The sequence below is a fragment of the Schistocerca gregaria genome, chromosome 2 (assembly GCF_023897955.1).
Source record: "Schistocerca gregaria isolate iqSchGreg1 chromosome 2, iqSchGreg1.2, whole genome shotgun sequence".
Lineage (NCBI taxonomy): Eukaryota > Metazoa > Arthropoda > Insecta > Orthoptera > Acrididae > Schistocerca > Schistocerca gregaria.
Genome location: NC_064921.1, coordinates 860,043,156 through 860,187,334, shown reverse-complemented (window position 1 = coordinate 860,187,334; position 144,179 = coordinate 860,043,156). Strand labels below are relative to the sequence as shown.

Genomic DNA, 144,179 nt, shown 5'->3' with positions numbered 1-144,179 from the left:
GTATTGTATCACTTCCGTCCAAAACACGAGTACGAAGAGTCTCTACATTTGGTACCGGCATTGCGTAGACAAGAGCTTTCAAATGCCCCATAAATGAAAGTCAAGAGGGTTGAGGTCAGGAGAGTGTGGAGTCCATGGAATTGGTCCACCTCTACCAATCCATCGGTCACCAAATCTGTTGCTGAGAAGTGTACGAACACTTCAACTGAAATGTCCAGGAGCTCCATCGTGCATGAACCACATGCTGTGTTGTACTTGTAAAGGCACATGTTCTAGCAGCACAGGTAGAGTATCACGTATAAAATCATGATAATGTGCTCCATTGAGTGTAGGTGGAAGAACATGGGGCCCAATCAAGACATCACCAACAATGCCTGCACAAACGTTCACAGAAAATCTGTGTTGATGACGTGATTGCACAATTGCATGCGGATTGTCATTAGCCCACACATGTTGATTGTGAACATTTACAATTTGATCACGTTGGAATGAAGCCTTATCCCTAAAGAGAACATTTGCACTGAAATGAGGATTGACATATTGTTGGATGAACCATTCGCAGAAATGTACCCGTGGAGGCCAATCAGCTGCTGACAGTGCCTGCACACACTGTACATGGTACGGATACAACTGGTTCTCCCGTAGCACTCTCCATACAGTGAAGTGGTCAACATTACCTTCTACAGCAGCAACTTCTCTGACGCTGACATTAGGGTTATCGTCAACAGCACAAAGAAATGCCTTGTCCATTGCAGGTGTCCTCGTCATTCTAGTTCTTCCGAGTCGCGAGTCATAGGCTGGAATGTTCCGTGCTCCCTAAGACGCCAATCAATTGCTTCAAATGTCTTCCTGTCGGGACACCTTCATTCTGGAAATCTGACTCAATACAAATGTACCACGCCACGGCTATTTCCCCGTGCAAATCCATACATGAAATGGGCATCTGCCAACTCTGCATTTTTACTCATTGCACTGACTGCAAAACCATATTCGTGATGAACACTAACCTGTTGATGTTACGTACTGATGTGCTTGATACTAGTACTGTAGAGCAATGAGTCACATGTCAACACAAGCACTGAAATCAACATTACCTTCCTTCAATTCTGCCAACTGCTGCTGCTGCTGACACAGGGAGTCTATAAAAGCATCCAGGGACGAAGTTTGATCCATGTTTAACACTTACCTTCATCCAAATTTTTTCACCGTCTCAATAAGTATTCATCTCACTAGGTATTACCGTATTTTTTTATTGCTATAAACACACTTTTAGATTTCATTGCTGTTGACATGCAGTTTCAGCCAGCTATTTGTTCTTCGTATTGTGTGGGTATTTTTTACTATTTATAAATGAGACTAGTTCTGGCACCTTTCCATAGATGCCCTTGCTATGATAGAGTATTAACATATTGTTTCTCCAATCTTCTATGATGAATGCTATTCTGTGCGCACTCAGAATGTGTCTTATCAGGTGTGTAGAGGGATTTCTCTATCCTAAGAAATCCACATGTGCCTGCTGCACATACGCCACTATCCTGGTAGCTGCTTCCTGCAAGTAGTGCACACACCTGACCTAGGGGGCTATACACTTCTTCACCCAACCCCAGAGCTCAAGAAATCCACATCCACAATGATCAAGGAATTGTCTGATCCTCTGTTTTAAGCCACCCTATTACCTCCAAACCAGAGGACCAGGGTCATTTGTGGGAGTGACGCTGCACAATGTTAGCTCTGTTTTCACTCTGTGAGCGTGACCTGCTGTCATTACAAACTCAGCCTGCTACCTGTAGGAACTAAGGATGGCCTGTGAACCTAGGCAGCAGACATTAGTTGTGCTGACATGAGCAATGATTTGCAGCCGAGTGCACCCAGTGCGCTCAGTCACTGCCAGCAGAGCCTGCTCCACATCTCAGACTAGAACCTCCTGGCAAGCAGACAGAGTGGACACTAGCCTTTTCCCACCTGCTCTGGCTATAACATTGCCCATCCCATGGGCCCCTGCAGAGCACACAGATCAGAGCAAACTGTCTTTGCTGTGTGCATGCCATGAAGTGTATAACATTTTAGGTCTTGTATCGTATACTGCTACACTTAACTTGGTAGTGTATTTAATTGTACAGCACTGTTTACCTCATGTTGGGTACTACAACAGAAGTTTGCAAGATCAAATACTGGCAAATAACACCCATAAAAAATCATTACTACAGCTGCACACAGTGTCATCACAGTTTTTTTCATGATAAGAAAGAAAATCAAAAAGGAAACAAAGGAACAAAAATGGAGTTGAAGGAACAGATAAAGTGTTAACTAGACTTAGTGAAAGACAGTTTAACAATCACAAACAGCATATATCTAAATTTATATAAACATCTTAGGAAGACATTTGGCAACTGCTTCAGACAGACAATTTAAGACATTTGAACTAATTGTTCAGGTTGTTGATCTAAAATGAAGAGTATGAAACGTATCACATACCTTTCCCTGATGAAATGGAAATAGTGTCCTCTGGATCCTTTTCCCTCCAGTTTAACTCCTGTAAAATACATGTGACTTAAATGAACAGTTAGCAAATGTATATTCTAAATGCATTGACACTTGTGAAACTGACAGCACTCAAAATTTATGGGATTATATAAATAATATTATTTACACAAATTACTCATGGTGTAAAGTTCACCACATTTATTTTGAGTTCAACTCAAAATATTTTACTAGGAAGATTAGCTCTAGTTAAACCTGAGATGATTAGAAAGAGGATACTTTTACATTTGTCCTGCAAAGCTCAGTGTTGTTTCATGGTTCTTGGTGGTCACAATTGATAGGTTAATAGTGGAACAATCAAGTTCTTCACACTTTCCCCCAGAGATGAGGGAGGAGCAGTGTATAACATCCATAGAATAACTATTAGGCAATCTTAACCAAATGGGCTGGGAAACATTGTGAGATGGATGCTAACATTATCAGTACAAAAGTAAAGATATTATACTCAATTTTTATAATTTATTCTAAAATAGGTATTGATCAGTACTTATCAGATGGGATTAAAGGAACTGCAAATCAAGAAAAATGCTCACAGTCCATATGTGTACCTATGTGTCACAGAGTCTATGTATACATCTGTCCCCACAAGCACCAGTATAGTTGTCTCACAATGTCCTTCCTAGTTCCTGATTAACTGAGGCCACTAGAAGGCCACAGACAAGAGGCCATAAACGTTTTGTGTCTGGCTGCTGCCAACATTAGTGATCTAAAATACAGTACCTATGTTACTGTAGCCCTTACAAAGTGATTGCCTTGCTGTACTGTGCCAACCCAGTAAACACAAGTGAAGTGCCAGAACTTTGTCAGGAAAGTGCAACTTGTTCCTGCCTGCACTACCACTGTCCCTGTAGCTGCCAATGTGTTGGGATCCAGTAGGTGGAGCTTGCTTCGTCCTCCTCTCCCCACACCTTCCCAAAATCTCAGTCAGGACACTGTGAACAAATTATAAGTGTGTAGCAGAGGTGCATAACACTTCTGTCCTACCTATTTAGTTTGTCTATGGTGTATAGGAATAATATCTATCCGTGTACAGCCAACTAAAACTGTATGTGATGTGTGCATAAAAGGGGATAATATATTTGTTGGTTAATCCTGGAATACATAGTCTCATAATTTTAAGAGTGGACTTGTGTCTTTCATCTGGGCAACATTGGCAACATTTTGAGGCTTATTACATGTGTTTACTAATTAACTGTAACTTAGTTTATGATGTGTCACAAAAGAAAAATGAGAGCATTGACTATGGATCTAGAGTTCTGTCAAAAACCCCTATATACATGTATACATTCCCATCCATCCAGGGCCTAACAAAATTTCCTTTAACCTCATCCTTTATATCAAACCTTGAGTCTCTATGGAAACTTCACTTCAGGCATTGGAATGATGAAAGCCATACATTATTTTTGTACCTCCTCCATAATGTTGCCATTCACTGACTTATCTGTATTATTTATTAATGATGATCATGTGATTCATCTTCCTGCCAGTGCCTGGAGGAATGTTTCTGTGGAACTTTATTTTATTTCTCTCTACGGTCTTTTGTGATTGGTAGCCATGTGCCTCCTTTTTTACTAAATCCTGGGGTAGTATCCTCCAAGAAATGGAAACAAATACTTACCATTGGTGGCCAAACTTCCCCGAATGGGGGACTCCCAGGTCACAATGCCATACTCTCATTTCCATGCCAGCAAAGCTGCTAGCCAGTGGAGGTTTCCTTTCCTCCTCCTTTGGGAGGCCAGGGGTATGTCTTTTAGTTTTCCTTTCAAACTTAGTTGGCAGTATCACATCTTAACAGAAGAGCGGAACTTTCACACTGTTCTTAAAATTGTGCCATTTGATTGGTCCTGTGGCCTGCTCAGTAGAATCTCCTCTAAGTCTTCTCTGTTCAGAAAGAAGAGGGCAATAGATACTCATGTCTTTTCCAACCCTAATTGGGTTAACATCTCATGCTTTATGGTGGGTGTGGGCAACTGGTCAGTTTGCCACTCTCTTCATAGGGTACTGATGCTGAGGGTTGTGACTGATTTAGGGAGAAAAAGATTGTGAGTGAAGAGTCCGCTGAGAGGAGCTTGTGAGTATTGATGCTCCACTGAAATGTGGAGATGTAGCTCTAGGTTGACTTGGATTTTATGAGTTACGATCTGTTTAAATCTGTGGCACCTTCAGGCAAAGGGAATGATTATATTTATATTACAATAACTTTTTGCATGTGAAATTTGTTACATTGAGTGAAGCTTAGTATCAAAAATTCAATTTATTAGAGGTCCTTGTATCTGTTTGTGTAGATGCTCCATGTGGTCATCATTAGCCGTGTACCCATCGTTCCCATTTAAAATCAATAAATTCAATTTGGTGTGTGTAGCATTAATTCATTTTATCTTAATCATGATGGTGAGTAAGTATAGTATTTCTCACCATGTGCAGAGTGGCATGCGGTCTTCAGCCAATGTTATTTAGTTGGCAGCCATTTTGTCATGAAATGAAACCTTGCAAAGTTTTACTGTCTGTGGTAGTCACAGTTTCCCACTCTTATGCTTCACTGTTGATCTGGCAGCCCGAAGGTAGTGTATGATACAGAAACCTATCCTTAAATAGACCTTATGTTTCAGTGAGGCTTACCGTAGCTGATAGTCATACCAATTCACTTAATTCCCCCATGTTATATATAACTATGGGACTGTAGGTATTACAGCTTGACAATGAATAGTGCTGATAATGTCCTATTCAGTGCTAAACATTGTCACTAAATAACTGGATTCTTGAATGCTAAATCTCTAGACCATTAAGATTATTCAGAATTCCATTCCTTTACACACTAAGGTGATTAAAGTCATAGGGTACCTCCTAATACAGGGTGGCCAAGCAGTTCTAGGTGCTACAGTCTGGAACTGCGTGACCGCTACGGTCGCAGGTTCGAATCCTGCCTCGGGCATGGATGTGTTTGATGTCCTTATGTTATTTAGGTTTAAGTAGTTCTAAATTCTAGGGGACTAATGACCTCAGAAGTTAAGTCTCATAGTGCTCAGGTACATTTTCTTTTAAACAGGTCGCTACCGCAAACAGTCGTTAAGTTCACCTATATTTCTTTGCCTTTGAAGACTAACGTATCAAAGGCGTATGTCATACGTCCACTATTGATTTGTGCATTTATTTCAAGCAGTGCTGACTGTCCTTTAGCACTGAAACTCTACGCAAAGGCCACTGCTCTCGGTCGTTAACTGAAGGCTGTCGGCCACAGTGTTTTCCATGGTGAGTGGTAATGCCCGAAATTTGGTATTCTCGGCACACTCTTGCCTTTGTCGGTCTCGGAACACTAAAATCCCTAACGGTTTGCGGAATGTAATGTCCCATGCGTCTGGCTCCAACTACCATTCCGCATTCACAGTCTGTTAACTCCTGTCTCCCGGCCACAATCACGTCGGAAACCTTTTCACTTGAATCACCTGAGTACAAATCACGTCTCCGCCAATGCACTGCCGTTTATTGCCTTGTGTACGCATACTACTGCCCTCTGTGTACGTGCATATCGCTATCCCGTGACTTTTGTCACCACTGTGTATACCAAATATGTTTAAAAATTGTCTTGCTAAGAATGCTGGCTGAAGTAACTTCGTTACTACGTGGTCATTCCGGATAGATTATTTTGTTTGGTTTAGTCTATTAAAATCATAGGGCATAAATGTTTCACAATAATTTCAGAATCCAGTACTACCCTGCATGCATAGTGAACGAGCAATCATAAAATTTTATGTGTACAGACTGAAGCTGCTGCGAATATTTATACCCAAGGTCACGAATCGAACCCGGGGCTCCTACTTACTAGGTAGGTTCGTTAGGCACTAAGCCGCCTTGGCACGGCGATTCACATAACTGTACGGATTACCCTGGCATGCTTCTCTTCTCGATCCAGGTTACCACTGCTGCCCCAGTCTACTTTAAACTCCCCTTTACCCACGAACAGAATTGCGGAGGCCCTCCATGTTCTGGAATAAAACCTCAGCATCGAACGTAAATGGGGCATCCAGCACGAAACCCAGAAGCAGGTACTTACACAAACGAAATGACACAGTTTCAGAGACTTTACAGGTCTCATACAGATATGATTTTATGTACGGACTGAGCTGGTGAGTGAAAATTTGTACCAGGGCTGGGAATCGAACCTGGGTCTTCCACTTACTACGCAGGCTTGTTATCCACTAAGACGCCTTCGTGCACTGGTGGAGGAGCAAGACATGCGAGGGTAAACCGTGCAGCTGTGTGAACCTCTGTGCCAGGGTGGTTTAGTGGCTAACACAAGTGTCTAGTAAGCAAGAGATCCACGTTAGAGCCTTGGTACAAAATTTCTTTCGCCACTTCAGTCTATATACATAAAATCATATCTGTATGAGACCAGTAAAGTGTCTGAAACTACGTCATTTCATACTTAACTATAAAATGGCGGATCACGTTACATTTTTGGTCCCAGATAGCCAGAGTAAATACCTTAAAGTAGAAAGTCAAGATCCTCATTTCATGCGGTTGGCTCGCAACGTAGTGTAGTACCCTGTGCTTAATCCCAGAGTTAAGTATTGCTGTGCTTAATCCGAAATTAGACTTCAGATATACAGTGCATGTGCATCTACGGATATGCAATGCAAACCACTACGAAATTCATGACAGTGGGTACTTAGAATGGTACCACATGTTAGGGTTTCTACACGTTCAATTCACTTGTGGAGCGTGGGAAGAATGATTGTTTAAATGTCTCTGTAATTAATCTAATCTTATCCTCTTGATCCCTATGCGAGTGATAGATAGGGGGTTGTATCATATTCCTAGAGTCAACATTTAGAGCCAGTTATTGGAACTTTGTAAGTAGGTTTTGTCGGGATGCTTTACATCTATCTTCAAGAGTGCCATTTCAGCATATCTGTGTCACTCTCAGATACAAACAAACCTTCTATGTATGCGTTCATTGCCTCCTGTTAGTCCTATTTGGTATGTATGCCACAAACCCGAGCAATAGACCAAAACGGGGATCAAGTTATTTATAATGCATGTCCATTGTATACTGACCGCATTTCCCTAGTATTCCGCCAATGCACCAGTCTGCCACCTAACTTACCCACGACCGAACCTATTTGATAACTCCATTTTACATTCCTACTGATTGTTATACCCAGTTGTTTGTTGGAGTAGAATGTTTCCAAAACTAAAGCTTTTACGTTTATGAAGATTTAAAACAAGTTGTCAAAATTGTAATCACTTTGACTAGCAAGGCTGCCCGCACACACCTCTGGGAAACGTCTGAAGTTACTTTCACTTCCGTCGATGACTGTCCATCCAAGATAACATGGTGTCTTGCAGGTACACATCCGAGTTTTTTTCTATTTTATGCACATTATTTCGGCGACCAGCCCAGTACTTATTTTCATGTTCTGTGAGTTTTGCTCTTATCTGCATCCGCTGGTTGGACTCCCACCAGAGTGGCTGGAGTCTAGTCAGCGAGTGCACATAACAGAAAATTCGCGACACCTGAAGAAGATGACTAGGTAGGTCGTCGACATTTTGTGCGTAAAATGGAAACAACTCGGCTGTGTATCCAGAACCACACCTTTAACCAATTACGCAGAGAAAAACAGAAATCACATAACAAGCTACGTCCTCCCCACCAAGAAATCCTCAATCCTGTCACAAATTATGTTTAATACGGTAATCCATATAACAGTAATTTTTTAATAATCGTTCTTTTAATGGCGTGATCATGGTGGAAATGGTTCTCTCTTCCTCTGGCCTGAAAACCGGTACGTCCAGCCACTTATACGGGGACACAAAGTTTGATGTGCCATCTGAACCAAGAGGTTTGATTATATATGGTGTTCTATTGTTACATTACCTGAAAAACAGGCATTGCCAGGGTATTCATTTTCCAATTATCTATTAGCAAAGAAACCAAAAAATGAACAGTATTTTTAGTGTAATATCAAAAAATTTCATTTCCTTGTATTTCTGAAAACATCTTTGACATTATGAAGCAGTCGTAGAAGGAAATATGCATGACGTACAAATGCATAAGCACAGTATCCAAATTAGACAGTTTCATCCCAAAGGGCGAAGCTGCTTCCCATCTATATGACCTGTTTTCGCCTGCAGCTGTTTGCGCTTCGCACCTGAAATCTGTCAAAAATGCAGCCAGGTGACAGGGATTTCCTTAAGTTGATTCGACTCTGGGAATGTCTTCGTAGGAAAGAATAGATATATTAAAACTTTACCGATGATGCTGCAGTTTTTCACGCATCTCATTGTTTATTATGTCATATCTACAGAACTATAGTCGGCAGGTCGTTCTTAACCCCACAGAGATCGCTGACTGACAGTAAGAGATACGTGTACCAAGTTTGGTTGAATTCGCTCCAGTGATTTAGGAGGAGATGTAGAACATACATACGTACATACATTTCGATAATACGTAAGGGTGCTACCTTGCAATGAGCGGATATCCGGGAACAAATGAAATTGGGAAACTTTACACAGTTACTGGTCTCAAGTGATTTTTGGGAGTGTTAGTTGCCATAAAAAGTGCTGGCTTCATATTATTTACTGATACATTGGAAACCCCTCGTCGTAATGCAACGAAAATTAACATACAATGTCTAGTGGGTATCGCAATCTGCCTCCAGTTGTGATGGTTGGTTGGTTGGTTGGGGAAGGAGACCAGACAGCGTGGTCATCGGTCTCATCAGATTAGGGAAGGATGGGGAAGGAAGTCGGCCGTGCCCTTTCAGAGAAACCATCCCGGCATTTGCCTGGAGTGATTTAGGGAAATCACGGAAAACCTAAATCAGGATGGCAGGACGCGGGATTGAACCGTCGTCCTCCCGAATGCGAGTCCAGTGTCGAACCACTGCGCCACCTCGCTCGGTCTCCAGCTGTGACTTTTGATCGTTATCGCCATATGATAACACAGTTTTTATGACCACAATTGCAAGAATTGAATATGTAACGCATGTAGTTCCACCAGGAGAGGGAAAGCACGCCACACTACCGTTGAACATCAAGGTTGTTGAGAATAAGATTCCCTGCTCGTCTCATCTCGCGCAACGGAGATCAGAGCTGGCCACCGAATTTGACACCATGTCAAATCTCGTGCTTATATGATCAATCCACGAACCAGCCCTCAACCCAAGGCAGAAATTAGACGCGTCGTTGGTAAAAATTTAAGCGAAACTTTGCTCTCGTATAGTTGAAAATTTTGTGGATGTCTGCAGACGAAGCGTGGTGGAACACATTTGCCTGTTTCATGTTTAATCTCAGTCTTTGTGTTCCGTATTGACTGTTGACATAATAATACTAGTGTTTTCAAATAAAGTATATGTTTTATTATTAAATTAAATATTGCATTCTTTATGGAACACCCAATATATAATATGTAACACTTAATATCTATGAATAAAAAGTTATCATTAACAGGCAAATACTGCTGCAAAATCCATTTTGTACCTTAAACGGCCTAGCAAAATTCGTGCTGTCCAATGTTTTTTGTTGATAACTAGCAAATGGACAGTAATTTCTGCCGGATTCTTGTCCGATCGAAAGCGATGGAAACAGTTCTTGAGTTAACTGAGAGTCTTCACGTATGCTTCTGAACTGATGATTGACACTCTCCACATCCACGAGAATGACGCCATCACAATCCCAGAAGACTGTCACCATGACTTTTCCGGCAGAGGAGGTTGTTTTGAATTTCTTCTTTTGTGGTGAATGAGGATGATGTCACTCCATTGACTGCCTTTTTGTTTCCGGCGCAAAGCGGTGCACCCAGCTCTCGTCCTCCGTAATGATCCGTGTCAGAAAGGACTCTCCATCGGTCTCAAAACGCTCCAACAATTCAGATGAAATGGCCTTTCTTTGAATCTTGTGGTCCGCTTTGAGTATTCGTGGAACCCATCGTGAGCACCTCTTTGAATATCCGAGAGTCTCGATCATTGCAGACGCACTTACAATGCTGACCGACAACTGAAGAGCCAGTTGCTGAGTTGTGTTGCGCCGGTCGTCACGGATAAAGGCATCCGCACGATTCAGCATGTCTGGAGCAGTGGCTGTGACAGGACGTCCCGGGCGTGGCTGATCGTGGAGCTCTGGTTCTCCATTTCCTGAGGCTGTAACGTCCTTTACCCATCGCCCAGCTGTACTCCTGTCAACTGCAGCATCGCCATACACTGCACACGAACGTTTATAGATGCTTACCACGGTTTCTTTTTCTGCACAAAAGAATTCCATAACGGCAAGCTGCTTGGAACACAAGTCGTTTCTAGACGTCATTTTGACGCTGTACTACGGCTCTGCCATCTGTCAGAACGGTTCGAAACTTCACCGGCGCACAGAACAAACATCAAATGTGAAGCACCAACAAGGATGTTTGTCTATGTATATTAATGCCTTTTTTTAAAAATGTGGGGCATTTATTGAACGACCGATATGTTTTCCACCGGATTAGCAACATGAGGAAATGTCTTTTTCTTTTAATATGAAAACTGTTGTCCTTGTCCACAGTCCCTTGAGCCATAACTTCTAGGTCATTTTACAGTCCTTTTTCGTATGGCGCAGACATCTGTAGTTGTATGGATTCCTCTTTCCTACCTTAATTTAGCCAAGATATAATATCTTCCACCTACGTTTGCAGAACCAGTCATTACAATAGGATCTGGTGTGAATTCTGCAAACAGAGCGACCTCATCCATGCTGTAGTCACTCTCCAAACAAATGTCGGAAACAGAATTAATCTCCTCAGTTTCCTTTCCATTTAGAGTACTTGCCACAGCTTTGGTCACTGGCATGGTTTTATGGCCTACGAATTTTTTGTCTGACGGCTTTTCTATTTCAGCAATGAGGTTACTGCTGGATTGTGGTCTCCTGTGGTTGTTTCCCTGGCGTATGGTAGGTGCGGCATCCCGCGCTACACCGCTGTGTGGCTATTGGTTGGGTCACAGGCGACAGTGTACCACTTTATGGAATCATACAGTACTTAGGAATGGAGCGTATCGTATTTAAGGAATATACTGACTGATTAATAATTATACCCAAATAACAAATGTGTCAATAATGAATAAATTAGTAGACAGAGCACTATTTTCTGTGTATCTAACACAAATTTGACTGGTATGTAGTCAATACTTGCATAAATGAGGCAAATGTTCCAGAACTGTGTGCACATTTATTTAAGTCTGAAAAGTGAAGTTTCTAATGGAGAAAGAAATGACGACAAATTATTTATAAACAATGGCAGCATAGCTAACAGCAGGAACATTTGTGATAGGTGTGGTTTTCTTATGGAGAGACTGGGGTATCTTCTTTTTGGAAAGTTTTGACTATCAGTTATATGACATCTTACCCTACATCGGCTGCAATCATGAAAGTTTCTTTTCTTTATTTCTGGGACGCTGCAGGTCCCATATACGATGATACTGAAAACTGCTTAGATTACAATTAGCCATTGTTACTGTCAATTATGAATCGACTGCGCGCACGAACTTCAGGGTGGTTTCCCAAGAAACTGGGGTCGGGAATGATGAGCCACTATAAAGTGACGGAAAAAAATCGCAACACCAAAAAGAAATTGTACGACATAAACAAAAATGTGAGAGATTATGTCTATGCAAATTTCACGACTGAGCGAGGTGGCTCAGGGGTTAGTGCATTGGACTCTCATTCGGGAGGACGACGGTTCAAACAAGCGTCCGACCATTCTGATTTACGTTTTCGGTGATTTCCTTAAATCACTTCAGGCAAATGCTGGGATGTTTCCTTTGAAAGAGCACGGCCGTTTTTCTTACCCATCGTTCCACAAACCGAGCATGTTCCCCGTCTCTAATAACCTCGCGTTCGACGGGATGTTAAACACTAATCCCCATCTTCCAAAATTCACGCCAGCTGGATAAGAGGGGCGTTAGTAGTGCCTCTATGCGGATGCAAATCAGGTTTGCTTTAAATACACACTACAACGGTCGCGAGCGTTAGTTACCTTTGAGATTGGACGTAGTGAGTTGACGTTAGAAGAGAACGCCTTTAATGCGACAAAGACGTCATTATCAACACCTCACTGACTCTGAACGAGGTCGTGTAATAGGGCTACGAGAATGTGGATGTTCCTTTTGTGATATTGCAGAAAGACTTGGGAGGAATGTACCCATTGTACATGGCTGCTGACAACGGTGGTCACGAGAACGTACGGTCACAGGAAGACCGGGCTCCAGACGGTAACGCACCACTACTGAGAGGACAGACCGTCGTGTTCGGCGTGTGGCTCTGGCGCGTCACACTTCATCTGCAGAAGCAATTAGAGCAGCAGTTCTCACCACAATGACACAACGAATTGTTACAAATTGGTTACTTCAAGAACAGCTCAAAGCCAGACGTCCTGTAGTGTGCATTCCTCCGACCCTAAACCACCGCCATTTGCGATGTCAGTGGTGTCAAGCGAGAGCTCATTGGAAGGCAGGGTGAGGTCTGTTGTGTTTTCTGTTGAAAGTTGTTTCAGCCTCAGAACCAATGATGGCGATTCGACCTGTCGTGCTGCCACTGACGAAAAGCATTTTAGGGGGTGTTTTCCAGCAGGATAACGCACGCCCACATACCGCTGTTGTAATCCAAAAAGCTCTAAGGAATATCGATATATTGCATCGGCCTGCTCGATTACCAGGTCTGTCTGCATTCGAGAACAGTTGGGAAATTATTGGACGACAATTCCATCCACAACCAGCGTCAACCGTTCGGGTATTCACAGACCAAGTGCAACAGGCGTCGAATTCCATCGCACACACTGACACCTGGCACCCTTACTACGCAATGCATGCACGTTTGCATTCTTGTGTTCAATATTTTGGCGTTTACGCCGGTCATTAATGTACCAGCATTTCACATTTGCAACGCCTTACCTCGCATTTACATTAAACTGTGATTTTGCACTGGTAATCACTTAACTATGTTATCTAGAGAAATGTGTTCTTGGAATTTCATTACTCTACATTAATTATTTTTCGGTGTTGTGATTTTTTTCCGTCAGTATATCTTAGAGTTCTTCATTTTAGGTGGTTGCCGCACGAGGTAGCCAAGCTGTCTTCGGCGCCTTGCCACGATTCTCGTAGCTTCTCCCGTCGGAGGTTCGAGTCCTCCTTCGGGCATGGGTGCGTGTGTGTGTTGTCCTTAAAGTTACATTAAAAAGTGTGTAAGCCTAGGGACCGATGACCTCAGCAGTCTGGTCCTATAGGATCATACGACAAATTTACACAAACGAGCAACTAAACAAGTGCCGAAACGGCTGGCCTTGTCTGAGGTCTTCACCTTATCTTTGATTCAAGCAGTGACGGTAAGTGGTAGTGCTTACCACGAAGACGGCTTTTTTTTTTACCTTTGCATGTTGCTTCCTAACATGTTGTGGTAAAATTGCTTCGTACACGGATCTAACTTCTAACCGATTTCTGGATGTTCACCCCTGTTTCAGTCTTCATAGTGCGATATTGTGTGGCGCGGTGTCTTGTGATGTTTACCTGTATGAAAATTATCGCGTTTTATCACAAGATATTTCGAATGTATCGTTGAGTAACAAATTTCAAGTCACCGCGTATCAGGGCACCTAACTGCCTCAAAAATCACTTTATATCTTGTACTTAATCATTTCTTTCGTTAAACATCCACACAAGCCGCACGATAATTTTACAACCAATATTGCCTTATGTATTGTGTTTTTTTTTTCATCAGTCTACTGTGTCTAGCACGGCGCGATCATAGACTTTTTAGCTATAAGTCAAGGAATGTGCTAGACATTGTACCAACTGTCGTTTCTCAAATGTTAGCACAGCTGATTTTTGACGTTTATGTAACAGGCTATTCTCTTCAGAAGAATCCACCGTTGCTGAAAGGTGGCGATAGCAAAGCGTCCGGGGGTGGAGAGGGGTGGCGGGAGGGGGGGGGGGGAAGGGCTGCTGCATCATGATAAAGATGCATCAGAGCGTCTTGTAATTCTGATCCTGAGTCACATTTGTATATACGTTTATCTATTTATTTATCTCAGAGAATCTGCTTACGGGCGAGGGGGGGGGGGGGGGGGAGTTGGAATACAATAATGAAATGCCTGAAATGCCCCGTAAATATATACAGCACTTCAAGAGGTGAGGACCAATTAAACTTTTCAGAAAAAAATCTTATGAAAAACGGGTGACTGAATACGGGACGTTTGACTACCACGACACATCTTATAGTTCCGTTACGTTCTACGTAGACTATGTCCAGCTTCCGTGCTTAATTGTACAGACAACATCAAAGAAGTCACAGTCACAACCCTGTGATGAAATTAAGTGGCCTGCACATATGGAGCACCTGACGCAGTCTCAACGTCGCATAAACACTATTATGTTGTCGGCGGAAAGGGGAGATGAAGTTGTCGATACCCAAGCGAAGTACAAAGAACTATGGCGGATCCGATTGCAGACCTACACCACCGTTTGTGAGTGCAATTTTGTGCAAAATGGAACAAAAACTTGCGTATTTCTTACCAACATGAGGGACAACACAATCTGTAAATAGGCACGAACATACCGTTACGATCGCCGTACGATTCTAGAGGGTTAACAGAATTTTCTAGCGATACTGTTTAGCCTTCGTTTCCGCCGTGGAAAATTTAGATAGGATACTCATCGACTGCACTGGAGAGAAACAGCTTCGTGTGAGTGTGGCTGAAGGGCGATGCCAACCAAATCTTCATAGGCTGTCCTCTGATATCAGAAGAAACAACCAATTTGCAAGGGCGATCCAAATGAAATCATCAAAAGTGGCATAAAATTCCTAAAAGTTGTACCATTGGTTTGGAATCTGGCAGAAGTTATCCTTGCATTTCGACAAATGACGAGCAGTTAGTAGCCTGTTACTGTATCATAGAAAAGAAAACTATGTCAGTACAAATGTATCGAACACCTTATCGACTTGCACCACTTGCAACAGGAATTGAGATACGTCTTGGAGTAGTGAAGCTGTTAAAGATGTGAAAATACATCGCAGGATGGAAGTACAGTACGGTGATTGATCTTTGTCCCTGCATCAAGTGTACGAGTGTTGTAAAAATCGTAAAAGTGGAGAAATTTCTGTGGAAGATGTTCCGCGGCCGGTTCAGGGACGCAGCACAGTAACGGATGAAAACATTACCGCTGTTGTGAAGGAAAACTGTAGACCAAATTTAAACTAACCAGTCACTGTTTTGGATGTTAGTGCTGCTTAGCACATAATTTTGTCTATGAGGTGCTCGATTCAATACAACGGTGGCGCCACGTCAGGTGACTGCTGAATTGTGAGGCACTTTTGCGTCGTTTTCAGGTCGAAAGTAATGGGCTTCTGGAGAGAATTGTTACATGAAACCTGGGCACACTATCACCAACCTGAAAAAAAAAGAGTGGGCACAGACTGGTGCCAAACCTCTTCGCCAAATAAAAGGAATCCGCACTCAACCATTGCTGCTCATCAATTTCAGCGACTAAGTACAACTGAGTGTTGTACGCAGCTGATGGTGCTGTCTGAAGGTAGCCTAAGACTATGCCGATTCTGGCCATTATAATAAAATAAGCATCGCGATCTAGCCTGCTTTTTAACTGATTTCATATGGCTTACAATATCGCTGTTTCTCAAAAATGATACAAAAAAATTGGAATTCTGAAAGTAATTTCTGGAGTATCCGAAAGGAGTGTTATAACGCCGCTGTATTTACGTTAGTGAATTAATCGACAACGTCTGAAGCTGCATGGGGCTGTTTTCGATATTGTGGTTATGTGTAAGAAGGTAACAACATGAGAAGACTGCACCGAACTGCAGGAAGAGCTGCAGAGGATTGATGAGTGGAGCAGGGGCTGAACGTAAATAAATGTAACACACTGTGCACACACAGTAAGATAAATCCACTAATGTGCAATTACAATATCGGCGACAAATCAATGGAAACAGTATCAACCGTAAAATACGTAGGAGTAACCTTTCGGAGCGACCTAAAGTGGATGTCCATATAAAACAAACAGTACGAAATGCGGATGTCAGGCTGAGATTAATTGGTAGAATGTTAAGGAAAAGTCATTCATCCGCAAGAGAAGTGCCTTGGAAAACACATTTGAGACTGATCATCAGTCTGGGGCACTTACTAGTTATCATTAATATGATAGAGAAGATCCATCGGTGAGCTAGGCATGAGGGAAACCGACCGGTTAAAACACATTGGGGTATTTTAGTTCTTCCGTCTCGACTATAACATGTTTTTATTTTATTTTTTACTAGTAACCGAGTAAAAAACCGAAATATAATCAGCCATATCAGGACCGCAAATTTTTTTTAAAAATAAACTTTTCTTAAAAGAGGAGTATGTTTTATTTGTGAAATTTATATTGGTTTTAAATATGGCGTTATTACACAAAATGAGGAGAGTAAGCAGTGCTACTTTAGTAATAATGCCGACGGAAACGAGCAAGAAACACAGGGCGTAAGAACTGGTACAGCATTGCTGAGACAATAATGTCCGTGTTGTCGTGTGTTCTGGCTTAACGCACGCACGTACATGCAGTGTGCAAGACTTGCCACAACCTGGTCTATTCCGTAGCTTCTCGCTGTCGTCGACGGGCATCCGTCGTATTGCAGAATGACACCAACACTAGTCTGGAAATATGTTTACCAAGTTACGTAGCAATAAAGCGCAACGCTTCATCTGCTTTTAAAAGATGAAATGTTTGTCTGCCATTTCTATGAAATAATAAAAGAGGAAGGAAGTTATGGCAACAATAATAAATTAAAAACTTTAAAACAACTCATTCGTAGTATTGAATAAAAATAGAAAATAGCTGATCTGTTACCTGTGTGAACATAATATTCCTTTATTTGCTTGTAGCCCTTGTGAACGGACTAATTAACGTGAACAAAAAAGGTATCATTTTTTACCCTTTAGCACTGAGTATTCATAATGCCCAAATAGTGTTACATTCTCCGATTACAAGATGATTTTTGAGCAGAGTTTGAAAAAATTAGAATCACTAGGAGAATACTGGTGATTTTTTGTTGTGTTGAACCAGTTATCACGTTTCCGCAAGAGCAGTGAACTGTGGACGAGCTTTTAAATTGCCTATGTAATGTAACATTCTGACTGTTTGTATCTTGAAATTAAGAGAGAATTGCCCAATCTGTCTTCGATTTCCACGTTTATTACGGAAAATAATAAGAACAAAAAAAACGAAATTGATAATTTCAGCAGTCGGTCATTTTGAGCGGTTTTAACAGTCAGGTTAAAATGGCTTGAAATATTACCGATACAACCGAAAACCGGTTGTTTCAGTGGTAACAGCCATCCATACGGTGAGCGACGCGTTTCGTCACGCGATGGTTTACTAGGTGAGAGAGCGTTATGGAGATGCTCAACAAAGCCCACACGCTACAAGAGAGACGTTGTGGAGAGAATACGTTTCTAGAAGAGTCTGGTGATTTCTTATTTTCTCTCATATACTTCTCACGAAATGACGAGGACGAGAAATTTAGAGAAATTAGATGGCATTCGGAGGTTTACCGACACACAATCGCTGCCCGGGTTTTGGTGAATAGAACAAGAAAAGGGGTAGCAGATGATGGTACCACACAACGTAAGGCGCTTTACCTAGTACTGATGTAGATGCAGATAAACAATCAGTAGAAAAAAGCTCGCAGGACAGTTGCTCAGAACTGCATCTGTATCTGACTGACGTCTGTATGTTGTATGGTTCAAATGGGTCTGAGCACTATGGGACTTAACTGCTGAGGTCATCAGTCCCCTAGACCTTAGAACTACTTAAACCTAACTAACCTAAGGACATCACACACATCCATGCCCGAGGCAGGATTCGAACCTGCGACCGTAGCGGGCGCGCGGTTCCAGACTGTAGCGCCTAGAACAGCTCGGTCACTCAGGCCGGCGTATATTGTATTAATTTGTGGTAAGTTCCTATGGGTCCAAACTGCTGAGGTCATCGGTCCCTAGGGTTACATACTGCTTAATCTAACTTCCGCTAAGGACAACACATACACACCCATGCCCGAGGGAGGACTCGACACTCCGACGGGGGCAGCCGCGCGAAATGTGGCAAGGCGCCTCAGCCGCACGGCTACCCCACGCGGCTCGCGTTAGTCGACCGCAACATTCCAGAACGAAATTTTCGCTTTCCAGAGGAGTCTGCGCTGATATGAAACTTCGTGGGAAACTAAAACTGTGTGCCGAATCGAGATTAGAACGCGAGACCTTTGCCTTTCACAGGCAAGTGCTCTATCAACTCAGCTACTCAAACACGACTCACGACCCCTCTCTTTTCGGCTGTACTTCCGCCAGTACCTCATCCCTACATCCCTTGGCTATGTCAGTTGGTAGAGTGCTGCCCCACGAAAGTCAAACATTTGGAGCACCAGTGTCGGTCCGGAATACAGTTTTAATCTGCAAGGAAGTTTCGACCAAAATACTATTTCACCTCTGAGTGAGAGTGATCGGTCCCCTCATTGTGTCAGAGCGTAATCGGCGTTGATAGTATAAGACAACTGACCTGAAGCCATTGAGAATGCGATGCGTTTTCCTTAGTCACTAGTATGATTGTTTACTGTCACGTCGCTGTGTGTTTTCGATAGGGCCCAAGTGCAATAATATCGTGGTTAAGCAGTACAGTTCGGAACCACCTTGTGGTGCAGCTTTCTCAACACAAATACGTGACGGAACTTACCCAGCGCTCGGGCTGCGCCTGAACCTGTGACGTATTCGCGGTCAGCAGCAGACAGATGAGCAGCCTGGCGACCTGCATGGATGCGACTGGCTGCTGGACTCCGCGGTGAGGGCCGCTATATTGACGCTTCCGCGTGCTTCCCTTCCCGCCTAGCTCACCCACGCATTCCGTCTAGCGCGCACGTCCTCTACACACACACACACACACACACACACACACACACACACACACAGAGAGAGAGAGAGCGTCGTTCCACGGCCGTCATTCCGTAACACTCGCACCTTACGATGTGCGCCACGTTTGTGGAATAAAATATCGCGGTAGCCATCCCACACGATCGCTTGGGTTTTTTTCCCTTCTACTAAGATATATTTCAGCGTGTCTGAGTCTTCTCTTTTCTTTTAAAATGCCATGTAATGTACGGTCTCTTAGGGGCTTTACCCGGCATCGGTGCTCTGTGGAAAATTCGCCACTGTTGTTATTTTTCATAGGCAAATGGTAATAGTTTGCTGGATACTGTATTAACGGCGTCCATCTCCCTAACGAAGGCCACGCAAATTAGAACGGCGCTTGCGGATGTAAGAGAGTAGTGAATGCATTCTGCAGAGAGGGAGACCAAGGACACTATATGGCACTCACTTTTCTCTCTTTTCTTTTTAACCTCTAAGTAGCTCTGATGTTATTAGCGCTTGTAGTTTTATTCATATTTGAAATACATTTTTAAATTGCCTCAGGCAAGTGCTACTTTTTGAACCGCTGCAGGCAGATGCCAAGATGGTTCCTCTGAAACAGAAATTCGTGTGCCTGTAGTAACATCGATGCACAAAGCGTAGGACAAAAAATCGCTAAGTGCGTCTAAGGCTTCTAGCTAGTCACTAGTTGACCAGTCTGGTGTGGCAGTAGAAGATAGCAAAAGTAAAGAGGAAGTTTTGAATTTCTTGTTTAAGAAATCATACAAGCAGGAGAATCGTACAGACATACCACAGTTTGACACTCGCACAGACTCCCATATGGAGGACTTGGTAATGATCATCGCTGGTGTAGAGAAACAATTGAAAGAATTGAAAGCAAATAAGTCGCCAGGTCTTGAAGAAATCCCGTTTCGGGTTTACAGAGAATACTCTACAGCATTGGCCCCTTATTTAGCTTGCATTTCTGGCGCATATCTCGCCAAGCGGAAAGTCCCAAGCGACTGGAAAAGAGTGCAGATGACTCCTGCACATAAGAAGAGTAAAAGAACGGACTTGCAATATTACAGACCCATATCTTTAACATCGAATTTGCTGCAGACTCCTTGAACATATTCTCAATTCGAATATAATAAATTTCTTTGAGGGGGAAAGAGCTTCTGTCCACGAATCAGCACATTTTTAGGAATCATCGCTCGTGCGAAACTCAGCTTGCCCTTTGCTCACATGAGATCCTGCGATCTACGGATGAAGGGCAAGAGGCGGAATCCACTTTCCTAGATTTCCGTAAAGCACTTGATATGGTGCCACACCGCCGACTGATAACGAAGCTACAAGCGCACGGAATAGGTTCCCACATATGTGAGTGGCTCGAACACTTTTTAAGTAACAGAACCCAGTTTCTTGTCCGCGACGGTGAATGTTCATCAGAGACAAGAGTATATCCCAGAGGCGTGTGATAATACTGCTGATATATATATATATATATATATATATATATATATATATATATATATATATATATAGAGAGAGAGAGAGAGAGAGAGAGAGAGAGAGAGAGAGAGGAGAGAGAGAGATCTTCGAGGCTTATGATGCTGTAGTGTGTGGGAAGGTGTCGTCGCTAAGGGGCTGTAGAAGGATTCGAGATGACTTAGACATAATTTCTAGTTGGTGTGATAAATGGTAGCTAGCTAAAAATGTAGAGAAATGTAAGCTGACGCATATAGATAGGAAAAATCAATCCACTGTGGTGCTTCACACAATCACGCCGATTAAATTTCAAGCGTAACGTTGCAAAGCAATATGGAATGGAATGACCAAGTAAGCACTGTAGTAGGGAAGGAGAATGGTCGATTTCGGTTTATTTGGAGAATTTTTGGAAAGTGTGGCTCGTCTGTAAAGGAAACAGAGTATAGGACAACTAGTGTGACTCATTGTTCAGTACTGTTCTAGTATTTTGGATGCGAACTAGGTCAAATTAAAGGAAGATATCGAAGCAATTCAGAAGCGCGTCACTAAATTTGTACCAGCAGGTTCGAACAACACGCAGGTATTACGGAGATGCTTCTGGAACTCAAATGGGAATCACCGGAGGGAAGGCTACGTGTTTTCGAGGAACACTATTGCGCAAATCTAGATAACCGGCACCTAAGGCTAACTACAGAGCGATTCTACTGGCGCCAACGTACATTTTCCGTACTCAGTAAGCAACGTAAACAAGGAAGAATCAGACTGTAACCGCGTCAGTGCGTAGATTAGGGTACAGGAATTCATGTAAAAATAAAATTATTGAGATACCTTCGCACGTCTTTTTTTTTTTAATTTCTAAACGGTACTTACTTAAGAAATACGCCTCGTACTTATAGATGTGGATGTAGAAAAGGGCACGATGGAATTCCTTCCACTGTGCGGCTGGTCCCAGAGGAGGTTCCAGTCCTCCCTCGGGCATGGGAGTGTGTGTTTGTCCTTAGGATAATTTAGGTTAAGTAGTGTGTAAGCGTAGGGACTGATCACCTAAGCAGTTAAGTCCCATAAGATTTCACACACATTTGATTTTTCTTTTTTTTCGAATTCCTCCCCATCGCATCCTCTGCTTCTGTATGGACCTCGTTTCCGATGAGGCATTGAACTCTCGTCCTCCTTATTTCGTCACCTTTTTGCAAGGATATTCGACATGTCGTGATATTACAATTTAAGAACAATAAAAATAGCATAATTCATATATACAGGACTTGATGTACCGAGCGGACTGGTTTGACAAGGATGGGAAAGGCAGTAGATCGTGGTTTTGTAGTAGGAATCATCCCATCATTTGCCTTAATTTACGGAAAACGTAAATCAGGATGGCTGTATGGACATTAGAGTCTTCATATGCCCGAATAAAAGGCCAATTCTGTTTACAACAGTGCAACAATATTCGCTTAATTCCTGGTGCAGAATGCTGTTTTGCAAAGAAGATATTTAATAATATAAAGAGCTAGTGTTACAGTGTTCATTCATTTTTTACTACCGATCACTACACACACAACGTTCTTATTATTGCATAATGTAAAGCTACACTTACTCCCAGCTGACATGAGGGCCATAACGACAATGTTTGGCTTTCATTTTGTATACCGCAACGTTTCATTGGCTAGCCTGAAAAATAGAGTCACCATACCTTTGAATTGAGTGAAATGTGTAACTATTAATCACTGCATAACTTTGACAGTAAGGTTTTCCATAAAAAGTAGAAAATAGTGTGAAAGAGATATGTGAAAAGCTACTTTTTACTAAACCCCTACCGAGTGATATCTAAATAAGCATTCCCTGTGAAAAGTATATTGCTTATGAGACACTTTTTAACAGCGTTTTTAAGTAAGTTTGCTTTAGTAATCTCTTTGCGCCGTTTGTGTTACGCTGTTCATCCTCACTGTGTGTCTCCCCCCACCACTATTTAATGTAACAAAGAACCGTATACTAGGAGAAAAATCTCTTCTTTGAAAAATTATTTGTACGTGTGTTATATTAAATATCTGCTAACGAATGGTTAATACTGACTGCGACTAGTTGCTGCCATAACGTAATTTTAGAAACTATTATTTTCCTGTTCCTCTGCTTTAGAGCCTCTGAGGATTCATCATCAGATGGTAGGAATTTATAGGAACTTTATTTTTGCAGCAAGTGCAACTAGTCCCTGGCTTCGTGACGATGTTATTGTAATTCCGTAATTTATGAACAGTTTAAAAACATCCATTTCACATAAGTGCCGAAAATACTGTATTTATATGCGTGTGATTTAAGAACTAGGATACAAACATTCATCTGAAGCACTTAGCGACATTACAAGCCATTCACTAATTTAACACAGTGGCAGTGATCGTCAGCCAGAAGGCTGGAACAAATACGCTGAAGAGACAAAGAAACTGGTACACCTGACTAATGCTGTGTAGGGCCCCCGCGAGCACGCAGAAGTGCTGCAACACGACGTTGCAAGGACTCGACTTATCTCTGAAGTACTGCTGGAGGAAACTGACACCATGACTCCCGTAGGTCTGTCCATAAATCAGTAAGAGTATGAGATGGTGAAGATCTGTTCTGAAGAGCACGTTGCAAGACATTCCATATATGCTCAATAATATTCATGTCTTTGGAGTTGGTGGCCAGCGGAAGTGTTTAAACCCAGAAGACTGTTTCTGGAGCCACTCTGTAGCAATTCTGGAATTTCCCAATCCGATGGAACGCGCAATGGACATGAATGGATGCTGGTGGTCAGAAACGATGCTTACGTACATGTCATCTGTCAGAGTCGTATCTAGCCATATCAGAGGCACACTCCACACACCATTACATAGCCTCCACCAGCTTGAACCGTCCCCTGTTGACATGCAGGGCCCATGGATTAATGAGATTGTCTCTGTATCTGTACACGTCCATCCAGTCAGTACAATTTGAAACGAGACTCATCCGACCAGGAAACATGTTTCCAGTCATGAAGAGTCCAATGCTGGTGTTGACGGGCCTAGGCGAAGCACATGCTTTGTGTCATGCAGTCATCAAGGGTGCACGAGTGCGCCTTCTGCTTCGAAAGCCAATATCGATGACGTTTAGTTGATTGGTTCGCACACTGACACTTGTTGATGGCCGAGTTTTGAAATATGCAGCAATCTGCGTAAGTGTTGCACCTCTGCCACGTTGAGCGATTCTCTTCAGTCGCCGTTGGTCTCGTTCTTGCAGGATCTTTTCCCGGCCGCAGTGATGCCGGAGAGTTGATATTTTACCGGAGTCCTTATATTCACGATACACTCGTGAAATGCGCGTGCGAGAAAGTTATCTCTTTATCGCTACTCGGACACGCTGTGTCCCATCGCTCCTGGCGCCGACTATAACACCACGTTCAGACTCACTTAAATCTTGATAACCTGCAATTGCAGCAGGTGTACCTGATCTACCAACTGTGCCAGACACTTGTGTTGTCACACGCGTTGCCGACAGCATCACAGTATTCTACCTGTTTATATATCCATGTATTTGAATACGCATGCCCAGACCAGTTTCTTTAGTGCTTCAAAGTACATGTCCCGCAGCTTAATATTTACGTTGATACACTGCCAGTTATAAAAGAAAATAATTAGAAACATGTGAAATAATAAAGACATTTGAAAATTAACTGTTAGGCTAACCACAAACAATGTAAAATCAGTAGGTACACGCAGTGGTGATTCCTTTTTACAATCATTCTGACATTCTAATGGTGAAAAGCGCAAAAAACTAGCATTGCACCTTTTGAGTGGTTGGGCCAGAATTTTAACTTTCAAATTCAGCACAGTCATTCAGTATATGGTCCTCCATCTCTGGCGAGAGGAATGAGCGGGGTCTTCCCTTGTTCACCTTTAGGGATGCGAGAGAACCTATGTGCCAAAGACGTTATAAAATACGGCTGAACAACTTACTTGGTGGTAGTCTTAGTCATATCCACGACATCTTTCATCCTCCCCTATAAACAACTGTTCCGGACCTATATTTATTCGGCTTGGATGTCATGTATCCCTCGAAATATTCGACACTTTCTTTCACACCCCGTACTTGGCACATACATGCAAACATTTGAAATGCGGTTTCTAAGAAGAGTTGCAGGTGTAATAATAGTTGAATGATGGGAAACGAAGATATCAGAGCTCTATATACAACTATGCAAAAAGACATAATACTGTTGCAATTACGGAACAACAAATCCCAGTGGCAACAAAGGGGGAAAAACAGACTACTTTGAAAGGAACATTTGTAAGACTCGGTCCATGAATAATGATAATCACCACCTTTGGTATTTAGAAGCATTACTTTTACACAACATCCACAATGTTATTGCACAGTAATATACGTTTATGTATTGGTTCGAATCGTCAACGTCAACACCACATCACGACCACCACCACCATCATCAGCACCATCAGCCCTTTGACATCCACTGCTGGATAAAGGTCTCCTCATGCAACTTTTTTTTTGTCGTCAGTCGTCTGACTGGTTTGGTGAGGCCGGCCAGGAAGTCCTCTCCTGTGCCGACCTTTGCATCAAAGGGCAGCAATTGCAGGCGACGTCCTCAGTTACACTCCTGGAAATTGAAATAAGAACACCGTGAATTCCCAGGAAGGGGAAACTTTATTGACACATTCCTGGGGTCAGATACATCACATGATCACACTGACAGAACCACAGGCACATAGACACAGGCAACAGAGCATACACAATGTCGGCACTAGTACAGTGTATATACACCTTTCGCAGCAATGCAGGCTGCTATTCTCCCATGGAGACGATAGTAGAGATGCTGGATGTAGTCTTGTGGCACGGCTTGCCATGCCTTTTCCACCTGGCGCCTCAGTTGGACCAGCGTTCGTGCTGGACGTGCAGACCGCGTGAGACGACGCTTCATCCAGTCCCAAACATGCTCAATGGGGGACAGATCCGGAGATCTTGCTGGCCAGGGTAGTTGACTTACACCTTCTAGAGCACGTTGGGTGGCACGGGATACATGCGGACGTGCATTGTCCTGTTGGAACAGCAAGTTCCCTTGCCGGTCTAGGAATGGTAGAACGATGGGTTCGATGACGGTTTGGATGTACCGTGCACTATTCAGTGTCCCCTCGACGATCACCAGAGGTGTACGGCGAGTGTAGGAGATCGCTCCGCACACCATGATGCCGGGTGTTGGCCCTGTGTGCCTCGGTCGTATGCAGTCCTGATTGTGGCGCTCACCTGCACGGCGCCAAACACGCATACGACCATCATTGGCACCAAGGCAGAAGCGACTCTCATCGCTGAAGACGACACGTCTCCATTCGTCCCTCCATTCACGCCTGTCGCGACACCACTGGAGGCGGGCTGCACGATGTTGGGGCGTGAGCGGAAGACGGCCTAACGGTGTGCGGGACCGTAGCCCAGCTTCATGGAGACGGTTGCGAATGGTCCTCGCCGATACCCCAGGAGCAACAGTGTCCCTAATTTGCTGGGAAGTGGCGGTGCGGTCCCCTACGCACTGCGTAGGATCCTACGGTCTTGGCGTGCATCCGTGCGTCGCTGCGGTCCGGTCCCAGGTCGACGGGCACGTGCACCTTCCGCCGACCACTGGCGACAACATCGATGTACTGTGGAGACCTCACGCCCCACGTGTTGAGCAATTCGGCGGTACGTCCACCCGGCCTACCGCATGCCCACTATACGCCCTCGCTCAAAGTCCGTCAACTGCACATACGGTTCACGTCCACGCTGTCGCGGCATGCTACCAGTGTTAAAGACTGCGATGGAGCTCCGTATGCCACGGCAAACTGGCTGACACTGACGGCGGCGGTGCACAAATGCTGCGCAGCTAGCGCCATTCGACGGCCAACACCGCGGTTCCTGGTGTGTCCGCTGTGCCGTGCGTGTGATCATTGCTTGTACAGCCCTCTCGCAGTGTCCGGAGCAAGTATGGTGGGTCTGACACACCGGTGTCAATGTGTTCTTTTTTCCATTTCCAGGAGTGTATTTGTTGGACGTATTCCAAGCTCTGTCTTCCCTGCTATTTTTGCGCTCTACAGCTTCCTCGAGAACCATTGATATTATTACTTGATGTCTTAATAAAAGTCCTATCATCCTGCCATTTCTTCTAGTCGACGTTTTCCACAAATTCTTCTCCTTTTCGATTTTGTGGAGACCTTACTTCTCATCTTATCGGTCCACCAAATTATGTACATCCTTCTATAACACCACACCTCAAACGCTTCTATTCTCTCCTTCTTCGGCTTTCCCTTAGGCCATGGTTCACTTCCTTACAGCTGTTTCAAACGAACATTCTCAGAAATTTATTTCTTAAATTAAAGTGGATGTTTAGTACTAATTGACCTCTTTCGCATGGAATGCCCACTTTGCCTATGCTAGTCTGCTCCTCCTTTCTTTCTCGCTTCATCCGTAGTGTAGAATTTTTTTCTACGATAGCAAACTTTCTTTACCATGTCAACTTGGTGGTTCCCAAGTTCGATGTCAAAATTTATCACTAATCTCATTTCTGCCATTCCGTATTACTGCTGTCTTTCTTCGGTTTACCAGCAAACCACATTGTGTGCTCGTTGGACTGTTCGTTCCTGCGCTTCTTCCTCTCTTTTGCTCATCAGGGCAGTAATTCATCGGCGAACCTTATGATTGATATTTCACCTTGAACTTATCTTAGTATTGATCTTTCTTTCGTTTCCATCATTGCTTCTTTCATGTATATATGAGCAGCAGGGGCGAAAGACTGCAGCCCTGTTTTACACCCTTTTTAATGCGAGCACTGCATTCTAGGTCTTCCACCCTTATTATTACCTCTTAGTTCTTGTAAATATCGTATATTGTCTGACTTTTCCTATTTTCCTGGCAATATCTCACCATTTTATACTTTCGAACGCATATTTCAAGTCGACATATCCTCTGAATGTCCCTTGATTTTTCTAGTCTTGCTTCCATTATCAAGTGTAACGTCAGACCCACCTCTCCAGAGGATTTACATTTTATAAGGTCAAACTAACCGTCATCTAACAGATTTTCAATTTTCTTTTCTATTCTTCTATACACTATTCTTGCTAGCACCTTGGATGCGCGAGCTGTTAACCTGATTGTATGATAGTTCTCGCACTTCTCTGTGGTTGCTATCTTCGGGATAGTGTGGATGATATTATTCCGATAGGCTGATTAGTCGTATGGTTGCCACCATCCTTCAATGATTTTAGAATTTCTATAGTAATGGTATCGAAACGTTGCGCTATATTTGATCATAAGTGTTCCAAAGCTCTGCTAAACTCGCACGCTAATATTTCATCTCCTACATCTTCCACATCAACTCCCATTTCTTCTTCTATCACGTCATCAGATAGCTCCTTCCCCTTTCCGTAGCCATTTCGCCTTGGCTTTGCTGCACTTCCTGCTTATTTCATTGCTAAGAAGCTTACAATGTAGTATTCGCAACTTTTTCGGAACATCTTTTTAGTCCCTTCTCTCATCGAACAATCGAAGCGTTGAGCACCGTGAAGATGTAACGCCCGGCGTCCTTGATTTTGATTTTAACAAGTATGCATGCTCCTGACATCTGTCGATCTCATGGTTATCTATGCTGTAGGCCCACATTGTATATATGAACATTCAAGGCAAAGTGTCTCATCGATTTCTCTGGTACTAGTTTTCACATTGTTCCAAAGCACAGAGCGTAATTTTGTTTCTTTGTTCTGCGTAACTGTTATCTGGGCTGCCAACATAATTTAGTGTCTACATCATTTATGTAGTAGTAGTATTAGTAGTAGTAGTAGTAGTACTTCGTAATCGGAGGTATATCGGTAGTTTTAGTTGAACCTCAAACCACAGAACGTGCTTAATGAAAATGATGGTAACAAAGACCACGAAACGCTGGAGCAAGTCATCACAAATATATGCGTGGTGCACTTAGTATGTGTTCCTTATAGTCTGAAAAAAGAAACACTATTGTCACTGGGAGACATATGGAAATTTTGTGAATTAACATTAATAATAAATACAGGTACTGATAACCAGAATGGCCTAAAGCACACCATCGTCGGGCCCATATGGAAGGAATGTCAGAGAAAGCTATTACACAGATTTTGGTGAATGTTCGCGTGTACAGTGTGGGTCTACAACACAGATAAACCGAACTCACCATAAGATTAAAATACGTCAGGAGTATGTGTGCAAGCCACCATCTCAAAATCAACAATGGTGTGCATTAGGACCTTATGTGTCTCAGCGCTTCATATAATCCTAAATATTAGTTAATATTTTATATCAAAGTGGCTATATTATTTTTTATATGAAATATAGGAAATTGTGGCTTGGTTTTAAAAAAAGTCTAACCTATGAGACTGGCGCTTTTCCTTCAAATTTGATTTTCACAAATATCTATTTTTCTCGAAACTCTGTGTTCTTGTTTTGGGCCCTTATGGTTCTCAGTGCCTCAGATGAACTATTTCTTCTGTTACCCAAGGATTCTTCGCAACTACCTTCTTCGTACCCTTTTTTCTGTCAATTTTCTGTGACACCAGTTTTTAGAGGTGTCTGTTCCTCGTCGACTGTATTTTTTTGGTATTCGTTATAGCATTATCTACAGCCAACTTCGTTCCGTGCTTTAGTATCCCACATCTCTCCACATCGATTCTTTTGGACAATTCTCTTAAATTTCAGTTTGTTTTTCAGCGATATTAAACAGTAATCTGTAGCTACAGCTGCTCGTGAGTACTCCTTTTAATCCATTTTCCGATTTCGGAATATATGTTTATGTATTAACTCAGTTACTAGTATTACATTTATGGCAAATCATTATCGTTATATAGTCAAATCTACATCATCATCTTCTTCTTCTTTTCTTCTTCTTCGTCATCAACACCACCATCCCTTTGACATCCAAGGCCGGATAAAGGTCTACTCATGCTTTACGGTTCTCAACTATACGCATTCCTGTTGCCTTTTCATCTTTTCTGATAGTATTTACGTACCTTCTTGATCTTTTCTTATGTAAAGGACTCCAGTAAAGAACTTGTAGACTAAATGTCTAGCCAGGTCCATTCCGTTTTTATTACTGTCGTAAATACACTACCCGTCAGAAGATGTGGACACCCCTTTGTAACACAAAATTCACAATTAGCTATCACAAGAGGCGGACCTGTCACTACAAAAGGAGGCAGGGGGTATTGTTAATAGAGAATCAGCAAAGCACAATAGGTGGGTCAGAAGAGCTCACTGACTTCGAAGATACTCTGGTCAGGGTAATCCACTCGTGTAACATATCAATCAGGGACATTTCACCCCAGCTGTAGCTGACCAACGCAAGTGTTGGTGATTTGATTGTCAAGGATAAACCATAGCTAAACAAAGACCAGGCAGATCCCATGTATTGACAGACAGGGACTGCCCAGCATTGTGGAGGGTGATTGCTAAAGGTAGCATGAAATCAGCAGACGTAATCACTCGTGAGTTCCAAAGAGTTACCAGCAGTCTGGTCAGCACACAGACTGTGCTTATTGTTTTGATAAAATGGCCTACAGTGGTCAAACAACTCCTCATAAGGCACACATATCTGTAGTCGATGATAAGCGACACTTGAAGTGGTGTAAAGGGCGACGCCATTGGACAGTGGATGACTGGTAACACGTGTTTTGGTGAAATGAATCACGATATACCGTGTGGCAATCCGATGGAAGGGTTTGGGTTTGGCCAATACCTGGAGAACACTATCTGGCATCATGTGTAGAGCAAACAGTGAAGTATGGAGGACGTTGTGTTGCGGCATGGGGGGCGGGGGCTGCTTTTCATGGTTAGGGCGTTATCCGCTTGTTGCTCTGAAGGAAGCGCAAAATGGGGAAGGATATCATCACATTTTACGTACAAAAGAGGAAGCGTTCGGAGACGATGATTGTATCAGGATGACAATGCACTCTGTTACAATGCAGCGTCTGTGTGGCAGTCGTTTGTGGACAATAACATTTCAGAAATGGTTGATCTGCCCAGAATCCCGGCCTGAACGGAACGGAAGAACTGTGAATGAGCTGGAACGTCAATTTCGCTCTAGATTCCGGCTTTCCAACGTCACTAGCTTCTCTAGTTTCGGTTCTCGTTGATTTTACTAGTAATAAAATTTCACACAGGGGAACAAACATCCTACTTCTCTTCCGTTTCCTTTGCTTCCTGTTCCTTGGCCTCGGGAAAATACAAGAACGTGTTTAAAATTACAATATCCTTTCCAAATATATTTAATTCTAATGAACTAGCTCTCCCTTATCGCATCTTTTCCGTCCAACCTCTGATGTCATGTAATAATAAATAGTACTAATGTCCATGTGATCAAACTCACTGCACAAGTGCGCATAGGGCACCGCTTTTCTGCCCCTTTATTCTGTTCGCCAGAAATCTCAGAGATCCAACCAGATACTACTCAATCTGTTGATCTTCTGGTGTAGGCAGTGGCTCCTCGAAATCCATCCAATACCCAACCCTTATTTGCAGGACGAAACAAACACATCTTCAGTCCCCATAACTTTTATTTTACTATGTACAATCTCAGCTGTAAGCGAACATGAAAACACCACCTAATATCTGAATTATATATACGATTTTTAACCGTACAAACTTTTTAATTTTTTTACTGTAATTATTTCTGCCCTAAGCCATTATCAAGTACGACAACGTTGGTTATAATTAGAGCTTGTTAAGTGATGTCACCGTCACGATCTATTGAACTGGGTGTCCTAGAGTGTAGATAAAGTCACCGAAATGAAGGGCAGACAGGTAACAAACGTATTTTCAAACCATAAAACAAGTGAGCCACAGAATGGACATTAACACGGTAGTTACATGTGTGAATTCCGTGAATATAATAATCTCATGTAAGAGGAAGAGGGAAATTTATATACAGGCCAAAGAAAGTCAACATACGACACTACTTTCATACTACAAAAGGTACTGCAGCATTTTAAGGAAAGTCATGGGAAGGTCCAGAAATATGTACGTGCCAATAAAAATAAACAATGCAGATACAAAGATTAAAACTACATCAGGCATTGTCAAACGAGAGACAGGACAACCAGTCAGTGTAAAAGATACCATAACAGTTAAACTAAATGACAATGTTGTGACTGATAATTCACAAGCTGTAAGTACTTTCAACAATGAGGTTCTAAATACAGCAACTACAAGTAGCACCATCGACCTTCACTGAAATTAACAGAATTCTTAAAATTCTAAAAGACGAAATATCATGTGATGCTGATGCCATTCTGAAAAGTTGTTCCAACTTCATAAGTAACGATCGTAGTAATCTATGCAGTGCAACACTGTCACCGGAAATTTTTAAAAAGAAATCACACTTTATTCAGTCCTGTACAACAAACAGAATCATACTAACAAGTGATATAGCACATTAACAGCAGTCAGTAAGTAGGGTACAATGCTCCTAACGTTTGAGCGTACATATTGATGAAAATTTGAACTGGAAGAAGCGAATCTTGTAAACAAATCAATCAACCTCCTTACATATTTTGGATATTTCCACTGCTGCTTTCAACTAAACGTGGTTCAAGCGTTGAACATCACTTAATTTCTAAGTATACAATTTGGTAACGTCAGGTAAGCTAGAGGGTAATAGAGGAGCGACACTGTTAATAAAGAACACCATCAATTATGGATAAAGAAAATGAAATTTAGTGTTTAAATGACTCAAGTGAAGTAGCTGCATAAATAGAAACCCCAAAGAGAAACTACGGAATTATGTCCATATTCAAATACTCTACAGAAGAAGGAAGGGACATTAGGGTTTAACGTGTTGTCGACATCGAGGTCATTAGAGACGGAGCACAAGCTCGAAGTGGATCAAGGGTGGGGAAGGAAGTCTGCAGTGTCTTTTTCAAAGGAACCATCCCGGCATTCACCTGGACAGATTTAGGGAAATCGTGGAAAATAGAATCTGGATGCCGGACGCGGGATTGAACCTTCGTGCTCCTGAATGTGAGTCCATTGTACTAACCAGCACGCTCGATAAACCCCTAAGATCATGACCAGTAGCAATATCTGGCATCAACTGTTCATTAAACTCTATCGACAGTTCGCTATATATGGAGACTTTTAATTCTCATTACAGCAATTGTAGTATTGCTATAAACGATCTAGAAACGTGTTGTCTTTGTAATGTAACTGGAGATCTAAATTTGCTTATTCTGAATGTCGGCTTTCTAACAATTATAATCGCTTTCAATTGACTCCCTACTGGTGTCACCCGACCTTAACAAAATTTGTAAATTGAAGGTCTTATGATGTTCCATGGGATCATACCATATCCCCACTAAAATAGTATTTGGCATCGAGATGAGTATGGGAAATAGATATTATTTGAACAGTCCATGGAAAATACTGAATCTCTGGGGAAGAAATAACCAAAAGTAATACAGGAAGTACTCTGGAAACAAACACTTGTATGGACACCAAAGTAGCTTACGTCTTTCTTATGCCGGAAGAAATTTAATATTCTAGCGGAAAACAGTTGTATTCTGTGAAACCGCCAGTTTTCCATTGGGACTGACTGCTTCAAATCATTGGGTAAACGAACGTTATCCTAGCCATATATCTTAGGGAACAAGTGCTAGAGCGACTCCTGGAATTGAGAACACTAAACACAGACACTAGGAGACTTAACGAGGAAACAATAAAGGTGCGGTTCACCTACTGCAATAGATTGAATAAGTACTACAGCATTTCAGAGACCTAGAAGACTGATCGATCTCTAAAATACATAGTTCTGCAGTAGTGGATCCAGTATGATTAGAAGAATTCGTGACAAAAGTAGCTTCTCCGTCTTATCCTAACGTCCCATAGCTTTTCCACACTAAACAGATTAGAATGATCCTCTATTAGCTCCAATCACTTGACATTTCATTGGCTTAGGATATCTTCCAAGACCACGAGTTCCTATACCAAAGTTGCTGTATTCCGACTCTTCTATCTGCTCCTTCAGCTTGTGGGCAACAATTACAATCACTCTTTATATGAAAGCTTACCTTAGAATCGAATATATTAATTACCAAAGGAAAATTCATAGCGGATGTTCTTGACAAATTCTCTACACTACTGAGAAATGAATACCAGATATGTCGTCCAAACGTTTCCAAAACATGTAGATGTATTTACTCGACAAAACGGATATATTTACAGCATATCTAACAATTTTCACAAGGCAGACAATAACGCATTTTTAATTTATTCTTTGTCTCTTATTTTCTATGTAATTGCAACTTTCAAATAAAGTAGAAAATTATTTTTCTCGATAAATAGATCTCGATTTTTCACTGTTGAAAGAATATTATTGAGAAACGTGTATCCATGCACGTCTTATTTGTCTACAATGTAGGCCTTTTCTTTATTCAGATGTTGTAAAACGTAAATACTCTCTCGCTTTCGAGTATTTCGTCTCTCTTGTGGAAGAACGCTTCTAGATTTAGCCTACATCTATAATCTGGAAGCCACATTACGGTGTGTGGCGGAGGGTACCTTGTGTACCAGTGTCACTTCCTCCTTTTCCTGTTCCAGTCGCATACGGTTCGCGGCAACGACGTTTGCTGGTAACCCACTGTATGTACTTGGATCTCTCTAATTTCATCGTAATGATTTTTTACGAGATAAACTTTGCAGGAGTCAATATATTGTCTGACTGTTCTAGGAACGTAGGCTCTCGGAATTTGAACGGTAGACCTTACCGTGAGGCAGAGCGCCTCTGCCATTGGAACTGACTGTCTATATCCGTGACGCTTTAGTGATTACTAAATGAATCTGAAGCGAAACTTGCTACGCTTCTTTGGATTTCCTCTATTTACTGTATTAATTAAAACTGGTACGGATCCCAAACTGACGACCAGCATGTAAGTACTGGCCGAACGATTGTTTTGTAAACCACTTTCTTTGTTGATGGGCCATATTTCCTAAAGATTCTTCCACAACATCTCAGTGTGGCCTCTGACTTTCCCGCGATTAGTTTAATGAATCGTTCCCCTTCAGATCGCTCCGTATGCAAGCGTCTAGATATTTAATACAAGCAGCTGCTTCCAGTGATTTTTATGCAATAGTGTCACATACAATAAGGGGCCTCCATATGTGAACTGTGTATTGAACAGAGGACCTAGAAACGACGGAGAGGCTTTGTTACCCCCGTAGCCCTCAGTGGTTCACAACCCTACTGTACAACAGGCTACAGTCCCCCAAGGTTACACTGTAGTTGGGTCCGAGTAATTATGGTATACACGTACGTGGAGAAAGTGTATGCGCAGCAATCGCTGACATAGTGTAACTGAGGCGGAATAAGGGGAACCAGCCCGCATTCGCCGAGGCACATGGAAAACCGCCTTAAAAACCATCCACAGGCTGGCCTGCACACCGGACCTCACCACCAATCCGTCGGGCGGATTCGTGATGGGGACCGGCACGCATTCACGCACGGAAAGCAGCGCGTTACACCGTGTGGCTAGCCAGGTGGTCTGTTTCTATGTTCTCACAGTAAGTTACATTTATCTACGTCGAGAGCCAGTTACCACTTCCGTTACCAAGCGTTGACCTTCTGCAGTTATTCCTGGATTTCGGTACAGTTTTCCAGTGTGTACAGTTTTCTGTGTGTGCAAGAGCATCATCCGTGAAAAGTTTTCCGACATTATCTACTGGGTCATTAATATACCGGATGATTCAAAAAGAAAGAACAGACTTCAGCTGATCTTAGAGACAAACTGTAAAACACAAAACTCATTCACATGGCTTCTAGACCACAAGAGAAATCATTCTGTGTATTGGAATGAGCGCCAAGTCAAGCCATTGTTCAGTTGCAACGTGCATTCCGCCAACGATTCAGTAAGAAGCCGCCTCTGTACAAGCTTATTTACTATTGGCGTACGAAAGTCTTAGAAGTTGGTTGCAAATGTAGAGGGAAGAGTACAAGTCAGCCAAGCATATACGTTGAACATGTGGGGCGTATCCGAGATGCGTTCACACGGAGCCCCCGTAAGTCCGCCGGCCGGACTGGCCGAGCGGTTCTAGGCGCTACAATCTGGAATCGCGCGGCCGCTACGGTCGCAGGTTCAAATCCTGCCTCGGGCATGAATGTGTATGATGTCCTTAGCTTAGTTAGGTTTAAGTAGTTCTAAGTTCTAGGGGACTAATGACCAAAGAAGTCAAGTTCCATAGTGCTCAGAGACATTTGACCCATTTTGAACCTCGTAAGTCCACAAGGCGGGCAGGACAGGAACTTCAGCTTCTTCAAACAACAGTGTGGCATGTTCTGAAAGGGCACCTGCGTAAGAAAACTTACAAGGTGCAGTTACTGCAGCAACTGCGTCCCGGAGACCATAACAGATGACAAGAATTTTGCGTCTCATATGACAGAGAACACTTTTTCCGAACAACTCATTTTTTTCTGACTAATCGACGTTTTATCTATCAGGTAACGTACACCACCATAATGTAATAATTTGGGGGTGACACAAAATCCTGGCGTCATCATCGAACATGTAAGAGACTCGCCGAAATTGAATGTTGTTCCATTTCTGTTCACAGAGTTTACGGACCTTTCTTTTTTGCGGAGGAAACTGACAGGAATGTCATACATCGGCATGCTGCCATATTGGTTATTTCCTCTACCACACGATGATTTCAATTATTAATTTTCATGCATACGGCTCCCCGTTTCATTTTCACCTTGAGATGCGGCGTGATCTTAACAACAACATCCCACCACGATGGATTGGAAGAGGTGTAGGATAAGATCTTGTTCATTGCTTTCGGCCTCGCAGGTCACCAGAGCTCACACCTTGCAACTTTTTTTCTGTAGGGGTTCATAAATAACTGCTCTTCAAAACTGAGAAGTCAAACTGTTCAAGCTGTCTAGTCAGTAAACAGGAACCTGTCAAGTCATGTGTGAAATGAGCAAAACGTGGACCTCATATTAAGTGTTTGGATAAACACGAACATAAAACTTTCAAACTTCCTCTACGGGGTGACATTATTTTTTCGAATCGTCCTCTATGTCGTCTGCAGCGTACTCAAGATTTTAGAATTCTATGCTAGGCACATTCAACTGATAATTGACATCACTGATCCATTGGCGAAGTGACTGGCGGCTGATTTACACGCAAGCACGTGACACGCACCCATAACGAGTACTCGATTTTGACCAGAAAGGCGCTCTTGTACGACGGTCTTAAACCGACGGACTGTTTGTGACACACTGGCGCTCCGCCAGAGGATGAGAAGAAAATGAATCTCTTCCGAAATGCTGCGATACCGCTTCGAAATGACACGGCATTCACATCTCAACTGGTCGAAGAAGATTCAGCAGTCAGTCACAACTTGTGTTTATTGTATCAGATGTATATTTCGATCACTCAACGACCATCTTCAGTGTTACAGGCAATACACTAACCAACTAAACTGGAATCGTGTGCATGTTAACACCAAAGTACAATTATACAATTTTCGCATATAAATGGATGGTACATATCAGCGGACAAAATTAACACAGTTCATCCGTTATTTGGCGTTGTCCATCTTCGACTAGACACGTCAAGAGTTTAAACTGCACTTGAGCTGCTGTTTATTGCTATCTCACAGATGGCCTCAGTGACGTCAATGAGGCAAGTACATATTTTTTAAATGGGACGCTATACTTTATAATCATAGTTCTAACGGTGAGGAAAAGACGCGTGTAGTGATGTAACGCTTGTTGCTAGTGTGATTCAAAGTTTGCTTAAAAGAGGGCGGATGAGGATTTACCTACGTAGCGAAGACCGTGCATGCTGCATATAGCACGGCAACTGGCCTGCGAGTAGCGCGAGGCGTGTTTACAGTCTGCAGCTGCTTCCGACCGCCTCGACCTTCAATCGTACAATATTTCCGAGCGTCTTTTAAGCGAAGTTTGAATCACAACGGCAACATGCGTTACATTACCTTACGTGCCTATTCCAGAGCGTACGAATGATTGCAAAAAAAGTACAGCGTCCAACTTAAAAAACATGTACTTGCCTCATTATCTCGGTCAATATAAACGTTCTGATTATTGTGCATGTACCAAAGTACGTGCCGCATAGTCAGGTATGACTCGCCGAACACCGCTTGTCGATACGTGCAATCGCCATCGGAATAATGAGGGTGTTACGTCTTACGCGACTCACCCTATATGCACTTCGGCAAAATGCACTTTTATCGGGGGAAAACTGAAGCGCTAAAGCAGTGGGTGATTTTAAATCGGTAAAAATTCTTTAGAATCTAACTGGTAATAATGTGAACTACTTCATGTAGGTAGCTACGGATAAGTACGTAATTGCTATCAAACAAGTATACATTGAGGTGACAAAAGTCACCCAGTATCGTTTCGGACCGGTTTTTTGCCCGGCGTAGTGTAGCAAAACGACGTATCATGGACTCAACATTTCGTTGGTAGTCCCCTGCAGAAATACTGAGCCGTGTTGTCTCTACGGGGTGTTACAAAAAGGTGTGACCAAACTTTCAGGAAACATTCCTCACACACAAAGAAAGAAAATATGCTATGTATACATGTGTCCGGAAACGCTTACTTTCCATGTTAGAGCTCATTTTATTGCTTCTCTTCAAATCACATTAATCATTGAATGGAAACACACAGCAACAGAACGTACCAGTGTGACGTCAAACACTTTGTTACAGGAAATGTTCAAAATGTCCTCCGTTAGCGAGGATACATGCATCCACCCTCCGTCGCATGGAATCCCTGATGCGCTGATGCAGCCCTGGAGAATGGCGTATTGTATCACAGCCGTCCACAATACGAGCACGCAGAGTCTCTACATTTGGTACCGGGGTTGCGTTAACAAGAGCTTTCAAATGCCCCCATAAATGAAAGTCAAGAGGGTTGAGGTCAGGAGAGTGTGGAGTCCGTGGAATTGGTCCGCCTCTACCAATCCATCGGTCACCAAATCTGTTGCTGAGAAGCGTACGAACACTTCGACTGAAATGTGCAGGAGCTCCATCGTGCATGAACCACATGTTGTGTCGTACTTGTAAAGTCACATGTTCTAGCAGCACAGGTAGAGTATCCCGTGTAAAATCATGATAACGTGCTCCATTGAGCGTAGGTGGAAGAACATGGGGCCCAATCAAGACATCACCAACAATGCCTGCCCAAACGTTCACTGAAAATCTGTGTTGATGAGTTGATTGCACAATTGTGTGCGTATTCTCGTCAGCCCTCACATGTTGACTCTGAAAATTTACAATTTGTTCACGTTGGAATGAAGCCTCATCCGTAAAGAGAACATTTGCACTGAAATCAAGGTTGACACATTGTTGGATGAAACATTCGCAGAAGTGTACCTGTGGAGGCCAATCAGCTGCTGATAGTGCTTGCACACGCTGTACATGGTAAGAAACAACTGGTTCTCCCGTAGCACTCTCCATACAGTGACGTCGTCAACGTTACCTTGTACAACAGCAACTTCTCTGACGCAGATATGAAGGTTATCGTCAACTGCGCGAAGAATTGCCTCGTCCATTGCAGGTGTCCTCGTCGTTCTAGGTCTTCCCCAGTCACGAGTCATAGGCTGGAATGTTCCGTGCTCCGTAAGACGCAAAGCAATTGCTTCGAATGTCTTCCTGTTGGGTCACCTTCATCTGGAAATCTGTCTCGATACAAACGTACCGCGCCACGGCTATTGCCCCGTGCTAATTCATTCATCAAATGGACGTCTGCCAACTCCGCTTTTGTAAACATTGCACTGACTGCAAAACCACGTTCGTGATGAACACTAACCTGTTGATGCTACGTGCTGATGTGCTTGATGCTAGTACTGTAGAGCAATGAGACACATGTCAACACAAGCACCGAAGTCAACGTTACCTTCCTTCAATTGGGCCAACTGGCGGTGAATCGAGGAAGTACAGTACGTACTGACGAAACTAAAATGAGCTCCAATTTGGAAATTAGCGTTTCTGGACACATGTTCACATAACATCTTTTCTTTATTTGTGTGTGAGGATTGTTTCCTGAAAGTTTGGCCGTACCTTTTTGTGACACCCTGTATAACCGTCCATAACTGCGAAAGTGTTGTCGGTGAAGGACTTTATGCATGAAGTGAACTCTCGCTTTTGTCTCATAAACGTGGGATGGGATTCATGTCGGGCAATCTGGGTTACCAGATCATTCACTCGAACTGTCCAGAACGTTCTTCAAGCCAATCGCGAAAAATTGTGGCCCGGTGGCATGGTGCATTGTCTCTATAAAATTCCATCAGTTTTTGGGAACATGAAATCCATAAATGCCTGCAAATGGTCACCAAGTAACCAAACATAACCATTCTCAGTCAACGATCGGTTCAGTTTTACCAGAGGATCCGGTTCTTTCCATGTAAACACGACCCACACTGTTATGGAGCCACTGTCAGCGTGCACAGTCCCTTATTGACAGCTTGGGTCTACGGCTTCGTGGGGTCTGCGCCACACTCGAACCCAAACCTCCAACTCTTACCAACTGAAATCGGGACTCATCTGGCCAGGCCGTAAAGGCACTCACATCGGTCGTCTGCTGCCATACCCCATTCTCCACACTGTCCAAACGGATACGTCCGAGATACGTTTAACATTGTTTTCTGCAGTTATTTCACGCTGTTTTGCTTGTCTGTTAGCACTGACAACTCCACGCAAATGCCGCTACCTTCGGTCGTTAAATGAAGGCCGTCTGTCACTGCATTGTCCTTGGTGGGAGATACTGTCTGAAATTTGGTATTCTAGGCACCCTCTTGACACAGTGGATCCCGGAATTCTGAATGCGCTAACGATTTCCGAAATGGAATGTCCTATGCGTCTAGCCACAAGTATCATTCTCCATTCAGAGTCTGTTAATTCCTGTCTAGCAGCCAGAATCACATCGGCACCAGTAATAAAACATATGATACAAACAGATCTTGATTTAAAGTAACTTATTTCTAGTTAAATAAAAAAATAAAGTTTCGGAATAAAATTCATTTAAAGATGATTAGTGTGAGCATAGTGAACGCTAGTTGCCGAGCAAGTCAGGAGGGTATGTGGGATAAGGTATCCTCCCATCTGAAGTAATATCTATTTGGATTTTATGTCTGTTTTAGTGCCGGTTGCAATGCAACAATATGGAAACCACAATAAATGAGAATTGTGGAGGTGACTAGCACACATAAGCACCACCATGTGCTGATAATGGTGTATCTAAAATTGTGGTTTTAATATTGTTAAATTTTATAGAAACAATGGACGTGTAATGTTTCTAGATACATTTATACATGATGTAGTTTTGTGACACAATATGAATGGCAATTAAGTACATACCAATAGCCAGCTACACAATATAGTTCACATTACTACCACTTTGACTGTAAAGAATTTTTGCAGCTTTAAAATCACTCACTGTTGTAGTCGCTTCTGTTGTACCTCGATAAAAAAGTATTTCCTTAAAATGGCTACTTTTGCGATGTACAAATAACCAACTACGTATAGACAATGCATTATTGTATTCCGGCGTTTGGATCAAGGGAGACATAGTCATGTATGGTGTACGCTGAGTCCAGTTATGAGGCAATTATTATCAGCAGCCTCAGTGCAATTTGAACTTTTCACGTGTCTAGTCCAAGAGACATTATGCCAAATAACGGCTGAAATGTGTTAACGATATCTAATTTCACCCACACACTTGCATGTGAAATTTATACAATTGTACTTCGGAGTTAATATGCATGCAGTGGTATTGTAATCGATTCCTGTATTAACTTCAGCAATGAAGATGGTCACTCAGTGATCGAAATTTAGATCTGATACAATAAACACAAGTTACGACTGACTGCAGTACCTTCTTTCACCATTACAAACAACTACGATCGCTGAACCTTTCCAGGTTCCACATAGAGTCAGATTTAAAAAAGCATCTGTATCTTATAATAAGCGGACCTAGTGTTAAGTTCCCAGTGAACGTAATGATGGAGAGCTGTTTGGTGTGGTCTAGGCGACAGCATACCTGCTGTGTCGCGACAAGGGAGTGCCGCAATAAGAACTACTTATCTGCTTGACCCTGGCAGCCGCCAAGTGTCTGTAGCACCAGCCAGAGCAAGCGGCGGCATGCGCTGTGCCGTGGTCATCTGTATTTCTTGTTCACTCTGTTCGTCCACGAGATACAGAGTCCTGTACACGTACGTGCCCAATTTGATGCCGTGCTCCTTGACTACAGGAAGGCATTTATACAGTTCTGCACTGTTGTTTAGTGAGCTTACCGAGTATCTGTTCGGGTCTGTGAATAGATTCAGGACTCCCTTGCAGACAAAGGTCAACATTTCGCTCTTATCGGAACAAAGTCGAAAAAAGGGAAGGCAATTTCAGGAACAGCCCAAGTGAGTGTAGTAGGACCGTACTATTTAACTATGTACAAATGATATAGTGGATACAGTCAGAATCTCTACTAGGCTGTTGGCAGATGCAGTTGTCTGTAAGAAGGCAGCATCGCTAGATGACTTAACTAATTGCAAGAAGACCTGTAGACGATCAATGATTGATGTAGAAGCTGCAGCTGACCCTGAAGAAAAATAAATATAACATAATGCGCACAAAAGGCGAAGTAATCTGCTTCTGTACAACTACACTTTTGGTAACGAATCACTGGGAATATTAACTACAGCAAAATACCTAGAAGTAAACATCCAGGAACATCTAAAATAGAATAACCACATAAAGGAAGTAGTAGGAAAAGCAGATGCCAGACAGACTCATCGGGAGAATCTTAAGAGAATGTAATTTATCTACGAAATAAGTGGCTTAGAAAATACTTTTTCGTCCGTTTCTCGAGCATAGCTCGTCAGGCTAGATTAGTGGACGTCAAATTTTTTTGCTCAGGAGACATTACTGACATTGTAACGCAACACCTCGGGCAGCATAGGGAGATGGGAAGGAGGGGAGTAAAGTGACCACTCAAAGAGAAATTCAAATTTCACTAAATCATGGTTATTGACATAAGCCTACCACTTACACATCTGGATCTACATGTTGTAAGCCATCACAACAAATATTCCTAAGTGAGAAAGAAAGTAATGTACTGAAATTACATGAATTTTTCTGAAGGTTTAGATAGCGACCTAATTTCCGTACGTAAGTGGGTGCTGTGGACAAGATCATCGCAATAGGATCCCATGTTTTTTAGATTTGCAGGCACATTTTTTAGGAATCTTGATTCCCTAGTGCCTGAAAGAATGGCAAGCGCTTGCAGGAGACCGTTTCAATTGGACTTTTGTATGCGGCCAAATATAACATAACACTGGCTATTTTTGTAACTTAATTAATTGAAAATTAACACAAATGGATAGAATGGCGATGCGAGGTTGTTCGCAGATGATGCTCTAATTTACCGTCTAGTAAGGTCATCCGAAGACCAGTATCAGTTGCAAAGCGTTTTAGAAAAGATTGCTGTATGGTGTGGCAGGTGGCAGTTGACACTAAATAACAGGCAGAATACGGTGCTGCGGTCGGCAACGCCTATGTAAGACAACAAGTGCAGTTCAAATGCAAGTAGCTCTGAGCGCTAATGTTACTTAACTTCTGAGGGCATCAGCCCCCTAGATCTTAGAGCTACTTATACCTAACTAACCTAAGGTCATGACAGCCATTTATGCCCGAGGCAAGAGTCGAACATGCGACCGTAGCCGTGCGCGGTTCAGACTGTAGCGCCTAGAACCGCTCGGCCACACAGGCCGCCAACGAGTGCAGTTGTTAGGTCGTTTGCTGCTGCTACAGTGACAGGTTATAAAGATTTAAGTGAGTTTGAACCTGGTTTTATAGTCAACGCACAAGCGATGGAACATAGCATCTCCGAGGTAGTGATCAAGTGGGGTTTTCACCGTACGACAATTTCACGAGTGTACCGTGAATGTCAGGAATCCGGTAAAACACCAAATCTCCGACATCGCTGAGGCCGGAGGAAGATCCTGCATGAATGGGACCAACAACGAATGGATAGAATCGTTCAAGGTGACAGAGATGCAACACTTCTGCAAATTGCTGCAGATTTCAGTGCTGCGCGATCAAGAAGTGTCAGCGTGCGAACCATTCAAAGAAACATCACCGATTTCGGAGCCAAAGACCCATACGTGTACCCTTACACTATGTGATCAAAAGCATCCGGACAGTCCCAAACACAAAAGTTTTTCATATTAGGTGCGTTGTGCTGCCACCTATTGCCAGATACTTCATGTCAGCGACCTCAGTGTCGTCAGTCTTCGTGAGAGAGCAGAATAGAGCGCTCCACGGAACTCACAGACTTCGAAGGTGATCGAGTGATTGGGTGTAACTCGTGTCATACGTCTGTACCAAAGATATTCCACACTCCTAAACATCCATAGGTCCACTGTTTCCCGTGTGATAGTGAAGCGAAAACGTGAAGGGATTCATACAGCACAAAAGCGTACAGGTCGACTTCGTCTGTTGACTGACAGAGACCGCCGACAGTTGAAAGGGTCGTAATATGTAATAGGCTGGCATCTATTCAGACCATCACACAGGAATTCCAAACTGCATCAGGATCCACTGCAAGTACTATGACAGTTAGGCGGGAGGTGAGAAAATTTGGATTTCATGGTCGAGCGGCTGTTCATATGCCACACATCACGCCGACATCAGACCAAACGACGCCATGCTTGGTGTGAGGAGGGTAAACAGTGGGCGATTAAACAGTGGAAAACGGTGAGTGGAGTGACGAATCACGGTACACAATATGGCGATCCGATGGCAGAATGTGGGTATGGCGAATGCTTGGTCAACGTCATCTGCGAGCGTGTGTAGTGCCAACAGTAAAATTAGGAGGCGATGGTGTTATGGTGTGGTCGTGTTTTCCATGGAGGGGGCTTGCACCACTAGTTGTTTTGCGTCGCAGTATCACAGTACTGCATTGATGTTTTAAGCACCTTCTTGCTTCCCACTGCCGAGGAGAAATTAGGCGATGGCGATTACATCTTTCAACACGATCGAGCTTCTGTTCATACTTCACGGCTTGTGGAGGAGTAATTAGACGACAATAACATCCCTGTAATGGACTGGCCTGCACAGAGTCCTGTCTTGAATCCTATTGAACACCTTTGGGGTCTTTTGGAACGCCGATTTCTTGTCAGGCCTCACCGATCGACATCGAAACCTCTCCTCAGTGCAACACACAGTAAAGAATGGGCTGCCATTCCCCTAGAAACCTTCCAGAACCTAACTGACCGTATACCTGCAAGACTGGAATCTGTCATCAAGTGTAAGGGTGGGTCAGTTGCATATTGAATTCCAGCATTACCGATGGAGGGCCCGATGAACTTGTAAATAATATTCAGCCATTCCATTGCAGTTTAGGTTATGTAGAAAGGACAGAAAAATCGCTGAACTGGGGGCTAAAATTTGTGCCCTTAAGGCTGAATTAGAAAACGTGAACTTGGAATTATGTAGGTTAAGGGAGGAAAAATTAGGTGCAGTGTACCAGGTCACAAGTTTTGTGAAACCAAGTGCTAGTCTTAGCAAGGTGACAGAAAAGTTACGTCAGCTATGCAGGGACTTTGGGAAGGAAGATCAGATAATTGTAGTTGGGGGAGCAGGAAACAGCCTGGCCATGAATCCAAGATACAGTATTAGGAGTGACCTGGATAAAATAGGAGCAGAAACTGAGCACAAGAATGTGGGATTTGTGGAGGTCTTTCAGCGCCGTGATCAGCCCTGGGTAAATACTGCTGTAAGGCATGTTAGCACTGAGCTGAACAGGATGCTCCAGACACCGGCAAACTCTCACGTAAGTGTTGTTCCAGTAAATGATGTTGGTAGGTGGGGGTACAAAAATGGTTCAAATGGCTCTGAGCACTATGGGACTCAACTGCTGTGGTCATTAGTCCCCTAGAACTTAGAACTACTTAAACCTAACTAACCTAAGGACATCACACACATCCATGCCCGAGGCAGGATTTGAACCTGCGACCGTAGCAGGGTGGGGGTACACTACACATGGCCTGCACCTGAGTAGGATGGGGAAAAATGAGTTAGCTTCTCTACTAGTGGAAACTGTAAGGGGGTCCACAGTCACACAAGGGGTGATCCCTGTGGTTAATGGGTCCAGGCATACAGATTTTTTAGGTTAATGCCAAAGTCCAGACAGATGACAATCAAGATAAATAGAATAAAAGAAACTTTATGTACAGTAAATAAGGGTAAAGCCAAGAGCAGTATCAACTTACTTCATCAAAATATCAGGGGATTAAAAATAAAGTAGGTCAGCTATTAGTGTGATTAGATGATCTCGAAAATAAGAATGAGATTGATATAATCTGTATGTCTGAACAGCATGTACCTATGGGCGTGGATTGTGTAAATATAAGTGGGTCTAATTTAGCATCTTACACTTGTAGATCTAGGATGGATAAAGAAGGAGTTGCCATTTTCATAAAATAATGGTGTAAATGCAAAACTGTAGAGGTGAGCAAATTTTGTGTTGATCAGCACTTTGAGGTTTGTGCATGTGAACTTCAGCTATATAATGTAGTTTGACATTAGTAACAGTGTACAGGTCCCCATTAGGAGACTGGGAGATATTCATAAAAACCTTTGACTCCCTATTATGCTCTCCGTAAGACAAAAAGAAGAAGATATTAAGCTGTGGTGATTTCAATGTAAACTTTCTAAATAACTCTGAGAGGAGAAGTGAAATAGAAGTGTTATTAACAACATATAACTTAGAATAAGTGATCTATTTCGCTACACTTATTGCTCAAAACAATAGCACGCTAATAGGTAATGTATTTGTACAGAAAGAGGATGTAAAACAAACACATGCTTTCCCTGTTGTAAATGGATTGTCAGACCATGATGCACAAATGTTTAACTTACAAAACCTAACAGGGTTTACAGTTTGGAAACCATTAAGTAAAATTGTAACGTCGCTCAACCTGGTATCCATCGAGCACGTCAAAGAAAGCTTAATAATTGTTAATTGGGGAGATGTATATAATGATCCAAATGCTAACGATAAATGCAACATATTTCTTGATAAATTTATATCCATCTTTGAACATTGTTTCCCAAAGAAAATTACTAAATGAAACTCCACACACTTTTAAAAGTAACCTTGGATTCCTACAGGTATTAAAGTTTCTTCTGAAAGCGAAAGAAAACTTTATGAGACAGCAAGAACTAGTAAAGATGCAGAAGTACTTTTACACTATAAAAATGATTGTAACATACCGAGAAAAGTTGTAAGGAAATAAAGAAATATGTATGTTAGAGAAGAAATTAACAACTCTGGCAATAAAATCAAATCAATACGGAATGTCGTTAGAAGACAGACAGGAATAGTAACCACTGGGGTAGGTAGTATTACTATTAAGGAGAACGAGACTATCGTAAACCAACAGTCCACAAGTAGCTAATGTATTTAACAACCATTTCTTAAGTGTAGGAGAAAAAATTGGTGAGAACAGTTCAAAATAAAAAGCCAGGCAGTACATGGAAGAGTCTGTTTTGAAAAATTTAGTCAAATTAAGTTTCACCTAACAAGCTCTTGTGAAATAAGTAAAATTACTAATTCTTTGAAAAATAAATGTTCTGTTGGAGTAGATGACATCTCTAATAAGATATTAAAACAATTTGGAGCAATTACAGCTGATGTTTTGAATCACATATCTAATGCATCATTAACTCAAGGCATTTACCCACACAGGTTAAAGTATGCCATTGCCACGCCGATCTATAAAAAGAGGGACACCACTGATTTCAGTAATTATCGGCCACTAGCCTTGATTACAGCGTTTTCAAAGATCTTAGAGAAAGTAATATACTCATGAGTGGTTAGCCATCTCAGCGGTAATGCGATACTTGGGTAAACCACAGTACGGATTTCAAAAATGCTGTTCCACTGAGACAGCAATATACAATTTCACTGTCCACATAATGGAGTCTTCAAATAGTAAAATTTCACCAATAGGAATTTTCTGTGACTTGTCCAAAGCATTTAATCGGGCAAACAATTACATGATGTTACAGAAATTACAGTTCTATGGTATAAATGGAATAGCATATGAGTGGTTTATGTCTTACCTACAGAACAGGAAGCAAAAAGGTTCCTTATATGGGTCAAGCGATTTAAATAAGTTTGCCACTTCATCTAACTGGTGTGAAATAACATTAGGTGTTCCACAGAGTTCAACCTTGGGTCCCCTTCTGTTTTTGATATATGTGAACTACATCCCTTCCTATCTTAAACGGGAAGCAGAAATGACACTGTTTGCTGATCATACAAGCATCGTTATTAATCTGGTGAAAGAAACTCCAATTGAAAATGATACAAATAAGTTGTTTGGAAAAGTCATTAATTGGTTTTCTGCAAATGGGCTTGCTCTAAACTTTGAAAAAAACGCAGTACATCCCATTTTCTGCTGCAAAAACTGCAGTTCCTTCAATAAACATAACACATCAACAGAAGTCAGTAGACAGGGTAGAGCATACTAAATTTCTGGGTGTACACGTGGTAAGAATCTTAATTGGAAAATTTATATTTTGGATCTTCTAAGGCGACTAGGTTAAGCAACTTTTGGAATAAGAATAATTGCCAATTTTGAGGATATAGAAATCGGTGAGGTAATATACTTTGCATACTTTCACTCTCTGATGTCATACAGAATAATATTTTCGGGTAACTCAACATTTAGACAAAAAGTATACACTGCTCAAAAGAAAATGGTTAGGGTTCATAGTAGCACATCTTGTAGGCATCTTTTTAAAAGATTGTGAATCCTTACAACAGCCTCACAGTACATTTACTCACTAATGAAATTTGTTCTCAACAACATGGGCCACTTTAAAAACAACAGTGACATTCATGATTATAATATCAGAAAAAAGAGAGACTTACACTATCCTTTACTCAACCTATCTTTGGCACAGAAAGGGGTAAAACATGGTGCTATAAAAATTTTCGACAAATTACCAGATGAAATAATATGTCTGACAGAGAGCAGTAATATCTTCAACAATAAATTGAAATCATATCTCTTTGAAAACTCCTTCTACATCACAGATGAATTCTTGAATAGGAATAAATAAATCTATAAATTTAGTATATGCATTTTGTGACATTTAAGGGAAAAGGGTTAAATGTTGTTGTGGTCTTCAGTCCAGAGACTGGTTTGCTGCAGATCTTCGTGCTACTCTATCCTCTGCAAGCTTCTTCATCTTCCAGTACCTACTGCAACCTACATCCTTCAGAATCTGTTTAGTGTATTCATCTCTTTGTGTCCCTCTACTATTTTTACCCTCTGCACTGCCCTTCAGTACTAAATTTGTGATCCCTTGATGCCTCAGAATATGTCCTACTAACCGATGCCTTCTTCTTGTCAAGTTATGTTACAAATATTTCTTCTCCCTAATTAATTCAATACCTCCTCATTAGTTATGTGATCTACCCATCTAATTTTCAGTATCATTCTGTAGTACCACATTTCGAAAGCTTCTCTTCTCATCCTGTCTAAACTATGTACTGTCCACGTTTCACTTCCATACATGGCTACACTCCATAAAAATACATTCAGAAAAGACTTCCTCAAACCTAAATCTAGACTCGATGTTAACAAATTTCTCTTCTTCAGAAAAGGTTTCCTTGCCATTGCCAGTCTACATTTTATATCCTCTCTACTTCGACCATTATCAGTTATTTTGCTCCCCAAATAGGAAAGCTCATTTACTACTTTAAGCGTCTCATTTTCTAATCTAATACCCTCAGCATCACCCGATTTAATACGACTACATTCCATTATCCTCCTTTTCCTTTTGTTGATGTTCATCTTATATCCTCCTTTCAGGACACTGTCCATTCCGTTCAGCTGCTCTTACAGGTCGTTTGCTGTCTCTGACAGAATTACAATGTCATCGGCGAACCTCAAAGTTTTAATTTCTTCTCCATAGATTGTAATCCCTACTCCAATTTTTTCTTCTGTTTCCTTTACTGCTTGCTCAACATACAGATTGAATAACATCGCGGAGAGGCTACAACCCTGTCTCTCTCCCTTCCCAACCTCTGCTTCCCTTTCATCCCCCTCGATTCTTATAACTGCCATCTGGTTCTTGAACAAATTGTAAATAGCCTTTCGCTCCCTGTGTTTGACCCCTTTTACCTTCACAATTAGAAAGAGAGTATTTCAGTCAACCTTGTGAAATGCTTTCCCTAAGTCTACAAATGCTAGAAATGTGGGTTTGCTTTTCCTTAATCTATTTTCTAAGATAAGTCGTGGCATCAGTATTGCCTAACGTGTTCCAATATTTCTACGGAATCCAAAATGATCTTCCCCTGAGGACAGCTTCCAGCAGTTTTTCCATTCGTCCGTAAAGAATTCGTGTTAGTAGTTTGCAGCTGTGGTTTATTCAACTGATACGTCAGCAATTTTCACATTTGTGAACCCCTGCTTTGTCAGGGCTGGCTGTATCAAGGCTACTAGTAGTTCTAACGGAATGTTGTCTACTCCCGGGGCCTTGTTTCGACTTAGGTTTTTCATTGCTCTGTCAAACACTTCACGCAGTATCATATCTCCCATTCAATCTTAATCTACATCCTCGTACATTTCCATAATATTGTCATCAATGACATCGCCCTTGTGTAGACCTTCTGTATACTCCTTCCACCTTTCTGCTTTCCCTTCATTGTTTCGAAATGGGTTTCTATCACAGCTCTTGATATTCATGCCACTGGTTCTCTTTTCTCCAAAGGTATCTTTAAGTTTCCTGTAGGCAGTATCTATCTTACCCCCAGTGATATACACCTGTACATCCTTACATTTGTCCTCTAGCCATCCCTAATTAGCCATTTTGCACTTCCTGTCGATCTCATTATTGAGACGGTTGTATTCCTTTCTGCCTGCTTCATTTACTACATTTTTTTTTATTTTCTCCTTTCATCAATTGAATGCAGTATCTCTTCTGTTACCCATGGATTCCTATTAGCTCTCGTCTTTTTACCTATTTGATCCTCTGCTGCCTTCACTTTTCATCTTTCAGAGCTACCCTTCTTCTTCTACTGCATTTCTTTCCCCCATTCTTGTCAATCGTTACCTAATGCTCTCCCTGAAAGTCTCTACCACCTCTGGTTCTGTCAGATTATGCAGGTCCCATCTCTTTAAATTTCCACCTTTTTGTAGTTCCTTTAGTTTTACTCTACAGTTCATAACCAATAGATTGTGGTCAGAGTCCACATCTGCCCCTGTAAATGTCTTGCAATTTAAATCGTGTTTCCTAAATCTCTGCTTACCATTATATATTCTATCGGATACCTGTCAGTATCTCAAAGCTTCTTCAATGTATACACCTTTCTTTTATGAATCTTGAATCAAGTGTTAGCAATGATTAAGTTATGCTGTGTGCAAAATTCTACCAGGCGGCTTCCTCTTTCATTCCATACCCCATTCCATATTCACCTACTACATTTCCTTCTCTTCTTTTTTCTACTATAGAATTCCAGTCACCCGTGACTATTAAATTTTCGTCTCCCTTCACTATCTGAGTAATTTCTTTTATCTCATCATACATTTCATCAACCTCTTCGTCATCTGCGGAGCTAGTTGGCAAATAAGCTTGTACTACTGCGGTAGGGGTGGGCTTCATACCTATCTTGGCCACAAAAATGTGTTCACTATGCTGTTTGTAGTAGGTTACCCTCATTCCTATTTTGTTACGGGTATGGAGACGACCTCATGAATCTATGGACCCATGCATATCATCAGGGGACTGTTGAAGTTGGTGGAGGCTCTGTAATGGTGTGGGGCGTGTGCAGTTGGAGTGATATGGGAGCACTGATACGTCTAGATACGTCTCTGTCAGGTGACACATACGTAAGCCTCCTTTCTGGTCACGTGCATCCATTCATGTCCATTGTGCATTCCGACGGACTTGGGCAATTCCAGCTGTATAAAGCGATACCCCACACGTCCAGAAGTGCACAGAGTGGTACCAGTAACACTCATCTGAGTTTAAAAACTTCCGCTGCCCACCAGACTCACCATACATGAACATTATTGAGCATATCTGGGATGACTTGCAACGTGCTCTTCAGAAGAGATCTGCACCACCTCGTACTCTTACCGATTTGTGGATAGTCCTCCAGGATTCCTGGTGTCAATTCCCTCCAGCACTACCTCAAATATTAGTCGAGTCCATGCTACGTAATCTTCCGGCACTTCTGCGTGCCCGCGGTGGTCCTACACGGTATTAGGCTGGTGTACCAGTTTCTTTGGTTCTTCAGTGTATACCGCAGCAGCTGACCGTTGCGGGCGTTCGTAAGTTGTCAGCACTGGATGAAAAACAATAAAATCTTTCCCCTCTCACTTCTTTTAACTCTGCAGTGGCCTCGGCACATAACAATTTGCTCCTGACGTAAGTGGCAGACTTTACTTAGCTCACGGCCGAGTTCACGAACGTCAATTAAATTAAGCACATTTTGAAATTTTAGTGTTTCTATTTCTTTTTTGTTTGTTACTGAGCGAGAAAAATACAGTCTTAAGAAGGTCTTAATGTTTGTTGACGTTTATGGATGGTGCTCTTAGTTGCTAGAAGCATGTTGCCATAAAATACGGCTGAGAACAGCGGGCTGCACGAATGCTTGATTCGGGCCGCTTTCGACGACCGCGTGTCTAGACCGTTACCAGGCTTGGCTCATAAAAGAGACAGACAAGTTCTAAAGAAGAACTGCGCGTTTGTCACGGGATCGTTTAGTTGACCCAAGAATGTTACGGCGTTTCTTAACGAACTTTTCACTGTCAGACGGTAAAAGAGAGGCGTTGGTCATCATTGAGAGGCTGACTAGTAAAATTCGGGAGAGGACGATCCCGGAAGAGTCTGGCTACGTACTGCTTCCTTCCACATAAGCCTCGGGAAATAGGCATACCAAAAAAATCGAAGAAATTACAGCCAAAGCGGGGATTTACCGATACTCATCCTTCTTGTGTGCTGTTCACGAATAGAACACGAAAGGATGATCAGACAGGGATAACCCAAGTACCCTCCTCCTCATACCGTAAACTGACTCGCGGGAGATAGATGAAATGTTTTCGAAACATCTACAACCATACTTACACAATTTAACCACAAGCCATTGTGTAAAAAAGTAACGAAGGGGTCCAGGATTGAATGTCTTATCATCGCCGCGGTAATTACAGACGGAACACAATCACGTTTCGGGGAAGGAAGTGGGCCTAAGGAAAAACACGGAAAATGTTAATCTTGATGACCAGAGGTTGCCGTCTCCCAAATGCAATACCACAGTCTTCACGACTGTGTAAACGAACTGGTGAAATCAGTAGCAGAAAGGGAAAATAGCAGACTTGCAATTGTCGCAGGAGTGCTGTTCACATGGTCCGAAAGTCACACGAATGCGTTTAAGGGGACATGTTCGAGAAAATACCAAAAATTTGAAAAAAATTTCTTGGTCTACAGAAAAGAATATTTCTCTCTCATTTCAAATGGCTCTGAGCACTCTGGGGCTGAAAATCCGAGGTCATCAGTCCCCTAGAACCTACAACTACTTCAACCTAACTAACCTAAGGACATGACACACATCCATGCCTGAGGCGGGATTCGAACTAGAGACCGTAGCAGTCAAACGGTTCCGGACTGAAGTTCCTAGAACCGCTCGGTCACCGCAGCCGGCTGCTGATTTCAAACATTTGTGGTTTACGGGCATTATCATTTTCCGTTCGTTCTAAAATTGAGATTGAACGTAATGTTGCACAGGGCCACCACGCCTATCAGTCAGTTTAAAGTGCGTCAGAATACGAGATGCATTACTTTGTTCTTCCGTGTTTTCCATCGTTAGTTACGGACGTTGACACAGGTGTATTTTAGAAGGCACTGACTCCCGAAAACAAAGTACAGGCATGTCTAGAAGACTATGGTTCGAATGTAAAGAAAGATATGAGAATATAGGATTTCGGATTTTCATACGCGTGTGGTTGTTGTGTGTTGTATTGTTATTGTGTGTTGTTTTGTTTCTGCGTGTGTGTTTACTTGCTACAAATGCCGAGAGTAAAGAAATTTAGCTCCAAACGAAAGTTTCGCGGCACCCAATTACAAACACAACCGAATAATACACATCAGTTGCTTCAAAAGCCGCTTGCGCAAACTGTCTCTAGAGGCACGTTAACTTTCGCATTCTGAATGTAATATGAACAAGCCTAGTACTATGGTGAGCAGAAATAACGACCGAAATATTATTGTGAACCTAAATATGCTGTTCAGACTTCTGAAGAGTGCTGTGAAATGTAAGTACTGAAATTGTGGAGACAGTATTTCTAAGGACATTTCAGCTAGGAAGGGTATTTCAAGTCGGTTAGTGAGTGCCTGTAACTTGTGTAAAGATGCACAGTGGTACTATTACATCGCCAGTTACTGATAATCGACATTACAGTGTAAATATTCAGCTTAAGTATGTAATGCGATGTATTGGAAGGGGAAGGAGAGCTGCCCAGAGTTTTCGTACAGTGGTGGATTTGCCTCTACTTCCACTGAGGTTAGACAGATACAATAAATTAATACATAACTCTTTAAGTGGTGTAAGTGAACATTGTATGAAAAGAAGTAGGAACCTTGTCTGAGAATAGCGACATTGTGGCAGCATTTGATGGAACTTGGCAGAAAAGAGGTCATACTTCTCCATATGCTCCATATGGGGTTGTAACTGCCACATTAATTGAAACTGGTAAGATACTACATTATGAATGTCGAACAAAGCACTGTCAGGGTTGTTCAAGTAAGTTTATTGGCACTTATGTTTGTGTAAAGAACATTGACGACCCATGTGGAAACATGGAAACGAAAGGATTTCTAAACATTTTTAGAAGATCAGAGGTCAGTCATGATGAGAGGTCTGTAGACTACCTAGGGGATGGAGACTGTAAAGGACACACTACTGTCGTTAATGACAGACCATATGGGGACACTCTGATAGAAAAGCTTGAATGTGTTGGGCATGTACAAAAAAGAATGGGAGCATGGCTGAGAAAATTATGTAAAGACTACAGTGGAAAAAAAACTGTCAGACTGAAAACACATAGGTGGTCCATGTCGTCTTACAAAAGTGAAACTGATTCTTTGACTCAATATTATATACTAGCAATAAGGAGATATGTAGGAGATTTGGAGAACATGAGACGAGTTGTCTGGGCAACATGGTTTCACTAAGTGTCAACAGAGGAAACCCCACAGCATACTATGTGTCCAAAAGGGGAAGATTCGTGGTGTAATTACTGGCTGAGCAATGCTAACCACAAGCAGTCCATACCACTTTCTGTAATGGAGGCAGTTAGTTAGGTCTAATATAGGGATCTGGCAAATAAAAATCTACTTACGAAATGTATGCATGGTCTCTCTCAGAATGCAAATGAAAGCTTCAACAGCTGTATATGGGAGAGAATATCCAAAACTGTATTTGTTGGGCTGACAGTGCTGAAGATTGGTGCAATAACGACATTCAATGATGGTTCAATTTCAAGGATCAATGTTACGTAGAAATTGAACATCCAGACGGGAAGGAATATGACATCAGCTCTAATTGCTATTGATAAGCGGCCGGTAATCGAAATAGAGACAGCTGCAGAAGCTGCTACCTAGGAGTCAAGGATAAAGAAAAGAATGAAGAGAAAGAGTATGGAGGATAAGGAAACAGGAGAACAACTGGAGTATACAGATGGAATGATCTAAACGAGCATAGTGGTAAGTTAAGAAATCTGTAAATCTTCTTTTGCGATTTACCGAAAACTTGAATTTTCAGCATTCAGGTACGCTTTTCTTCTAAATGACCTAAGTTTAACTCACAAAAATTGGTAAAGATATTTAGAATGACCCCCTCTACCTCCCGTGCCTATTATTTCCTGAAAAATTTATAACATGATGATGATGTCGGTGATATTTGAGGTAATGTTTTAAATATCTTTGTTGTAGTGAAATAAATTACTTGTATTTTTCACAGATCAGCATCAGGGAAGGAAATTTGAGTCATAAAACATTTATGTGAATGTTGTCTGTACTCTGACTCTTTTTCCAAGCTGTGCAGTCAGTGGTACCAAAGAAAATGGTACCGCAGTGAAATAGTGTTGCTTTTTTTCTATTATAAATATTGTTCTCAGTACCAAAATATAGTAAATATCTCAATGAATTTTTGGTAAATGCTTTGACTAATGACCCTAACTGTGTGTCAGAATTTTGAGCTATCTCTCGTTTATAGATCAGTTACAATGTGAGGGTGAAGATAATGTTAAAAATGGAGCCCGTTCAGGGGCGTGTCCCCTTAATGCAAGTTTCTCTACAGTTGTACATCAGTGCGTGAAGACCTCATAAAGCTTTCTAACTGAGAAAATTGAAGCAATTCAAAGCTCTATCGTAAATGGGCGTTGTAGGTCACACGGAGATGGGGCCTATTTTGTGAAACTGAATGGTGATTGTTGGCGCCAAGGAGACATTGTTGTTTTAAAACTCCACTGAATATGTCTAGAGAACCTGTTTTCGAGAATTCTTAGGAAGTAACTCTACTGTCTTCTGCATATGTATCGCTCAGGGATCATGAGAAAAAAAAAGGGAGAACAGGGCAGATTTGCAGGTTTACCGTAATTTTTCCCTCACTCTATCCGCGGGCTAAAATGTGTTTAAGGTGATCTCCACCATGTACTATACCTTTGCTTGCAGAGTATCACTGTCACTGAATCTCTCTATGAGGAAGCAAATATTGTAATAGATCCGATACTGATTGGCATAGTTCAGTGGAACGGCTTAATCACTACAATATTAAAGGTTGATGCCGCAATGGTGATCCTTTGTCACCCATGAAGCTGTGAGACGAAATGTTAATTAGATAATAAAATAACGTATTCCAAACACAGTTGACGCATTTTATAAGTTAACTCCTGAACATAGCTTCAAGTTGTTTTTACGAATACAAAATATTTTAGTTTCCTGACCCAATGAACATGATACAACAAATCAAAAGCTCAATTAACAAATGCGGATGTTCTAAGGTCCTTGCAAATTAAGCTATATTTGATGATAACGACAAAATATTTGCACTCATTTGTTTACGCATTATCAGAATCTTAAAAATGCTACCTCTGCATTACGAATTCTGCAACGTGCAGTGGATTCGTCTCAATTTCTTTGGTACATAGAGTATTGGAGAATTTTGTCAGCAGGCACGAACGTTTTGACAGCCAGGATTTTCAGAGTTGTACTGCGATTCAACTTAAAATGAGGCCTACTATAGTGGGAAAGCCTGCTAACTATGGGAGTAAAAGCACAATTTAGTTAATGAGGGCTGAATGAAAAACTACGTTATACCCTATTACTGGGAGACAACATTCTGAATGCTTCATAATAGCAGACTGAAATGTTGATAACTTACTTAATCGAAACATGGACTACTACAATACCAGTTTACAATTACAGTATAACATTCGTTTACCATCTTCGCACTGCAAATAATATCTGCTCAGTAAATATCCTTCGCACTGCACACAGTATCTGCTCAATAAACATCCTTCACATCTTCCTATACCTCGTTATATCTCGTGATCTTCAGCAAAGGTAGAGAAAAGCTAAAACGAGGCAACATTGAAGAATATTTTTCGACTCCTCTTACTGCTACCGTTAAAAATATGCTACATTTGAATACAAGTTGCATAGACTTTCATCGACAATATATTGAAATGGATCAAACGTTGCTTAACAAATCACTACGATTAATCAGTTAACCGCGATGTTAGATCTTGGTGGTATTTTCTACTTACCGTTCCAGCATAGATTATTGTGCTTAGACGATAATTTTAACAGCCTTTTGGTAAATATGAAGAACCACAGTGAACGCTACAAGCAACGCATATACCTTTCAGGTGCAATAAATCGTTAACGCTATCAGCCAGCCTGCCGCAGATTTCTTAATCCAGAGTTATTACTTGCGGCTAACGAATGCTAAACAGCTGAATAACTGAGAATGTGTACTGTGATGTGTCCACTTAATAACTGAGGTGTACGTGGAATACTTCACAGTGAAACGATAGGGATACAACAAGAGTTGTATATTTCACGTGGTTACACAATGTTTGCATGCATCTAAGTTAAAAATCAGTTCTATATCACTTACATGTAAAAGAAAACACATAGGACTACATTTTCTGTGCTCTGTGAGCAAATGTTTGTTCTCTCTTCGTTTCTGTGTTATATTTCTATCTTTTCCCCTACTCATTGAAAACCATTAGGTTCATAGATTTCACTAGTCATATACCAATGTGAACAGATTAAACTTTCTGCTTCAGAGCAAAAGTCAGCTATACACTGTCATTTATTATTCAGTTCATTAAACTTTCTGCTTCAGAGCAAAAGTCAGATATACACTGTCATTTATTATTCAGTTCTGTTACATAAAAATTCATTAAAGACAAGGCAAAGTACGCTTATAGCATTTATTTCTCAATTTATTATTTACATGAATTACATCTCTGTATCGATGGTAGGAGGTAAACAGTTCCGGCATTCGCCTTACAATCAAGGAAAACCTCCCAAAAACCTTGATCGGAACTGAGGACGCTGTAGCTCGGTGCACTGCAGGGGACATGATGCGACGAGATGGAGAAGCGACGATACGGGGAGGCGGCGAGACGTGGAGGCGGGGAGACGTGGAGGCGACGGTACGGGGAGGCGACGGTACGGGGAGGCGACGGTACGGGGAGGCGACGGTACGGGGAGGCGACGGTACGGGGAGGCGACGGTACGGGGAGGCGACGGTACGGGGAGGCGACGGTACGGGGAGGCGACGGTACGGGGAGGCGACGGTACGGGGAGGCGACGGTACGTGGAGGCGGCGGTACGTGGAGGCGGCGGTACGTGGAGGCGGCGGTACGTGGAGGCGACGGTACGGGGAGGCGACGGTACGTGGAGGCGACGGTACGTGGAGGCGGCGGTACGTGGAGGCGGCGGTACGTGGAGGCGGCGGTACGTGGAGGCGGCGGTACGTGGAGGCGGCGGTACGTGGAGGCGGCGGCGAACGGGGAGGTGGCGAGACGTGGAGGTGGCGAGACGTGGAGGCGGCGAGACGTGGAGGCGGCGAGACGTGGAAGCGACGATACGGAGAAGCGACGATACTTGGAGGCGGCGAGACGGGGAGGCAGCGAGACGTGGAGGCGGCGAGACGTTGAGGCGGCGATACGTGGAGGCGGCGAGACGGGGAGGCGGCGAGACGGGGAGGCGGCGAGACGGTGATGCGGCGATACGTGGAGGTGGCGATACGTTGAGGCGGCGATACGTGGAGGCGGCGATACGTGTAGGCGGCGAAATGGTGAGGCGGCGAGACGGGCAGGCGGCGAGTAGGGGAGGCGGCGAGACGTGGAGGCGGCGATACGTGGAAGCGGCGATACGTGGAGGCGGCGATACGTGGAGATGGCGATACGAGGGGGCGGCGATACGTGGAGGCGACGAGACGGGGAGGCGGCGAGACGGGGAGGCGACGATACGGGGAAGCGACCACACTGACCTCCCCTCTGCTGAACTGTAGTGAATGTGGTCGCAGCGTGTTTCTTTATATACCCTCTGCAGCTTTGTTGAGCTGTCGTTTCCTAGGAAAGCGACGATGTCATTGTTGTTTCGTCATATAGCTTCTGTCGATTATTATAAGATTAGCAATACGTTTCCGCGTAAGTGCATGCTCAAGTTCTGTAGCAGTATCTATATCTGCTTATACATTACGCAAACCGCTGTAAAGTGCATGGCGGAGGGTACTTGGTGCCAATATTAGCCATTTTTTGGCCTATTTCACTCGCGTATTGGGAGAGGGAGAAATACCTACAGCCTCTCAACGCGCCTTAATCTCTTTCACCTTATTTTTATCATCTCGACGTGACATATATGATGACGGCGACAGAACTGTCTCACAGCCTTCTTCGAACACAGGTTCTGAAAATTTATCCAACGTGGTTTCACGAGATAACGTATCTTTTCTTCTAAAGGAAAGAAGGAATATTGCTGTTTAACGTTCAGTTTACTGGAAGAGGCAGCAGTTGGTAATCGGCCGTACTATTTCAAAGACACCATCACAGCATTCGCCTAAAGCTGTTTAATGAAATCATGGCAAACCTAAATCTAGTTGGCTGTGAGGGGATTTGATCGCCGTCCTGCAGAATAGGAGGCGTTTTTCTTACCAAGAAACAACATGATTTGGTTTTCTTCCAAAGATCCACATGTTATTTCCCCAAGGTGCCTGCGACGTTTTCGAAGGCGTTATACCGATATGTTAGGATCGTAGGAGAACGTCCCGGAATTCGTTCGACGTCTACAGTCATATCTACCTGATAATGACTCCTATCAGTGGATCACTGCTATAAAATTCGTCACAGTAGAGCGTTGTATGCACTTTCCACAAACCCTTCCAAGAAGACTTCAATCCGACTAATACTGGTTTTATGTATATATCCCGTTTCCTATCGCTTCTTAACACTATTACAAATTAAAATATGTTCTGTGTTCCACAGGCTGAGCACCAATCCTGTAATCGGTTATTAGGAGCTTTTTGTTCTTTTTACTTTATTAATGTTCCATTAGCCACTTTTAACGCTGTATACCGTCTTCTGTGTTATGATGTTTCCAAGCAGTGAATGTTCATTCGTGAGCAATGGCGTTTGTCCTTTATCGAAAGTTAAGTCATGTAAATGGAGAAGCTATCCTTTCACAATAGTCACACACATCTTTGGTGACAAAGACGATCACGTGAATCGATTATAATAATTCTGAAAGTGTTTGTAGTTTAGTTAAGTCAACTAAGAATGCTTCCATCCCCGAAACATCTTATTACTTTTTAAACTGATTAGCACATTTCTAGAGATATGGGATTCGAGTTAATAATTCGTAAAAAAATATTGCAAAGACACTAGAGTAAAAAATTTAAGCTTCTGAGTTAATGCAATCGAAAGAAAGGTGTTTTTAAATTCGCAAAATTATTCATCAAAACCTGTAGAAGAACTAATGTGGATCATGTTGAGCCCACTGCTGACATTAATGTTAATGGTAAATGGAAACCACCTTAGCTATCTATATATGCAATTAACTTTGTAAGGGACCCTCAGAGCGCGAGTTCTACTACTCGTATTTGTCCGCATTTTTTTTTGTTTCTTAATATATATATCACGCTCTGCTGTCGGAATGGCATCTTTTGTCACGTAGAGGGCATGTGATAAGGTACAATTGATAATAAGACTGAGAGGCCAGGTAGTCATCGGATCGCACAGTAAGCAGACAACGGAGTCTGCAAAATTATCGCAAAAAGCTGGAACTTGTATAATGACAAGTGCTTTCACCTTAAAGAATCGCGTGGTGTGGATGACAGACCAGTAAACGATAGGCCCTTGAATGCTAGCTTGTCATTAAAATGCAGGAACGTCTCAGCGCTGGCCGCTTTGTAGATCAGTACATACAGCAACGCCGGGGCAGCTCATAGTAAATTATAGTCATTGGGGCGGCATAATGGGTTGCCTAGCCTCCTAGCCAGAAGAATTACGCGTTAGGTTCGATGAGGTCAATGGTGGTGTCAGCAAAGGACGACTTCCCAGATATCATTTGTCCTGCTCACGCACCGTGGGAGTGACAGAGTTTAGAGCTGCTGTGTAGTTCTGTATCAGATACTGAGGTACTGATCTGTGTAATCCTGAGAACCGCATTTTTTTAAACAAGGTAGCACGGAATATGCATACATTATCAATACTAATGGTAATCGTTTCAACTCTTGTATGACGTTTTGTCAACGGATTGCCGTATTTTTAACAATTACGGCTAATTTAATCGCCTCCCTTGTTAGACTTCAGCTCTACTGAACACATACGTATTTTCATAGATTCTCAATCAGCGTTATCAATCTACACACTATGCTATTTGCTTAGCTACATACGCACTTCAAACACACATGCATTGACGACTTACTGCTATCTTGCACGATTGACGCGGTCCACCGCACTTATATGGCGCTAATCATAACATTGTGCCAGAACAATATCTGCAGTTGTATTTATAGCGGGGTACGTTTATAAGAGTGAGCAACTTGTAGTATGCAGCAGACTAGTGCAGGTAAAGAGGGAATTCGTCGCTAAAAGAAGTCTGCTAGTAACAAGCATATACCTTAACTTGAGGAAGAAGTTACTGGGAATGTACGTCTGGAGTACAGCATTGCATAGAAGCCGTCCACTGACTGTGGAAAACCAGAAAAGAGAAGCGAATCGTCACAGATGTGGTGCTACAGGCGTATATTGAAAATTAGGTGTACATAGATAAAAAGTGAGGATACCTCTACAGAACAGACGAGGATAGAAATATGTTATAAACACAGTACAAGAAGGAACACTGTGACAGGATATGTTTTACGATATCGTAGAATAGCGTCCATGGCAATAGAGGGATACGCAGAGGACACACAGTGTAGAGGGAGACAGAGATTGTAATATATCCAACAAATAACTGCGTCCATGCGTTAAATGCTACTCTATCCCTTTGGTATTCTGGGATCAGTCTATGACAACAATAGACTTCCAAGAGCTGAATTCGATGGGAACTAGGACATGATGGTAAACGTTGCATTGACCGAAAGAACTAAGCCTGGATTTCTGTGATTTTTAGCCAAGCAAGGGATATTTCCTCTTCACGTATCCTGCGGTCCTTGGTGTATCTGAGCGAGTGTTGGGTAAATGAGGATGTGTATGATTTTGCCACAGCTGTCTCGTGCTGTTAATTTTTTCTCCAATAACAACGAAGTTATGAAAATTGGCAGGGGACAGTTCTGTTTTAGAAGGTCTTGCAATAGAGTATTCGTGGAATCAAATTGATTAATACAACTGAAAAACATATGATTCATGTCTTTCTCACGAAGCATGTGCACACATTGTGTGTGGTGCACAACTGATATGGAACAGGTCGTTTTCGAAGCAGCCGTGACTGACCATGAGGTATGCGATGGTGGTTCTGATCCTGCAACATCAGTGTAGTGGAGGGTATACTCTAAGCGTAAGATATTGCCCTGTTTCTGGAAGACTGCTCTCATTCTATGCTCCTCACTTTTTTGACTCAAGCTGCGACCTTCGAAGGAAATCGGTAGCTGGGATTTCTTCATTACCTCCCTGACGCAAAACATCTATCGTTTTCAGAATGAGATTTTCACTCTATAGCTGAGTGTACGCTGATATGAAACTTCCTGGCATCATTAAAACTGTGTTCCGGACCGAGACTCGAACTCGGGGACCTTTGCCTTTCGCGGGCAAGTGTTCTACCATCTCTTTTTTAATGATCTCATTTTGTTCTACATTGTTCGTTGAATTTGTCTGTGGCGGACGTCCGATGACACCTATTCAGGTTGTTCGTTTATCCGTTCACTCAGTTATTTTATTACAGAGGGTCGCTAAACCCTCTGACCGAACGCGCTGAGCTACCGTTCCGGCCCATCTGAGCTACCCAGGGACGACTGAGGCCCCGTCCTCAGAGCTTTACTTCTGCCAGTATCTCGTTTCCTACCTTCCAATCTTCACAGAAGCGCTTCTACCATCCCTGCATAACTAGCACCCCTGGAACGAAGGATATTGCGGAGACATGGCTTAGCCACAGCCTGTGGTATGTTTCCAGATTGTTTGGCTAAGCCATGTCTCCGCAATATCCTTTCTTCCAGGAGTGCTAGTTCTGCAAGGTTCGCATAAGAGATTCTGTGAAGTTTGGAAGGTAGGAGACTAGATACTGGCAGAAGTAAAGCTGTGAGGACGGTTCGTGAGTCGTGATTGGGTAACTCAGCTGGCGTTTCACCTGCCCCGCCATGACTGGGTGTTTCTGTGTCATCTTCATCATCATCCTTCATCGCCGGCACGGTAGCTCAGCGTGTTCGGTCAGAGGGTTCAGCTATCCTCTGTAATAAAAAACCGAGTGAACGGATCAACGAGCAACCTGAACGGGTGTTATCGGACGTCCGCCAGGAACAAATTCAACGGACTGTATAGAACAAAATGAGATATTAAAAAAAAGGATAGTAGAGCACGTGCCCGCATAAGGCAAAGGTTCCGAGTTCGAGTCTCGGTCCGGCACACAGTTTAAACCTGCAGGAAGTTTCAACTATCGTTTTGTTCCGTTAGCGTCGTAAAATGCTTTTTTACACCAGAGGCTGGCAAAGTTAGCAGTTGCTGTATGTCATACAGAATTAATTATTCCGCTGTATAAATATTCTAGTAAAGTAGTTGATGTTTTTGAATCCGACAATGTGTTTGTGTATTTGGAGCTTACGGGCGCTAAACGCCGACCATATCAGCGCCCAATAATGTGATGATTGGTTCGGTGAAAGTATGTCATGGATCCAGTTGGATCAACTATGATATTGCAGCAATCATTACCATAATTTCCGCTGTTGAGCAACGAGAGGACGCTACTGCTACCTCCAAAATAAAACAAAAATATTTGCACTCAAAGTTAAATCGTCTATGTTGTTAGGCCAAGTCATGGTCCTCTAGTTTCTTTCTACACAACAGACATTTCAACCCGTCTGCTGGGTTTTAAATTTACGACTGTAGTCGTACGAAGGAAAATGCACTTGTACGTTGTGCTCTTTCTTCGAAGTCTCGGTAGCAGAATTTGAATGTGCTGTCACGTCTGACATAACGTTCAGCACTACTTATGCCTTTTTCGCCCAAGAAAATGAGGACTCACAATATATTTAGCTTTGTCCGTGATGATCTCAAGTCACAACTCAGTGTTTCCAATACCTAATCGCATCCTGCACAAATTTGCGTAATGAGTTTTGTGATGTTAATTGCAACAAATTAAGAAAAGATCATTGGTCTGAGTGATCTTCATTTTTACTCATAGCTCCTTGTTCGAGTTGTATATCAAACACATTAAAATTCTAGCATAGGTGGAAATTGCAGAACACGTCGTTCTCACAACACACTTGACATGCAACTACGTTTTCTGCTTTTCCGTGCCAAGTCTTTTTTCATGTGACGATACGTACATTCAGTGAAATGTTAAATGACTGTATCACGTTGAAAGTTCTAAGTATATTTGATTGTATGTGTGAAGCTTTTAGTGGGGTAAGCACATCTGAGGATGTAAATTTTTTCCGAAACCGGTAATGTGAATATATATAAGCGATCGTTGACGTAATAAATTATTGTACAAACATTACAAAGGTCGCAAACTTCCGTTTAGCAACATGTCAGTTTTTAAAAGCACCGCTTACCTTGCCTTCGAGTAAAATATCATTTGGATGGCGAGGAGGCATAGACACGTTGGAGGTAATTTCACTTCTATTGAGTCCTTGGCTAGTTTCTGCTCGTAAAGAACTTTTTGTTGCCACTGATGCTCGCCTATTGCTTCTATCTTACTTAGTAGTGTTGCCATTTTTGCTTCACCTATATAAACGTTATGTTTCCTGTGGTTTCCATGGGCCGCTCTTTCAGAAAGGTCCGAGCAGCCACATTGGGGGGGGGGGGGGGGGGGGGGAGTGGTTTATTAGTGATTGGGAGCTCCAGTGTTAGGTGGGTGATGGAGTTCCTTAGGGAAACAGCTGAAAGGTCGGGAAAGAAGGCCAGTGTTCACTCTGTCTGCTTGCCGGTGGGTATCATCCGAGATGTGGAGGAGGCCCTGCGGCGGGGTGCACCCGACTGCAAATTGTCGCTCATGTCGGCACCAATGACTCCTGGCGTCTGGGTTCAGAGGTTATCCTCAGTTAATACAGACGTTTGGCTGAGTTGTTGAAGGCGGAAAGCCTCGCTCGCGGGGTGGAATTTGAGCTAACTATTTCTAGTGTCGTTCCCAGAACCGATCGCGGTCCTCTAGTTTGGAGCCCAGTGGAATACTTAAACCAGAGGATCAGACGATTCTGCGGAGATCTGGAGTGCAAATTTCGCGACCTCCGTTATCGGCTGGAGAAATGTAGGGTCACCTTGATTAGGTCAGGCGTGCACTATATGCAGGACAGCTACAGACTACAGGGGTAGCGGAGTGGAGTGCACATGGTTTTTTTTTAGCTTAGAGAATTCCCTTCCTAGGCCCGACAAGACGCCCCCTGAGACGCGACAAGGTAGCAGTAGGCAAAACGCAACAGGGAATGACAATATTAATGTGGTAATTGTAAACTGCAGGAGCATCTATAGAAAGGTCCCAGAACTGCTCTCATTAATAAACGGTCACAATGCCCACACAGTACTAGGGACGGAATGTTGGCTGAAACAATGTAGCAGCAATGAAATTCTAAACTCAGATTGGAATGTATACCACAGAGACAGGTTGGACAGTGAAGGGAAAGGCGTGTTTATAGCAAGAAAAGATGCAATAGTATCAAAGGGAATTGACCGAGATCCGAAATGTGAAATAATTTGGGTGAAGGTCAGGGTTATAGGAGGCTCAAACATGGTTCAGCAGCTGTTGTGGCAGAACACCTGGAGGAAAATTTGGAAAATATTTCGAGTAGATTTCCCGACCATGTTATAGTTTTGGGTGGAGATTTTAATTTAACAGATATAGACTGGGAGAGTCATACGTTTATAACGGGTGTCAGGGACAAAGAATATAGTGAACTTGTTTTTAAGTGATTTATCTGAAAACTACATTGAGCAGTTAGACAGAGAACCGATTTGTGGCGATAACATATTAGACCTTCTGGTGCAAACAGAACCGAACTATTTGAAACAATTAATGCAGAACAGGAAATTAGCGATCATAAAGCGATTAAAGCATCGGTGATTTCAACCGTAAATAGAAATATTTAAAAAAGGTAGGAAGATTTAGCAAAAGTGGCAAAATGCTGATTTCAGAGTACTTGACGGCTCAACACAAAAGTTTTGTCTCAAGTACAGATAGTGTTGAGGATCAGTGGACAAAGTTCAAAACCTTCGAACAATATGCATTAGATGAGTATGTGCCAAGAAAGATCGTAAGAGATGGAAAAGAGCCACCGTGGTACAACAACCGAGTTAGAAAACGGCTACGGAAGAAAAGGGAACTTCACAGCAAACTTAATCATAGCCAAAGCCTTCAACACAAACAAAAATTACACGAAGCGAAATGTAGTGTGAGGAGGGCTATGCCAGAGGCGTTCAAAGAATTCGAAACTAAAGTTCTGTGTACTAACTTGGCAGAAAATCCTAAGAAATTTTGATCTTATGTCAAAGCGGTAGGTGGATCAAAACAGAATGTCCAGACACTCTGTGACCAAAATGGTACTGAAACAGAGAATGACAGGCTGAAGGCCGAAATACTAAATGTATTTTTCCAAAGCTGTTTCACAGAGGAAGACTGCACTGTAGTTCCTTCTCTAGATATTTGCACAGATGACAAAATGGTAGATATCGAAATAGATGACAGGGGGATAGAAAAACAATTAAAGTAGCGCAAAAGAAGAAAGGCCGCTGGACCTGATGGGATACCAGTTCGGATTGACACAGAGTACGAGAAGGAAATTGCCCCCTTTCTTGCAGCGGTGTACCGAATGTCTCTAGAAGAGCGTATCGTTCCAAAGGATTGGAAAAGGGCACAGGTCATCCCCGTTTTCAAGAAGGGACGTCGAACAGATGTGCAGAACTATAGACCTATATCTCTAACGTCGATCAGTTGTAGAATTTTGGAACACGTATTATGTTCGAGTATAATGTCTTTTCTGGAGACTAGGAATTTACTCTGTAGGAATCAGCATGGTTTTCGAAAAAGACGGTCGTGTGAAACCCAGCTCGCGCTATTCGTCCACGAGCCTAAGAGGGCCATAGACACGGGTTCACAGGTAGATGCCGTGTTTCTCGATTTCCGCAAGGCGTTTGATACAGTCGTTTAATGAACAAAGTAAGAGCATATGGACTATCAGACCAATTGTGTGTGACCGAGCGAGGTGGCGCAGTGGTTAGCACACTGGACTCGCATTCGGGAGGACGATGGCTCAATCTCGCCTCCGTCCATCCTGATTTAGGTTTTCCGTGATTTCCCTAAATGGTTCCAGGCAAATGCCTCGATGGTTCCTTTGAAAGGACACGGCCGATTTCCTTCCCAATCTTTCCCTAACCCGAGCTTGCTCTCCGTCTCTAATGACCTCGTTGTCGACGGGACGTTAAACACTAACCACCACCACCAATTGTGTGATTGGATTGAAGAGTTCCTAGATAACAGAACGCAGCATGTCATTCTCAATGGAGAGAAGTCTTCCAAATTAAGATTGATTTCAGGTGTGCCGCAGGGGAGTGTCGTAGGACCGTTACTATTCACAATATATATAAATGACCTTGTGGATAACATCGGAAATTCACTGACGCGTTTTGCGGATGATGCTGTAGTATCCCGAGAGGTCGTAACAGTGGAAAATTGTACTGAAATGCAGGAGTATCTGCAACGAATTGACGCATGGTGCAGGGAATGGCAATTGAATCTTAATGTAGACAAGTGTAATGTACTGCGAATACAAAGAAAGAAAGCTCCTTTATCATTTAGCTACAATATAGCAGGTCAGCAACTGGAAGCAGTTAATTCCATAAATTATCTGAGAGTAGGCATTAGGAGTGATTTAAAATGGAATGACCACATTAAATTAATCTTCGGTAAAGCAAATGCCAGACTGAGATTCATTGGAATAATCCTGAGGAAATGATGTCCGAAAACAAACTAAGTATGTTACAGTACACTTGTTCGCCCACTGCTTGAATACTGCTCAACTATGTGAGATCAGTACCAGATAGGGTTGATAGAAGAGATAGAGAATATCCAACGGAGAGCAGCGCGCTTCGTTGCGGGATCATTTAGTAATCGCGAAAGCGTTACGGAGATGATAGATGAACTCCAGTGGAAGACTCTGCAGAAGAGACGCTCAGTAGTTCGGTAGGGGCTTTTGTTGAAGTTTCGAGAACATACGTTCACCGAGGAATCAAGAAGTATATTACTCCCTCCTACATATGTCTCGCGAAGAGACCATAAGGATAAAATAAGAGAGATTAGAGCCCATACAGAGGCTACCGAAAATCTCTCCTTCCACGAACAATACAGGACTGGAATAGAACGGAGAACCGGTAGAGGTATTCAAGGTACCCTCCACCACACACCGTCAGGTTGCTTGCGGAGTATGGATGTAGATGCGGACGCAGATATCACGAACCCAAGAAGAACTGCATGTGTAAGTTACACAATGCATCGTCTGCCAACAGTTCGTTATAAATTATTGTTAGTTCATGGGCAATAATGTTCCAAAATCTTCAATGACACTCAACTGATCTGTTACGTGGATTCTGTAACTATTGTTTCTCTTTCTTCTTCCGAGATGTTTTCGAGAAACTCTTCGTTGTCCTCCGCATTAACTATTTGTTGTATATTAAGGAGGAAAGCTTCGTCCATAAATGGGTCTCTGATTCAGGATAAAGATTCGTATACTACCGTTCAGTATGTAGCTTAATTGCACTTTGGAGATCGTAGCCATTTCCTTGTTCGTGGGGAATGTACTGAATGATTTTCTGTTCCCTTATAATTTCGTATACCGGAATATTTTCTTGACTGATATCAGTTGTGAGACGTGCTTGCACTTTTTTGCCCTCCAGTGACTGCCGTACCAAAACAGAAATTTTTGGTTTGCTGTGCCATTCGAAAACTATTTGCTACCAAATTCGTTCGTTCATTGTAGAGGTCGGGTAGGCATAAGAAACAGTATTTCAGCATTGCATCCAATAGTTTGGGCAATAAACTGCCTTTTTTGCGGTTTTGCAGTTTGAATCCACCCGATAATATGCCTTGACTGGTTCTGGATACATCGTGTCCATGTTTCAGCGACTGCTTGGTACAATACCTCGCCATCTAGGAGCGACATGTACAGTTGCTAGATCTTTAGCCCCAGTAGTCGCTGTTGTTTGTTGCAGTGAGCCGTGATGTGGTAGTCACGATGGTCCTGAAAATTAATAGGTCATACCTTCTTCACAGAAATTAAAATTAGTGCACACATCTTACCGACGCAAAACACAATTAAAATTTCCGCCTAAAATTACATTATCTCGCATTTCCGTTAATAGATTCACTATTTCGTCGCGAAACAAATCGCTTCTGCCATGTTTGTCTGCTGAGCGAGTCGCAGCGTTTACGAGCATACATACCAATTATAATTAAACTTTTGCAGTTTGAGAGGCCGCGCATGAGAAACGAGTGATCGTAGGAGAAGGAAACTGTGAAACATTTGTAAAGAAGTGCGGAAGAGAAATAACGGGTAAACGTTGAAAGAAACACATTTTGACTTTCACACGATAGGTAAACATTTGCTAGCTGCATATCATGTTTACGTTCAGGCTTACAAACGTTGCTCAATATGACGATCACCTGCATCCACGATAGTCTGGGACTGCACTAGAGATGGCTTTACTGCTGCCCGAAATATATCACATGGGATTTTGGCTACCTTCCTCGCCAAGCTGAGCTTCAACCTCCGATGTGTGATAGTGTTCCGGTGATAAACCGTTTCCTTCTGGGAACCCCTCAGCCAGAAGTCACAAGGGTTCAGATCTTGTGATGCAGTAGCCACCTCACGAGGAAAGGGTCAATGCCAGCTAAGAGCAGCAGAACTATTGCTGTTATTTTGATAAAACTGCGAGTAAGTCCTGCTCGCCATGTCCAGACCCATGTTGACTGCATGCAGCTGTAAGGCCTTACCAGTACCAGCACCTACCAGCAAGTCGTGACACTGACACTATTGACAACGTAAATCTTGCAGCGCTCAGTCTGGACATAATCCCTGTAAAACTGGGTATCCATACAGCAGTTTCCCGGTTTAGGTATCGATACAACCCTATATTTACCAAGAAAATGTCGTGTATTTTTGCCGCACTGCCTCTGCCACTTTCGAGTGATGATTGTCCTTGACATGATAAGCCCACCTTAAACATTATTGCTGTCCCAAAAACGTCGGAGACTTTATCTGTGATCACCTCTTGAAGTATAGCTACGTTCGCATCTGCTACACATAAGTATTACTGTAGACATTCCACCATTCAGTTCTTCTAATAGTAACTATATTATATAGTTTCGTGAATGTGAGGCGTCTGTTCTTGAGCGATATCATTGGGTGACGCTGTTATCCTATTAGGAAGGTTGTTGTTTGCTGTGTCCTTAAAGTCATCTTCCACGCTCATCTGAACAAATTCGGCCCCGGTGTTTTCCTAAGTCGAAAACTCTTATGCAGTCCTTCTAAACCCTAGAACACTAAAATTATATTGTAATAAATAATTGTTAAGTTTAATACTCCACATTTTATACAAAGGACTACATAACTTATGGGTTATGCGTTAGTTAACTACAATTTTTAGATCTCCCACGGTTTTACAGAGTACCGCATTGACTCATTATTTAGGTTGCATTTATCGCAAATCTGTCGGCCAGCGCAAAGACCCAAGCGACTGGAAAAAGTGCAGGTGAGACCTGCATATAAGAAGGGTAAATGAGCATATAGGCAAAATTGCAGACCGTTATCTTTATCATAAGTTTGCTGCAGAATCCGTGAACGTATTCTGAGATCGAACATAACAAATTTCCTTATAAGGGAAAAGCTTTTGTTCACTAATTAGCATGGTTTTAGAAAGCATCGCTCGTGCGAAAATCAGCTTGCCCTTTCCTCACATGAGATCCTTGCAAACAATAGATAAAGGGCAACAGGAGGATTCCATATTCCTAGTGCCGCAATGCAGACTGTTAACAAAGGCACAAGCATGCGGAATAGGTTCCCAGGTATGCGAGTGGCTCAAAGACTTCATAAGTAATAGAATCCAGTATGTTGTCCTCGACAGCCAGTGTTCATCAGAGTCGAGGGTATCCTCAAAAGTCCCCTAGGGGAGTGTGACGGGACCGCTATTATTTTCTGTATACATAAAGGATGTGGAGGACAGGATGAGCTGCAATGTGAGGCTGTTTGCCAACGTACATTTCGCAAAAGGACCATGGGATAAGATTAGAGAGATTAGGAATCGTGCAGAAGCATATAGACGGTCGTTTTTCCCTCGCTTTATTTGCGAGTGGAATAGGAGAGGGAATGACTAGTAGCAGTACAGGGTACCCTCCGCCACGCGTCGTAAGCGATCAACGTCCTTCCGCTTGGAGGTCTGCGTACTGTATGCTATTTGCCCGAGTCTTCATTCTAAAATTTTTGTTTGTAGGACTCGTCCGTCTGCCTACTTTGTATTTTCTGAGGCTGCCAGAGCGCAGTTTCTTGCTTATGTCGTTTACGTCTGCGCTGAGTGCGAGTGGTCCCATTGAACTCGACTCGGCCCTGGTGGCTCTGCGCCTGGTGAAGGCGGATCTACTACCTGGGTGTATGTTAGTTACTCTTCGTGCTTCATTGACGCTGCGGTTTGGCACGCAGACACCCGCTTTTTATGTGTCCTGTGGAACTGCAGATGACGCACGTCTGCGGTGGCCCGACGTGTACCACGAGGACCTTGAAGCCTTGAATCACGAGAAAAGAAGGTACGTATTTCGTTAAATCGATTTTTAAAATTTGCAACTTCATTTTAAACGTTAAAATGTTTGTATCCTTGCCATTTCTCGGCCCTTATTTGTATAAAGTTGCCGAACGGTGACAGGATCTGGCCGGATATACTCGAATCCCATTTCACATGGAAGATTAAATAATCGAACCGATCAAGACCTAATCCAGTACACCAGATTGCAACACTAGAACTTCACCTTTAGAGGAGATGTTGAAAGTACCGTTTCAATTGTAAGGTTCTTTTTATTTTTCAGTAGTTAAAACATGACTGGTTTCTGGCTCTTAAATGCCCATCATCAGGTGTCATACTGAAAATAAACAAGAGACCGGAGCTAATAACAGTTTTTAAAAGCAGTAGTACATGTACAAAAGGGAAAACGAAGTTCCATAAAACATTTTAGAAAAGAGCGCCTACCAGTAGGCCACGCAGTCTCAGGCGCCTTGCACGGTTCGAGCGGCTGCACCTGTTGGACGTTCGAGTCCTCCTTTTGGTATTGGTGTGTGTTGTCCTTAGCGTAAGTTGGTTTACGTTAGTTAAATTTGGTCCCATAGGTACTTACTACCACAAATATCCAAAAAGTGCGTCCACCACCGTAGCGCGGTGGTAGCATTACCGCCTACTATGCAGGGGGCCCGGGTTCGATTCTCGTCAGAGGACGGGATGTTGTGTGTCCTTCATCATCATTTTCATCATCATTGACTCGCAAGTCGCCGAAGTGGCGTCAACTACACGGTCGCGCTAGCTGCGGTAAAACCTAAGTCAAAGGCAATACTATGGACGACTTACTAGGCAAAGAAATATGCAATGAACGCCAGGGCACTTAACACTTAGTGCTATGACCCCGAGTGCCGCGTTGGACAAGTACAGGACGCGGCGTACCACCAGCGAACGCAGAGCACCGAGTAGCGCACACGAAGGGGGAAGCAAACTGACAAACCAGGGTTTGCCGTCTGTTGACGGGAAGGACAACGCAGGACCAACTAGCCCAGACGTTCACATTTTAAATTACTGATTTACATTCAAAATGTCTCTGAACACTATGGGACTTAACATCTGTGGTCATCAGTCCCCTAGAACTTAGAAGTACTTAAACCTAACTAACCTAAGGACATCACACACATCCATGCCCGAGGCAGGATTCGAAACTGCGACTGTAGCGGTCACGCGATTCCAGACCTAGAACCGCACGCCCACACCGGGAGGCCCTGAATGTCAGAACGGGACTGTTCACGCTGGTGAAGGCTCTGTAATGGTGGTGTGGAACGTGTGCATCTGAAGTGATGGAGACCCCTGATACATCTGGACACGGCTCTGACAGGTGACATGTACGTAACCATCCAGTCTGATCACCTGCATTTATTCGTGTCCATTGTATATTCCGACGGGGTTGGTCGATTCTAGCAGGATAATGCGACCACACACGTCGAGAATTGTTACAGAGTGGCTTCAGGAATACTCTACTGAATTTAAACACTTCCGCTGGCCACCAAACTCCACAGACATGAACATTATTGGGCATATGTGAAGTGCCTTGAAACGTGCTGTCCAGAAGAGATCTCCTCACCGTCATACTCTTACTGATTTATGGACAGCCCTGCAGGATTCATGGTGTCAATTTCCTCCAGCATTACTACAGACATTAGTCGAGTCCCTACCAAGGCGTATTGAAGCACTTCTGCGTGCTCGCAGGGGTCCTACATGATATTAGGCAGGTGTACCAATTTCTTAGGCTCTTCAGACTATATATATTGTGAGCCACGTATATATTCTATATATCTTTATAGATGTATCTGAAAATGTCAAGCGATGGTTTATTAGAGTATTGCGTAAAAGTCTAAAGTAAAATGGTCACGAACTTCTCGATATTTTGCTAAAAATGTTGCCCCCTTTTTAGAGTATATGTGTACTATTGTATTTTGTATTGTTAGAGTATCATGAAAATTTTTGGAGTAAATCAGTTAATTACTTTTAGAGAGTTGGTAACAACTATAAACATCAGCTTGCCTTTATTTAGTCGTATAGAAGATAACTAAAACACTGTTCCGGAACCCGGAACCTAGTACCAGTTGTAGCATAGGGGCAACAAAAATCATATTTTCAATATTTAGCGTAATTATTGAGTGAGATTAAAAATTTAAAATGCTCACATTATCTGTTTTTAGGGGGTATAATCTTATTTTAAAGGTTTAACACAATAGCACAATTACTATAGTTACAAACTGTGCGTTTGTCTCGAGGCAGGTACTATAGTTACAAAGTATGTGTTTGTCTCGAGGCAACGTACCCAACGACACACAAATAAACGGACTTCATTCATCCAGTATTTCAGAAATAGACCAGTTAACGACTTCCAACTAAATTTACACATAATTTCAAATCTTAACGAAATTATTTTCTCCCTGATAGCCTCTCCCGTCACCTCCCCGAAAAATGGTGAAAGGAAAGAACTTTATCGCTTACTACATTTTCACCTTTCGTGCAGTCAGACTTCAGCATCAGGCATCACGCTTTAATTCATTACTTCTTTACTACTAACTCTATTCGCAATACGTTTTGCATACAGTGTCTACATGAACTGGTGTAACTCAATCTACCTGCAACACTACTCTATTTTACGACAGGCAATACTGCAGATATGATGCCATACAGATTAAGATGAGTGAAAACCTATATTTTGTTTAAAGTGGCGTGCAAATCACCCAGTTTGTATTCACCCAGTGTACGACAACGAGAGCACTTAAGGAAATTCTAACAAACTTCAAGCATAATTTCAAACCTTTACTAAACCTCTTCTGCATTATATGCTTAAAAGCAAATGTTTAACACAGTAACTCATTTGTATTTAGATGTTTCAAGCTGTTTTGTGTATATGAGTTCGAGTCTTTAAATAATCGGGCATTAATGGTTGAACACTAGTTCTCATGTTGGCAAGTTAGTCCTAGGTTAAGCATTCTTCAAAGTCGACATTTTATTTGAAATTTATGGCATGATTTATTCAATACTACTTTTTGATAAATGATAGATTAAACGTATAGTAGCGCCTGAGTCCATTATGCGTAATGAATTTCTTGTGATGAAACAACCCATCATCGACAAGGAGCAGAGTAATTATCAACGAAAGGAGGCAATGCAGCAGAAGCCCTACAAACTGCAGTCTGACTTTTACACAAGTTGTAGGTAACGTTTCACTCCCTGCATTCTTATCCTGATAAATGCAGAATTTCCCTATCTAGTAAGTGTACCATCTCCAATAACCATGACGTCGAAGGACGCTGAACTGCAAATTTCCTCCAATTTTTATAAAGACTACACTGCCTAACGGACTTTAATTGTGCTTCCTTCTCTGAAAACAGGAGACCGTGCTCTTTACAACGCTGGCCAGTCCCCTAATCACAGCGTCACCCGCATGTTGCCTCAGAACAGCTGTGGACACTTTGTCGTGCAACATCTTCCAGAGCTGCAGAGGCATCCGGTTGTAAGAACGAGGCCTTGCGGTTCCGTGAAGTCGCATTTCGCCCTGAGATCGCTAGCATTCCCCGGCGTAATACGGCGAACGTCGTACCTGGACCAATTAGTCGGTACACTCCCGGGAACGGCCACATTACCAGAGCATCGTGACAGCTTCCTCTTCAAAGGCGTTGGCAATCTTACTCTCCTTTCTCAGCACTCTCTCTTAATATTATCTGTGGCTAGTGGAAAAAATGGACGCAAATGGACTGCTCATTACACAAACACAATCATTATCATCATCATATCCGCTCTTTTCTTACTGAAATTAGGACAGCTAAATTTGTTTCATTTACTCCGGACTCGTACAAGCGCTTCTAAAACTGAAGTTTACGCTTTACTTGCCACGTCAAGTTTAAACGACAACTCATCCTATCGATGACTTCCTCCATCGCCAGAACCACTATATGACCGACATATGCAGTTATAGAAAAGCAGAGTCTTCCTGTGCAGGGAATCGTGTATGCTCCCAGTCCCAAACATACAAGAAAGAATTTACTGAGACCGACAGTACAGAAAGTATTTATAAAGTGTTTGACAAAACGGGAGAAAAATCAGAGCATTTGGCAACATAAGCATAAGAACCGGACTAGGACGAGACTTCAGACAGAGGAAGTGGGTCATATCCGACGGTCACTCAGCACTCACCTATTCCCCGTGTGCTAAGGATTTCTTACTTTACGACACAGATTAGGGACCTCACTAAATGTTTGGGCCGGCCGGTGTGGCCGAGCGGTTCTAGGCGCTACAGTCTGGAACCGCGGGACCGCTACGGTCGCAATGTCGAATCCTGTCTCGGGCGTGGAAGTGTGTGATGTCCTTAGGTTAGTTAGGTTTAAGTAGTTCTAAGTTCTCGGGGACTGATGACCATAGATGTTAAGTCCCATAGTACTGAGAGCTATTTGAACCATTTAAATGTTGGAACCGTAGCGAGAGCATCTGGATACCTACAAATGTGAAGTACAGAAGCTATAAAAGTTTTAAGAATGCGCTTATAAGGAATCGCTGTTTACCTTTCAGGTTTAACTAGAAAGAAAGACCAATTTTGCCAACCTTCTTTCCACTAAATTGCCTATCTTCATTTGCAACTTGAAATCATAACTTAGAACATTTTAGAATGAAGTTAAAAGCCAGAAAATTACCTCCGACGAGCACCTGACGCTAGTGTTCAAGGAGACTGCTCTGACGCCTGTCTCGTATGGTGCAATGCTTAGGGGAGTGGAACGGTAATCAGTGAGTGTAGAGTTCAAAGCTACAAGTTCTCATTTTCTTGCCGTTTACATCTGTATCTAGAATGAAACGGACGCGAACTATTGGAAAACGCTTACCCCAGTTACGAAATCAAGTATGAGTGTAACTAAGCATCACGATTTTTTTGCTTTGAAAATGGTAACGAGAATTTTATTACGCTCAGGGTTTTGGCGACTTTGCAGTGTTTTAGCTGGGAACAAGCGTAGTCTGTTAATTAGAGACTGGTAGTGATTTACGTTTCCTGTTCAATGCAAGTAATCTGGAACTCAACGTAATGTAATGAGGTTGTTACAGAGCTTATCAATCAAATAGTCTATAGTTCTTTATATCATTACGAAAAAGACTTAAATTGTCTCTGTGTGCTTTCCACCTACCTTCGTCGTTTACAGAAGCCTGAAAACTACTTTTGCAGTTACCAGGAGGCGATGGAGAACATACTGACCATAATTTTCAGTCTGCAAGCCCAGATTACTCTTTGTGCTAACTGGAAGAAAATGTTCCTACCTTCTACTTACTCAGCGGGATCAGGAACTATGACTATAAATAAAAGTTTCGAGTTTTAACTGACTGATATATTCTGTAAACGTTTACATACACAAAAACAAGTCCTAGTATTGTAACTAATCTCCCTATCGGAAACAGCACTATTAGCAGTATAGTGGAAGCCACAGATAAAATAGTCTATCATCCTAACTTCTAATCACTAAAGTTAATTTCTCGTCTTAAAAAAGGAAAATTATCTCGCCACTTGCCACTTGATTATGTCAACATTACGGGCGGCACACAAAAAGTTACTCGTACTTCCGTTAAATCTAAGCGATCCAGGACGGTGTACAGCCCTCGCGAGTTCACTTCCTACTTTAACCGAAAACGCGTTCATGTCCGCCTAGCTCTGACGTCATCCGAGGTACAACGGACGCAGGCGTTTGACGGACGCGAACAGTTGCTATAATTTTTAATTTCTCTCTCAAATTATGATGCAGCCCTTAGTATGTTAAGCACAGCGCGTTATGATGACGTGGCGCGGTTAGTGGTGAACTGGGGCAAGCCATGGCACACTCGCTCGCCTCTGATCATCTTACTATGATGCAGCGCTTGCTTCGCCTCAAGTGGTATGCGTGAGGTACCGTTTTTGTCCATGTCTCGCAGGCCAAGGCGAGAGTGGTGATCCTTGTCTAAAGTGTTTCGGTAAAAAGTGTTGTAAGTTGATCCGGATTTACTGATAATTTTGTACCACGTTGGCAGAATGTCCTAGTGCAGTGAATCAGCTTATCCTATCGCAGTGCGACTGCTTTGATGCTCGTCAGCGTATCGAAGAACCGCGGAATTTATAAAACTGTCTACGGCGTGTATTAGGGTTTCTTTCGCCATTGCCGGCCGCGGTGGTCGAGCGGTTCTAGGCTCTTCAGTCCGAAACTGAGCGACTGCTACGGTTGCAGTGCCTCGCGCATGGATGTGTGTGATGTCCTTAGGTTAGTTAGGTTTAAGTAGTTCTAAGTTCTAAGGGACTGATGACCTCAGATGTTAAGTCCCACACTGCTCAGAACCATTTGAACCATTTTTTTCTTTCGTCATTTCGGGGCAAGTCAACACTGAAATGAACTTCATTCGTTGCCTGAATGTTTCATCTGTTCCATTCTCGTATCGTATAAAACTAATAGTTTAAGTTTTTTGGCCTTCTTAAGGATATTATCAAGTTCTTGTATGGCGATTCCAACTGTGTGATTGCTAGCGTCCATATCTGTTTGTCGTTCCCTTCTGTTGTATTTTTGTGACCCTCGATTTTTCATTTATGCAAGAGCTGACGAGCAGTATTAAGACTAGACAGGTTGATGTCCCCAGGACCTCTCTCGAAGCCGAGATTCTACCTTTATAATAGCTTAAAAGCGTATGAGTAGTTGCAGACAAACTGCACTACATGGGTATGAATGAAACGATTTCGTTTATCTGCCGTTAAGCATTCTAGATACACCCCTCTGGACAGAGGGTTTAGCTGAAACAAAGAATGATATTTGCGTAACTCATATTCGGATTACATCCGGGGACGTAATTTAAGTTCCATCAACAGGCTGGGGCTTGATTACCTGAAACTATTTTTTATCGTTAACATGTCGTTATCAGGAGAAAGAAAACTGGCGTTCTACGGATCGGAGCGTGGAATGTCAGATCCCTTAATCGGGCAGGTAGGTTAGAAAATTTAAAAAGGGAAATGGATAGGTTAAAGTTAGATATAGTGGGAATTAGTGAAGTTCGGTGGCAGGAGGAACAAGACTTCTGGTCAGGTGACTACAGGGTTATAAACACAAAATCAAATAGGGGTAATGCAGGAGTAGGTTTAATAATGAATAGGAAAATAGGAATGCGGGTAAGCTACTACAAACAGCATAGTGAACGCATTATTGTGGCCAAGATAGATACGAAGCCCACACCTACTACAGTAGTACAAGTTTATATGCCAACTAGCTCTGCAGATGATGAAGAAATTGAAGAAATGTACGATGAAATAAAAGAAATTATTCAGATAGTGAAGGGAGACAAAAATTTAATAGTAATGGGTGACTGGAATTCGAGTGTAGGAAAAGGGAGAGAAGGAAACATAGTAGGTGAATATGGATTGGGGCTAAGAAATGAAAGAGGAAGCCGCCTAGTAGAATTTTGCACAGAGCACAACTTAATCATAGCTAACACTTGGTTTAAGAATCATGAAAGAAGGTTGTATACGTGGAAGAACCCTGGAGATACTAAAAGGTATCAGATAGATTATATAATGGTAAGACAGAGATTTAGGAACCAGGTTTTAAATTGTAAGACATTTCCAGGGGCAGATGTGGACTCTGACCACAATCTATTGGTTATGACCTGTAGATTAAAACTGAAGAAACTGCAAAAATGTGGGAAATTAAGGAGATGGGACCTGGATAAACTGAAAGAACCAGAGGTTGTACAGAGTTTCAGGGAGAGCATAAGGGAACAATTGACAGGAATAGGGGAAAGAAATACAGTAGAAGAAGAATGGGTAGCTCTGAGGGATGTAGTAGTGAAGGCAGCAGAGGATAAAGTATGTAAAAAGACGAGGCCTGCTAGAAATCCTTGGGTAACAGAAGAAATATTGAATTTAATTGATGAAAGGAGAAAATATAAAAATGCAGTAAATGAAGCAGGCAAAAAGGAATACAAACGTCTCAAAAATGAGATCGACAGGAAGTGCAAAATGGCTAAACAGGGATGGCTAGAGGACAAATGTAAGGATGTAGAAGCTTATCTCACTAGGGGTAAGATAGATACTGCCTACAGGAAAATTAAAGAGACCTTTGGAGAAAGGAGAACCACGTGTATGAATATCAAGAGCTCAGATGGCAGCCCAGTTCTAAGCAAAGAAGGGAAGGCAGAAAGGTGGAAGGAGTATATAGAAGGTTTATACAAGGGCGATGTACTTGAGGACAATATTATGGAAATGGAAGAGGATGTAGATGAAGACGAAATGGGAGATACGATACTGCGTGAAGAGTTTGACAGAGCACTGAAAGACCTGAGTCGAAACAAGGCCCCCGGAGTAGACAACATTCCATTAGAACTACTGACGGCCTTGGGACAACCAGTCCTGACAAAACTCTACCAGCTGGTGAGCAAGATGTATGAGACAGGCGAAATACCCTCAGACTTCAAGAAGAATATAATAATTCCAATCCCAAAGAAAGCAGGTGCTGACAGATGTGAAAATTACCGAACTATCAGTTTAATAAGCCACGGCTGCAAAATACTAACGCGAATTCTTTACAGACGAATGGAAAAACTGGTAGATGCGGACCTCGGGGAGGATCAGTTTGGGTTCCGTCGAAATGTTGGAACACGTGAGGCAATACTGACCTTACGACTTATCTTAGAAGAAAGATTAAGAAAAGGCAAACCTACGTTTCTAGCATTTGTAGACTTAGAGAAAGCTTTTGACAATGTTGACTGGAATACTCTTTTTCAAATTCTAAAGGTGGCAGGGGTAAAATACAGGGAGCGAAAGGCTATTTATAATTTGTACAGAAACCAGATGGCAGTCATAAGAGTCGAGGGGCATGAAAGGGAAGCAGTGGTTGGGAAAGGAGTGAGACAGGGTTGTAGCCTCTCCCCGATGTTATTCAATCTGTATATTGAGCAAGCAGTAAAGGAAACAAAAGAAAAATTTGGAGTAGGTATTAAAATTCATGGAGACGAAGTAAAAACTTTGAGGTTCGCCGATGACATTGTAATTCTGTCAGAGACGGCAAAGGACTTGGAAGAGCAGTTGAACGGAATGGACAGTGTCTTGAAAGGAGGATATAAGATGAACATTAACAAAAGCAAAACGAGGATAATGGAATGTAGTCAAATTAAATCGGGTGATGCTGAGGGAATTAGACTAGGAAATGAGACACTTAAAGTAGTAAAGGAGTTTTGCTATTTAGGAAGTAAAATAACTGATGATGGTCGAAGTAGAGAGGATATAAAATGTAGACTGGCAATGGCAAGGAAAGCGTTTCTGAAGAAGAGAAATTTGTTAACATCGAATATAGATTTATGTATCAGGAAGTCGTTTCTGAAAGTATTTGTTTGGAGTGTAGCCATGTATGGAAGTGAAACATGGACGATAACTAGTTTGGACAAGAAGAGAATAGAAGCTTTCGAAATGTGGTGCTACAGAAGAATACTGAAGATAAGGTGGATAGAGCACGTAACTAATGAGGAGGTATTGAATAGGATTGGGGAGAAGAGAAGTTTGTGGCACAACTTGACTAGAAGAAGGGATCGGTTGGTAGGACATGTTTTGAGGCATCAAGGGATCACAAATTTAGCATTGGAGGGCAGCGTGGAGGGTAAAAATCGTAGAGGGAGACCGAGAGATGAGTACACTAAGCAGATTCAGAAGGATGTAGGTTGCAGTAGGTACTGGGAGATGAAGCAGCTTGCACAGGATAGAGTAGCATGGAGAGCTGCATCAAACCAGTCTCAGGACTGAAGACAACAACAACAACATGGCAAGGTCTGAGTGTGCCACAGAATAAATTGTCCACTTACTTAGTAAACTGTCGAATACCGCTCACTATTTAATCAAATATGTATTTTAACTGGTTCTACTGTGGGTTATTGTTGGATCCGCCGCTCGCGGTCGTGCGGTAGCGTTCTTGCTTCCCCCGCCCGGGTTCCTGGGATCTCGGGTTCGATTCCCGGCAGGATCAGGGATTTTATCTGCTTCGTGGTGACTGGGGGTTGTGTGATGCCCTTAGGTTAGTTAGGTTTAAGTAGTTCTAAGTTCTAGGGTACTGTTGACCATAGATGTTAAGTCCCATGGTGCTCAGTGCCATTTGAACCTTTTTTTTGTTATTGGTGGAACGTTGTAAATTACGCAAATAACGCTGTTTTTGCCTTGCTTCACAAATTTTATTACGGTTAATGCACAAGCTAGGTTTCGGGTATAAGCCAATTTTGAAGTACATTACTGTTTCCAAAGATGATAAAGCAAAGTCAAACATGATGTTAAGGCAAAGACAAACCTCTCAACTTCTTAATGTATCGGTCCTTAGTTTACTGTAAAATTTACTCAGTGACTATTTTTTTACAACTTACATATGGAATTACACAATTGAGCAATTACACAACATGACTAAACATACCTACGAATAAAGTAATCCACCAGCCCAGAAGTTTTTATATACTCATGGATTGAGGCCCAAAATTTGTCAAGGAATTGTGGTATTATCTAAAAGAAGTGAATAACAGAACTGGCTCACTTAATGATGGGTGTGGGGATACTGACATGTGTATGTGCTTCATCCTACATCCTTTTATCTACTCATGGACCGAGGCCCAAAGTTTTACCAAGGAGTTGTAATATGTGTATCTCCCTACACCTATTATTAAATGAGCAAATCCAGTTAAATTATACACCTCTTTTAGGTAATATCACAACTACTTGATAAAACTTTGTGCCTCAGCCCATGAGTATATAAAAAGTTCTAGGCTGATGCATAACTTTGTTCCTAAGCACGTTTACAGAGTTTTTCCAAGATGTTCTTACCGATTTTCGGTCTGTCAATTTAAAAAAAGATGAGAAATGTGGATGCAAAATAATGGTCCTCCGGCGAGCTTCCATCCTATAGCGAATACAGCGATCACATTACCACTACGCTAAGAGCCACTGCTGTTTCTTTCTCTTTCTTTTTTTTAATATGTTTTTCAATGTATACTTACTGATGTCCCAGCAGTCTACTTTTTTATTAATAGAAAGCCTCATTCTATTTAGATGTTCACATGTTTACATGGTCACATGCCACTGCAAGGGAAGAGCATCTTTCAAATCCTATACTACAGACCAAATTTTTACTCATCTGCAGGAAGTTTCATTTTCCTTCTTCAGAGAATTACATCAATGTATTAACAGGAACAAAATAAAATACAAAAACGTGCCTTTATATTTCAGTTTATAGAATGAGATTAACAATTTTTCCATACATAGCTTAATAGTATAACAAATAACCAGAGTGACCTAAAACTATCATTACACTTGGGAAAGTTAAACGATCATCAGAAAATGGAAAACGCAATAAAATTATTTTCTAACAAAATAGTTCTCCAACTATGCTAAACATTTTAATGAATATCTTTCATACACAAAAACAAATTCTGTTACAGATATAAGAGTAAAGTGAAATAGTCGAATTAGTAACAACGGCTTCATTGTAATGCCACAAAATAATATTTCTGTAGTGCTTGAAAGCTATACAAACTTAAACCCGTTCTCGCACAACATGAAGAAATAAAGACGAAGCATAATGTAGGATTTGATTTCGAATCTCCCCGCCGCTCTCTTATCTTCCGTTCATTGTTTCATCGCATCGATAATTTAACTGGGCGATCCAGCTATGCGGGGGTTCTTGAAAGTACTCCATAGGAAGATAGACAAATACTGTCGGCATTTCAGACTGCTCACGATCTGATGTCATTCCTGTAAAAAGTTCAAAAGTCTATCACATTCTATGTGCCGTCTCTGAACAAATAGAGCACCATCTGTCCTCGAAGCCACGTTACTGCATGCGTTTTAGTACATGGATAGTGCATCGCTCCGAGAAGAATACAGTCTCCAGTCAAAAGTTGAGTTGTCCCATTCGAAGGAAAATAAACGATCATTTTTGGCACCAGACGCCACACTTCTGCCGAGGGGCCGCATATGAGGCGGTGTCATCGTTGTCCAGGGTTTGCCACCGACAGCATAATGGCGAACCCGTCCTATGAATCGCGTGGAGTATGGACCGGGCGACATTTTTACAATTAACTGTTAGGTATGACATTGCACGTGTTTCTACGTCCAAGGAAGCATGATGTTTCCATCGCCATACTTCATGACAATTAATGTGGACGCCTTTTCATGTCTGGTTTCCGGCAGAGCCATCTGAACGTAGCTGTACTCGATAAATAAAGCCCGTATATGGTGAAATGACTGGAAAATGTGCTAGAGCGCCACTAACACTGTCCGAGAAACTCGTTCAATTTCTTCTATTTAGATTCTGACATACCTGATGTCGTCTCCACAGTTTTAACATTGTGCTGATATGTAGCTCCTTCGTTTGATAGTGTACATGAAGAAGATCCATTGCACACTTACCATGAAGGAGGGTAAGGGCGTCGTGTCTTACAGTGAGTAGTAGCCCTAAACTAACGAAGGACATCACCATCATCGTGTGTACTTGGGCAGAGTGCAGTATGGGTAACGCTAGGTGGGTGTTTACGTATGTGACCTGCTGGTTAGCGTCTAACGCCCTTATGATGTCCCCACTGACGCTGTCCGGACTAATTGTCTCTTATGGTTATGCGCAGCTGTGCGACGTACACTGATCAGGTAGAACATAATCACCATCTATCCATTATCGATATAAACCCGTCCAGGCGATAGCAGCGTCATCTGATGAGTAGACTGGGCAGACTGGTAGAACAGGACAGCTGGCGAACAGTGGCGGAAGTTTTATCAGACTTAAATGCTGGCCAGAGTACAAGTGTTTCTGAACAAGAAGAGCACCAGATGGGCCTCCGAAGCTGACGACGTATGCATGTGCCAAGGTTAACGCCACAACATCGGCAGCTTCTGGCATGTGACCATCGGCAATGGACGTTGGCGCAGTGGGAGAGTGTTGTATGGTCTGATGAATCCCAATAACTTCATCATGCCAATGGGAGGGCGCGAATCGGTCATTTTCCAGCGGAACAGCTCCTTGACGCCTGTACTACGAGACGGAGACAAGCTGAGGGCGGCTCCATTATGCTCTGGGGAATATTCAGGTGGGCATCCATCTCCAGTGGAGATCGTGAAAGGCACCTTGATGGCCGAGGAGTATCGTACACTGTTTGCAGACCACGTAAGGCACCTTGATGGCCGAGGAGGTTTGTACACTGTTTGCAGACCACGTACACCCCTTCATGACGATCATGTTTCCCGACGGCCGTGACATTTTTCAGCAAGATAAGCACAATGTCACAAGGCCAGGAGTGTGATGGAGTGGTGCGAGGAACACAGTGTACTGTGTCCCTTCCCCCCCCCCCCCCTCCCCTCTCAAACTCTCCAGATCTGAACCCAACCGAATACATCTGGGATGTGGTGGAACGTGGCGTCAGAACTCATCGCCCCCTTCCCGGACTTTACGGGAATTAGGTGACTTGTGTGTGCAGATGTGGTGTCAGCTCCCTCCAGCGACCTACCAAGACCTCATTGCTTCCATGCCATGATGCGTTGCCGCTGTTATCCGTGTCAAGGTGGACATACCGGCCGTTAGGTAGGTGGCCATAATGTTCTGGCTGTCGTTGGTATTTCAAGGCATTTCAAGGTATCCATTAGTCATAAAGGTGCTGGACATTCTCTCGTTAGTCCAATACCAATACCCATCGTCAAAGACTTGTCTACATTTATGCGGCTGCCAGTCTTGTCAAGCGGTGAGGATGGCCGCAGAGTAACACATCGAAGGCCAGTGCACATACTATAGTAGATAAGGGCTATTCTTGTCTGACTGATCTCGCTACGATGAGGGATTTCATCGTATGTCCATTGACGAGCACTTTGGAGTAGCCGCATCAAATGGTCGTGGAAACCGTATGTGCATCTGTACTTCTTCTACAAAAATTGTATGACTCACTCTATCAAAGGCTTGACCAAAATCTATCGATTTTTGTGCTCCATGGAGGCGCCATGTGTTTGCTAGAGCAATCAAATCACGATATTCACAAACTGCCCTCTGCATGTTGGCAGCTCCGTCGGGCGACGTTTGGTCGAGTGAGATCACTTGGTGCAATACACTTCGAGGAGTGCTGCTAATAGTCTGGTGAATATTTTAAAGTCGCAGTCCCGTATCTGTGTGCCACCAAAGGGTTTGTGTATCGGAATAACCAGCCCCTCCACACAACCCGATGGGAAGGGTATGTCAAGTGACATTATAATCCACGGCAAATAGCAGTCCATCGGGGTGCCATGACATAGCTAAAGGTTCTACGTCGTACCAAAGGGAGGCCGCTTGGTCCCGGCGATTTATTCACAGCTTCGCTACCAATGGCCTCCACCACTTCCTCCTCTGTAATCTGCTCCGTCAGTTGTGCCTCCGCCTCTGGTTCAATGGTGCCGAAAATCGTAAGTGTAACATCGGTAATTGCTGCCATATCTGTATTCACTGCAGTGTAAACGTCAGTGTAATGTTCCACAAGGGCATTACCTACTTCTTGTTGTGCTGTTAGGCGTCTGCCATCATCCGTGTTCACAGCTTGTACCAGAGCTGTTCGTCTGCTTTTGCTTTCGTTGATTATATGACACATCGTTGGGCGTTCTCCTGTAACCCGGTCTAGTGTCCGTGCCCTGACCGTAGCATCTTTAGGTTGGGGTTGCATCATGGATATTATTCTGGCCTTAGATCGTCGTACTACCGCTTGCCGCTTCGGAGAAGGCACTAGGTCAGTGAATTCCCGTTGCACAGTGAAATAGGATTTCGTCGTCTCACGTCGCCACACTGCCTGCTAACAAACGTATGTAATTATTGCTCGGCGTAGCTCCAGTTTGGTATAATCCATCCACCAACGTAGGATTGTAGGATACGCCCGGAGCAATCGTTCGCAAGATCTCAAAACTTAAATGGCATCTCTCAGATGGGCGACGTTCATTTTCCAAAGACCGCGGCTACGCCATACCTGCTGCCGCCGGAGGGAGACGGTACATTTTAATGCCATATGATCGGCACAGGTAGCAGGCCACAGGTACGCTTCGACGAGGTCAGCGTTACGATTGCGTGCAACATGCATTCGGGGGAGACGGCTAGCGGAATGACTCGTCGTATGGGTGTATTCAGGATGGAGGCCATGGACATGTTCGCAGGTGGCAGCCAATGCATACTGTGCACCAACATTCGTAGGATTAATCGGTCGTGTCGACCTTGGAATAGCGGGGCAATATCCTTTGCGAAGATGCGGAAATACTCCCGTCTCCTGTCTGTACCGGACGGTGCATAGATGTTGAGATGTTGTACATCAAGCACCGTCATTGCTAATCCCCCCGCCAACGGTACGTACAGTACATCCTCTGCCGTAATGCTTTCACTGAGAAGTATTGCTATGCCGCTGCCAGTTTCAGAGGCGTGTGATACGTAGGGCCGGCAGCAGTGACGTAGCGGTTCTAGGCGCTTCAGTCTGAAACAGCGCGACTTCTACGGTCGCAGGTTCGAATTCTACCTTGGGCAAGGATGTGTGTGATGTGCGTGTCGTCCTTCGGTTAGATAGGTTTAAGTAGTTCTATGTTCTAGGGGACTGATGACCTGATGACCTCAGATGTTAAGTCTCATAGTGCTCAGAGCGATTTGAACCACTTTTTTTTTATACGTAGGATTCGTGTCCGTACATGACAAGAAATTCTTGCAGGAGGACGATGTTGATAGAGGCAAGCCGATATCCCGGTCTTCGTTGCGTCGCGTGTGTATCGGCCGTGGGAGCTTACGCCTACTGCTGACTGACAGGGTACGTGGCTCCGTCTTGTCCACCGGTTGTATTTCTGACTTTATAGAGGGCACCGCCCTCGCCATGTCGCCTGTTGCCACCGACACTGGGACTACTTCACAATCACCAGCCCAGTTTCCTTGGGACAATTTTGCCGTCGGCTGGGTCTTTCCAACCACGTCTTTCTGTGTCGTTTCTTCTACTAATTCGGATTGGCAGCTGACTGCTGGTAGCTCTATGTTGTCGAGCTTTTCAGGTCGTTCTTGGCGTATGCTGCCGTCGAGACGGTCTTCTTCGGCCTTTTCTTCATCGTGTTAAGCAGTCATCCGACGAGATGAGGCGTCGTTTCTTGTGCCGCTTCCGAGATAGTTGCTTCCTTATGTGCGTTTCTGTACCAGAACGTGGGCGTGTGCCTTTGTCGCCTCTGGGTCTGAGACGGAAGCAGGTGACAACCCTACCCGACTATCGATGACCATTTTCTCTCCCGATCTCTGTATTGCAGGTATCGGTCGCTGCTCGGCGGTTGGCACCGCCGCCGCCACCATGCTCGTGTCGTCATCAACTCTTCGATAGGAGTGTCCAGCTGTTGGGTGAGGTGATTGTTCAGTGGGGCGTCCTTCCGGAACACATTTGTATATGTGAGAGGGAGGGATGTCGCCAAAGATGCTGCCACATCTTCACCTGTCGGTACTTGTAGTATTTTTCGTGGAAAACATACTTAACGGACGTGGCCTTGCTGACCACAATCCGAGCAAGTTTTTGGCTGACCATCATAAATGACTACCGCTCTGCAGCCTCCAATTGTGGGATAAGATTACAAATGTTTTGATAGTTGGATCCGTTTTTGTAGCACCCCATTAAGCTCCGAGTACTTAGTAAAGGTTGTCTATTTTTCTGGTACCATAGAGTTGTAGCCCGGAAACTACGAAATCAGCCGGAATCTCAAATAGCAGCTCGAATACTTCAACAGTTCTTAATCCAAGCCTCGCCTGATCAATAGCTACTGCTCCGACATGGCCGTCAGAATGTTTAAATTTAAGTCCATCTTTGTAGTGGCGTACGACGCAGAAGGCAATGGAAACCACTGCATTAAAGATACGTAATGTGCCCACAGGACATGTGGCCTGCAAATGAAAAGGTGTCGTTGCGATGTCTCCATTGGCAAGAGGTTGCGGAATAGTCGTACCTCTTGGAGAGGACTGCCAGGATTTTTGGTCAGATGAGTATAGGGTAATATCAACAGCAGCAGAAAATGGTATAACAAGATTAGGGTTCATTATGTAGAGGAAGGTTGGACAGAGAGTGAGTTACTGTGGACAGTTCAGTGACAGGGTTGCTCTTATCAGAATCGACAGCAAACCAACACGGACAACAATAGTACAGCTATACATGCCGACGTCTCAGCCTGAAGATGAAGAGATAGAGAAAGTATATGAGGATATTGAAAGTGTAATACAGTTCGTAATGGGAGATGAAAATCTTATATTCGTGGGGGACTGCAATGTAGTTGTATTCGAAGGAGCAGAAGAAACTATTATAGAAGAATATGGGGCTGTGACAAGGAATGAGAGAGGAGAAAGACTAATTGAGTTCTATAATAAATTTCAGCTAGTAATAGCACAAGAGGCGGACGTATACCTGGAAAAGGCCGAGTGACAGGTGAAGACTTCAGTCAGAGTACATCACGGTCAGACAGAGATTCCGAAATCAGATACTGGATTGTAAGGCGTAACCAGAAGATATTGACTCAGATCACAATGTGGTAGTAGTAAAGAGTAGGCTCAAGTTTAAGACATTAGTCAGGAAGAATCAATTTGCAAAGAAGTGGGAAACGGAACTACTAAGGAACGACGACAAACGCTTGAAGTTCTCTAAGGCTATACGGGTGAGTCACCTAACGTTACCGCTAGATATGTTTCGTAAACCACATCAAATACTGACGAACCGATTTCACAGACCGAACGTGAGGAGAGAGGCTAGTGCAATTGTTTAATACAAACCATACAAAAGTGCACGGAAGAATGTTTTTTAACGCAAACCTACGTTTTTAAAAAATGGAACCACGTTAGTTTTGTTAGCACATCTGAACACATAAACAAATACGTAATCAGTGCCGTTTGTAGCATTGTAAAATGTTAATTGCATCCGGAGGTATTGTAACCTAAAGTTGATTCTTGAAACCTCCGACGTTCAGTTGCGTGTTGTAACAAACACGGGCCACCGTCGGCGAGCAGCATCTGCAGGGACATGTTTACGATGACGATCGTGTTTACGAGTGTGGCTGTAGTGCACTGTTAGCTGCTGTTGCCATAAACCCACACATGAGTACACGGGACATTGCGAGAGCCGGTGGACTGAGTCAAAGTAGTGTCATGCGCATACTGCATCGTCACCGCTTTCACCCGTTTCATGTGTCGCTATATCAGCAATTGCATGGTGATGACTTTAATCATCGAGTGCAATTCTGTCAATGGGCATTAACAGAGAATGCGTTGCAGTTCTACCTGTTTACCGATGAAGCGGGTTTCACAAACCACGGGGCAGTGAATCTACGGAACATGCATTACTTGTCCGTGGACAATCCTCACTGGCTCAGACAGGTAGAGCGACAGCGACCGTGGACTGTAAATGTATGGTGCGGAATCATTGGCGACCACCTCATTGGTCCTCACTTCATTGCAGGGGCCCAAACAGCTGCAACATACATCGCGTTTTTACAGAATGATCTGCCAACGTTGCTCGAAAATGTACCACTGGAAACGCGTCGACGTATGTGGTATCAGCATGATGGTGCACCTGCACATTCCACAATTAACACTAGGCTGACCCTTGACAGGAAGTTCGACGGGCGTTTCATAGGACGTGGAGGACGCATAAATTGGCCAGCCGGTTCTCCTGATCTTACACCTCTGGACTTCTTTCTGTGGGAAACGTTAAAGGAGAATGTGTACCGTGATGTGCCTACAACCCCAGAGGATTTGAAACAACGTATTGTGGCAGCCTGCTGCGACATTACACCGGATGTACTGAGGCGAGTACGACATTCATTACGCCAGAGATTGCAATTGTGTGCAGCAAATGATGGCCACCACATTGAACATCTATTGGCCTGACATGTCGGGACACACTCTATTCCACTCCGTAATTGAAAACGGAAACCACATGTGTACGTGTACCTCACCCATCATGGTAATGTACACGTGCGTCAGCGAAAAAGACCAATAAAAAGGTGTTAGCATGTGGACGTAATGTGTTGTTCCAGTCTCTTCTGTACCTAAGGTCCATCACCGTTGCCTTTGGATCCCTACGTAATTCGGTGCTCTCCGATACACACGATCGAACAGCGGAGGAGTGGTACTCAAGCGTCAACTGTAGGTTATATCATCTCCGGATGTAATTAACATTTTAAAATGCAACAAACGGCACTGATTACGTATTTGTTTATATGTTCAGATGTGCTAACAAAACTAACGGAGTTCCATTTAAAAAAAAACGTAGGTTTGTGTTAAAAATATACTTCCATGCATTTTTTATGGTTTGTATTAACCAATTCACTAGCCTCTCTCTTCACGTTCGGTCAGTGGAATCGATTCGTCAGTATTTGATGTGGTTTACGAAATATATCCAGCTCTAATGTTAGGTGACTCACCCTTTAGATACAACGCTGCGCGGGATTAGCCGAGCTGTCTGGGGCCCTGCAGTCATGGAATGTGCGACTGGTGCTGGCGGAGGGTCGAGTCCTACTCGGGGATGGGTGTATGTGTTTGTCCTTAGGATAATTTAGGTTAAGTAGTGTGTAAGCTTAGCGACTGATGACCTTAGCAGTTAAGTCCCATAGGATTTCACACACATTTCAACATTTTTATAGATACAACAATAAGAAAGAGTTCATTAGGCAGTAAAGTTGAAGAGGAATAGACATATCTGAAAAGGACCATCACAGAAATTGGAAAGAAAAACATAGGTACAAAGAAGGTAACTGTGAAGAAACCATGGGTAACTTGTATAAATAGGAAGTGCAGGGAAGCTAAGACGAAATGGCTGCTTGAAAAATGTGAAGAAATCGAAAAAGATATGATTGTCGGAAGGACTGTGTCGGTATACGGGAAAGTGAAAACAACCTTAGGTGACATTAAAGGCAAGATTGGTTACACTAGGAGTGTCACGGCAATTCCACTGTTAAATGCAGAGGATAGAGCGGAAAGCAGGAAACAGTACATTGAAGACCTCTATGAGGGGGAAGAGTGGTCTGATGTGATAGAAGAAGAAACAGGAATCGATTTATAGCAGGTAGGGGATCGAGTATTAGAATCAGAATTTAAGAGAGCTTTGGCGGACTTAAGATCAAATAAGGCAGAAGGGCTGGATAAAATTCCATCAGAATTTCTAAGTCGTTGGGGGAAGTGGCAACAAAACGACTATTCCCGTTAGTGTGTAGAATGAATGAATCTGGTGGCATTCCATCTGACTTTCGGAAAAATATCATACACACAATTCTGAAGGCAGCAAGAGTTGACAAGTGCGAAAATTATCGCACAATCAGCTTAACAGCTCTTGCATACAAGTTGCTGACAAGAATAACATACAGAAGAATGGAAAAGAAAATTGGGGGTGTGCTAGACGACGATAATTTATTCTTTAGAAGAGGTATAGACACCAGAGAGCAAATTCTAACGTTGTGGTTCATAATGGTAGCAAGACTAAAAAAAAATCAAGACACGTTCATAGGATTTGTTGATCTGGAAAAAGCGTTCGACAATGTAAAATGGTACAAGATATTCGAAATTCTGAGAAAAAGAGGGGTAAGCTACAGGGGGGACGAGTAATATACATTATGTACAAGAGCCAAGAGAGAATAATAAGAGTGGACGACCAAGAACAAAGTCTCGGTTTCAATATTCAGGTTTTTTTGCGAAGGGCGGGTGATTGGCCCACCGCTTCCGATTTCCTTGGTGCTACTTTAAGGAGGTGTTCCCTGAGGAGGAAGAACGAAGTACCCGGATTAAAAAGGTTGTGAGACAGGGATGTAGTCTTTCGCCCCTACTGATCCATCTGTATATCGAAGAAACAGTGATAGAAATAAAACAAAGGATCAGGAGTGGAATTAAAATTCAAGGTGAAAGGATTCCAGTGGTTAGATTCGCTGATGACATTGCTACCCTGAGTGAAAGTGAAGGAGAAGAAGAATTACGTAATGGAAAGAATAATCTAATGAGTAAAGAACATGGTTTGAGAGTAAAAAAAATGGTTCAAATGGCTCTGAGCACTATGGGACTCGCCGGCCGCGGTGGTCTTGCGGTTCTAGGCGCTCAGTCCGGAACCGCGCGACTGCTACGGTCGCATGTTCGAATCCTGCCTCGGCATGGATGTGTGTGATGTCCTTAGGTTAGTTAGGTTTAAGTAGTTCTAAGTTCTAGGGGACTGATGACCTCTGATGTTAAGTCCTATAGAGCTCAGAACCATTTGAACCATTTGAACTATGGGACTCAACATCTTAGGTCATAAGTCCCCTAGAACTTAGAACTACTTAAAACCTAACTAACCTAAGGACATCACACACACCCATGCCCGAGGCAGTATTCGAACCTGCGACCGTAGCAGTCCCGCGGTTTCGGACTGCAGCGCCAGAACCAAACGACCACCGCGGCCGGCAATTGAGAGTAAATCGAAGAAAGATGAAAGTAATGAGAAGTAGCTGAAATTAGAACAGCGAGAATCTTAACATCAGGACTGATGGTCACGAAGGAGATGAAGTTAATGAATTCTGCTACCTAGGCAAGGATGACGTCAAAAGCAGACTAGCACTGGCAAAAAGGGCATTCCTGGCCAAAAGAAGTCTACTAGTATGAAACATAGGCCTTAATTTAAGGAAGAAATTTCGGAGAATGTACGTCTGGAGTACAGCATTGTATGGTAGTGAAACACGGACTGTGGGAAAACCGGAGTAGAAGAGAATTGAAGCAATTTAGATGTGGTGCTTCAGACGAATGTTGAAAATTAGGTGGACTGATACTATAAGGATTGAGGAGGTTCTGCGCAGAATCGGACAGGAAAGGAATATGTGGAGAACATTGACAAGAAGAAGGGACAGGATCATAGGAGATCTGTTAAGACATGAGGGAATGACATCCATGGTAGTGGATGGAGCTATAGAAGGCAGAAACTGTAGATGAAGACAGAGATTGGTATACATGCAGCAAATAACTGCAAGTGCTACTCTTAGATGAAGAGGTTGACAGAAAAGAGGAATTCGTGGTGGGCCACATCAAACCAGTCAGAAGACTGATGAACCCTCCCCCCCTCCCCCCCCCCCCCAAAAGAAAAAGGTTTTGTCATACACCTTGTCGTTGGTCGTTTTTGACGTAGACCACACTGTTTATATTGGAGAAGTGGATTCCAATCATATCTGGTGGTTCAGTTTTACTTTCTTCTCGTATAAACTGTTCCACTACAGACGCCCTCCATCGTGCAAATTAATTATTAAAGCTTATGTTCATGATGATGTTGGGATTGTGGGTGCTCAACAACGCGGTATAGATTCCCAACCTTTGCTCAGTCCACACTCACCACTTTCATGAATGATGATGAAATAATGAGGACAACACAAACCCCCAGTCATCTCGAGGCAGGGGAAAAATCCTTGAAACCGCCGGGAGCCGAGAACGTGACCGCGAGACCACGAGTTACGGACAAAAGCTGATGTTGGTGGTAGACTGTCGGCACGGCTGTGCCATTCTGTATAGAAAGTGCCAGCACTGGCGAAGACTAACACGAAGTAAACAACCGCGTGAGCGTGAAGCTCTGTGGTAGGGTCGTAAACAGACGCCCTGGCCGCACGATTGCGGACAGCGGAATAATATTTCAGGCTCTGTCAATGCCATAATTATAGTTGACATAGATAATTTTCTCCGTGGAACTTTCTACTTCGACTGAAAACCATAAATCTGATAAACCAATGCCACACCTTACACGAAAATCACTCAAAATGTTTATTGCAGCTGCAAGAAAATGCCAAGTGAATTTACCAGAATAAATCTGTGCCTTTCCAGGAAGTAACTTGATCACAAAGTTGACAAACATATTATGCGATGTTGACAATTTTGCTAGCCACAGGAATATTACCTTTACACTGCGAACGGTTTCCCTGAGCAGGCTTGGAAGTGCAGAATGTAGCTCGCGTCTCAAAGGTACATTGCTGAGTTGACCCAGGGCCGAAATCTCAACAGTATTCACCAATGACATTAACCTTCATTTCTGTAACTAGTCTTATGGGCTAAAGCATAGATACTAATAAGATTCAGATGCAATGACTGCAAGCTGGAAATCATAAATCAATGTTGTTTTTCTCTCTAGGCGTACTGCAAACTGAACATCTCATTCACCAAATGTGATTAACATCCTTGAAGCGTCTACCGTGCTTGTAATGTTGGTTGGCTGTTTTTGGGGAAGGAGACCAGACAGCGAGGTCATCGGTCTTATCGAATTAGGTTAGGACGGGGAAGGAACTCGGCCGTGCGCTTTGAAAGGAACCATCCCGGCATTGGCTGGAGCGATTTAGGGAAATCACGGAAAACCTAAATCTGGACGGCTGGACGCGGGATTGAACCGTCGTCCTCCCGAATGCGAGTCCAGTGTCTAACCACTGCGCCACCTCGCTCGGTCGTGCTTGTAGTGTAAACATTATGCCACATTTTTTGATCTTTATAGACTTACGAAAGATATTTCTTGAGAACACTGTCATTGGCACTACCCTCAAAACAGAGGAACGCAAATTAGAAGACAAAAACAGAGCATTGCTTGCAGAACTCGAACATTCACAAAGAAATTCCTTAAGCTACGAGTGATGTAAAGCCTCAAATCATACAAGTGAAATGTGTAAAGAAACAATGTGTAATTATCAAGATTACCGAAAAAGCGCACTGCAAAGAAATACAGAAATTAAAGCAGGAAGTGTAAAAAGGAACACAATATGATGACAGAAAAGTCTTTAATACGGTATTCTAAAGTAAGATTGTCATACAATCTATAAAAATCAGAAGAACGCAAAATAACTTCTACCCACGACGACTACAAAACAAACATCGCTGATGCTATGTTTAGAAGATTGAAAATGTTCTTATGAATAAACTGTTAGGTCTGCACTACGCTTATTACAGATAGAGACGGAAATAGCAATAAAAGGTTTATGTAACTGAGTGTGGGGCACATTTGCAAAGTAATGTCTCACAGCCAGCGCAGTTCCTTCTAAGTTATTGCCTCACGATTTGATGTTAACTTCTTTAGGTCCTCACATTATTCACTGGGCTTTCGGAAATTTCCGTTACAGACTATAGTACTTGTAGGTGGGACTGAGCATATAATACACTACTGGCCATTAAAATTCCTACACCACGAAGATGACGTGCTACAGACGTGAAATTTTACCGACAGGAAGAATATGCTGTGATATGTCAACAGATTTGGACGTTGCGAGACAACAACCATCTGCACGAACAGGACGACGTTTGCAGCAGCATGGACTATCAGCTCGGAGACCTGCGATGGTGCACTCAGCGACGAACCTGGGTGCACGAATGGCAAAACGTCATTTTTTCAGATGAATCCAGGTTCTGTTTACAGCATCATTATGATCGCCTCTGTGTTTGGCGACATCGCGGTGAACGCACATTGGAAGCGTGTATTCGTCATCGCCATACTGGCGTATCACCCGGGTGATGGTATGGGGTGCCATTGGTTACACGTCTCGGTCACCTCTTCTTCGCATTGACAGCACTTTGAACAGTGGACGTTACATTTCAGATGAGTTACGACCCGTGGCTCTACCCTTCATTCGATCCCTGCGAAACCCTACATTTCAGTAGGATAATGCACGACCGCATGTTGCAGGTCCTATATGAGCTTTTCGGATACAGAAAATGTTCCACTGCTGCCCTGGCCAGCACATTCTCCAGATCTCTCGCCAATTGAAAACGTCTGCTCAATGGTGGCCGAGCAACTGGCTCGTCCCAATACTCCAGTCACTACTCTTGATGAACTGTGGTATCGTGTTGAAGCTGCATGGGCAGCTGTACCTGTACGCGCCATCCAAGCTCTGTTTGGCTCAATGCCCAGAAGTATCAGGGCTGTTATTACGGACAGAGGTGGTTGTTCTGGGTAATGATTTCTCAGGATCTATGCACCCAAATTGCGTGAAAATGTAATCACACGTCAGTTCTAGTATAAGATATGTGTCCAATGAATACCCGTTTATCATCTGCATTTCTTCTTGGTGTAGCAATTTTAATGGCCAATAGTGAATTTTGAATAGGAACGCATGTACGGAAACTTCCCTTTTCCGTTCTATGGCGGTTTCAATTCAGGTGTTTAACTCTTCCACTTTTGCTTGAGGAATTGAATTATGCGTAACACAGTACAATTAGGAGATAAAAATTCGAAAGTAAACATAACGAAACATCCACTTATCATTGAAGCACATTTGTTTGTATTAAATCGTAAACATTACGTGTTTACATTACACGAAAGCAAGAAAGAACCCAGCATATTGTACATACAGAACAATTCTGATGCATTACAACGGGGCTCGATGTGATGACCACCAACGTTGTTGCAGATAATGCACCTACGAAAAATGAACGTATACAGTCTCCAACCATCTCACCTCACGTCTCTTCAGTTTCTAGGCAACGCGTTGTGGTAAATTGGCCGGACCGATAGCGTGTACCCTGAGCAAGTGGTTGTAATTTTGCTCACACAGAGCGTCTCAGACGGCACTTTAACTAACACCCACTGCACGCGTAATTGTTCGAGTTCTCTTTAACGAGCTCTGTTCAACGCGATGCAGCACATCTTCAAATTTGGGCGTGCAGCACCTCCTCATGGTGATACCTGCTTCTCACAGCCGCTGCGTGACTGGGGGAAAAAATTTGCGCGATGACGCGCTACGTCGCGGGAGACGTTCGTATTACAGCCGAGTAGCAGCTCTTCCGTTACCACGAATTTTGCCATACACAAGGAGGATGTCTTTGTATTCCGAAAATTGATACCGCACCATATTTACCTTATAGGAGACGCACGTGCATTGAGTAGGTCTCGCAATGGGGCAGACGTCAGTGGCATCAGCTGGCGGTCTGACATAGTGCACGCCATTCTCTCTGCCCTATTGCACACCAGTACAAGCAACTCTGAGTTTTTTCTCTTTCCATCAGCAAACATCTACGCGTTGCACATCAGAATTGAAGCAGTCGTAGAACCGAAACAGTACGTTTCCGGAGATGGGTTCCTTCTCAGAATATTATCTACTCACTCCCCTCCACAAATCCTAGAAGTGTGTAACGGGAATTTCTGGATGCCCTTCATAGGAGAATCATAGAGGAGCAGTTGCTAGAACAAGCTATTTTACGTAGCAATTTACGAAATATGGTAATGCTCACTGTTTGATATCAACCCTTGAAGCGTTCAGTATGTCCAAAAACAGTCATAGAGTATGTAGACTATTGAATGGATTTAATAACGCTTTGAGCACATTTACTAGTCTGCAGAAGCAGCTCATCAGCTGTTTTTCAACTTAAAGCGCTTGGGTAGAGAACTAGTGTAAATCCAGAATGACCATTAGAAATGAAAACTAGCGATCTCTCAAGTGACATCAGCACGGATAAACATGGAAAACTCATTGGAAAATCGTAAAATGAAACAGAAATATACAGCGGTATCCAAAATTAAAACAACATACGAAAATTTTGCAAGGTAGGTGACACTAAAGTGGAACCAGTGTGAAAAATACAGAACGTAAGCAACTTCAACATTCCTAACGATAGACAAACATTTTCTCCGTTTTTTCCAGCTTAACGGATTAGCACACACATTGCGACAACTGGTTAATGTGCTCAGCATGGGGCGTTACCATGTCTGGCCGCAGTACAGGCCTGGCAACGACGGGGCATGCTGTGAGTGACGTCATCAGCCTCATTTTGAGGCAATAACGCCCATTCTTCCTGCAGAGCTGCACGGATGTCTTGGAGAGTCGTTGGTGGATGCTGACGTGATGCAACCTGTCTCCCTAGTGCATCCCAGACATGCTCTACGGTGTTCGAAGTCCGGGCCTATAGCACCTCGCAACAACCGCACATGAGGTCCCAAGATCTCGTCGTGATACCTGACAGCAGTTAAACCTTGTCAATTCACCAGTACAATTTCATGAAGAGGTGTTTGAATGGTCGAGATAATCCCTGCCCACACCATTTAGGATCTTCCTCCATATCGGTCTCTTTCCACAGTGTTTGTGCCCTGAGTTCGTGTTCCACTTTCCCTCCAGATGCAAATGCGTTGAGAATCTCTCTCCAGACCAAATCGGGACTCATCTACAAAAAGAACACTGACCCACTATTCGACCGCCAGGTGGCATGCTGACGACTCCTCTCTAGATGTTACCTTCTGTGAATACGCATCAGAGGTACACATACAGAAGGTCTCAGACAATAAAGGCTACTCATTCAAAGCCTTCCGTACACCGTTTGCCTCGATACAACTCATCTAGTGGTGCCATTTGCGGTGCAGTGATAAGGCGGTACCGTCGTGTCCTTACGGCCTCTCCTTTTGATATCACACGTGGTCGGCCGTGCCCTGGTCTTCGGGGTATTGTTTCTGTCTCTATAAACTGTCACCACCTTCGAGAAACAACAGAACGATTCAGATTAAGCCTTCGAGTACATCAGTTTGTGACTGTCCTGCTTCCATTCTTCTTATGGCCCTCCGAGAGTCTGGTGCCATAATCCACCGTCTGTGAGCGTATACACAGCGACTGTGGATGTGGGACTACCGGGGAAAACTATTCCGTTTGACAAGAGCCATGACGTCATCGATGGCGTGGTTGTCCATTGACCAGAATGCCATCTTCCGTGAAGAACACGATTGTACGGACATCTGTTGAAGTAGACACAACATGGGGAAATACCTGTTTGTTGGCCACCAATGTACATCGCTTGACCACCAACTAGTATCCTAAAATATAATTAGAAATTTCAGACCTGTAGGTTGTTATTCGCTCTACAAGGTTGCCCTCGCTAAGTTACATCATCTTCTTCCTTTCCAAACACTGTGCTTTGAAGAACAAAACTGCTACTTACCATCAAGTCAAGCGCTTCTCCGCTAAATTACAACACTCGCCCTCGGATATCAGATACTGGTGACGAAACTAACGCGCACACACAGAAACAGGACGTATTCTTGCACTCTTTTCATGTCAGAAATGAGCTTGACCAGTCTCTGTAGATCCCATACGTCAGTTTTGACAAACTGATATACTGCTGAAATAAAGCTGAGTCCATTTGACCACTAACACCGTCCTTCTATCCCTGACGAGCGACAATAACCGACTCGTCAATTCCACGAGGTCCCAGCAGTCCCTGAAATGTTTAGATCCATACATTTTTCCCTAATCGCCGTGTAGCTAAAATTTCTTTGGCATTTTGCCCCAAAAAAATGTTCAAAATGTGTGAAATCTTATGGGACTCAACTGCTACGGTCATCAGTCCCTAAGCTTACACACTACTTAACCTAAATTGTCCTAAGGACAAACACACACACCCATGCGCGAGGGAGGACTCGAACCTCCGTCGGGACCAGCTGCGCAGATGTTGCCGCACACACGGGCCTCTACCCTAGTCTAGCCTCCTATGCCCCTAAAAGTACAACGTGCTGCTTTCTGAACAAACTTCAGGTAACTCTCTCACCGCAAACATCAGAAAAGTTCTCATGACCTCATGGGGAACCGTCACATTGATTCCGGAACAACCGACAAAAGTGAGTTGCCATGATTAATGGCTGTATACAAACAAGGGAAGCCAGCTTGCCTACCAATCTCAGCCCATAGCTCGTTAAGTGTGAAATAAACACATGAGAGGGGATATTAAAGATGAATCAATATTAGAAGAAATCTGGTACTTTGTTTTGGGAGAATGTAGGAGGTAGAAATAGAGAGCAAGGGAGAGATGAATTTGAAATAACAAAAAATAGCCTTAAAAAGTCCCTCATAGTTTAGTACTTTTTAAGTATGTACTCAGAGGGCAAATGAAATAGAAATGTGTTTATAAACATATTTAAAAGATATTGATCGCCAAAATATTTTGCCCCTTGCGTACTACGAACCGGCATTACAACCGTGGATTATTCGATCAACAAATACGCCAGGAGAAACTGAAGAATAGTATTCAAAATAAATTTATGTCAATTAAAAAGGGAACTTAAAGGAAACTAATTCATATTTAATTACCTCTGATTCAGTTCTCTAATATCTTGTCCAGAATCTCCCATTGTTTCTAACTTTAATCATGCGTCTTGGCATGGAATCTGTCAGGAGTCGGACGTAACTGCCAGATAAGACAACTTTCTATCAGGTTTCAAGAGCACAGTCTCGGAGGGCGACAGATGTAGCTAGCTGGTTTCGTGGACAGTTTTCGTGCTACCTCATCTCAAATATTCTCCAATGGATTCTTTTTTTTTAAGTCATCAGTCTTGTGTCTGGTTTGATGCAGCCGCCACGAAATTCTCTCTTGTGCCAGCTTTTTGATCTCAGAGTAGTACTTGCAAACTAGGTCCTCAATTATTTTCTTGATGTATTCCGATCTCCGTTTCAGCTAGTTTTTACCGTCTACAGCTACCATGGAAGCTATTCTCTGACGACTTAGCAGATATCCCATCATCCTGTAACTTCTCCTGGCTAGTGTTGCACATATGTTCATTTCCTCGCCGATTCCTCGGAGTACCTCCTGATTCATTATCATATCAGTTCACCTAATTTTCAACATTCTTCTGTAGCATTACATCTCAAATGCTTCGATTGTCTTATATTCTGCTTTTTCTCCAGCCCATGTTTCATTACCATACAATACTGCGCTCCAAACGTTCATTCTCAAATGGTTCAAATGGCTGAGCACTATGGGACTTAACATCGATGGTCATCAGTCCCCTAGAATTTAGAACTACTTAAAACTAACTAACCTAAGGACAGCACACAATACCCAGTCATCACGAGGCAGAGAAAATCCCTGACGCCCCCGAGAATCGAACCCGGGTCCCCGGGCGTGGGAAACGAGAACGTTACTGCGTGCATTCTCAGAAATATCTCCCTCAAATTGATTCTTATGTTTGATACTAGTAGAATTTTCTTGGCCACGAATCCACTTTCCCAGTGATAGTCTGGTTTTTATGTCCTCCAGCCTGTGTAGCAGAATTACTTAACTTCGTTTACTTCGTGATCCCCAGTTCTGATGTTAAGTTGCTCGCTGTTCTTATTTCTGCTACTTCTCATTACTTTCGTCTTTCTTCTATTTAATTTCCATCCATATTCTGTACTCATTAGACTGCACATTCCATCAAACAGATCCTGCAATTCCTCTTCACTTTCACTGAGGATAGCAATGTCACCAGCAAATATTACGACTGATATCCTTTCAGCCTTAATTTTAATCCCACTCTTAAATGTTTCTTTTATTTCCGTCGTTGTTTCTTCGACATATAGACTGAACAATAGGGACGAAAGAACGCATTCCTGTCTTACACCCTTTTTAATGCGACCACTTTGTTCTGGGTCTCCCTCTCTCTTTTTGTACATATTGTATATTACCCGGCTTTTCCTATAGCTTACTCGTATTTTTCTCAGAATTTCGGACGTCTTGTACCACTTTACATTCTCTGACGCTTTTACCAACTCGATAAATCCTATGAAAGTGTCTTTATATTTCGTGACTCTTGCTTCCATTGTCAATCCACGTCAAAACTGCTACCTTTCCCATAGCAGAGCTGATTGTCATCTGACAGATCTGTAATTGTGTTTTCCTTTCTTCTGTATATTATTCTTGTCAGCAGCTTGGATCCATGAGCTGTTAAGCTGATTGCGCGATAATTATTGCCCTTGTCGGCTCTTATTATCTTCGGCATTGTGTGGATGACGTTTTTTCGAAAGTCTGATGGTCTACCGTCAGTCTCATAGTACGTACACACCAATCTGAATAGTCGTTTTGTTTTCACTCTCACCAGTGATTTTAGGAATTCCAATGGCATGGTTTGTATCCCTTCTGTCTATTTGGTCTTAAGTCATCCAAAGCTCTTTTAAATTGTGATTCTAATGCTGGATCCCGTATCTCTTGTCTGTCAACTCTTGTTTCTTGTTTCATCACGCCATCGTAAAAGTCTTCTTCCTCATAGAAGCCTTCAGCGCACTCTTGTCACCTATCCGTTCTCTCCTCTGCATTTAACGATGGAATTCTCATAGGTGGTGGTGGTTGTTGGGATGTTTATGGGGGACTAAACAGCTAAGGTCATCAGTCCCCCGAATTCTCATAGCACTCATAACGTTGCCGCCCTTGATTTCACAGTCTCCATCAGCTGTTTCGCGTTAGCTCCCCCGCAATTCGTATTTATTTTATTTATAAGTTGATTGTATTCCTGAATTTCCATGAACGGTTTTGTACTTACTTTATTTGTTGATCAACTGAGGTATTTCTCCTGTTATGCATGGTGTCTTCACGGTTGCTTTCCTTGCACCTATGGTTTTTTTTTATTCATATCAGCAGGCTGTATCGGCCCATCCATAACGTTGGTGCCCTTGTTTGGACACCTGCTGGTGAACTAATGTGGAATTATGCACAGGAGAATGATCTTCCTGTAACGTGAATTCACCTTCCCTGTGTAAGCAGTTCGTGGTCATGTGGTTAGCATAGCTCTGGATCACGAGACCGAACGTTCGATTTCTGACAACGTTGAGAATTTTTCCGATCGGGACTGTGTATGCGTGCGTGCGTTTGTGTAAGTGCGCGTGTGTCTTTTCCTCATCATCGACTTCCAAGTCGCCGAAGTGGCGCCAAGTAAAACGACGATCGAACACCCCACATGTGATTTCTCCGCCTATAATGCCGTACCCACTTCTAACTTTTTCTTTTAATGAATAGCGTTCGCTCTGAAGGAAGCATCAGATTCCTCACTACGTGGAAGTACTGGCTTTTCCCTCTCAGAATTCCTCTTTTACAGCAAATCTTTGTGCGCTTACTTCTCCAGTTTCCCTCTGCCTTCGGAGATCTGCGTCACGGTAATCGAGGAAGTTGATCTCTCGCCGCAACTGTTTCACTTTTAGTAAGAAAAACTTGTCGGCACTTTCGCACAAGCTCTCTGTCCTCTAGGTGCGTTTTCAGTTTCTTCCTGTATGAGGCAGGAAATATGTTGTAGTCCCTTTTACAAAATAGTTCCTCCAACATCTGTTTGTAGTTATAGTCGGCCTACCAGACCTGCTGTTAACATCTCTAGCTGCAAAACCGCTTTCTTTAAGTCAGAGCGACGACTCTCTCGAACTGTATTCTCTCGGTGAGCAGTTACGGATAGCTGCCCGTGATATTATTTCTGATTGCCGTTCTTATACTGATGCCTGGGGAGGAAGTAAACATTTATATATTCGTCCAAAGCAGCGGTAGTTGTGACAAACTGACGAAAACCTATTCAAAACTTCTTGCTCCTTTGGTCTGCCCTCAAGTCTATGTGGGAACGTCTTGTGGAAGCCGATTGGGCCAGATACTAAGACGCTTTTTCGGAGATACGGATACGAATCACTCCCGTGAAATTGACTATTTTGTCTTGCGTTGGTGCTCATCCATGTGCGTTGTGTGCGTCACTGAGAAAACATTTGTAAATTTTCGCAAACAATTGATAGCTGCACTGTGATGCAGACTACCGGCTGGAAGATACAGCGAATAATGATTTTTCCCTGTTTTTATTCATTTACCAAGATGTCTCGTTTGTATTTAACGAATTACACCAAAGCAAAAGCCATTATTTACACTTAACTCATTACTCGAAATAACAGCTGAGTTCAAGATCCTTTGTAAAGCTTTTAATTGTGGACATAATTGATTTCTAGATGTTCATAACAGACTCCATGTACTACTGTAAATTTACAGATAATCCACTAACTTTAGGTTAGTAATGTAATAAAACTGCCCTTTGAAGAGAGCTTGAACGGCTATTTGTAGGCGCACAGCTACTCGTAACATCAATACTTGTTCGCTGTCGCTCAAGGTGTTCTATCGCTAATTTATTGGGAAAATGTAATCAGTGCTTCTAAATACGTAGGTGTAGTTGTACGAATTTGTGACATTCCTTCTACATCTACATCTACATGACTACTCTGCAATTCACATTTAAGTGCTTGGCAGAGGGTTCATCGAACCACAATCATACTATCTCTCTACTATTCCACTCCCGAACAGCGCGCGGGAAAAACGAACACCTAAACCTTTCTGTTCGAGCTATGATTTCTCTTATTTTATTTTGATAATCATTCCTACCTATGTAGGATGGGCTCAACAAAATATTTTCGCATCCTGAAGAGAAAGTTGGTGACTGAAATTTCGTAAAAATGTCTCGCCGCGACGAAAAACGTCTTTGCTGTAATGACTTCCATCCCAACTCGCGTATCATACCTGCCACACTCTCTCCCTTATTACGTGATAATACAAAACGAGCTGCCCTTGTTTGCACCCTTTCGATGTCCTCCGTCAATCCCACCTGCTAAGGATCCCACACCGCGCAGCAATATTCTAACAGAGCACGAACGAGTGTAGTGTAAGCTGTCTCTTTAGTGGACTTGTTGCATCTTCTAAGTGTCCTGCCAATGAAACGCAACCGTTGGCTCGCCTTCCCCACAATATTATCTATGTGGTCTTTTCAACTGAAGTTGTTCGTAATTTTAACACCCAGGTACTTAGTTGAATTGACAGCCTTGAGAATTGTACTATTTATCGAGTAATCGAATTACAACGGATTTCTTTTGGAACTCATGTGGATCATCTCCCACTTTTCGTTATTTAGCGTCAACTGCCACCTGCCACACCATACGGCAATCTTTTCTAAATCGCTTTGCAACTGATACTGGTCTTCGGATGATCTTACTAGACGGTAAATTACAGCATCATCTGCAAACAAGCTAAGAGAACTGCTCAGATTGTCACCCAGGTCATTTATATAGATCAGGAACAGCAGTGATCACTGGACGCTTCCCTGGGGAACACCTGATATCACTTCAGTTTTACTCGATGATTTGCCATCTATTACTACGATCTGCGAAATTCCTGATAGGAAATCACGAATCCAGTCGCACAACTGAGACGATACCACATAGGTCCGCAGCTTGATTAGAAGTCGCTTGTGAGGAACGCTGTCAAAAGCTTTCGGGAAATCCAGAAATACGGAATCAACTTGAGATCCCCTGTCGATAGCGGCCATTACTTCGTGGGAATAAAGAGCTAGCTGCGTTGCACTAGAGCGATGTTTTCTGAAGCCATGCTGATTACGTATCAATAGATCGTTCCCTTCGAGGTGATTCATAATGTTTGAATACAGTATATGCTCCAAAACCCTACTGCAAACCGACGTCAATGGTATAGGTCTGCAGTTCAATGGATTACTCCTACTACCCATCTTAAACACTGGTGCGACCTGCGCAATTTTCCAATCTGTAGGTACAGATCTATCGGTGAGCGAGCGGTTGTATATGATTGCTAAGTAGGGAGCTATTGTATCAGCGTAATCTGAAAGGAACCTAATCGGTATACAATCTGGATCTGAAAACTTGCCCGTATCAAGCGATTTGAGTTGCTTCGAAACCCCTAAGGAATCTACTTCTAAGAAACTCATGCTAGCAGATGATCGTGTTTCAAATTCTGGAATATTCCATTCGTCTTCCATGGTGAAGGAATTTCGGAAAACTGCGTTCAATAACTCCGCTTTAGCGGCACAGTCGTCTGTAACAGTACCATCGGCACTGCGCAGCGAAGGTATTGACTGCGTCTTGCCGCTTGTGTACTTTACATACGACCAGAATTTCTTCGGATTTTCTACCAAATTTCGAGACAATGTTTCGTTGTGGAACATATTAAAGGCATCTCGCATCGAAGTCCGTGCCAAATTTCGCGCGTCTGTAAATATTAGCCAATCTTCGGGATTTCGCGTTCTTCTAAACTTCGCATGCTTTTTCCGTTGCCTCTGCTACAGCGTTCGGACCTTTTTTGTGTACCACGGGGGATCCGTTCCATCTCTTACCAATTTATGAGGTATGAATCTCTCAATTGCTGTTGCTACTATATCTTTGAATTTGAGCCATTTCTCGTCTACATTTGCATAGTAAGTTCGGAAGGAATGGAGACTGTCTTTTAGGAAGGCATCTAGTGACACTTTATCCACTTTTTTAAATAAAATTATTTTGTGTTTGTTTCTGATGGATTTGGAAGAAACTGTATTGAACCTAGTTACAACGACCTTGTGATCACTAATCCCTGTATAAGTCATGATGCTCTCTATCAGCTCTGGATTGTTTGTGGCTAAGAGGTCAAGTGTGTTTTCGCAACCATTTACAATTCGCGTGGGTTCGTGGAGTAACTGCTCGAAATAATTTTCGGAGAAAGCATTTAGGACAATCTCGGAAGACGTTTTCTGCCTACCACCGGTTTTGAACAAGTATTTTTGCCAACATATCGAGGAAAGGTTGAAGTGTACTACAATCATATGAGTGGGGTATTTATTTGTTACGAGACTCAAACTTTCTCTGAACTGTTCCGAAACTGTATCATCGGAGTCTGAGGGTCGGTAGAAGGAGCCAATTATTAATTTAATTCGGCTGTTAAGTATAACCTCCACCCATACCAATTTGCACGGAGTATCTACTTCGACTTCACTACGAGATAAACCACTACTGACAGACACAAACACTCCATCACCAATTCTGCCTAATCTATCTTCCCTCAACACCGTCTGAGACTTCGTAAAAATTTCTGCAGAACTTATTTCAGGCTTTAGCCAGCTTTCTGTACCTATAACGATATCAGCTTCTGTGCTTTCTATTAGCGCTTGAAGGTCAGGGACTTTTCCAGCACAACTACAACAATTTACAACTATAATTCCGACTGTTCCTTGATCCAAGCACGTCCTGTATTTGCCATGCACCCTTTGACATTGCAGCCCACCCCGTACTTTCCCGAGGCCTGCTAACCTAAGAAACTGCCCCGTCCACGCCACACAGCCTCCGCTACCCGTGTAGCCGCCAGCTGAGTGCACTGAACTCCTCACCAATTCAGCGGAACCCGAAACCCCACCACCCTATGGCGCACGTCAAGGAATCTACAGCCAACACGGTCGCAAAACCGTCTGAGCCTCTGATTCAGACCCTCCACCCGGCTCTGCACCAAAGTTTCGCAGTCGGTTCTGTCGACGATGCTGCAGATGGTGAGCTCTGACTTCATCTCGTAAGCAAGATCGGCAGCCTTCACCAAATCAGATAGCCGCTGGAATCCAGAGAGAATTTCCTCAGATCCAAAGCGACACACATCATTAGTGCCGACATGTGCCACCACCTGCAGCTGGCTGCACCCTGTGCTCTTCATGGCATCCGGAAGAACCCTTTCCACATCAGGAATGACTCTTCCCGGAATGCACACGGAGTGCACACTGGATTTCTTTCCCTCCTTATCCGCCATATCCCTAAGGGGCCCCATTAAGCGCCTAACATTGGAGCTCCCAACTACCAGTAAGCCCACCCTCTGTGATTGCCCAGACCTTGAAGGCTGAGAATGATCCTCTGAAACAGGGCAGGCAGCTGCATCTAGCTCAGCCAGAGACACTGCCTGAAACCGGTTTGTCAGACGCACAGGGGAGGCTTTCTGATCAGCCTCTGGGGACGCCTTTCGCTGCCTGCCACGCCTTGGAACGACCTCCCAATCAACCACAGGCGAGGGCTCAGCCCCACTGCGGGCAGCAACCGGGGCAACCACAGCGGCAGACCGATCTGGGGACAGACGAGACGAGGTTGACATCCCCATGATACCCAAGTCCGGCTCCCCACAGTGGTGCCCATTGGCAACAGCCTCAAGCTGCGCGACCGAAGTCAGCGCCGCTTGCAGCTGTGAGCGAAGGGATGCCAAGTCAGCCCTTATCTGAACACAGCAATTGCAGTCCCTGTCCATTCTAATCGGTGTTGAACAACAGTTACTGAAACACGAGTCCGTGCCTAGATAGCGCAAGGGAAACACGCAAAGAATGTATGAACTAACCTGTACAAATGCCTAACGACTGCACTACAATCTGCTGAATTTACGATTACAGTAACTAAAACTCGAAATTGCACCTCCTATACGAAACTCACAAGCAATTTAAGTAAGAATCTACCAAGTAAACACTAAAGCGCGATGCTACAACTGTCAAATACTATAATACGCTCGAAATATGAATTAAACAATGCAAGTATCCAATAACACGCAAATAAATTAATTAAACTATCTAACAAATAAGTAAGCTAGGGTTATACGACTTGCTGCTGAAGCTGCTTATCCAACGGCGGCAGGGAGCACACTCCTTGTGCTGAACTAATCATTAATTTATTGGCAAAATGTAATCAGTGCTTCTAAACACTTCGGTTTTCATTTTGATCTGTTAGATAGTGTGAAATCTGCCTCATATTACTCTTGCTAAACGGATAAACCTTTCTCCCTTTTTTTATATTCCTATTTACTTCCTTACTCAGAGATGCTGCAACTGCTTTATGATCACTGATTCCCTGTTATGCGCTTAAAGAGTCGAAAACTTTGGGTCTGTTTGTTATCATTTGGTCCAAGATGTTATCTCCCTGAGTCGGTTCTGTGTTTAATTGCTGGAGGTAATTTTCGGATAGTGCACTCAGTATAATGTCACTCGATGCCCTGCCCCTACCAACCGTCCTAAACATCTGAGTGTCCCAGTCTATATCTGCTAAATTGAAATCTCGTCCTACGACTATAACATGCTGAGGAAATTTGTGTGAAACGTATTCCACATTTTCTCTCAGTTGTTCTGCCATTAATGCTGCTGAGTAGGGAGGTCGGTAAAAGGAGCCAGTTATTAACCTAGCTCGGTTGTTGAGTATAACCTCCACCCATAGTAATTCACAGGAACTATCCACTTCTATTTCACTACAGGGTAAACTACTACTAACAGCGACAAACAAGCCACCACCGGTTGCAGGCAATATAACCTTTCTAACCACCATCTGTGCCATTGTAAAAATTTCGGCAGAATTTATCTCTGGCTTCAGCCAGCTTTCTGTACCTATAACGATGTCAGCTTTGGTGCTTTCTATCAGCGCTTGAAGTTTCGGTACTTTACCAACGCAGCTTCGACAGTTTACAATTACAATACCGATTGCTGCTTGGTCCCTGCATGTTGTGGTATTTCCCTGCACCCTTTGAGGCTGTTGCCCTTTCTGGACTTTCCCGAGGCCATCTATCCTAAAAAACCGCCCAGTCCACGCCACACAACTCCTGCTACCCGTGTAGCCGCCTGCTGTGTGTAGTGGACTCCTGACCTATCCACCAGAACCCGAAACCACACCACCATATGGCGCAACTCAAGGAATCTGCAGCCCACACGGTCGCAGAACCATCTCAGCCTCTGATTCAGACCCTCCACTCGCCTATGTAGCAAAGGTCCGCAGTCCGTCCTGTCGACGATGCTGCAGATGGTGAGCTCTGCTTTCATACTGCTAGCGAGACTGGCATTCTTCACCAAATCAGATAGCCTCCGGAAGCCAGAGAGGATTTCCTCCAATCCATAGCAACACATGTCATTGGTGCCAACATGAACGACCACCTGCAGATGGGTGCGACCTGTACACTTCATGGCATCTGGAAGGACCCTTTCCACATCTGGAATGACTCCCCCCGGTATGCACACGCAGTGCACTTTGGTTTTCTTCCCCTCCCTTGCAGCCATATCCCTAACGGGCCCCATTACATGCCTGATGTTGGAGCTCTCACTACCAGTAAGCCCACCCTGTGCGACCACCCGGATCTTGCAGACTGAGGGGCAACCACTGGAATAGGACAAGCAGCCATGTCTGGCCGGAGATCAGTATCATCGTGAGACAGAGCCTGAAACTGGTTCGTCAGACAAAGTGGAGAGGCCTTCCGTTCAGCCCTCCGGAATGTCCTTCGCCCCCTGCCACACCTCGAGACGACCTCCCACTCTACCAAAGGTGAGGGGCAATCTCAATGTGGGCAGTATCCCGGGCAGCCACAGCCATAGTCCGATCGGGGGAGGCGTCAGACGAGCTGGCAATCCCTGACAATGCCCCATCCGGACCCCCACATTGATGCCCATTGGCAACAGCCTCAAGCTGTGTGACCAAAGCCAACACTGCCTGAAGCTGGGAGCGAAGGGATGCCAACTCAGGCATAATGCCTTCAGTCGCACTGTATGTCTTGCACGAATGTAGTCATTGTGCCACTCCCTTTGTCTGCTTCAAACCAAAATGCGGCCACCATTTTTAAACAAACAGACCCTGGATTTGTCTTAAAACACTGTCTGATACCATTTGTGTCCTCAGTGACATCGTTCGATACACCATTGCCGTCTAGCAAGTTTCTGCACATTCATCAACGGCAGGCAGAGAAGTGGACTATGCGCACGTAACCCATGCTGTAATATACAGCAACAGACTGTCACACCTGATAGTGTGCGATGTGTTACACTGTTACACTGTTGCGCTAGAGCCGAGGAGGATGCAGATCGGTCCGGCGATGCCATTCGGATGAGGTGTTGGTCTTCTCGGGGGGTGGTCTGGTTGGCGCAACGTGACCCATCTCGTTGCATCCTACGGCTTTTCGTGAACCATTTTACAGACGCCCGTTGCAATGCTGAAACTCTTCATCCGACACGAGCAGCAATTTCCCATCATCACATTCTCTCATGCCAATAATGTGCCATCTTTCAAACTCACTCATTTGAGGATACGGTTCACTCTCACATCTGCCATATATCCTGCACGTCTGCTCAGGTCACACTGATCCATTACCTTCAGTCTACAGCGACAATGAGAGGCGCAGTCACATTTTACCGGTAGGTGGTGTTGTGCCGCCACACTGATGTTGACCTTGAACCCGCGGGCCGACGTGGTACAAATGCTAATCATTTCTGCAGAACATACTACTAAACATGTCCTGTGAATACGAGCGTCCTATATATAGTCATTCAAGATGTTCTTTTTTTTCTGAATATGACTGTAATTGCATCACTGCCATCAGGCACATGATGATGTCCTTGACCAAACGAGATGGGCACCAAAATCAGGGGAACTCGCTTCTAGTCGTTTATAGAACTGTGTAGCCAGAGTCCAGGGGGTCGGGGACGACAAGTCGTCCTTCCACCCCCTTCCCATTTCGCCTAAGTCGAGAAACAACAATAGTAAAGAAAAAACTGGGGTGATATTTAATTTTTAATATTACCTGGCATTCTGGAAGGCATGACGTCAACAGCCGTTATCAAATTATCCAACGAACTGCACAGAACTATCTAAATTGCGATGTTAATACTTTTTGTTACTGTAAGACTGCCTTTGAGCCTAATTTGATGATGAGCTTGGTCTTTAACGAGTCATCAAGTTATAAAGAAAATTAATACTGCAACTTCGACGGTTCTCTGGAGTTTATTGCGTAATTAGGTGATTTTTAACTTAATCTTTTATTTTTATGTGATCACTCAACGCATGCTTGTCCGAAATGGTTGCATTACGAAAACTGCCTTGTTTATTCAAAGCTATACTGAACGAGGTGTCGCGTCTGGTAATCGATATTTAGGATTTTAGTGGTTTCCCGAAATCACTCCAGCTCAATGCCGGTATGGTTCCTTTCAAAGTGCGTGACAGATTTTCGTCTCCACCCTTGAAATTTCCGACACTGGGCTCTATCTTAAATGACCTCAATGTCGATGGGACGTTTATCCCTAATAGTGCTTCCTTCCATTCTTTAATCTCAGTTATTTCTGGGAAACAGCGAAACAAGTAATTTGTGTAGCCATAATGGAGAGAAAATAGTCACTTTCGTGATACAACACGTTAATGTTGTGCAACACGACCTCTAGCCTTGATGATGTCAATTCACTGAGGAATGGTGTCGATATGGTACATCTGTTATGCCATATGCGTATGAAGCCACAAACTGATGCTTACGTCCTGTGGAGCTATCAAAACGCAGTGATGTTAGTAGTGGAGCAGGATACATACAAGACCAAGATCCGAGGTCGTGGCGTAACTGGTACCCCACCAACGCCTCTGGGACAAGTGTGTGTGGTACATTCAAGGTTAAAATGTAACTTGGTAGATTGTCACGTATACCCTCCAGGGTGATGGTTGGCTCTTGAGTTATACTATGACATAAATATGTACATGTGATTTAAAATGGAATGTTCATATAAAGTTGATCGTCGGTAAAGCAGATGCCAGACTGAGGTTCATTGGAAGAATCCTAAGGAAATGCAATCCGACAACAAAGGAAGTAGGTTACAGTATGATTGTTCGCCCACTGCTTGAATACTGCTCAGCAGTGTGGGATCCGCACCAGATAGGGTTGATAGAAGAGATAGAGAAGATACAACGGAGAGCAGTGTGCTTCGTTACAGGATCATTTAGTAATCGCGAAAGTGTTACGGAGATGATAGATAAACTCCAGTGGAAGACTCTGCAGGAGAGACGCTCAGTAGCTCGGTACGGGCTCTTGTTGAAGTTTCTAGAACATACCTTCACTGAAGAGTCAAGCAGTATATTGCTCCCTCCTACGTATATCTCGCGAAGAGACCATGAGTATTAAATCAGAGAGATTAGAGGCCACACAGAAGCATACCGACAATCCTTCTTTCCACGTACAGTACGAGACTGGAATAGAAGGGAGAACCGATAGAGGTACTCAGAGTACCCTCCGCCACACACCGTCAGGTGGCTTGCGGAGTATGGATGTAGATGTAGATGTAGATGTAGATACATGAAATTATTCGAAATTGCAAATTTGGACAACCATCAGCTGCATAATGCAATAATGAAATTGCAGTGTCGAAAATGCAATGACGGAAATGGGAAGTTGTGCCAGACTGGCATTCGAACTTGGATTTCCTACATATTGGGAGTGGTTATCATTAGGACATACGAGCATGATTCAAGGCCAGACCGAAATTTCCATACTTCTCAACCATGTGTCTACGACCTGTACTCGTACTTCCATGATGTACACTCCTGGAAATTGAAATAAGAACACCGTGAATTCATTGTCCCAGGAAGGGGAAACTTTATTGACACATTCCTGGGGTCAGATACATCACATGATCACACTGACAGAACCACAGGCACATAGACACAGGCAACAGAGCATGCACAATGTCGGCTGTAGTACAGTGTATATCAACCTTTCGCAGCAATGCAGGCTGCTATTCCCCAAGGAGACGATAGTAGAGATGCTGGATGTAGTCCTGTGGAACGGCCTGCCATGCCATTTCCACCTGGCGCCTTAGTTGGACCAGCGTTCGTGCTGGACGCGCAGACCGCGTGAGACGACGCTTCATCCAGTCCCAAACATGCTCAATGGTGGACAGATCCGGAGATCTTGCTGGCCAGGGTAGTTGAGTTACACCTTCTAGAGCACGTTGGGTGGCACGGGATACATGCGGACGTGTATTGTCCTGTTGGAACAGCAAGTTCCCTTGCCGGTCTAGGAATGGTAGAACGATGGGTTCGATGGCGGTTTGGATGTACCGTGCACTATTCAGTGTCCCCTCGACGATCACCAGAGGTGTACGGCCAGTGTAGGAGATCGCTCCCCACACCATGATGCCGGGTGTTGGCCCTGTGTGCCTCGGTCGTATGCAGTCCTGATTGTGGCGCTCACCTGCACGGCGCCAAACACGCATACGACCATCATTGGCACCAAGGCAGAAGCGACTCTCATCGCTGAAGACGACACGTCTCCATTCGTCCCTCCATTCACGCCTGTCGCGACACCACTGGAGGCGGGCTGCACGATGTTGGGGCGTGAGCGGAAGACGGCCTAACGGTGTGCGGGACCGTAGCCCAGCTTCATGGAGACGGTTTCGAATGGTCCTCGCCGATACCCCAGGAGCAACAGTGTCCCTAATTTGCTGGGAAGTGGCGGTGCGGTCCCCTTCGGCATTGCGTAGGATCCTACGGTCTTGGCGTGTATCCGTGCGTCGCTGTGGTCCGGTCCCAGGTCGACGGGCTCGTGCACCTTCCGCCGACCACTGGCGACAACATCGGTGTACTGTGGAGACCTCACGCCCCACGTGTTGAGCAATTCGGCGGTACGTCCACCCGGCCTCCCGCATGCCCACTATACGCCTCGCTCAAAGTCCGTCAACTGCACATACGGTTCAAGTCCACGCTGTCGCGGCATGCTACCAGTGTTAAAGACTGCGATGGAGCTCCGTATGCCACGGCAAACTGGCTGACACTGACGGCGGCGGTGCACAAATGCTGCGCAGCTAGCGCCATTCGACGGCCAACACCGCGGTTCCTGGTGTGTCCGCTGTGCCGTGCGTGTGATCATTGCTTGTACAGCCCTCTCGCAGTGTCCGGAGCAAGTATGGTGGGTCTGACTCACCGGTGTCAATGTGTTCTTTTTTCCATTTCCAGGAGTGTTTATTCCCATACAGGCGAGACATTTTACTTGAAAGTCGTTTGCCCTATGTCTGCAGGTAAATACAATACTGTGCTGTTCCGAACTGCAATGCAATGGTCCTTTGGAGTCTGCAATATCATATTTATCCGCCGATACCGGATTGGTTGGGTTGAATGGAGGAGAAGAACAAATAGCGCGGTCATCTGTGTCATCGGAATAGGGAAGGAAGTCGGCCGTGCCCTTTTCAAAGGAACAATCCCGGAATTTACCTAAACCGATTTAGGGAAATCACGGAAAACCCAAATCAGGATGGCCGTACGAAGGATTGAACCGTTGCTGTCCCGAATGCGAGTCCAGTGTGCTAACCACTGGGCCACCTCGCTCCGTCCCGACACAAGGCAAGCGACTTTCAAGTAAAATGTCTCCCCTGTACAGGAATGTATGCAGTGCATGTACAAGTACAGGTTGTGGACACATGGTTGTCGACACGTGGAAGAGTGAGTCTGGCCATGCGTAGAGCTCAAATAATCTAATGGTAAGGCGACCACTCGCGACATGCGGGAAATCTGGGTTCGAGTGCGAGTCTGACACAAATTTTCACTGTCATCATTCCATTATACAGCTGATGGTTGTCCATTTCGCAATTGCGAGTATATTTCATTTCCGGATGCAGTCGCTGCAATGTCTGTTCCTTTCAACATGCAGGTCTAAATTGAACTTAGAAAAACATGTCCCCTCGTATCTCTATATCGGCGGCTGCCGTGCCATCGTCATTTACAACGGACAACCAGGAACCTGTTCCTGATGTAGGAAGGAGGGCCACTTCCTATCCGGATGCATCCATCGCCGGATCACGCACCACACGCCTGCGAACATGGCGCTGCCGTTGCCGCCGATACTGCTTCCCCCACTTACGTTGCCCTCCCTCACGACTGCTACCGCTTCATGGCAGCAGCTGACACTCCCTGATGACCCAACAAAGCATACTCCGACGCAGCGGGAAGAGGAAACGCCCGTTCTAGGCGTTGCGGACTCCACTTTGACAGCGAATGTCCCATCAGATGATGACAATGTCCATAACTATAAAACGGTAATTGACTTGTTGATAGTGCCACCTGCGGCCTTTGTGCCGGAGTGTCGTGTACAAAATTGAATGTTTGGACTGCGACTGCTTTTACATAGGCCAGACAGGCAGATAATTTGAGATTAGATTCAAGGAACACATGGCAGCAGTAAAAAACAAGAAAAATACACACATCAGCAATAGCCACACACCTGCGTGAAACAAAACACCATGTTAGCAACACAAGTTTAGTATCTTACACATCCAACCGAAAGGCAGAAAACTAGACATCCTTGAAACACTCCAAATATACAAACACCAAACGAAAACAACCAGAATCCATCTTAAATGACAAAAATGACAATATTTACAATAGCATCATCTCTGTTTTCACCAACTGTCTACATTCTTAAAAATGCACACACATACACACACACACACACACACACACACACACACACACACACACATACACACAGAGACACTTTAATATTTACCCTAAATATTGACAGCCGCCAAAAGTACAAGAGATTGACCTCATTTACAGATAATTCATCACACCAACAGCTTGTATCCCTTGTCAGCTTTGAACTGTATGTAGGCCTACATCAACTACCGGCACAAATTGTATATCTGTGTGCATATTTTATAGCATTAACCAATGTGTTACCCCAACCTTTATGCAGCTAATATATGTAACATGTAATCTTAAGACCCCTTGCCATATAGCGTTTCCTCTCATACAATCACTCTTTCCACCCTCTCTCTCTCTGTCTGACTTTCTCTCTCTCTTCTTCTCCTTCTGACTCCAGCCTCTCACATCTGTCTATTAATCCCAATCAAATATTGCCATCTATGTAAAATTTTACTGCTGTAGCCAATATAATTATTGTACTTAAGTCTGTAACATTTCACCTGATTGTTATTAACAAGTATGAAGTTTAAGCCTTTTAATTTTTCACCTGATTGTGTAAACGAGTACGAATGTTAAGCTGTTTTAACTTGTCGAAATCGAATTTATATGCCACCTGAAGTACACACATATATATATTCGACACCTCAGAACAAACACCTCCAAATCCTTTAAATAATTATTCTGTAATAATGTTGTTACGAAATATATTCTTTGCACTTTGCGATTATGTCTTCTCTTCTGCTATACGAACCTTGCACCCAGCAGATTCCAGACGCCATATTTGTTTTACAAATGTGACAGTATACATGTGATGTGTTACGACAGCGAAAGGAACCTGTGACCACTGGAGGTACTCTATTTTACTTATTTTATGTTTACCATTAGATATCAGTTTAATTTTTTGTCAGAAGAAATCCAAAACCATGTTCTGAAATAGTGTCTTGTTTCTCCACAAGGCAGTGCTACAAGTTCCTCCAAAAAATCGTAACACAAAACACACACAAATGTAATACTAACTAATGTAAATCCACCCGATGATGGAGGTTTAAACCTTTGAAACGCGTCTTGGAAATAAATAAAATGGTGACTGGTAACAGTAAACTTGTTGCTTCATTTAACAACCGTTTAAACTTACTTTAACGCCAAGATTGGCAATTATATTAAAAAAAATTAGAAACATACAATAAAACAGCAAATATAACAACAAGGTTAATTCAGGAGGACAAGCAACTGATCACCAAACAGATCAGACAAATGATGGTAATACAATAATAAGATAATAAAAGAATACTAAAACACAAGGGCTAGTCACAGACAGTGCTCTAGGAATCGACCTCTGAGTAGGTCAGGCCAAAGACACATTCGGGAGCGATGAGAAAGGCAGCCAAGAGTTTCATTCACTTGATAAGATGGTAACTCAGACTAGTGGCAGTCTAACGAATGACTGATGATAATCTGCTGAAGCTGCCACCGTCCGATAATCAATGCAACGATGGAATACCACACCAAAGCCGGAAGCGGCGGTCAGCTCTACGTACTCAGAATGCTGTGCTTAGAGCGTCCGGAAGGAGAAAGGAACCACTACTACCAGAATAGAAGAAACATCAACCGACCTACAAATCAAGGAAACTGTCAAAACTACACGCTTTACCAGACGGCAGCGGCGAGGTGAGGAAACGTATACTGCCGTTACATACACTAACCTCCAGGGCAAGTCACTGGGGCGTTGGTGGCCACCAGGCAGGAAAAATACCGCGGATTGAACTTAACAAATAGTCACACATAGAATGCAGTAATTAGTAACAAGAAGTCGAGGAAAGCTAATTAGATCCGCCTTCCCCAAGCACCCCACTCGCTGCTCTTCGTCTTGGCCACACGGCGAGCAGCAACACGAACCCAAGTCACTGGAGAATCGCGAGATCTTACAATGGTGGAGGTTTCACCGCTAGGACTAAAATCCATTCCACTTTAAGTTTGCTGGATCCGGTTGACAACTAGATCGTGTACCCTCGCGACCACATTCCTTCCATCCGGCATTGCATGCATTCCGCCAGTGGTCCCAGTGTGTTCTCGCACTGCCCTCTTGGCTCCTCCGGAGTCCCCAACGAAACAGCTCACTCACACGACCCGGAATATAGGGCCACAAATTGATTCCTGAAATGTATATAAACATCTTATGGATGAATACTATAATTTGAATGCAACAGATTACTATCTATTTTCTAGAGAACTGACGTCTGTTTTGTGTAATATTACTAATAAATTTCGCAAGCTACCACTAGTGTTCCAGACTGGCGAGTTTACTTCCAAGTATAGCTATTGTGATAAGCTTTTTCTGTTGAATAGAGACTGTGATGCTTTTGGTCCAACGTCTTTTAAACTTTTTTGAGAACATTGTACAAAAAGATGGAATAAAAATATTTTTTTTACATATGTCTTCTTATTACATTAATATAGAATGTGAGCCTGATTTAGCACAACCAGTTTAATAATGGCCACTCTCTTTGTCTGTTCACAAGTACCATACTGACTGCTAACCCAGCAGCATGTCTTTAAGCACTTTGAATAAGGTGCAAATCACGTAGACAGAGAGACAAAGAGAGACAGTGGGCCATGTGTCCATGTGTTTACTCCAGAGAGGGAGGAAGAGGAAGGTGGAGGAAGGTGCGACTACCCACAGCCAGCAATCTGCCTGCCTGCTATGGGCACTGCTGGTCAGTCCATTAGCCACCTGGCGCTGTGACATGACCCATCTTTCCGCCCCCTCTCTACTTCGTCTTAGCCCAGCACAGTGTCAGTCAACAAAGTACATAGCTAATCTATCCCAATGCTATTTACTATAATGTTGTAGTGTCAGAGTAGAAAGATAGTATTTTTTGTTGCGATGTCACATTAGTTACTAGGTTCTGTATTTTTCTGAAGGAACGTTATTTACTATAATATTAGAGTAAAAAGAGAATATTTTGGTGCACTGTGGCGTCAAGTTCCATAATTACAACTGTATTCCTTAAAAAATCTCTAAAGGGCATTGAGGTGAATTAGTGTGCTGAGGTGGTGGTGTGGCTGGAGCGAGATACAGACATTGAATGACAGTCTCAGGATGCTGGAGCCCCTGAAGGAGGCGACGGTGTGGTGGGAGGACACTGCAGGAGTGGGGGAGGGCAGACGACAGTCTAGGGTCATAAACTGTCGTCTTCATGATGGCAGTTGTCACTTGACGCTAAAAGCATTCAGACATCAGGGTAAACATGAACACTGACATATTGCCTATAAATTACACTAATTATAATAGTAGTTAAAGGCCATGAATTGTAATTATAATGACAGGTACGACCAATTAATCATGTCCTAAATAAGCAAAACAAGAGTCCAAGCAAGTTGCATCCTTACATAAGGGTAACTCGGCAAGTGGCCAGTTTGTTTACATAACAAGAACAATGGGACTCTCTGCTCTGAAACTGTTACAACCGCTTCTCCCCTCTGTTGCAGTTGGCTCATAAATGTATTCAAAAACGACGTATAGGCCATGTTTATCATGTGGTAGCTTAACTTAGTAGACAACTAGCATGACGAAGAGATTAGTTCATGGTGATGATGAGGAGTGCTTACTGAAGGTTATTCATAATATTATCAACGGTGACAATGGAGTAAGTGATTTGTCTTTCAGTGACTCAGATTCTGAAAAACTGCAAGCAGCAATTCAAAGTGCCCTTGGTTATGAGAAGTAATCAGTGGCGTAGACCTTCAAAACGAGATTACAACTCTTGTTATAATCATGTGACGCACAGTAAAGGAGTATAGTAAGACGTTTTTTGTTATTGATATGTGTATATTCAATTCCTTCATTGTGTATCGCAAGATCAGTGGGACGAAAAAAAATCTGCTGCATCTCTTTCAATACTAACTTTGCGCAGTAACTGCCATTGAGTAACGCCTGTGTGCGTTATGTCTGTAAATATCCGTGTATTTTACCATGTCACTACCTTCATACACCCTGTTTAGATGGTCGCAGCCAGATGCAATATGCTCATATCTCAGTAACCTGCGTGATAAATCGAACAAGTCTCATTTAATCGTAATAGCAACAGAAAGCCTCACTAGCTTTGTCATCTTCAGTGAACTTGAAGAACTATTGCAAGACCTTTTCAATGAAATGAACACTTTGACGAGCACGAAATACGGCCTGAGAGTAAGCAAAAAGAGAGATGCCCGCCAGGTTAGCCATGCGATCTAACGCATGACTTTCCGGATTGGGAAGGAGCGCCTGGTCAAAAAATTCAAATGGCTCTGAGCACTATGGGACTCAACTGCTGTGGTCATTAGTCCCCTAGAACTTAGAACTACTTAAACCTAACTAACCTAAGGACATCACACACATCCATGCCCAAGGCAGGATTCGAACCTGCGACCGTAGCAGTCGCACGGTTCCCGACTGCGCGCCTAGAACCGCGAGACCACCGCGGCCGGCGAGCGCCTGGTCCCTGGCACAGATACGCCTGGCTGACTTGTGTCGAGGTGCGGTGAGCAAGCCAGTCTGTAAATAGTTTTTAGGCGGTTTTCCATCTGCCTCAGCGAATGCGGGCTGGTTCCCCTTATTCCGCTCCAGCAACACTATGTTGGCGATTGCTGCACACACAAGTTCTCCACTTGCACGTACACCACCATTACTCTACCATGCAAAAAGAGGAGTTACACTCGTTTGGTGTGAGTGTGAGACGTTCCCTACGTTCCTTGTGTGTGTGTGTGGGGAGGGGGGGGGGGGGGGCACTGGGGCTGACCCGTCCAATAACCCTGAAAGAAAGGTCCGTGTGGGGCGGTGGAGGGGTGAAGGGGACTGCTGTAGTCGTCGTGGGGTTGTGGACAACTGCGGCTGCGGCGGGGACGGAGCCTCTCCGTCGTTTCTGATTCCCCAGATAACATAAAATACAACACAATACAAGCCAAAGAAAGACGAAAATAGTGAGTAATAATATATGAGAGGTTCATAACAAGGTGAACATCGAACTTTAGGGCGACGATATAAGAGAAGTGAAGCAATGCTGTTACCTTGGTGTCAAAATAAACCATGATAGACGAAGCAAGAAGGATATACGCTGAAGTGATGGAAGTCGTGGGATAGCGATACGCACACATAGAGATGGTAGTCATATGGCGTAGACAAGGTACAAAGTGCGTATGCAGAGCTGTCATTTGTATTCAGGCGATTCATGTGGAAAGGTTTCCAGTGTGATTATGGGTACTCTACAGGAATTAACAGACTACGAACGCAGAACCTTAGTTGGAGCTAGGCTCGTGGGACACTCCATTTCGAAAATCGTTAGGAAATGCAGTATTCCCATGACGTGCTCTTCCCGCCAGTGGATCCAACTTAGAACATAGACCACATCTCCGGACGTAGCTCCTGACTGATCCACCGACGAGCCCAATCCCACATGTGTTGTAGATCCGCATCCCGACATAGCTACGGATATAATACTCAGCGAAGCTACCTTCAAATCCTGTTCCGGCCGTGGTATATTGTGAATCCACATCCCAACATCACTCCGGAATAACTCTTGGCGGATCCACACTTGAACGCTAACTCGGGTCAACTATTAGACCTGGGAGCCATCCGCGGCCCATGCACAGTTACAGACATACGGAAACGTGCTGCAGCTGTAGAATATGCGGTTGGAGGCGACTGGTTGCATTCGAGTACAGTGCTATACTATGCCGCCCGCCCAGAAAAATAGTGCATTTGCATTAGGTATTGGCAGCTGTACTACATTTACAAGCAATTTTGGAACACGCAAAGATAAGTGATGTTGTGTTCACATAGACAGAAGTAACATATGATCGATAAATTACGGAAAATAAGTATAAATAGCAGGAAAACAGGGCGAAATGTGGGGAAATTGAGGAAGTACTTACATGTCTTCTGATTGGTGCAGAACAAATTTTGTACATGGGAACGAGTATACGACAGCAAGAGGAATACGGGAAATGAGTGAGATGAGGCACCAGGAAACGGGGAAACAGTGTTTTATTTTTCGTCGAGGCAACATTCTTCTGTATGTCTGTTGAGGTAATAGTGACACGCGCGAGTTGACTGCTGTCTTTGGTGCTTTCCTGAAAAAAAAAAAAACTGCATCTTGGGCATAAAATCAAGTCCTCATTTTCATAACTGCGGTGATTCTAAGTTAAGGTGTTTGTGAGGCACTATAATCAATGTGTATACATTTGCTTGACAGATGTCCTGTTTACGGAGCTAGTGGTAGAATGATGGGTAATTTCACATGTGAAATACTGGTGCTATGTGTTTGTCCCTTTCTTTGTAAAAGGTATTCTACGTTACTAACGATCATTTTATATGATGCGAGCATAGTATAACTTCTGAACCATCGTCGTATGTGAATAGTGGGGAGCTATAGACCTCTGGAAATCTCTATTCTACGTTTATCACAACGAATCGATGTTTTAAGCAAGTAGTTTTTCATATTACAGTTTATCACCATAGTTTATCGTAGAGAAACATGCAAGGAGAATGTAGGTCATGCGCTGGAAACATTTCTTACGTTGGGATAGTAACAGTATTGCTTTCCATGCGACTAACATGTCAGAAACTGCAACGATCTAACATTATAGCGTGTTTTAAGTGTAGAACATTGTAGCTTTAGGAGTGCATGTGGTTATGTTCTCTCTTACCAGTGCCTACTTGGTACTGGCCCCAGACACTAGAACGATACTTTAGAATTGATAGCGCAGTTGATTTACGTAAAACGCAAGGAACTCCGTCCCTCCGGAGAGCCCCTATCTTGTTCTTAACCATCTGTTATATCATCACAACAGTTTCAAATCTACTGTACTTCGAGAAGGGGTGCTAACCTCCTCGACATCTGGAGAAAGCTTGTGCTCTTGGATGGGTGCGGGACAGCAGTTACAGCCTCGGTTCTCACTGTTGCTACACGGAACGCGGAATGCAGCGTTCTACTTCTGGTCAGCTGCAGGGAGTGATGGTCAAAGACAATGTGAGGAGATCTTTATGTCTCTAACTGCCGGGCGGGTTTAGCCGAGCGGTTTGAGGCGCTGCAGTCATGGACTGTGCGGCTAATCCCGGCAGAGGTTCGAGTCCTCCCTCGGGCATGGGTGTGTGTGTTTCTCCTTAGTATATTTTAGGTTAAGTAGTGTGTAAGCTTAGGGACTGATGACCTTAGCAGTTAATTATTTGAGGTAGATAAAGAGTCTTATTGGAGGAGGCAACACCTTCCGGGAATGGTTAACACCAAAACTGTGATCATAAGCATGGCAGCAATGCGAGGAAACAAGCAAACGGAACACAGCGCCATTAGCTACCCAATTACCGTGAATGATGGTCGACAATCACCTGGGGGAGTCAGTGGACCAAACGTGTTAATGTCAATTTAGAATCTGACACCGACGTCGAAGTCGTGGCGGGAAAAAAATGTATGGCAGTGTACAAAGCGTGTTTCAGCAGAAAAAGCTGTGTATCAAACAACGAAAGAGAAACCCTCTCCTGCGACTGATAACATGTGGGAGAAGGTTCTCGTACAGCACAGGCGATGAAACTTTATACCGGTCTGTGCAAGTGACGTCGGTCACTGGCCACCTGCTCCAATGGATAAACACCTGTATATTTAATAGGATAGCTGCGTATGTTCGGTGCTAGCACGTAGACGGTATTCGTTTTCGATATATCGGAAGAGAAAGATGTGGTCAAAATCTATCGGATGAAGTTAGTGGAGCTTTTATAGTTCGTAATTTTTCTCTGTTGGATAGTAGAGAAAAACGATGATATAATGTTTCGGTAACAGGCGTGGAATTGACCCTGAGGGATGCTGATCTGCTTCAGACTGCAGTACCTGTGTGATGCGGAGTCTTCCTATTTCTCCCAACAAAAAACACCACCGTAACTGTTCGTACTGTCTTTTATGCTATGTCGTGTTGCAGGAGCAGGCTTTGTTTGGAGCTGACCTTACACATCATACAGGGGTGGCGGAGCTACAATAATATGTTCCCATTTCTATTGAGTGCTCAAAACACGGTCTATAGCATTAACTCAGCTCACTCTGTGTCTACACAGGTTGCAAAATGTGACAGATATTGCTCTCTCCGACTTCTAGGTAAAATTGATCTCGCTATCAACTGCAGTAAGTTTTACAGTACGTCGCCCCATATCAATGGCATCTCTCCCATCCCGACTGTCCACTGGGTACACTGTTGAGTCCCGCACAATGATTGACAGACACCACTCGGTTGAGATGGAGGGAGGTTTGACGGAACACCGGATATCCGCTACTTGTCGCTGTGGAACATGGGATTGAATGTAGAGTACATCACCTTAATACAATTATTTCGAAGCGTTCTTCATTGCTACAGACTCGGCCTATTTGCATATGCTACGGTGCCCTAAACATGTTTTTATTCTTATTTTTTTTATTTTTTTCATCAGTAAGTGTGAACAGCACCTTCCCGCGATGGTCAACAGTGGAACAGTAAACATATACATCAGTGCGAAATGAAGGAACAATGCTTTTCGAAACGGAGCACCGAGACATCCCCTGCCCTGTCGATGGGAAGATGAATAGATGTTGGGAACGCTCTACAATACTGCAAACTCTTCCAGTTTCCATTTGCTGCAATGTCTTCCGCATTTTTGTCAATGAGAAACATTGTGTCTGTGTTTTATTTCTACCACCCTGTGTTGTTTTAGCTGTATAGTTTATGCCATGTGATGTTCAGTTCTCTGTGAGAGCCAGAGGGTCGAAACGTGGCGATGTAGGTTTAGCAGCTGACACGGATCTCTAAGTCACGGTAGAAAAAAACAAAGTGTATGACACGGTGTACACTTATCGGGTGTTACAACTCAAAAAAATGTATTAAACTGCTTATGAAGGAACAATACAGGAACCCTCTCCTGTAACTGATGGCCTGTTGGATATGGTCATCCTACAGTACAGGTGATGGAACTTTATACCAGTCTGTGGAAGAGACTTCGATCTTGAACCACCGGCTCCAGTGAACCAATACCTGTATACTTAATAGGTTCGCCACTTAGGTTTGGGTGATAGCCATGAATGCACCCTGAGAGACACAGATCTTCTTCAGACTGCAGTACCTGTATGTAGTTTGGAGATGTGTCGCAAAGAAGTAGCAAAATCTTCGTCCTACCTCCATGTCATGTATGATATGTAGTCTGCCTAATTTGCTCAATAAGAAATACCATCGTAGCTGCTTGTAATCTCTCTTCTACTACCTCGCTTTGTAGGGGAAAGCTTCGTTTCGCTCTGGCCTTACATACTGGACACGGATGGTGGAGCTATGACACCATCTTCTCATATCCACTGAGTGGTCAAAACGCGCTGCTGTCGCATTAACTCAGCTCGTCATCTTTCCCCACAGGATGCAGAAGGTCTTAGATGTACATGTCAGACTTAATTGGGACGATCACATAGACTAACAAGGGGAAGGCCTTAGACACGGCCAACCGATTCGGCTCAAATTTGGCAGGTCGCTTGTGTACGACCTAAAACGAAGGAATCTAAGATATTTTTGTTCAACACCCCCACGTTTTTGAGAAAGTCACTCCTACAGGTTATGGCGAGCAATCGACTCAAAATTGGCGGGATCGATAGATAATTGTTAACAGAGCATTTTTCATCATCAGGTATGGGATCCGAAAACACATACTTTTCCAGAAATCGAGCTAAGAAACTTTTACAACCGCCACATCTGTGTCCACATGGTAAACGATTTTCGCCGACAGCACCGATACCGTAACGGCTAAGGCAACTGGCTGGGAATCGGAGAACCCGCGTTCGAATCTCGAAGAAACCTAGCGGATGTTATACTTGTCTTTTGTATTTTTTCATATCTCAATTGATAGGGATAGGAGGGTTAATAAGGTAAGTAAATCAATAAGGAATGATAGTAATAAGGTGGGCAAATAAATTTCTCTAACGTCTTGGGATAGTAAACAACTAAAATGTTACTCCAGGTCACTTTACAATGGCTCTTCCAGTCACTGCTCGTGCCCTCAGTTTTCTCCGAACAAATATGTGGATGTTCCTTGTCATATAAACATTCGAAACAAATGAACTCACGGCACCAAGAACATCTAATGAATGCGATCTTTCGACAGCTACACTGCTCCTTCAGAAGAGTAGGCGAAAAACAAACTTGGTTTACATTTAAAAATATGCCTTTCTCGTTAATATTTTTTGATGCGTACCACGCATACGATATCATTGACTGCAAAACCGGTGCTGAAAGTTGGTTATGAATTATGCTGTGAATAGTTATCGCATCCGAGCGAATGTGCAATTCTCGCTAGTCCAGAAGCACACTGCAATTCTGAAGCCTGGAAATAAAGTTTTTAACCTGGCCATACAAATAAACATCACACGGCTGGCAAACAGGCGTGCAGTTTGGCGGTATTTTACTGTGCACGTAGTTTGACCCTTGCCATCTATAAACATTGCGTCATATGTTGTAGTATGAATTTGTCCACTCCAAGAATCCAATATTAGACCGAACATGTTATCAGAAACGTATGGTTTTAAAACATTCTCAAGAAATGTTCTGTAAATCGCATTCGTCAGTTTCCCGGATTTGGAGCATAGAAGGTAAACATTTCTCAACGAGTCCGTTAAACGATTTACCTCTTCTATAACCCGAGAACCAAATGTAATATTCGTTTCTTGTAAACACAGGAAAACCTTAGGCAACACTTTTACAGAGGCTGTGATGACATATTGCGCCGTGTACGAATGCGTTAGTTTGTTTTTACTACCAGCTACGACAATGATTCGTTTTTCTCCCTTATGCGATAATGTCCGTTGAATGATTACCCGATACTCGCATCCAGTTTGATTGGTGTTGATCACGTAATCACGATTAAAACCGGTCATAAGTGACGCCGTTTACGTTCTGAAAAGAGCCGCCACTTTCTGTATATCTTTTATATTTTGTACATCCTTTTGAGACAAGTATTTAGTGACGTGCTGTTGACGAATTTTACGCTCCGATTTGAAACGTAACAGAGACGCGAAAAAGTCTCACACTAAAACCTGCAGCTGGTGTGGTACTTTTAGCGTTATCGTAGGATCTATGCTGTTCTTCTGGAGGGTTCTATCTTTTAACATGGGCTGACGGGTGGTCCTAATGTAACATGTCTCATGCTAAAACTTGCGGGTGGTAGTGGCACTTTTTGTGTTATCGTAAGATCTATACTGTTTTTCTGGAGGTCTCTAGCTTTCAACATGGGCTGGGGGGTGGTCCTTGACGTAAAAGAGACGCGAAAGAGTCTCATGCTAAAACGTGTGCGTGGTAGTCTTAGAGGTAGGCTGGCGACGTGGGTGTCCAGTCCATCCCTTATCGTTGGGCCTTCTAGTTTAACACGGTTCTGCTCTCGGCTTCTGTTCTCGTTTCTCCACTCGGGACTGCGTCGGTCTCACGGTGGGAAGGTACGACATGCATTTTGCATTCTTGTGTTAGTCTGTAGTATTCCATTTGCTCACTCGTTACTCATATTACTTTGGTTAATTTAATGTCACGATTTATTCGCAGCTATGTGGCATACTACTGGATTTGCTTATCATGTCAGGGTTTTCATGGAAGGAGTTGGAATTTCCTGACACCTTACATATCACCACCCTTCAAACTTAATTTTTGCACTGAATTTAGGCAATGATTGAATCGTTGTCTAAGTCAGTCACAAATTTTCTAATTTATCTAAATTTTGTTGCGTACTGTTCAGCTACGTTATTCTGTTCTATGCTAGTTTGTATTACTAATTTATATTTTTATATTCTTCCACATTATAATTTAAAATGACAAGAGAAGAATACTTTTATGCTATTATTAATTTTTAATTATTTTCTTTCTTTATTTATGTGTGAAGTTCGTTTTTTAAGAAGTTTGTTATCGAAAGCGAGGAGTCTTTCAAATCGATTTTCTTAGAAATATTGTTTTTATAAGTGTAGTAATTAAGTAAAATCTATTCCTAAGACATTTTCTAAATATCATGTGCAAGTAAAATGCTTTTGTTTCTAGACACTCATTTCAACATTGTTACACTAACAAATAAGAATCATTTCCAAGAATTGCTTTGACAAAGAAATATACATACACAAGTATTGTGATATTATCCTAACAAATGGTACAAATGTTAAAAAAATTACTTTGACAAAGAAATATACATACCCACGTATTGAGGTATTATCCTAATAAATGGTACAAATGTTAAAGAAAGGGAAAACACCCAACAACATAATTTTTTATTCTTTGTTTTTATAAGGAGAAAATAAGTAAAATATAGTTGTTCTTTTATTTTTATGAGGAGAAAATAAGTGGTATGTAGTTTCTTTATATACTGTCCATTTCAGAACTAATGACTTATTTTTATCGATAGTCTATTTTTTACTTAAGTCCATAGTCAATGACTGTTATTTTGTAGTTTATTAGCTGTCCAGTGTGGTTCACTTATTTAGTTTTTCACACGTTTCTTTTGCACAATTCCTACATCACATAATTTGATTTCACACATTCACACAATCCTATGAATGTTTAAGCATGAAGTTGGCGAATGTTTTTGCACGAAGGTGATGGACTTGAGCGAGATGGATGTGGGCAAGCATTTGATGTACAGGTTCTTTCGTCGTTCCTTGTTGGTTTTGCAAGTGTGTGTTGCTGTTGTGGAGGTCCCATAATGGAATGGAGCTGTGAGTGCAGCATCTCGTGGTTTACTGGCTTTGTATGCGTGAAAGTCATCGTTATGTGTCGCTGAATACGGTCGTTTTTCGTTGTAATACTTCGCAGACGACTAGTTTACAATAGGATAGGGATTTGGAAAGGTATGTCGTCTATTCTTCACCCATCTTCTTTCTTTGTCTCAATCTAGCGAGTCTTCAACTTCTGTTCTTCCTGCTTTTTCTCTGCTTCTTACTTGCTTCTTAGTTCTTCTCTAGGCAGGATATGGATATATTTATTGATAACTAGTCGTTTTGAAGTTCTCCTTCGAGTAACAGTTTGATAAACTGTTTGGGCGTATCATTTTTACTTTGTGGAAGTTCTTCTTCAGTTTCGTGCATCAGCGTGCTGTTTAATAGCAGTAGAGTGACATTTACACATATTTTTTACCAGCGGTGGCTTGCCCAAGCGGTCTTCTCGTCGGGCCGTTTTTTGCTCGCTCTGCTGAGTGGGGGGCGTCCCGTGGTTTACGAGCGGTGAAAGTCCGTTGTTCGCTGGTCTCTCCCTGCACTCTTCTGATGTTCGGCGTCCCGTCGTTCGGCGTCTCTGTAGCGCTCTGTCACTGTCCATCCCAGCAGGGTTCCACCTAGCGGGCAAATTTATTGCCCACTTTCGCTGCAAGGGCCTTCTGTTGGTCTTGCTGTACTCGTGTCTTGCTAATTACGTCCTTTTCTTTCTTGATACTTCTCTCGTTGCAACTTTTGGGTCGTTGAATCTCTTGCTTGCTGGAGTTTTTACAATGGTTCTTACAAAATGTTTTACTTATAATCATCTAACATATATCTAGTACCTACTTGTTTTACGCTTTCTTAAAAAGCTTTACAAATGTCGGCGCCCTTCCCTTGTTACAATTGTTAGATATTTGGACTCTTCACGTCTACTCAAGAATCCTCAAATTCGTTTTTTATTTTTGTGTAGTGTTGTGGTGTATAGCATTTTAGTATTTCATGCTGTTAGACTATCTACGCTTTATCCCTTCACCTTAATCTATGGTACTATTGGTGTTATTATTGAAACTACTTTCTTTTTCCCACCTTTCTCTCTCTTCATTCTTCTTTCTCCTGACTATCTTAACTGCAACATAATCTTGCAATATTGTGCTGATTATTTACCAGTAATAAAATTAATCTTCAAACTTTTTGATATGGCTCACATGGTGAAGTCCTAAGGTTTTGCCTGTTTTTGGGTTCATTAGTTCCACAGCATTATCATGAGCAATTCGGCTAATTATGACAGGTCCTTTGTATGCAGCGTAAAACTTATGTATTTTGTGTTTCTGTTTGCTGGAGAGATGGTGTGTTTTTACAAATACTTTCTGGCCTACTGAGAATGTTCTTTTAATTGCTGTTCTATCTCCTCTTTCTTTTCTTTTAATGGCTGCCTTTCTGATGTTGGAGAGAGCTGTTGCTATGATTTGTTTGTACTGTCTACGTGGTACAATAGGAAATCTAACATTTTCTCTGGTTATGTTTGGGGGTTCAATATTTTTAAGTACAGTAACTGGAGGTAGTAGTGTAGTGCTATGTGGCATTTCATTTATTACTTCTTGAAAATCTTTAAGGTATATATCCCAAGTGTTGTGACTTTTGCCTGCATATAATCGGCATAAAGTGCCTATGTCCTTCATAGATCGTTCTGCTGGATTTACGCTAGGTTTGTACTGAGGTATGTAGACGGGTTTTATTTTGTGTTGTTTTAACGTGTTCTGCCACTACACTGATTTGTATTGTGGGCCATTATCAGAAATTATTCGTTCCACTCGACCTACTTGTCTGAGAAAATCATGTCTAAATGCTCTACTTATAGCAAGACCTGTTGCCCGTTTTAATGGTGTCAAGGTAACATATTTAGAAGTAAGTTCCAAAACGAAAAATATGAAAACATATCCATTTTTGTGCGTGGGAGGAGCCCCATCTAATCTGTTGCAGCTATTTGTTTTAATCTTTTAGGGATTATTGGAAACATAGGTGGTTTGGTTTGGAAAGTGACGTGTTTAGCCCTCATACATTTTTTTGCATTTGACTAATTCTGTTCTAATTCGTCTTTCCATATTAGGAAAATGGCTTGTTTGTTTTATTTTTAAAAAGCATTTCTTTGGTCCAAAGTGGCCATTATTTAAATGTGTATACCATATGTACTTATTAACTAGCTCATCTTGGATATGAATTAACCATCCATTCGTTGCAACATTTCGTCTAAAAAATAAAACATTGTTTTTTACGTGATAGTGCTGTCGAATATCTGGAAAATCCTTACTTCTCCACTTGTGTTTGATTCCTAGTATTTCGGGATCCTTGTCCTGTTCTTTGTCTATGTTTTTTAATGCTGTCGTGATGTAGTTTTCGAAAGGTACTTGTTTCATATAGTACATTGTAAACTTGTCTTCTGCTGCTTCCAAACCTATGTTATTCGATGCACCCTGTGGACATCGTGATAAAGCATCTGCTAATACATTCTCTGGTCCTGGTATGTGTGTAATAGTGAAGTCACATTCTTGTAGTATTAACATCCATCTGGCTAACCTCCCATGAGTTAGTCTGGCGGATAACAGAAATTCTAATGCTTTGTGGTCAGTATATACTTTTGTTTTTCTTCCGAATAGGAAGTATCAAAAAGGTTGGAAGCCCCATACAACGGCCAATGCTTACATCTCCGTGACTGAATAGTTTTTCTCGCTTTTTGTGAGTACCCGACTGGCAAAGGCAATTGTTCTATATGATCTTAGCCCTGCCTGTTCGTATTCTTGGAATAACAAAACTCCTAAACCTGTTTTCGCGCTATCTGTGGCCATACAAAATTTTTGTGTTAGATCAGGATGTGCTAAAATCGGTGCTGTTGTTAGTGCGTTTTTCACTTTTAAAAATTCTTCATTGGCTTGTTGATTCCATACCCATGGCGTGTTTTTTCCAGTCAATGCACATTGGCGTGGTGTTGCGAGAGGGTCGACCCAAATAAATTTTTTATAGAATCCGGTGAGACCTAGAAATCCTCTGAGAGTTTTCTTATTATATGGAGTACAGAATTCTTTGATTGCCGTTAGTTTTTCTGGGTCGGGCATTACCCCTTTCTCGGAAATTATGTGTCCTAGAAATTTGACCTCTCGCCTTCCAAATTTGGATTTTGTTATATTCACTGTGACCCCATGCTCTTTCATGATCTGTAAAAACTGATTTAATGTGTCGTTGTGATGTTCCAAAGAGGGTTCTGCTATAATCACATCATCAACATAACAAGTAATTTTTTGTAAAATTTCAGGACTGAGTATAGTATTAAATCCCCCAATAAACGCTGCTGATGATATGTTTAAACCAAATGGTAATCATTTAAACTGGTAACATCTACCAAATATGCTGTAAATTTTCTACATTCTGGGGCCAATTCAATTTGCCAGAAACTACTCCGTAAATCAATTGATGAAAATATCTTAGCACCGTGGAAGTTTTGTATCAATTCCTCTAATTTTTCTGGGCCATCTGTCTCAGTGATTATGATTGTGTTGATCTGTCTGGAATCAAGCACTAACCTGATGCTCCCATCTCGTTTTTGTACAATATGGAGCGGGCTCTTACATGTAGAGGTAGCTGGTTCAATAATATCGTCATCTAACATTTTAGATATCTCCTGGAATACTTTATTCCTGTAGCTTAATGGGATTGTATAGGGTGGCACTCTAAATGGTTTGTGCTGTTTTACTTCAAACTTGTACTGAAAGTGTTTAATACTGCCAGTATTAGGTAAAAATACATCTGCTTTATCTCGTAAAATACCCTCTAATTCTCTTTTACTGTGTTCCGAAATACCTTGAACTTCTTGCAGTTTTTCGTCGATTTCTAACATGAGTTGAGGCGATTCCTTCTTTTGTGCATACCATTCTAATTCTTCATCCTCTTTATCTCGCGTCATTCTTAATTGTTTGTTTATAACTGGCATTTCTTCTAATTTTAGCTTTTGCTCAAAGAGAAGTGTGACATCCCCATAACTATTACCGCTCGTCTCTCATTTAAAAAATCTGCACCTGTATTCAAATCTACATTTAGTTTAGGTATAATCACGAAGTTGGCTTCGATCTTTTGACCTTGGCGCGAAAGAGTTAACCTTGTTCGTCTCGTAACTTCCGCAGCATTGTTTCTAATAGGACCTCTTACTTTAATCTTACGTGTTTTCAGAACTGGAAATTCCTCATTGGCATTACACTGCATGAATAAATTTTCTGAGATCGCAGTCAGTTCACTTCCGCTATCAATTACAGTATTGACTGGGATATACTTTACCATGGCCTTCACAATTGGTTGAATTTGGAAGGGTTGGTTCTGTTCTTCTTCTTCTTGCATCAACGAATCCTCCACTGAATCATATATGAGTCTTTTTAGGAACTTCCCTTGTGAATTCGAAATTTCTGTAGGATAAGCTTCGACTGCTACTTCTCTATCTTTTATTTCCTTTTCTCTATTTCTTCCTTCATTTACGCTTTTTTCTACATCCTCTACTTTTTCCTCATCCTCGTCTGTCTTCTCCTTCTTCGTCGCTACTTCAACATAATCGCATCTAAATGCACTAATTATCGCTTCATAACTTCCTTCATTATATACGCTGGGTTGTGTGCCCACTCGTAATTTATTTACAACTTCTGTCGACTATGCATTATCCTCATTGAATTCGGTTTCCCTGGTTTCCATCTCAAATAGCTCTGCAATACTCATTACTTCGTCCTTTCCTCCTACATTCGTTGTGCATGCCTCTGGTAATTCATCTTCCTCATCAGTATTCTCCCAATTAATTTCGTCCCAACACGATATTGTTGTTTTCTTGTCTTCGTTTTCATCTGGTTCCTGCGGATTTGTTTCTTCCTTATTCTCTTCTCGTGATAAGATTTTTACTTCTCTGTTCAAGGTGCTGCAATTGTCCTGGGTCGGTGCGCCATTCTCTTTGGCATGGGCGCTTGGCTGTCAACTCGAACTTTTATTGGGGTTTGGTGGTCTTACCTCCACGTCTTCTATCTGTATTCGCTTTTCTTGTTCAGCTTGTTGATAGTGGTTTCTCTGTTGACAATTTGTCGGTCTATTGGTTCTCCAGCACCCGTTCTGGTTGTCGTTATTCCCTCTGTAATAGTTGTTGCCGTTCCTGGGAGAATTATAGTTATTGCCATATTCTCTTCTAAATCCATAACCGGTTTTTTGTTGAAATCTATTCTGGTTTCTTGGTGCGACGTTATCCCGTGGTTCATAATTATTGTTTCTTCGTACAGTGTCTTGTGGATTCCACTGCTTTTTGCTTTCGTTGTCTTGTGCGCTTCGTCTTTTTCTTGCGTCATCTTCCGAAAATATGAACTCTAGTTCCCTTAGAATACCTTTAAATGCTTCGACGTCATTGCCTCCGCGACCTACTAGTGATTGCTGGTATTTCAATGGTAGCTTCATCGCACATAATTTCATCTACTCTCCGTCACTGTATGGTACATCTAAGCATTGATTTTTCTTTGCCATTAATTCGAAAAATTTGACGAGACTCTTCTCCCCTGAATTTTCAAAATATGGGTTCTGTAATAATTCATACTTCACTCTGTTCTGTGCTTCACTGGACCAATATCGTGAGAGAAACTTCTCTCTAAAATCTTCGCACGATCGGCATCTCGCTGCAACATTCTGCATGGTTTCTGCGACTGTTCCTGACATGTGTGCACATATAAAGTCTAATTTGTGTGCTAGCGTCCAGTGTTCTGGTAATCCTACTCGGTATTGATCAATAAAAGTTCGTGGATGTAATGAGTTTTCTTCTCGAAAGTGTTGAAATTTTCTGACTGTGAGGAAACGATCGTTGTCGTACTTCGTCATAGTTCCATATGAAATTCGCGATTCTTCGCCACTTTTGTTTATGGTCATTTTTCCCGTCGTTCTTTTCGGTTGTGGTAGATCCATTGTATATTGTCCACTGTAACTTTCACCTATCCTTTCGTAGTATCGTTGGAGTGGTACGCAATAATTTTCTTCCATCAGTTGTGAACGTGTAGCTGAATGCATTGCACTGTACTCTTCGCGACCTGGCTTTCCATTGTCACGTATGTTACTTTCCGCCTGTGATTGGAATCGCAAATGCGTAATATCTTCGTTAATTTCTTGTTTTTCTGGTGCTATTACAGATACGGATATGGTTGCAGACTCTGTGCTTGTTCGATCTTGTTCACTACGCTCTTCAATGGTTTGCAACAGCTCTGTTCGCAATTTCTAAAATTGCCGCTTCGTTTGCGCTTCTATTTTGACTATGCGGTTACCGTATCTTCTCAGCGCTGCTTTTGTGATACGTTTGTGTAACACACTGTTTTCAACAATTTCACGCACTGTACCTGCTGCTTATCTAGTAATTTCGCTAATCTGTTTCTCTAATTTCTGGACTTCTCCCTGAGTGTTGTTACGTAATGTTTTGATCTCGTCCTGAATGTCATTACGCAAGGTTTGTACGTCCGCTTGTACCTTGTCAATGTCTGTTCTCAATTGATTGTGACCTGTTATTAAGTTTCCTATTACTTCTCGAGATTCTTTTGCCTCGTCTTCAATATGACTTAGGTGTAACTGAATTTTTTTGTTTTGTTCTTTAATCGCACGTATTTGTCTCGTGGTTTCTGTATTTTGTTTCGTCATTTCTGCATTCCGAATTTTAATTTGGTTCGCAATTTCTTTATTCTGCCTTGTCATGGTTTCCGTAATTTTTTGTAATAATTCTGCCAGATTGGTGGGTCCTATTGCCTTTTCTTTCGACGTCCTACGCTCTGTGTTTTCGCCCAAGTGTTAGTTCGCAACCGCTTGCATTGAACTGTGCTGTGACACTTTTCTGCTCGCATTCCTCGTACTCTGTGGTGAGGGAGCTCTGATTACTTATACTATGGGTTCTACGTATTCAAGTCGCAAGTTAGAATCCTCATCGACTGTCTCTCTACTTTCCTGCTCCTCTGTCGCCTGCTGACCAAGATTTTCTGTGCCTTGAAGTACATTATCCTCGTCATGGTGCGTTATATGTCCTATTTCTCGCGATACTGCATCGTTTGTTGTATTGTCCTCTATTCTCTATTGATAAAAGGAAATGTTTTAATACAGGATGGTAAAAACTAACTGCGTTCAACAAAAATGAGAACGAATATTCCCTGAATGGGTTTCCAAGTTCTACAATCGATCGAAGGATGGCCTATGCCATATCACATCTATAATCTAGGATTAATTTAAGTTTCACAAAAGAGAAAACTATCAACATGGTCTACAGTGACCCTCAATTATCTTTAATTACTTATCTAACTTGTCGTAAATTACAGTGGCTTATGTGGCTTCTCAATAACTATATTAAAGAAAAATCATCGCGTTTCAGATCTGTTCTTCAAGTGGCGAATGTGAACACCATGAGTTTTAATTAACGCAAAAAGGGGGTGTAACAGATGAGACTTTTACAGTTCTGAGTGAAGCCTTATGCGCTCAAAAATGCGTCATCGCGTGCGTTCATTACCTTGTCGGTGTTTAGGCAGCGTCCGGGCAGCGGCGGGCAGCACAACTCCACTCACCTCGCCATCTCGGAAGCAACTCTCTCCTAACTTCCCCTTACTACATTGTACCAAAGTTGGTTTAAAAAAAACTATCTGGCTGTGTTTTCATCTGATCAATCAGGGTCTCAATGTTAACCTTAAGCTCCACCTACAAAAATTCTGTCTATCCAATGAGAAACGTTATACTTTTCGTGGTGGGGCAATGTTTTTAAAGTTTGCAACGTAACAGAGACGCGAAAAAGTCTCACGCTAAAACCTGCAGCTGGTGTGGTCCTTTTAGCGTTATCGTAAGATCTATACTGTTCTTCTGGAGGGCTCTATCTTTTAACATGGGCTGGCGGGTGGTCCTAATGTAACAGACACGCGAAAAAGTCTCACGCTAAAAGTTGCGGGTGGTAGTGGCCCCTTTTTGTGTTATCGTAAGATCTGTACTGTTTTTCTGGAGGGCTCTAGCTTTTAACATGGGCTGGTGGATGGTCCTTGATGTAACAGAGACGCGAAAGAGTCTCACACTAAAACATGCAGTCTTAGAGGTAGGCTGGCGACGTGGGTGTCCAGTCTGTCCCTTATCGTAGGGCCTTCTAGTTTAACACGGTTCTGCTCTCGGCTTCTGTTCTCGTTTCTCCCCTCGGAACTGCGTCGGTCTCATGGTGGGAAGGTACGACATGCATTTAGGCATTCTTGTGTTAGTCTGTGGTATTCCATTTGCTCACTCGTTACTCGTATTACTTTGGTTAATTTAATGTCACGATTTATTCGCAGCTATGTGACATACTACTGGATTTGCTGATCATGTCAGGGTTTTCATGGAAGGTGTTGGATTTGCCTGACACCTAACACAGCAAACGTAAAATCCTTGTTGGCAGTGTATTGAAGCGCTGCACCTGCTGCCCTCTTCTGAAATATTATCGTTGTTCCATTCTCGTTACGTCAACGAGATTATACAAATCGGTCGTATGTCCACTTATTTATTGCCTGGTATTTGTCGTATCTTGTCACTCCTTTAACGATATAACTTTCCCACAATTTCAAGTTCTTCTTCCTTTTCAGCGCTGTTGTTGCTCCATTCGTTTTCAGTGCTTGTAAGTTCGAATTTGGATTATTCCTGGCGAGCGCTACCGCCTTTACTTTTACTTCAAGGGGTATAGCGCCGCAGATCAATCGTTTAGTAACCCGTTCGTAATACTTATCGGGAACAGATGAAGCTCATATTACCAGTGACGTGGAGATTTCCAAAGTGTTATGATCATTTTGCGATTCACTAGTCGGGATGTCTTCCACTGAATCACCTTCTGCTTCGTCTTCATGGTATAGAACTTCATTATCAACTAATGCCACTTCGTTCGTCAGCTCCAAAAATCGCTCGACGATAGCCGCTCCTATAAATCTGGAACGCCAAGAAACAGAAATGCCTGCTTCCGGTAGTGCATTGATAATGCATCTGTCTTGCAACACTTTTACAAACCAAAACACAGCGTCCGTAACTTCCCGCTTGCCATCGTCTGTGACAGGCTCCCAACTACATATTACAGCGCTAGTCGACGGGTGTACATCCTCCATTATTCAGATTATGCACCTGAAAGATATGACACAACCAACAATAGATAGTTACTACGGCATAAACAGACGAGGTCATTACTACAAGATACATACAGTACTCGTCATATGTTACTTACGGAGGAACACTGTACTCATACAGAAAACGTATTTCATTCGGCTCATTAACGATGGAAAAATCACTACATGTATCGGCGAGGTTCGCAGCAGCCTAATGACGGAAAACAACTCTTTCCGATTGACTTCTATAAGGCTCGTGCTGGACACCTTCACTCTTCCAGGTTCACAAGTATGACACGAAGAAGAGGCAACCGGGACAACATAACTCCCCCTCATGCATTCTGTCCCGTGTCTCGCTGTAAACAAGCGTCGCGCGTTTGGCTATCTGTGATCCCTCGTGAAGAATTCGCAGCACTCTTACTCGGAGTTGTTTTCATCTGACAAGCCTTAAAAGTTTAATACTTTATTAACTCACGGCGTTTGGGAAATTAGTTTGCCTACCTTATTATTATCATTCCTTATTGATTTACTTACCTTATTAACCCTCCTATCCCTGTCAATTGAGATATGGAAAATACAAACGAAAAGAATAGCATCGGTTAGGCTTCTTCAAGATTCCCAGCCGGTTACCTTGGCCGTTGAGCTATCGTCGCTGTCGGCGAAAAGCGTTTACTATGTGGGTACAGAAGCGGTAGTTGTAAAAGTTTCTTACCTCGATTTCTGGAAAAGTTTGCGTTTGTGGAACCCATACCTGATGAGGAGAAATGCTCTATTTACAACTATATATCGATCCCTCCAATCTTGAGTTGATTGCTCGTCATAACCTTTGGGGGTGATTTTCTCAAAAACGGGGAGGTGTTGACCCAAAATATCTTAGATTCCTTCGTTTTAGGTTGTACACAAGCGACCTGCCAAATTTCAGCCGAATCGGTTGGCCGTGTCTGAGGCCTTCCCCTTGTAAGCTGCAGGGAGGGGAGGGCAGAGACTTAGGAGCAATTACAAGATGCAGAGGGACTGTCTAAAAACAGCATTGGAGTTCTTGGTGTATAGGATCCTTAACAGATGGGTTCCAAAAAAGGTGACACGTTTCGAGATACAAGAGTGGCACGAGTATGATTCACCAGTGGCTGCAATCATTAAAAGACGTCTCTACAGAATCCACTCAAATATGTGGTAGAATCGATAGACTTGATTCCAAATTGCAGACCAAATTTTCACCCGAAAGCGTAACCCTATCAGCGACTCGTGTGTGCGACTGTAGAGTTAAGACCGCTTTTTATGGAAGGTAACGGTAATATAGTCGCTACGATTGTGTTTTTAATAGCGCAGTTCTAACCAAAACGTATGTGTGGGCTGTAGAATCCCAGTACGGTTAGCTTCAAATGTCGGTTCTCAATAGTGTTCCTCGGAAAGAACATCATGTTCCCTCCATGAATTCCCATTTGTCCTAGTTGGCGAGTGTAATCTTATTGCTGAAAACAAAAATTACTTTCCATCCAGAGTGACTCTCGCGATCAATTTAATTAATTAGCCTATCAAATTGATATCAATGACATGCCGCCTGGCGGGTGGAAGAGATGGCTAGGGCGCCACATTATGATTCTCGACAAGCGTTTCTTTTTCTTTTTTTTCTTTGCAGCGATATCTTCTAACGAAATTTCAATCTCCCTCCTACACAGGTCGAGACAGGCTGTCACGATTTGTTTAGTAAACGCTAGTATGATATAGCATCGCATTGGTAAAAGGGAACCTTTCATAGTGTAAAAAACAGCTACATTCTCTTGAATTATGGCTTGTTGTTGTCGAATGTAAGATGACTGTGTTTCTTCCAACTTGTGAGCCAATGGCATGAAAGATTGTATTCTCTAATGTCATTTCAGGGGAATGAGAGTTTATTTGCAGACTCTAAACGCAAGATACGCTCTCAGGCCATGTAATTTGCTCAACAAACAGAAAAAATTGCTTAATATAGATTATTAATTTTTTCTTTGTAGTTTAAATTATCGTTTCTTCTTTACTCTGATAACAGTTTCAAAATACCAAGGACGTTCTGTGGTGATCAGTAGTTTTCACAGCAAAATAGTTGAAGTTTCTTTTTTCATGTTTTACGCAGAGTGGGCATGTCTCTGCTGATCATTTGTGATTGGTGGCGGTCCACTTCGTTGGACATCACAAAATAATGAGATGCGACTGCAGTCGAAAATAAAAACTATACTGATTTTACCTATAAAACTGAAAGAGAATGGACTTTGCATATTTTCATTGAAATAGGACATTTATTATGCTCGCCATTGTGTTTTTCATTTTTAATAGTTGCTTTGTTATAGGAGTCGACATGATGTTACGTAATCCAGCACAGAACGATGGGCTTCTGCGAGGGAATTCCTTAACAGGCCACGGCTGGGGAACACTTGCAGGCTGAGAAAAGTATGTGACATCATCTAGGGGTGGGGTGGGCGTGATTGGGGGGGGGGGGGGCTATCGGGGTAGGGTGGGGGTGGCGGGGGTGGGGGTGATTAATTGATCAATTTAATTATTTTGCATGTCAATTTGATATCAAAATTGCACCTGTAACCCAAACGCCCTACTACTCACGTCTATTTTTAAAAGTCTGCAGTTCAGTTTTTCTGAAAACCCTATTGCACTCTCCCACAGGTCAGACAAACCTGTCACCATACTTGCTGCCCTTCTCTGTATACTTTCAATGTACCCTGTTAGTCCTATTTAGTATGTGTCCCACACACTTGAGCAATATTCTATAACTGATCACACGAGTGATGTCTAAGCACTCTCCTCTGTAGACTAATTGCACGTCCCCAGTATTCTACCAATAAACATAAGTCTACCAACTGTTTTTACCCATTTCATATACCCACACATTGCTAGACTCAGGTACCTGTATGAGTTGGCCAATTCCATCTGTGACTCACTGATGTTGTAGTCATGGGATAGAACGTTTCTTCATTTTGTGAACTGTACAGTTTTCAATTGCTGAACGCTTAAAGCAAGTTGACAATCTTTGTACCACCTTGAAAACTTATCAAAATCTGATTGAATATTTATTCATCTTCTTTCAGACAGTACTTTATTATAGATAACTGCATCATCTGCAAAAAGTGTGATATTAGTATCACTATTGTCTGCAAAGTCATTAATATACATCATAAACAGCAAGGTTTCCAACACACTTCCCCGGGACACACGCAAATTTACTTGTACACCTGATGATAACTGTCCATACAAGATAATATGCTGCATCCTCCCTACCAAAAAGTCCTCAATCCAGTCACAAATTTCACTTGATACCCAATATGATCATACTTTTTGCAGTAAGTATAGGTCTGGAACTGAGCCAAATGCTTTTCAGAGATCAATAAATACTGCATATGCCTGACTGTCTTGATCCAGAGCTATCAGTATGTCAGAGTGCGAATTGGATTTCACATGATCAATGTTTTTGAATCCATTCTAGATACTTAATTATGTTGTTGGAATCTGTTCGAGATACCTCATTATGTTGGAATCTGTTCGAGATACCTCATTATGTTGAGTTTACAGCAAGTCAGGCCTAAACCCAGTCTATATGGACTAAACTCTCATGAACCCAACTGAAGGGTATCCTTTCTTAAAGGAAGCTTGTATTTTTTTTTAAATTTTTCGCCATTTACGAGACTTGTTCTCACAGAACTGTATTCTCCGAAAGTTAGATGGAAAATTTGAAAGTGACAACTGTAAAAAATACGAATGTTTTTATTAAAACTTGGTTGTGGGGGTGGGGAGCGGAAGGGGGTTCATGATCACATGTTCTGCCCCCTCCTCCAACCTCCCTTAAAATGCGTCTGTCTTCTTGTTTCCACTCTGGCAAGTCACTTTCGGTCGCTCGCTGCTGAGAAACGTACGTTTCCCCCCACCACCCCCCTCCCACCCCAACTCACCGCCCTCTCCAGTGCCCACGCCCCAATCAGCTGCCCTGGTGAGTGTCACCTTGTTCCTTGCTCCCTGCCATCACCGTTCATTGTCCAGCACTGAAAGTGCCAAAGAAAACTTAAGCGAATATCAATTAATTGTAGAAAATGTCATGACCTCGACATGCTACGAATTTTTCTTGGAAAGGAAGAGACAGTAGAGTGGCATTGTTCTTACTGCCAGAATGGAAGATATTGGTCACAGGACACATTTCACTCAGAGAAGACAGATGTTTGGTGTGTGTCCTCAATTACACCTTTAACAGTGCCAGATATCTAGACTCTTTTTATGCACAGTTAACAGATGCAGAGAAGATGTATGCAATTTTTAAACAAGATGGAGCAGCTGCTCACCCATGCAACCAAAATATGGCTCACATCACTAACATGTTCCCTATATATTCTCGAGTCGGTAACATACAAATTTATAGTAGCCATACACATAAATAAATAAATATATACACACACATACATATACAAATTGTATTTATATTACATGTTCCCAGTACTATGCAAACCCCAAGGGGCTTGGAGTGGCTTGCAGGAGATCATTCTTTATGTAGGATGTAGGGCACAAAGGGCACTGATGCATCTGGCTTGTGGTTTGTCCTTGTCCACAATCACAGGACATATCTTCTGTTATGAAGCCCCATCTATTCAGATTGTCCAACTCCTTATCGTAATCTATTTAAAGATTTCCACACCAGCCAGCTTTCATTGTGTCCAGATGGTAGTTCTTCAGCTTCTGGCATCCATCCGTGGAGGTGAGGCATCAACTTCTTCCATAACTCCAGTCTTGCCTTCTCTGGTGAAATGGTGAACTTCTTCGATGTCCCAAGAAGCTCTTTCGCGAGCTCCACCACTTCTGTGGTGGATTATGTCCATCACATAACAGACTGTCTTAAGTAGACCATTACAAGTGAAATTAACTACATCATGCTTGCAAATTACAGTGTGTTGTTAGTAACATCATTGCACAAAGTCAGTGAAGCCTGGATGCTTTAACTTAGCTCGTTCGTATCTGAATCGATACAATACAAGCAATTATAATAATGAATATTAAATAGAGACCAATTAAGTTTATGAATTAGTAAAATATGTTTCATACAAACTCTTGGCACTTAAGCATGGCTTTTTCTGTTAAAGATCCCTTCATGTATTTTTAACCGTGTTTCTTCTCTCCGCTTTTTGA

The 144,179-nt window shown here is 42.8% G+C and overlaps 1 protein-coding gene across 1 annotated transcript; it reads right to left on the bottom strand.

Annotated features, from left to right (window-relative positions):
- Nucleotides 1-33,593: 33,593 nt before the first annotated feature.
- On the bottom strand, nt 33,594-88,337 carry LOC126336015 (uncharacterized). Its single transcript, XM_049999493.1, has 4 exons — nt 88,253-88,337; nt 86,776-86,942; nt 58,572-59,549; nt 33,594-33,605 (listed from the first exon to the last, which is right to left on the bottom strand). Exons 1-4 carry the CDS (start codon nt 88,335-88,337, stop codon nt 33,594-33,596), a joined length of 1,242 nt encoding a protein of 413 aa, XP_049855450.1.
- Nucleotides 88,338-144,179: the final 55,842 nt, after the last annotated feature.

What these genes read in the sequence shown, in the direction of transcription:
- LOC126336015 (XM_049999493.1), bottom strand. Translation starts at nt 88,337, where the DNA reads ATGGCGAGGGCGGTGCCCTCTATAAAGTCAGAAATACAACCGGTGGAC. An exon ending in CCTGTCAGTCAGCAGTAGGC is followed by an intron (nt 86,943 to 88,252) that starts GTAAGCTCCCAC and finishes TTTACACTGCAG; the next exon opens with TGAATACAGATATGGCAGCA. An exon ending in GACCAAGCGGCCTCCCTTTG is followed by an intron (nt 59,550 to 86,775) that starts GTACGACGTAGA and finishes CATTCACTACAG; the next exon opens with TTCAGCAGAGGGGAGGTCAG.